The 102,788-nt window shown below is 42.5% G+C and overlaps 9 protein-coding genes across 26 annotated transcripts; 5 read left to right on the forward strand and 4 right to left on the reverse strand.

Moving 5' to 3' along the window:
• The first annotated feature begins 10,127 nt into the window (after positions 1–10,127).
• Positions 10,128–18,744, forward strand: ephx4 (epoxide hydrolase 4). Its single transcript, XM_003977132.2, has 7 exons — positions 10,128–10,553; positions 11,987–12,072; positions 13,136–13,293; positions 14,758–14,886; positions 15,217–15,320; positions 16,242–16,390; positions 17,857–18,744. The coding sequence occupies exons 1-7, from the start codon at positions 10,311–10,313 to the stop codon at positions 18,095–18,097; spliced, it is 1,110 nt and encodes a 369-aa protein (XP_003977181.1). The 5' UTR covers positions 10,128–10,310; the 3' UTR covers positions 18,098–18,744.
• Positions 18,745–21,690: 2,946 nt separating this feature from the next.
• On the forward strand, positions 21,691–24,727 carry LOC105417907 (serine/threonine-protein kinase pim-2-like). Its single transcript, XM_029828375.1, has 8 exons — positions 21,691–22,117; positions 22,175–22,253; positions 23,365–23,482; positions 23,568–23,615; positions 23,729–23,935; positions 24,041–24,221; positions 24,303–24,491; positions 24,609–24,727. The coding sequence occupies exons 1-8, from the start codon at positions 21,691–21,693 to the stop codon at positions 24,725–24,727; spliced, it is 1,368 nt and encodes a 455-aa protein (XP_029684235.1).
• A 2,524-nt stretch (positions 24,728–27,251) lies between these two features.
• On the forward strand, positions 27,252–43,805 carry btbd8 (BTB domain containing 8). Of its 4 annotated transcripts, XM_029828010.1 has the most exons (20): positions 27,252–27,459; positions 27,950–28,076; positions 28,997–29,176; positions 29,765–29,889; positions 30,334–30,448; positions 30,979–31,068; positions 31,347–31,427; positions 31,539–31,635; positions 31,912–32,000; positions 32,587–32,689; positions 33,068–33,250; positions 33,723–33,893; positions 35,005–35,134; positions 36,026–36,087; positions 36,656–37,166; positions 37,369–37,456; positions 38,416–38,537; positions 38,640–40,184; positions 40,263–40,514; positions 42,945–43,805. In XM_029828010.1, exons 2-20 carry the CDS (start codon positions 27,973–27,975, stop codon positions 43,442–43,444), a joined length of 4,548 nt encoding a protein of 1,515 aa, XP_029683870.1. In that variant the 5' UTR covers positions 27,252–27,459; positions 27,950–27,972; the 3' UTR covers positions 43,445–43,805. The 4 variants fall into 4 exon arrangements, with proteins under 4 accessions (XP_029683870.1, XP_029683869.1, XP_029683871.1 ...); XM_029828009.1 differs by having other exon boundaries at positions 27,253–27,459; positions 38,640–40,514; XM_029828011.1 differs by lacking the exon at positions 27,252–27,459 and having other exon boundaries at positions 27,951–28,091; positions 38,640–40,514.
• Positions 43,806–44,679: 874 nt separating this feature from the next.
• LOC115247163 (uncharacterized protein C1orf146 homolog) lies at positions 44,680–61,222 on the forward strand. Of its 3 annotated transcripts, XM_029827789.1 has the most exons (6): positions 44,680–44,904; positions 45,108–45,201; positions 45,516–45,687; positions 45,822–45,900; positions 45,967–46,081; positions 60,981–61,222. In XM_029827789.1, exons 1-5 carry the CDS (start codon positions 44,821–44,823, stop codon positions 46,072–46,074), a joined length of 537 nt encoding a protein of 178 aa, XP_029683649.1. In that variant the 5' UTR covers positions 44,680–44,820; the 3' UTR covers positions 46,075–46,081; positions 60,981–61,222. The 3 variants fall into 3 exon arrangements, with proteins under 3 accessions (XP_029683649.1, XP_029683648.1, XP_029683650.1); XM_029827788.1 differs by lacking the exon at positions 60,981–61,222 and having other exon boundaries at positions 45,967–46,164; XM_029827790.1 differs by lacking the exon at positions 60,981–61,222 and having other exon boundaries at positions 45,111–45,201; positions 45,967–46,164.
• glmnb (glomulin, FKBP associated protein b) lies at positions 45,196–60,623 on the reverse strand. Of its 2 annotated transcripts, none has more exons than XM_011614595.2 (19): positions 60,018–60,623; positions 50,330–50,455; positions 49,529–49,639; positions 49,150–49,258; positions 48,769–49,012; positions 48,456–48,546; positions 48,207–48,373; positions 48,084–48,137; positions 47,973–48,003; positions 47,792–47,881; positions 47,558–47,599; positions 47,390–47,463; positions 47,145–47,229; positions 46,951–47,060; positions 46,769–46,832; positions 46,560–46,695; positions 46,393–46,487; positions 46,174–46,310; positions 45,196–46,042 (listed from the first exon to the last, which is right to left on the reverse strand). In XM_011614595.2, the coding sequence occupies exons 1-18, from the start codon at positions 60,192–60,194 to the stop codon at positions 46,209–46,211; spliced, it is 1,908 nt and encodes a 635-aa protein (XP_011612897.2). In that variant the 5' UTR covers positions 60,195–60,623; the 3' UTR covers positions 45,196–46,042; positions 46,174–46,208. The 2 variants fall into 2 exon arrangements, with proteins under 2 accessions (XP_011612897.2, XP_029683646.1); XM_029827786.1 differs by lacking the exon at positions 60,018–60,623 and adding an exon at positions 51,161–51,208.
• Positions 61,223–61,359: 137 nt separating the features above from the next.
• On the reverse strand, positions 61,360–65,469 carry gfi1ab (growth factor independent 1A transcription repressor b). The gene is made up of 7 exons (XM_029827787.1): positions 65,131–65,469; positions 64,506–65,017; positions 63,837–64,016; positions 63,025–63,392; positions 62,739–62,876; positions 62,489–62,654; positions 61,360–62,366 (listed from the first exon to the last, which is right to left on the reverse strand). Exons 2-7 carry the CDS (start codon positions 64,615–64,617, stop codon positions 62,188–62,190), a joined length of 1,143 nt encoding a protein of 380 aa, XP_029683647.1. The 5' UTR covers positions 64,618–65,017; positions 65,131–65,469; the 3' UTR covers positions 61,360–62,187.
• Positions 65,470–66,278: 809 nt separating this feature from the next.
• On the reverse strand, positions 66,279–89,672 carry evi5b (ecotropic viral integration site 5b). Of its 11 annotated transcripts, XM_029827780.1 has the most exons (21): positions 87,923–88,821; positions 87,647–87,697; positions 84,965–85,197; positions 81,307–81,496; positions 79,454–79,678; positions 79,279–79,353; positions 79,044–79,169; positions 78,798–78,941; positions 77,694–77,783; positions 77,450–77,547; positions 77,124–77,184; positions 76,990–77,043; positions 76,100–76,132; positions 75,550–75,708; positions 74,762–74,893; positions 73,625–73,765; positions 73,389–73,547; positions 72,740–72,886; positions 72,412–72,507; positions 69,425–69,520; positions 66,279–67,592 (listed from the first exon to the last, which is right to left on the reverse strand). In XM_029827780.1, exons 3-21 carry the CDS (start codon positions 85,114–85,116, stop codon positions 67,314–67,316), a joined length of 2,457 nt encoding a protein of 818 aa, XP_029683640.1. In that variant the 5' UTR covers positions 85,117–85,197; positions 87,647–87,697; positions 87,923–88,821; the 3' UTR covers positions 66,279–67,313. The 11 variants fall into 11 exon arrangements, with proteins under 11 accessions (XP_029683640.1, XP_011612774.2, XP_011612773.2 ...); XM_011614472.2 differs by lacking the exons at positions 87,647–87,697; positions 87,923–88,821 and adding an exon at positions 89,651–89,672; XM_011614471.2 differs by lacking the exons at positions 87,647–87,697; positions 87,923–88,821 and adding an exon at positions 88,885–89,127.
• A 1,414-nt stretch (positions 89,673–91,086) lies between these two features.
• On the forward strand, positions 91,087–95,583 carry rpl5b (ribosomal protein L5b). The gene is made up of 8 exons (XM_029828041.1): positions 91,087–91,242; positions 91,704–91,773; positions 91,842–91,957; positions 92,154–92,288; positions 93,603–93,805; positions 94,753–94,930; positions 95,270–95,358; positions 95,432–95,583. Exons 1-8 carry the CDS (start codon positions 91,102–91,104, stop codon positions 95,529–95,531), a joined length of 1,032 nt encoding a protein of 343 aa, XP_029683901.1. The 5' UTR covers positions 91,087–91,101; the 3' UTR covers positions 95,532–95,583.
• Positions 95,584–95,649: 66 nt separating this feature from the next.
• dipk1ab (divergent protein kinase domain 1Ab) lies at positions 95,650–101,178 on the reverse strand. 2 transcript variants are annotated; one of them, XM_029828040.1, is made up of 5 exons: positions 100,906–101,178; positions 97,253–97,330; positions 97,012–97,119; positions 96,741–96,917; positions 95,650–96,670 (listed from the first exon to the last, which is right to left on the reverse strand). In XM_029828040.1, the coding sequence occupies exons 1-5, from the start codon at positions 100,957–100,959 to the stop codon at positions 95,858–95,860; spliced, it is 1,230 nt and encodes a 409-aa protein (XP_029683900.1). In that variant the 5' UTR covers positions 100,960–101,178; the 3' UTR covers positions 95,650–95,857. The 2 variants fall into 2 exon arrangements, with proteins under 2 accessions (XP_029683900.1, XP_003973920.2); XM_003973871.3 differs by having other exon boundaries at positions 97,196–97,330; positions 100,906–101,177.
• Between the last annotated feature and the right edge of the window lie 1,610 nt (positions 101,179–102,788).

The following is a 102,788-nucleotide window of genomic DNA, read 5'->3' on the forward strand; positions in this document are numbered from 1 at the left end:
TCTTTTACAGGAACTCTTACCAGAAACAAGGAAACTCGGAAGGAATGTTGTGCTTTTCCTCCACAGATTGTTCAGCATTCTTTGAAAAGCCAGACAATAGCCCACAGGAACCTTTAGGTTGCTTGTTTATAAGATCCCAGAGACAAAGATACCCGGAAGTTTTCATGTAAAAGTAACTCTAATTGTAATCTGTTTCTTTTTGGGTGCAATACAGTTACGTAATTTAGCAGTATTCCATCCACTTATATCCATGAGTGCATCAATTTAATAAAGAAATCAATCAAAGAAAACCTACTTTTGAATTGAAACAGTGGATTTGACCTCAAGAACAAGAGTAAGATAACATTATTTCCTATGTTCTGATAAATAGATTTTTTTTATTAAACTTTGGCTTCTCAAGCATTCTAAATTTAAGCAGCTGTGAAGTGTCGTCAGCTTTTACCTGATATTTTTGTCTCACATTCTTCTCCTCACCCCCCCACAGCTCCAATCACGAGCACTAAACTGTGTGCCGAAGGATTCTTTTTTGTGCGTGAAAGCGCTCCCGAACAAACACAACATTTCGCTACTATGATATCTGACTCCAAAAGGAAGAGGAGATGCGGCGCGACTCTGTACAACATAAATGTCAGCTCAGTGATTTACCACTAATGAGACGACACCTGTGACAAGAGGGAAGGAAACTTTTGTTGTGCAAAACACACACAAAAAAGCTGCTTTTGAGAACCGACAAGGAAACGCTCAAAGGGATCAAATAATTTTACATCTCATACATATGCAAGGCTCTGCTAAAGAGCCTCCCTGTTTATTTACTCTGTGTTAGGGCTGTGAGCACAGCTGAGAGGAAAGGGAATAGAAAGCATAACAGTGCATCAAAGATGTGTGCAAATCTGAAACTGTTTCACCTTCTATTAATGTTACTGAGGCTTTGAGTTTGCATTGACCCAGATGATTGCATGAGCTGTCACGTCCGACGACGCGCTGTCGCAGATGTCACCCTGAACTCAGCGCAGCTAGCACTAAGTCTACTGTAGCCAGTGACAAATGAGCTCAGCAACTGTTTGGACTGTATTACACACAATTACACTCTGCCGGTTCAGACAGCTGCATGCACTGATTTTGCTGTTGTTTCTATTAAATTCTATTTAACAGATATATTTTAGAGGAACCCATCGTCAAAACAACAGTTTTGGGGCATTTTTGATCTTATGAGGCTCTCTTGATCTTATGAGTGCATGTGTATGCATGAGTACATGTATGTGAGTGTCTGAGTAAATGCCGAGTGTGTCCTGTGATGGACCGTGATCTGTCCGGGGCCGGTTCCTGTCTATTGCCAGGTGACTGCAGACAAAACTCCACCAACCCCCTTGACCCTGACTATGGGTAGACGCACGGTCACCGTACTAAGGTGATTTGCTTCACTTTATTTATTTTTTTAATGTTAAACTTGCATGTGTTATCGTCTGTTTCTTATTCAAATGTGGCTTTTGGTGCACTATTATAAAACTGTAACTGAGTAAATTAATGTTTACATGTTTTTACAGAGTCATTTGTTTTGCAGAATTTATGCTAGTTTACTGAAAGATAAAAATGGGCATTTTCAGACCCAGTGATCAGGGAGCAGCACCTTCCTATAGCCTCCCTCCATCCTGAACAAGCTTCCTGTCATTGTCAGGGGACCCGACCTGGTGTCAGTATTTATGGGGAGTTTCAAAACATACTTCAGATGATGTGAAATGCCACTCATTCCTTTCACTTTCTCAGCTTCCTTTAACTGTGGCTGCTTTGCTTTACAGCAATTCACAAAAACTGATATACGCGTGTGTGTGTGTGTGTGTGTGTGTGTGTGTGTGTGTGTGTGTGTGTGTGTGTGTGTGTGTGTGTGTGACTACCTTTCAAACTAAACCATGTGACTACTGTATGTCACATGGTTTAGTTTGAAAGGTTTTAAAGGAATTACATATAAGTAATGAAAAATAATTTTTAAAACGAAAACTTGATTCTTATGAAACATGATGCGTGTTTATGATTAGCATACACCGCTATGATTTCTTACACAAGTGAAATAACATTATTGACAGTAAAGTTGCAAACATTTCATCCACTTTCATGCTGTGATAAACGCTTCATATAAATATATTTGAATATGGCGCCATCTTGTGGGCAAAACTAATCTAAGCGGTAAATTAAATCGCGCTCAGACTCGATTAGCAGATCAATTATTTATATATCTGAGCACATTCGATATTTTCACAACAGTTTTTTTTGGAATATGCAACTGTAAAAAAGAATACACCATCAAGAACATAATTCCTGAATAGCAGGCCTTGGATTAAAAAAAAAGTTTAAAAAAGGAGTGACTGATTGACTGGAGCAAAGATCCATCCATCCACCTCTGTCTTTGGGTGAGAGGTGGTGTAAACCCTGGAAAAGTCACCAGCTCAAATAGGAAACAACCATTTACACTCACATTTACACCTAGTGTCAATTTAGTCACCAATTTGCCGTCCCTCAAATGCAAGCTCTTTGTCTGTGGAAGTAAGGGGGAATACCTGAAGAGATCCCATGCACATACAGGGAGAACATGGAAACTCCATACAGCAAATCCCAGGAGAAATGTGAACATACGTAGTGAGAATTTCTTGCTGTTAAACACTCACCAATATGCTGCGCTGAACCACAAGCCTCAGCTATAATGGAAGTGACAGAGCCCTCCTACTGTGGAAGTGATCATATCTTAATCTTTAAATACACTTTCATCATCAGCAAACTCCAGCTGTGTGACATCACAGGCAGAACCGGTGGGATTTCTCCGTCCATCACGCATCAAACGGAGACGTGAGCGTGGACAAGCGGTCGGATAGCTTCCTTTGTGGATTTTATGTTCATGTCCATTTCAATCTAGTGAACAAGAAATAGAAAACTTAAATACTTTGAACTGACTGCTTTGTTCTGTCTTCAGTCATCTGTCGACTGAAGGTCATCAAAAATGAAGACCGATGATGGTGTTTTCCTGTGTTTTCCAGATACACTGGAACATCAGGGGGTGTATTAGCAGAAGCCAGCCCCTCAGGATGGTTGTGTCCCTGGCACGAGGCATGATGCATGCATAACATCACAGCAGCCCCCTGTCATTGCTGCACCTTCTGAGCACCCTTTATTTAGAAACCTTCTCCTAACACCAGCTATCACCCTGTTTTTGTCCCCAGCACACAACTTTTCACACACACCCTGTTCTCCCCCACCATACGTCGACACATTTACCCACACACTCGCTCACATTTGAACACAACCATCTATTAGCAGCTCTCATGACTGTACTCCTCCTCGTGTTTGTTCTTCTATGGGCCCTCACCAGCCACTGCTCCAATCATTTTTCCCCCGCCATCCCATGCCAAGCGACCGAGTGAACACAGTCGCACACACTTAAACACAAACCTGTAGTCTATATAGTAGTTCTTCAGGTAGAACAGGTGGGAACACCAGCCAGAGGCCAGCGGAGGTCATACACGTGAAGGTCGTGTATGCCAATCGGCTGGTGGAATGGGAAAGATGTGGGCCGCCCCGCTTGCAGCACCATGTGCAGAATGTTATTTCTTGCCGGTCCAGGCCACACACGAAGTCTGAACCTCGATCTGTCTCAGAGTCCTTGATAGATTCCTGCGTATTACCACTCTTGCCCTCTGGAGGCCTCTTTAAAAAACAGATTTCTATCAACATGAAGGTAGTCTCTATTAAATTAGTCTCTAGAAGTGCCTTTTTTCACCTGAGTACATCACAAAGATCAGGAAGCTACTGACCCACCATGATGCTGAAAAGTTAGTCCATGCATTTGTTACTTCCAGGCTGGACTATTGTAATTCTTTATTATCAGGGTGTCCAAACAACTCTTTAAGAAGCCTCCAGCTGATCCAAAATGCTGCAGCCAGAGTTCTGACAGGTATTGACAAAAGAGATCACATAACTCCTGTACTGGCGTCTCTTCATTGGCTGCCCGTTAAATTTAGAATAATTTTTAAAACCCTTCTTTTGACCTATAAGGTCCTCAGAGGCCTAGCTCCATCCTACCTGGAGGAGCTAGTGACACCTTATCAGCCCAATAGACCGCTCCGCTCTCAGAATGCTGGTCTACTTGTGGTTCCCAGAGTCTCTCGGAGTAGAATGGGGGGCCGAGCATTTAGCTACCAGGCCCCCTGCTGTTGAACCAGCTCCCTGTCCAGGTACGGGAGGCTGACTCCATCTCTACTTTTAAAATTAGGCTTAAAACCTTCCTCTTTGAAAAAGCTTATTGTCACTAATTTTGTAGTTCCAGTTACTATCATAGACAGACTCTCTACCTCTCCTCTCCTCTCCTCTCCTCTCCTCTCCTCTCCTCTCCTCTCCTCTCCTCTCCTCTCCTCTACCTCCCCTCTCATCTACCTCTCCTCTCCTCTACCTCCCCTCTCATCTACCTCTCCTCTCCTCTCCTCTCCTCTCCTCTCCTCTCCTCTCCTCTCCTCTCCTCTCCTCTCCTCTCCTCTCCTCTCCTCTCCTCTCCTCTCCTCTCCTCTCCTCTCTCCTCTCCTCTCCTCTCCTCTCCTCTCCTCTCCTCTCCTCTCTCTCCTCTCCTCTCCTCTCCTCTCTCTCCTCTCCTCTCCTCTCCTCTCCTCTCCTCTCCTCTCCTCTCCTCTCCTCTCCTCTCCTCTCCTCTCCTCTCCTCTCCTCTCTCTACCTCTCCTCTCCTCTCCTCTCCTCTCCTCTCCTCTCCTCTCCTCTCCTCTCTCTACCTCTCCTCTCCTCTCCTCTCCTCTCCTCTCCTCTCCTCTCCTCTCCTCTCCTCTCTCTTTACCCAGCTCCCCCATCAGCAGGAGGGTCCCCCTACATGAGCCTGGTCCTGCTCAAGGTTTCTTCCTGTTAAAGGGGAGTTTTTCCTTGCCACTGTTGCTTGTCTGGGGTCAGGCCCTGGGATTCTGGAAAGCGCCTTGAAACAATTTTGATTGTAAAAGACGCTATATAAATAAAGATTGATTTGATTTGATTTGATTTAGTCTATTCCAGACATCCACTTTACCCCCTGAAACAGGACGAACGGCTGCTCAGTGATCAGAAAAACCTTTGAAATGATTCACTTTAGCCTGGATTTAACTTCATCAGCTTCTTTACATACATAATACACAAATAATTACCAGTCACACTCATCTATGAACCTATAGTTTTGGTCTCTTTTAATTTTGCGCCCCTGGTTGTACACTCTGTGCCACTGCCCATTTAAGCATCACACTAAGGAGGGAGGGCATCGTGCTCCCAGGGGGCTCCCAGCGGACATCTCCAGACAATTTTACAAGGGCCAGCATCACACTGATATGGGCTGGACTTCCAGGAAGCCACCAAACATCTCCAGACCCATTTCTGTGTGCCAGAGAGGGAAGCAGCACAATGAGGCAGGCTGGATTGTTTCATACTCCTAAACAAGAGTAATTATGCCAGATTGAGCAGCCAGTGGCAGGACAAAACATAAATTACTAGCTGAAAACCCAAAGCAATGGCTCCCTATTTCTGTTACAGCACCTCTTTGAGCAGCATGCAGCTGTGGGTGCAGCCCTGGCATCTCTATCTGGCATCTCTAGACCTTCTCACACTCACTTAACGTGAATCTGAAGGAAACATTTAAGGTGGTGTTCCACCATGCCACGTTGGAACTGAGAGGAGATGTATGTCAGGCTTAAAGATAATACCACTGGTAAGATGGTAGATCTAAAATGTACAGATTGATTCTGCCAAACATATATCTGAAAGCTTAATCCATTTTAGAGAATATATGACCAGTTTAGAGACGATAAGTGTCTTGGCCTTTGAGGTTTAAAGTCCTTGTTTCCTTTTTTTTTACAAGGGGCACTGAAACAACTGCAAGATGATGTGGAGAGGAGGATGTCCCGACAGAGATGCCTTCAGAACACCAGGGGATTCAACAGGACCAACAAACAGCTCAGGTAAGTGTTCAGAAACAGTCACACACACATCCGCAGGCCTTTGTCTCAGAGCGGTGGACAATGTAGCGGTGCAGAATCTTCAGAAACATTAAGACCCACTATTAAATTGGCAAATATAAAGCTGTATTCTCCACTGTACAAAGTGGTATTTCAGTTTATGTGTATGCCTGCTTCTTTAGTCCCCTATTGGCGGGTATGTCCAAAGGCAGACGAAGAAGAATCATCCAAGCCCAAGACAGTCAAAATAATTTTGGTTTTAAATAAAAACAAAGCAACCTTCTTATTGTATGGAGTACCAACACTGGTCCTCCATATAACTGCTGAAGGCATTGGGCTTTACAATATTTCATTGTGAGTTTATCCCCGGGAGTGTAATTTGGTCAAATGACCAGCAGGTGTCAGTATTGACCAATTCGCTACTGAGCACACGCTGAACCAACCTGTGGTGTTGTCACGTAAGCAGTTTTATGCAACTTTGATGCCTGGATGTTGAGTGGATAGAGACAGCCAACGATTTTTAATTTTTTGTTTTTGTTTTTTTAACACTGAATGTTGTAAAATTCAAACTCTGATTTCGATTCGCACAAAATGCAAACAAATGATTTTTGTACAGCACTCTACTGTATACCTTTACAGTTGATAACCTGATGCAGCGGTCCCCAACCTTTTTAAGGCTGAGGGCTACCTTAAGATTCCCAAATGGCTTGAGGGCTACCAGCTCAAAACATATGTCTAAACAAATCAAAAAATCAAAAGCGTACAATATTCACACAAAAAAACAATAATCATAACTTTAGGACAAGTACTTGTAAATGAATGTATTTATGTTTCATTGTCAAAGTGACATTTATCTTTTGCAAATGAACATGGCACAATTTCATTCAGCAAAAAACAGAACTCAAATTGTTTTTCCCAATAAATGAGAATGAGCAGTATAATCAATGATATATTAGCTAGCAAAAGCAGGAATAATTGTCATGCACAGCCTTGCCTAAGGGCTCACCTGGACTCAAACCAACAAACTTTGGCACCCAAAATCAGTGGCATAAACCACTGTCCTATCCTATTTTTAGAATACAGATGATATACAGGGTTACTGATGAGCATAACTTATGGAATGAGGCGCAGAACAAACACATTATCTCTGTAAAGGTAACATTGAATTCAACATTACAAATCTGACTCGTCAAGTGACAACTAAGATGATATGATGCAAATAAAGCCTGTAGATTTATCTACTGTGGGTGTAAAAACTACTATTTCAGTTACTGATTGTGAGACATGTCTGGTGCAAAAATCAATTATTCCACATGATCTTGAATTTAAAATACAAACAGGAGCTGACACAAGTGTTTAGACATTTCTGTCAGGTTGTCTTAAAAAGAAAACCAAAGATGGATTATCTACATGTTTTTTTTACTGTCATAGAGGTGTTAAAATAAAATCCAACTCTGCAACACAACTGAATTAAAAGCAAAAGAAATTTCTAATTATGCTCATTGAGTTTAGCACGTTTGTATCACCACAATAAAGCAAAAAACCTGCTGAGATGATTAAAAGTTTCTAATGACGAAGAAATTAAAACAATGTAAAAGGGCTTCTTGAGGTAACATTTTGCCAGCAAGAAAGAGGGATGAGTGAGGATATGTGAAGAACACTTCTAAGGGGGCACCAGCGGACTGGTTTGGACAGGAAACCTGGAAACATGGAAGTTAAGCTGGACCTTCATGGTCCTGGGGAGCTTCAGCAGAACCACAATGGGGGTTGACTATCCTATGCCAGGATCAAACCACACAAATAAATCCCAATTTTGACCCAACACAATCCAACATTCGCTGTTGTGCCTTATTATGAGTGGTTGGATCACAGAGCAAACATCATTACCCCTTGTAGTGTGACACCATCACATACTGGCAATCTGGTGTCTTGGAACAGAGAGATAATTCACTGGGCAGCCTTCTGGGATCGCCATACCCTCCAAAACCCATTTGATCTCATCATCAATGCCCCACATCACAACTTCAGTGATTCAAAGGGTTGGCAGGATGCTAGAAAAGGGTCCCAGAGATGCCCCCTCACCCAAACTAGTGGGACAGGGCATCAGGCTTGATGTTGAAGTGCAAACTGATGCAGAGTGACGTTAAATCTAGTAAAAAAAGAAAAGAAAAACATCTGGCTTGCTGAGATTTCAGTCTCTTGTGAGTTCTAATATGTTCCAGCTTCTTGTGGTCGGACCAGTACAGCTCCCTCCAGCCTGTACCTCCATTCTTCCAAGACCAGTGTCACAGCCAGTAGTTCCCAGTTGTCCACGTCACATAGGGTTGAGTAAAGTTTCTTAGAAAAAAAGCGCACAGGATGAACTTCGTTGTTCGTCGCTCCCACTCCCATATCAGACCCTTGTCAGACTGGAGGTTCTGGTCAGGTAGTTTGAGGATAATCAAATCAAATCAAATCAAATCAATCTTTATTTATATAGCGTCTTATACAATCAAACTTGTTTCTAGGTGCTTTCCAGAATCTCAGGGCCTGACCCCAGACAAGCAACAGTGGCAAGGAAAAACTCCCCTTTAACAGGAAGAAACCTTGAGCAGGACCAGGCTCATGTAGGGGGACCCTCCTGCTGATGGTTGGCTGGGTAGAGAGAGAGGAGAGGAGAGGAGAGGAGAGGAGAGGAGAGGAGAGGAGAGGAGAGGAGAGGAGAGGAGAGGAGAGGAGAGGAGAGGAGGAGAGGAGAGGAGAGGGAGAGGGAGAGGGAGAGGGAGAGGGAGAGGGAGAAGGAGAAGGAGCTGCAACAGAGCTTGCGTTCCTTATGAAGTACCTGTAGGAATCGGCAAAACCCAAAAATCTCTGCAGCTGTTCCCTGTCAGAGGGAACCAGCCAGTCTGTGACCACAAAAACCTTCTCTGAGTCCATCTGGATGCAGTTGGGCTTCACAACAAATCCCAGAAAGGAAACAGACAGTTGGTGGAAGACTTTACAAATCTTTCAAAAAGAAGGCTTTGTGAGGCTTTGAAATTGCTGATTTCTTATATTATTAATTGTAAAATGAATAAAATGTTTCCAAGTAATGCACAGGACCTTTATGCTTGAAGAAGCCCAGTTTTCTTATGACATTCAAGATATGAATTAACAGATTTTATAATCACCTTTGTTTAATATGGCATATTTGTAGAAGGAAAAGCAAGGAAAACGAAGTCCTAAAGAAGGAGGACTAAACACAGGGAAAAGGGAATTAACTATTTTAAAAAGCTTGAGTTGAAGTCTGTAACTCTAAGGATGGAAGAATAAACATTAAGAGGGATGAGGGACGAGAGACGGAGCTGAAACCAATCAGGTTAAGGTAAAAGATAGTTAATGATAGAGGGTAGCCCGAGAAAATAAAGAGGAGAGATGAAAGGGTTGAAGTGGGAAATGAAGAGAGAAAGAGATTGAAAAGGATAAAGAAAACACAAGGAGAATCTCAGGAATAGTACAACTGAAGAAAGATTAGGAAGCTGAAGAAAATTTTAAATATCACTGACAGCAATCGTATGGCATGTGCAATAATACTGTAAATGTTTAGGTAGTATCAAGCAGTATTGACGTTAACGTCGTATTTTGATTTTTTTGTTTGTTTGTTTCCTTTTCCCCCCTATTTTGCCATCATGTCTCCATTTTTGTCCAAGTGTGTCCTGCTATCTCTTCAGCTATCCGGTCACGTCAGCGAGGATTAGGCTAATCTGTAAATGGTTAATCTGCTAATTAAAGGCGGTTGTGGTGTGTGAAACAGAAATAATGGACGGCTGTCCTCGATAAAGGCGCACCTGTGACCGCATTACTGATTAACATATTAATGCGCCATATTAATGGAGCCGTTCATTGCGCAATAACCTCTTGGCGAGGACACTTCTAAATTCACTAAATGTGGGTTTTAATGATCGTGAGCATTTTGGTTATGGGCTTGAGAGCTCGGGTTGCCATAACAGCCGCGTTCAGCCCCTTCCTCTGCAGTGATGTTCGTCTTTTCTCGGCCAAACAGCGGCTCGTTGCTGCGCCGAGACCGCAGAAAAGCCCCGCATGGAGCACCTCGGTGCCTGATTTCAGACTTGCCTTGTATAGTCAACAACAGCGTCTCCTGCTAAACAACCACTGCTGTCACACGCACGCGTGAAATCTGACGTGATGCTGCCGCCGCCGTCCCATTCAGCCGCCTATCGGGGAACCTCCCTTCAGTCGTGCGTCTGCGCTGGTAACGAAACAACGGCATTGTCCGAGCAATATTTAAACAGGAGCGAGCGATTAAGGGGGCTGAATTCAGTAGGTAACTTGATCTGGCATTGATTTTTCTGCGGCAATGTAAAGATGGCGAGAGTGCTCCACAACTTGCTGCTATTTGTAATCAGACTTGCGCTGAAAATTCGACTTTTGGGCTTTTGGTCGCTAATATACGGTTATTGTGCTCTGTGCACCGTCGTAGCGCTGCTGAAACTTTGGTGGAACATTATTCTGAGGCCCACAACAACCTTCCAGTGGGCGATTCGTGAAACTCCCCCCGCTTGTCTGAATGACACGTCCTTGGGAACCCACTGTTATGTTAGGATCAAGGTAAGACGCGCACGCACACACGCACACGCCTGATCATGAGAGGTAGTGGGGACCAGTCCATTGTGTGTGTGAGAGAGAGAAAGAAAATGGTAGTTTGGGACTCTCTTCCGTACAGCTGAAGATGTCGGGAAAAAATAACGGGCCTTATTGATGAGGGGGGGGGGATTCTACTGCCTGCTCATTTTTCTGTGTTTAAAACGTAGCCTGATCAGCTCAGGTGGTGCTGAAAGAACAGCTCCTGCGCCTCATGGCTCAGCCTGACAGCCTCTCAGTGAAAACACGATGCGATGCCAACACTTTCTGCCAGCAGAACCTCAGATTCCAGGAGCAAGAGGGTTGACATTTACAAGTTAATGTCTCGCGTCTCGCATGCAAAGTGGAGACCTTGGCCACAACACTGCTGTCACCCCCGTCAAGCACCATTGGATCGCCCTAAATCTTTAGACGTGAATGCAAAATTTGTTATCAGATGCTGTAAGAATAGTTTTGCAACTGTATAAAGTGAAGGGTGGAATAAAGGAATAAACCCAATTTGCTGATTTTTGAATCAATTTCAGTTCAATGATTTTATTTGTCCTGTATGTATATTTATGCTGCTGGAATGAGTCAGAATGCCCTGTAAGAAGTGAGAAATACAAATAGACACGTTTGGGAAATTGGTAGGGAATTCTGAAATGCTGCTGGAGTAGTCAAAGTTTTGTGCTGCCATTTCCAAATATGTCAACAAAAGCCTCAACAGCCCACTTCTTATCAAGCCATTAAAGGCTGATGTACAGGATGCATTTACAAACAATCAGTGCCATTAATGCTGTGTTTGTGACTCAGGTAGCCATTCCAATCATGTGAAGGTCATTGGCTAAGGTTAGGATTGTGCCCTTGGAAAAAACACTTACTCCCCCCATTGTTTCAAAAACAATGTACCTCGATGAGCACGTGGGCCCCCGGGAGTTAGTCTGTGGATGTGAGTGACTGTGTGAATATGAGCGAGTGAGTGGGTGAATGCTGACTTGTAATGTAAGAGAGGTCAAACATGACTGGAAAGGTGCCGCACAAAGAGGCTCCATTTGCCGTCTCCGGTGGGGGACACAAAGCTTCGTATGTCACGCACTGCTTGGCTGACATTTGAAAAATTAAAATGTTAGCATTGATATGTTTTGGGTTTTCTTCAACACGGGAAAGTTAAGAGTTGAATTTAAACAATGTTGCAGTGATGGATTACCCTGAAACAGGGCTTTATTGCTATTTTGGGAGATGTGATATGGTGAGACGTTGAATTTATAGAATCAGATGACCTGATCCATCAAGCCTATAGGCAGTCCATGTTTTAACCATTATCATAAACAATAGTTTTGTTTTTTGACGATACTGTCTTATTTCTTTTGAATCCTGCTTTGTGTATACTCAGTTATATTTAGATATTGTGTCTTTTTCAGGAATCTGGCCTTAGGTTTCACTATGTGGCTGCCGGAGAGAGAGGGAAGCCGCTCATGCTCTTCTTACATGGATTCCCTGAGTTCTGGTAGGTCAATGTCAAATAAGCGTGGCTGATCATATTACTCATCTACAGCCGCACACAACTCCGATTGTTCTGTTGCTTAATGTCGGGGTTACCGTGCGTCGGTGACCCCTGTAAAACTTTCCGAGCGTGAGAAATCACTGTGAATGTCAGTAAAGTTCCTGTGCTGCAAGGAAATAATTCCACTTCAGTAATGAGTCGCCACCGCCAGGGATGACTTGCCAGAGGGGGGGAAAGGTCCGATGCATTTACGATCTCTTTGTCCCGATATGAAATGGAAAACGATGTTATGCGTTGCTCCCGAAACGGGGCCAAAGTGGTTGTCAAGAGCTGTAAGCCTGTCCATATCTCTGACCTAGCATCTAAGCTGCTGACAGGACAGGGATTAATTAACGGGTGAGAGGAGCTTTTTCTGCTTCACTTGCTGTATTCCGTCAATGATGAGCTGTGTCGCAAGTGACAATGTTAAAAGATCTCTTTAGACTTTTTTTTTTTTTTTTACCAAATATGCAAATTTCCTCTTAGAATTGAGAACAAGTAGAGTGTGTGTGTGCGCCTGTGTGTATTTGGGGCTTATTTTGCTTTAAAACCTCATCTATATTCTATAAGATCAGAAGCTCAAGTGCTGGGATCTTACACTGACTCATCAGAATTACAGTCGGAACCCCGCAGCTCGCTTCCGAGGGGTCAGCGCGGGGGGGCAGGGGGTTTCAGATGAGAAGCCTTTACAGCTGACAAGATCTTCATTTAGGAGTTTATCGCAGTCCAAGTGATCAGTAGGTGGATTAGGATCTAAAACCTATTCCATTACACTGAGCCGACCTCAGTTTCACTTTAAATGATGTAGCTTAAATTAAAGGCACACAATGAATTCATTTTAAAGGCAGTCTGAACTGTGTATCTTGGTCAGTTTAATTATCAAGAGGAAAAAATCCCACAATTCCAAAATCCTGGAAGTTTAGTTCAACGGTGATGAGGCCTGGGTCCAGAGAAAGGCTGTGGATTTGAAGTATTCCCAAAAAAAATGGAAGAAATGAATCGCATTAATCATCTTTGCGTGTTTCAGGTTCTCCTGGCGCCACCAGTTGCGTGAGTTCAAGAGTGAATTCCGCGTGGTGGCCATCGACATGCGAGGCTATGGCGAGTCTGACCTGCCCCTCTCCACTGAAAACTATCGCTTCGATTCCCTCATTACTGACGTCAGGGACATCGTGGAGTATTTAGGTGAGCGAAAAGAACTTTGTCTGGCTGTAGTCTTGCAAAAGAGTACACAGCATTTTGACAGTTTCTTGTGTCAAAAATAAACTTGTTTATCATTCTCAAATTGTGGCTAGCCTTTGGGCCTGTTCCATGGTATGACAAACCAGTAGTGACTCACTCTGACTAAACATGGGACAAGGGGCGGGTACAGGACCCGGCCAGGGCCCAGAGACTGCATGCTAGCACAGGAAGCTTGCCTGTGGCTGTCTGGACACTCCAGCATGAGTTTCTGGCCAAAGTGACAGTTTTTGCTCCTTTACTGGCCAAAACACAAAGTGTTTTCCTTTATCACTGCTGTACACTGTATTATCTGTTCTGGAATGCTGCACATATTAACTAACCGGTGTGCTGAGCAGGAAGTTTTAGAGCTTTATCCCTTTTCGTTGATAATTCTAGGTCATTCTTTTATTGTTATTATTTTTCAGCTGAGATTCCTGCATCAATAGATGGATGGACATATAGACGTAGTCGGCAAAGATAGTTTTGACTCATTTTCTTGCTCGATCTCAAAGCTATTCCTTCAGAATCAAATAAAAAGCCTTAAAGGTGATAAAACAATAGTTAAATATTATTTATCACAATATCCAACCACATGGACTTAATCTAGATATTTTAAAACCCTTTCACTTCAAAATATTCCGTTTTTTTCCCTCTAAATCCAGACTCTATGATCTAGTATCCTTTCTCATTGTTAGATGTTAATTATTTAACAGGCTTTTAAGGGCTGAACTCAGAATGTTGAAGGTGATTTATGGCGATTCCAGCAGAAGTGGGAGGCTTTAACTGATCGTATAAAAACTGCTCTTCTTATATTTGTGCTCAGACAGCAGAGCTCTGTTCACACCAACTGTGAGAGCCCACATGCTCCACATTGCAGTCTATCCTCTCAGCTAGCTACAGTGACACACTGCAGTGCTTCCCCGCTACAGTAAATCATAGATGTTTTCATTTATGAATCCATGCTAAAAGCTGCAGCCTGCACCTCCTTTCAAATGCAGCACTACATTCACTCTTATTTCTACTGATGTAGCACTATTGCTGAGATGACAATTCCTAATTGGTTTATGTTTGTGGAGTTAATAGTGCAGGCGGATGCGTGCATTTTTTTCGTAGGAACTGGAGCAGTAACGCGATCAGATTCCCTGTAGACAAAGGGTTTGACCTTGATTGTATGCACATGTACAGTGTGTCAATATATACATCCACTGTCTAGTTATAATGTCCTCTGAGGGAAAACCTTAGCAATGTAAAGGTGAAAGCAGTATCGATTTGAACTCTGGTGCTTTTGACATGCTTCAGCATAGAATTAGAAAGAAAAAGGGGAAGGGGGGGGTGCATATGACACTCCAACTTGTACAATTGCTGCTGAGAAGCTTTGTATTTGCATAATCAAAATATGGTCTTATGTGCATTTGTTTTCTTTTCAAGGGTACAACAGATGTTGTTTGGTTGGCCACGACTGGGGTGGGATCATAGCCTGGCTGTTTGCAATTCACTACCCAGAAATGGTGACAAAACTCATCGTTTTAAACTGCCCTCATCCTTCTGTGTTCACGGGTATGTTGTCTCTGCATGCAGATGATCAGACAGCCTGACAGTATTCTTTTCATCATATGACAATCAATTTACCTGAGATACTCTAGTTTATAACCCGAGTTATTACTGTCATTGTTAGCAGCATTTACAGAGCATTATTACTTCATTTTCGTGTTTGCGTCCATCTGGCAAATCCATTTGCCTTGAGGGGTGGATGATGAGAAGCTAATTACGGGATGCTAATGTAAAGCTAGAACAGCTGGTTTAACTGCTAGAAATCTTCTGCGCATTACTGACAATCTCTGCTTTCGTAATTGTGATTGAATGACTCTCCTCTTCTCTCATCACCAGACTACGCACTGTGTCACCCCAGCCAGCTGCTGAAGTCCAGTCATTTCTTTTTCTTCCAGCTGCCTCGCTTCCCAGAGCTCATGCTCTCCATTAATGATTTCAAGGTGTGTTTATCAAGGTCAAGGTTGTGAGCATGTGTGCCTCTGTGTGTGATTATGCACATGTGTATCATTGTTGTCATTGTGCCAGGTAATTTCAGGACTTTTTTATTCATCTCTGTGACTAATGACTGCGCAGTTTGAGGGTTACAGGAAACAACAGGATCAAATTATCAAAAAAATCACAGGCAGCCTCCTGGGACTCATTAAGAATATTTAGATTGTAGAAAAAGTATTTGCGTTTTTTAATTCAAGAATACCGGTAGATTATAATATCATTCAAAGTACAGGTTAGAGCTCCAATCCAACCCTGTAAGAGTCTGATGTGAGCGTGACAGTGAGTTCCTTCTTTCTGCCACTGTTCCAGAGTGAAAACAGCCCCGGAGTGCAGAACACAGCCATTTTGCATTGTTGACATTATTTGCAGCCAGTGGCTGTGCAAGAGTGACTGAGAAGAATGATGCGGCCCAACAATATTACAGTGCTGCATTAATGCTGCTACATTAAATACATAATTAAGTAAGATTGAACAGTAAAATAACTACATTTTCTTATTTGCCCTGTTTAAAGTGTAAAGACCTTGGTATTGTCACACAGCCACACTTTTATGGATATCTTATATTCACCCATCTTTATGGGTGAGTCTATCTTTTTTAGATATTGTTATTAAACGCCTCAGGCAGCACAACTAAGCCATCTTAGGTTTGCTTATAACTATAGAGAATAAACTCTTTATTAATAATCTGGAAGCAGCAGCAGATGTATCAAAGCAGCTCCTAAAGGTCATGAGATCTTATTTCACATATGAAATGCCTGTTCTAACTCACATCGGATCATGAGATAGGCATCTACCTGTAAATGTATTTTTGATCAAAATGTGCTGGTCCAATAACATCATTGAAGTCATTGCTTCCTTCTCCGCTCCAGGCTGTGAAAGCCTTGTTCACCAGCCGCAGCACCGGTATCAGCCGGAAAGGCCAATGGCTGACTGCAGAGGACTTAGAGGCATATCTGTATGCAATCTCACAGCCAGGAGCTCTGACTGGAGCCCTCAACTACTACAGGAATGTCTTCAGGTAGGTAGTACACTTAGCATGAGTTAAGCTGGATAGACAGAGGTTCAGAAATTTTAGAGATATTCAAGATATTTACTAAATTAAAATGTTGTAACTGTGATTCTTACAACAGTGGTAATATAATATGTATTCTAATATCCTTAAATACACCTAAAATATGACACATTAAGTAAAAACTCAGCGATAATTTAATATTCTCGTGTGTTTTTATTGAGCCTATGTAGTGTTTCAACATTGTGTGACTAAGTTAGGGGATCATTGTTTTATGTTGCCATCTACTGTCAGAACTTTAAAGTAGCAGAATATTGACCTGGCCCTCCAACAAGATCACAATGATGTCTAATGGTTGTGTTTGTGTGTTTTTGTGCTGACTATAAATAATTTTGCTAAAATCAGATCAAAGCTCTCATCAGTGCATGCTTATTTTAACACGTGAACTGTACATGCATGGCAGAGCAGACCATCTGCTCCCTTCTAAGTCATGAACTGTCTCAGAATAGCGTTATAATGCTTATGTAAAAGAGATATCACCGACCCATGGCCAATTAGTACCTTTGTGTGAATATTTACTGCAGTGTTCTAAATATCGTGAACAATGTAGTCCAATATTCTGTTTGACACACTTTTTGCAGTTAAGCTGTAGAAGAGCAGTGGGTGCAGGAGCCTTTTACAAAAACAAACAAAAAAATTTAAATCTCAACAAAAAAACAAAACGAAATTAGTTTAAACCATTCTAAATCATGTTAATCATATAGGAGTTAAGATGTGTGTATTTCAGTGTGGATGCTGTAGAATAACCTCGTTAATGGAAGTTCACAGTCTTTGTTGAAATAGCGTTTTTTGAAAAATTTGCTAGAACTAAATTAAAATCAGATCTTTTGCAGCAAAAACTCTTTAAACCTTTTAGAATGTCATGGTTTTCTGCATTCATTTGTCATAAAATGTCAAGAGGCTTGACAAATCCAATGGGTCAAAACTGACACTACAATGTCTTGAAAATTCACCAGTCTACAGTAAACAAAACACTTTTAATATGGAGATAGTTTGAGATTGAGCCCACTTTATCTAGAAGCAGGCGCCCAGTTAGAATGATCCCAAGAGGTAAAGGACTAACCCCGTTTCATTTGTAGGCATTGTTCAACTAGCTGTTTCACAGTATATAACATTGACCAAGCAGACTGTCTGGAAGGACTAGGAACTGTATATGCTGCATCAAAGCAAAAATAAACATATTTATAAATAGATGTACTTTTAAAAAAATCACTAGTTTGGATTATTTTTTATTGGTGCTCACAAATATAAAATATGCAACTTCTTTTTCTTGCTGTGGTTCAATGCTTTAGCTCCATTATCTTAAAGAGAAGATCACTTACATAAAAACTCCAAATCTTTCAGAATGGATAGACAGCACCGGAATGAGGCCAAAAACTTACAGCTGTAAACTATTTATTTATTTATCTTCATAGCTCCCTGCCCCTGAGCCAGAACCATGTCAGATCTCCAGTCCTGCTGCTGTGGGGCGAGAGAGACGCCTTCTTGGAGCAGGAGATGGCTGAGGCCTGCCGTCTCTACATCCGGAATCATTTCCGTCTCAACATTATTTCTGGGGCCAGTCATTGGTTGCAGCAGGACCAGCCTGACATTGTAAACACCCTCATATGGACCTTCCTCAAGGAGGGAGAAGGACGTAAGAGCTACAGGAACTAAAGTGAGTTCTTCCCCGGTACTGCCCCATCTCACTTGCCACAGCAGGACATCTGGAATATGCCTGAGAACAAAGTGACATAGTGAAAATGCAATCATTCTTTAAATCTTTCACAATTGAAAAGTTTTATAAAGAAGTCTGCCATAAAGAAAATACAGAAGCACACAGGAGGCAGAGTACGTGTGACATATATTCACAATGTTTTTTGCACATGACATCCGCCTTAAATGTTTGTCAATTACAGCATAACAAATGTGTGGTGAAATCTTCTTGTGACTTGTATTGTGTGGTGCCTTTTAACTTTTTGAGCTGTTATAGTGTGAGGAATTCTCCAGAGGTTGGGATGTCATCTGCTATATGTTTTCTAGCTCTTCTTTAGGCACAGTCCTCTGGGAGTCATGGTTCTCCCATTCCCTTTATCAGGTAGTTTGTCTAAAGGAGTTATCTTTTTTGGATTATTTTCCCCTCAGAGATTATCACTCAAAAGTAGAGAATGTTGTTATCATGATCTTTATGTAGAGAACTTAAGTGATGGTTGACTACTGTACTATTTTGTAACTATTCCTAAAGAGATCATTTTTAAAGTCACTGAGCCAGGTCTACACCTTTTGATTTTATAAATAAACTTAAGTGTCAATCTGTTGCACAATGTGTTGTTTTGTTTTTCTCTCCATATTAATTCCTTCCTATGAGCCACATTTGATATTTGTATAATTATGGCTAAATGCACATAACATGTGTAAACATACAAATTTTAAAAAGCAGTTTCCTTTTTACAAAATCAGTGCTCTCAAAGTTAAGATAAATGGCATTAAATGTTTCCGAGCCTTGTTACTAGATATTGAGGACATAAATACCTCATCTCTGAAAGTCTGATCTGAGTGCAACAAACTCTGTGTCAGAAGTAAGACTGGAACTAAAAATAAACTTGTTTGAAGAGCGGTGAACTCCTAAAGTGCAGTTCTTGGATTAAATATAGATACTGAGAGCAAGTCAGGCCCCATTTTGTATCATCTGCAAGATAACTTGCAAAAACAGTGAATGAGACCTGCAAATATTTTAAAATGAAGTATTTGTATTTGTTAAGTATTTGTGTTACATGAATGACCCAAAACACCATTCTCTCAACATACACATGTTTATGTTGAGAAAATGGTCTCACCACCTGTACCAAGTACAAACAATAATTGATTAGCAAGAATACACAATATAACTCATGCCATACTACATGTTTTCTTTATTTGTATGTTGTAAAGCTATTGTCAGAGCCTTTAACAGCAGGCATCATATACTCATGGTAATGAAAGAAGACATGCAGGAATCAGGACCTTTATGTATTCTATGCTCTTAATTTAGTTTTTAAAAAGTTGCCCATGTAACCTTCAATTGTTTATACCATGATTTTTTTCCTTTTTATCCAGATACAGTCAGCGTTCCAGGTTCAGATTTGGCCATCGCAATAATATCTGAAAACATGTAGATCCTCTTTTTAACAGCGCTATGCTTGGGGTAGTCTGTCAACCATTAGTGAGCATTTTAAGACAGGAGAGATGAAAAACACCAGAAATAGTAACAGAAGCGTTGTTAAAAATAGCAGAGTGCAGCCTGATGCAGCCTGATGCTAGTTATTTTTGGATGACTGGCAGTTTGTTGGCTTTGACAATACTGAGGTCTGTATTCATCAGTATTAAATTAACAACAAATAACCAACTGCTATTTTTGGTTAATGTTTAGATATGAAACACTTCAACAAAGGACATTATAGCTGTATAGCTTGGACGGACGGACGGACGGACGGACGGACGGACGGACGGACGGACGGACGGACGGACGGACGGACGGGCGGGCGGGCGGACAGACAGACAGACAGACAGACGGACAGACATCTATTTTAAGGACCACACTGTTTTCCAATTGATTTAATCAAGAAGAACATTTAACTTTCCCCTTGAGAATATGTAGAACATAGCATCATTTGTCTGAAAAGTCCATTATTGCATTTATTACCTTTGATATTGATGCCATTTAGCGGGATCATAGTTTTCAACATTGGTTGTTCATTAGATACATGGCTGCCTTGTAAATAGTCTTAAGTATCATGTTTGTTCATCAAATCCGATACAACATTTTCATGCAGGTAATGGAGTACTGCAGGGTTTGAAGAACTCTGTATATAAAACTAACTAAACATTCTCTTTAAACAATTGTAATATGAACAATATTTTATGCCTAAAATATAATAAATGAAAATAAAAAATAAACTTCCAACAGCACCTCATGTATACAGAGTCAAAAGCCTAAATATGTCTATGGAAGAGGATGTAACTGTTGTCGGCCATGTAATTTCTTACAGTTAATCAATTCTAAGATCAAACATTGTTACTGATGTGGTTCCCTTCAGTAAACCAGACAGACCATCATCAGTCTGGTTTACTTTTTTTACTTTTACTTTTTACTTCTACTTTTTTTTTTCTTTCTCCAAAGATGTGAGCAAATAATTTTGCATCATTATTAATTGAAGCTATTGGTCTCTGATTCTCAGTCGATCATTATTGGGTTTAGGTGTCAAAATAATTGGCACATAGTTGCAGGGAGTTTACAGACCTCTGTGGCCTCCTTCAAATTAAGAGATATGATCATCAAATACATAAAAAATTTTCAGTAGGTCCAGTACATGTTTTGTATATAGTAGTAAGAAATTGAGATGAGCTATAGCTGTGTCATTTTAAAAGCTTTTTCAAAGCTGTGGAATCCTGTTTGAGGCTTTTTTTATCCAATTGCTTTCATTTTTTTATTTCCGGATTACATTTTATATATATAATATACATTTTTTTATATTTATATATATACTGTATATAAAAGTTATATTGTTTGATTTCCCAGAGCTTTATTTTTTTTATATGAAATGTTAACATACACCTTGTCCATTAAATCATTTGAGAAAAACCCAAAATCAACCCTGGACATCTGATAAATCGTTGTTTGTTTTTAAGGGAGACCCTACAGGTATTGCCGCCTTCAGAGCTGCATACTGACCTCCGACCCCGTTGACCCACTCAACTTAACTCTACCGGCAGCTTACTTTACCTAATATAATGTATTTCTGTATGTTTTTTCTATGATCTATGATCCTATTCTCTCATCTACCTGTCCTCCCCCTTCTCCTCTCTCTCTACCCAGCCCCCCATCAGCAGGAGGGTCCCCCTATATGAGCCTGGTCCTGCTCAAGGTTTCTTCCTGTTAAGGGGGAGTTTTTCCTTACCACTGTTGCTTGTTTGGGGTCAGGCCCTGGGATTCTGTAAAGCGCCTAGAAACAATTTTGATTGTAACAGACACTATATAAATAAAGATTGATCATAACCTCATGATGGATGTCTTGTTTTTCCTGTATGAGGAGCTGCTAAGAGGGGATGCTGTGGCACATTGTTCTTCAAATGAGGATGTGTACCATTAGGCCTTCCTCCTACTTCCATATTTGGTAATAACTGGAATCTATAGCATTTGGTTAGCTATATTGTGTTATGAGGTCATGGGCCTGGATTCCCTCGATCCATGAACTCAACACAACCAGGGACCCACGATCGCTGTCCAAGGGATGCAGCAGCTGCAACTTTTACTACCATTTATCACCAGATTGATAAATCTGGTGATAAATCCCGCCGTCAACGAGGAGAAGGTACAAGGAGCCCAACAAATGCACCAGGTCAATGTCCAGCGGGAACGGCAGCCACCAAGATGGGGAACCCTTGGCCACCAGATGAATCCAGCTGTCACCTCCGCGCCCACGGGCCTGGAAGCCAGTGAACCAGCACCAAATCCCTACACGGCAGCCCGCGTTCATCAGTCCTATAGCCAAAGATCCACAACACCAAAGGCAGCACTCACCGGCAGCCACCCGATCAGGAGCAGCGAGTATCAACGAAGCAGCCACTCTCCTGCGCTCACCTCTCGATGGACTCCGCCATACGTCCAGACCAAACCCTCGGGAAAGAAGCACGTACCCAAAGGCGATCACACCAGTGGTCAAACAATGTCTTTCCTGCTGTGACACAAATTACGAATGCTTTAACTACCCGCAGGACATTGTCAGCCAGGGACCAAAACGCGATGCGGCACCCAGAAGGCCGACGGAAAGAACCACCCAGGACAGGTCTCAGGGTGAGAGCAAGGGAGGTCTCAGGGCGAGTGGTGTGCAGGCAGGACCTATTATAGCCTCCCCCAAAGACTATTAGGCTAGATTGCCAACTAGAGGCACGTGTCTGGCCGAGCTGGGGGCAGGTACTGCTACACATTCTTTCATTTTGAACAACAGGACAGGTCTGCGCAGCAACATCCCCCATAACAGCCCATTACAGCTCAGCTTTTAATACCATTGTTCCCAACACAAGCTGGTTCTGTCCATAAATGCAAACTGGTCGTCCAAATCTTGCAAAAGGGCTATATTTTGTACCCAGCGAGTTCAGAACTGAAGAAGCCTTCTGGATAGAAGGCAAAACGTCTTCAAAAGAGAAGAAAAACAGTCCAGTTGACAAAGAAAACTACCTTGAATAGACACGCAAAACACAACAATGGCTGGGATCAAAGCATATAGACTTTGCTCAGAGTCAAAATATTAAAGAAATACCAAAGCCATTTCAAAAGACATACATGAAGACGTCAAAGTCAAGATGAAAGAATCTTTGAATGAAAGACAAAGGTATAGTCAATAAGGTTCCCCTGCTCAATATACTAACAACTGTGCAACATTGGCTGTTGAGCTGTCGTACAGAGCAGAAATGGGCGTCTCTTCACACAAACGCAAACGTGAGGAATCCTCAAAATCAGGTGACTACACCATCAGGGAAGCCAAATCCATGTTTTTCATGCTGGTCTGATTCACTTATACAAAAGTTTAAAGCAGACTGGTTTTACCTCACAATCAGAGACCAGCACCAGTCCAACCACCAGCAGAGGGGAGGACGGTAGGCCGGTGTGCAAAAAGAGGAGGGTCGGCTCTGAGTGCAGGGGAACGGTTTGTAGCAAACCCACTACTCGAGCGGGACCGAAGGAGGTGTCAAACCGGGGCACAAAAAGAAAGGCCCAGTCAGACCTAGAAGCTCCCAGGAAGAGACAGAAGACTGAATCAGTGACGGTTCCCCACAATGTGTTCTCTTTTCCTGAGCTGCGGCCATCAACCACAGCAAAGCCCAAGTATGTCTTGGTGCCCATCAGCAGAGGTGAGCTTATTGTGGAGGGTGTATGTGTGTATTTGTGTTTGTGTGCACTACAGCTGTAGTAAATCTGTATTTGCAGAAGAATATGAGAAACACTACAGAGAAGTTTCACAGCTGGGAGAAGGAGGTTTTGGAACAGTGTTTAGTGGTTATAGAAGGCACGATTTATTTCCAGTAAGTATTTTAATTTGAATCACACCAAACACACATACACATATAATCATCACTGATCTCCTTGACACATGATTCTTTCCTGCAGGTGGCAATCAAGCACATTGCTAAAGACTTGGTCAAGTACCAGCCAGTGGTAAGGCTAACTTTGATGCTACCATCAGCTGTTGAACTTAGTGTGGAGCTGTTCCTTTTTCATTGATTACCAGCAGTAAACCATAGACGAGCATCTTGTGTTCCTCTCTTCAGGTGATAAACGGTGAGCTCCACTGCGCCCCACTGGAGATGGTACTGATGGTGATGACAGCAGGGGACTCTGTAGGGGAAAATGCAGTGGTATCACCATTAGCATGGATTGACCTGGATGATGAAATCCTATTGATCATGGAGAGGCCAGAGAACTGTATGAACCTGTTTGAGTACGACAATGGCCAAATAGACGAAGGCCTGGCTAAGGTAATAATGCTGGTTATCGTGTTACGGTGCACCGCCTCCCACTGCTGCAGAGCTCAGACTGATAATATCTTTGGATGTTCTTTAACTCTTCTTTCTGTCCATCAGGAATTCATGAGGCAGCTGGTGGAAGCTGCAATTCAAATACATAAGGCAGGCATCTTCCACCGCGATCTAAAACTGGAAAACATTCTCATCCAGTTCTCTGATGCTCGGCTCATTCCTCGAGTGCGCATCATTGACTTTGGTTGTGGCTGTTTTGTGACGCCGGGATATCGCAGCTATGCCGGTACGGCTGAACTCATGCTGACGTCTGATTTGGAGCTTTTCAGTGGACACTTTAATTCAAAATCTTTTTCTTTTCTCACAGGAACCCATTGCTTTAGGCCTCCAGAGTTTAACCACCGGGGAACCTATGAAGCTGGCCCGACCACCGTCTGGCAACTTGGCTGCATCCTCCTGGAACTACTGAGTGAAAATACTGACATGTTCACAAAAGGGATGCAGCACTGCGAAAATTTCCTCACCCAGACCATAAAGAAGTTAAAAGTGTCTGAAGGTAAAGAGATGCTACTGCTTCCTTTCTTTATTAATATTTTGCAATTGTCTGAACTTGTAATTAATGAATGCAGCTTTCGTGCTAACGGTCACTTTTCTCTCCGTCTACCCTCCTCAGACTGTAAGAAGTTTTTGAAGAGCTGTTTGCTCGTCAACCCTGATCAGCGTATTACCCAGGAACAGATGTTGTGCCACCCGTGGTTCCGTTCAAGTGTCCTGCCAGAAGCACAGCCCTGAGGGCATTTGACAGCTGATGTCCCTCTATTTGTTACTGATTTTACTCTATTTTATTTTCAGGAAATGTGAACCTTATAATGATCTGTAACCATTTATCACTACTGCCTAAATAAACACACTATTCTCCTACATCTCACAATACCTGAGAAAATGACTGGTGTCTGGTCTCTGCTTTGTTTCTAGGTAACTATTTTTATTATACACCCAGCCCAGACGGGCCAACATGGGGACCATGTGGTGGACTTGGGGCTGGGGGAATGCTTTTAGAGGTTACTCAATAAATGTTACCCATGGTTTGGTGTCGAACTGCTGAAAAAAACAAGTCTTCCAAGTCTGAGGCTCTGATCCAAAAGAAACCCAGGTGGCCTTGACAGAAATTTATATAGTGTAAATTTTAATAACAGGTCATTAATCATTCTAAACATTGAGAAGAAAAAAATTCAGGCTTTTCCTACTGTATGTTGTTAATTCAGTGACCAGAGGAGCATTTGTCAGGACCAGTGTTAAGTGTCTCTCCTGTACAGGTATTTGTCCCTGTCTTCATCACGTCCTGTTTTATTTTGAACTCTGGTGGGTGTCATCCGCATCTTCCTGACAAGTCTTCCTCATGTGTAATTGGGTAACGTCTGTGTTCCGTCTCCCTCCACCTCCTCTTTTTAAGCCGTTTCTTCCCCCCTTCCGTCTCAGATCATCTTGTTAAAGGGGAGCTTTTCCTTGCCACTGTTGCTTGTTGGGGGTCAGGCCCTGGGATTCTGGATTATTTCCAGAGTGCTGTTTTTATGCACAGCAACATTTTATTCTATCGCTAATACAAGCTTGGGGAATTTTTTTCCATGTTTCTAACACTAACCCATAAGATCAACCTTCAGGAAACCCCTTTTCATCCGATTAAATCCTGTTGATGTGAGGTTTCTGAATAATAAAGCTAAATAACATTTCCTCTGCTAAACTGTCACTGCAACAACATGAATCCTGCAAAATGTCTTCAAATTTCCTTCTCGTTAATTCAGAAAAAGCTGAGGTCATGGTGTTTGGTCCTGAACCTCTCAGGGATAGATTAGATCACATGATCACTCTAGATGGTATCTTCCTAGCATCTAGTCTCTCTGTGAGGAATCTTGGAGTAACCTTTGACCAAAATCTGTCCTTTAACTCACACATTAAAACAGTCTTTAGAAGTGTCTTTTTTCACCTGAGGAACACCACAAAGATCAGGAAGCTACTGACCCACCATGATGCTGAAAAGTTAGTCCATGCATTTGTTACTTCCAGGCTGGACTATTGTAATTCTTTATTATCAGGGTGTCCAAACAACTCTTTAAGAAGCCTCCAGGTGATCGAAAATACTGCAGCCAGAGTTCTGACAGGTATTGACAAAAGAGATCACATAACTCCTGTGCTGGCATCTCTTCATTGGCTGCCCGTTAAATTTAGAATAATTTCTAAAACCCTTCTTTTGACCTATAAGGTCCTCAGAGGCCCAACTCCATCCTACCTGGAGGAGCTCATGACACCTTACCAGCCCAATAGATTGCTCCACTCTCAGAATGCTGGTCTACTTGTGGTCCCCCAGAGTCTTTAGAGGGGGGGGGGGGGGGCGAGCATTTAGCTACCAGTCCCCCTGCTGTGGAACCAGCTCCCTGTCCAGTTACTATCCTAGACGGACAAATTATCATACTTAGGGGGTCGTCTAATTATTAGGTTAACATCTTAGTTATGCTGCTATAGGCCGAGGCTGCCGGGGTCAGCAGGGGTGCTCATTACGTCGATCGCAATCTACCGGTCAATCGCAGAGGTAGTAGTGGTCGATCGCGGCGTGACATTAAAAAATATCAGCCTATCATTCATCCCGTCACTTGATTGATATACATGGCAGCCAGTTAGGTGACACCTTAATTTGACATTCAGGTGACCAATCAAGCGCAAACAACAGCGCTAAGTGCAGCAGAACTTACGATGTCAGCCTATCATCAATCCCGTTACTTGATTGACATACAGGGCAACCAGTCAGATGACAACTGAATTTTGACCTTTAGGTCACCGCTCATGTGCAAACAATGGCACTAAGCTATTCAGTGAATTACCTATGATTTTAAGCCAATTAGTTAATTATGTGTTTTTTGCAATATTGGCTCATTCGGTTATGCAGGGTACATCAACATACATTGTACATACAAAGAATCCACAATACATTTGAAAATGATTAGATGTTTTGCATTTTTGTGGTGGGTAGATCATTTTGACTGTAGCTTGCATGCTGAAAAAATGCACAGATTTGTATTGAACAATATGGATTCATGTAGTTATGCGAGGTACTCCAACATATATGGATCATATAAATAATTCCCAATATATTTATGAATAAAGGTATGTTTTGCAAATTTATAGTAGGTAGATCCTCTTGACTTGGTCATTTGAAAAGTAGCTCGCAAGCTGTAAAAGTGTGGGAACCCCTACGTCATCTTTGGCGGCGATACATACGTAGTTACTCTGCGCCGCCATCGTGTTGACTTCCGGGCTGTGACGTTGTGACCTGTCTTTGCCAATTTTGCAAACCATGCGTTGTGGGTGTATACCCGCTATGTCAACAACAGTGGTTAGTGGGTCATCTTGTTTACGAGGATGCTTCTGAAAGACCCTTATAATGGCCGCTAGATTGTGTCTTTAGTTACGTATCAGCGACATGATTTTCATCACACACGGAACGGTCAACGGTCAGAAAGGAAACTAAGGTATTATTGTTCATTGGTAATTTTAGCTAACGTTAGCATGCTAGCCGCTATTTTTTTTTTTTTTTTTTAAAGAGTAGCATAAGGGAGCGAGAGAACAGATACATTTGTTTGCGTTGATTTTTGAACAAATTGCATATATTTCTACCTTTAGCCAGGTTTGGTTTTGAGTCATTAAATGATCAATAAATAAAGAGAAGCGCTTGTGTGTAATATTAGAAATAGAATGAATCAATCATTCATTAGTAGTTTCGGTTTTACAGTAAAAATATTTTCTCTGTAGCATAACGGCAAATTTGTGTCATCGCATGTTTTAAGTTTCTTGAAAAGCGCTCCTATTTGAAAAATAGTGTCAAGTAAATAAAAATTAAGTATTTAGAGTCTAACCTGTCAAAATGGTAAAACTGATAGTGTTGAACCAGTTTAAGCTTGAATGCATTTTATGCTCATATTAAATGCTTGACACATCAAAATCCTTGATTCTTCTTCACAGGCTGACAAAATAAAATAAAAACCATGATCACCACGGATGCCACTAGAGAGTTCCAGGCCAAAGAGCGCAGACACAAAGATCAGCTCAAGAAATGCCTGGCATCTGCTTTGTCTGCAGACTTAAACAAGTAAGACTTGTGAGGGTAAATACTCAATTACACAAACATGTTACCTGTCTTCTTCAATACAGAAGTCTGAGCAGTTTTAAAGCTGTGATGTGTGATTTTCTTTTTTAAAATGCCATCTATGTAGATGTGTTGCTGAAGGCTTTGCTCCTCATTTTTTCAGTGAAAAAATTGAGACAACCTGACATCCAACCAGTTGCTAAATTGATGCTTTGCTCATTTTGCCGATTATTGTGCACAATAACATATTTGGTTTATTCCAGAGACTAAAATTCTGTCTCGGACTCCACCAATTTAAAAGCAATGCTACCAAATATTAACCGGGAGTATTTTAACCTATGAGTCACTAAGAAATAAAAGGTCACAAACGTTGGGAAGAAATTACTACAAATAAAGCCTGTGACTGACTCCAGTACGGGGTACACAGTTTTTAAAAGATGCAGATACAGAGTTATTATCTAAAGTGTGATACATTCAACATCGGCACATGACAATCACTGTCTCTGGTGACGGATATGAGGAGGTCACCAAGTTTGAGTTTTGATTCCTCTAGTCGCACGTTTCACCCCTCCGTTAGCCCACTGTTCACTGGTTCACTGTTGAGGAAGTAGTACCATTCCAACACTTAAACTGCCCTGGAACTGACTGATCTGGGTCACCTAGATCACTCATTGAAGCTTAATAGTTGAGAAGAAGAAATGTGCCTTAGGACTGCGCCGAGTTTTACAGGAGTAGAAGAAGTAGGCCAATCTCACTTTCTCAATCTCATAACAAATCAGTTTGCCGTGCATTCATTTTTGTTGTATCCTTGGTAAAACTGTAATTCCAATAGCCCTCATAACATCATTCTTATTCACCTTAAATATTTTAGTTTGAAGTAAGTTGCTGGCTTTGATGAAATTTGATCATCTGGTCATCTCCAGGTTGCTGCACGAGGAACTGGAGGCTGATGTTTCCCTATATGCAGCCTCTGGTTCACTCCGAGCACACAGAGCAATACTGCTGGCCAGAATTCCTCATCTTCTTCATGGAGAGAAGCACAAAAATCCCATCATCATCCATCTGCCTGACTATGAGCTGCCTAACCTAAAAGATTTCCTCAGGTAGGCAGTGGGTTTACACCTATGGCGACGGGCAGCTTAATAAACATATAACATCTGTATGACTACATTTTTACTTCCTTGGGATGTTATTGATCTTTTATAGTTTTGTATTTCACTGGTTGTCCCACAGGTGGCGCCAATCTCGGGCTTTGTAATTGTGTATATTGGCTTGTTTTCTGTTTTCCGAGAATCACAAGTGCTTCAACAGTTAAATAAATTATGCACAATAGATTCATATGTAATTAATCATATTTTGGTGGCTGCTATGCAGTTTTGATCAGAACTTTAGATGATTAGCTTTTGTTCTTGATTGAAATGCCATGCATCTAAAATTTATCACCACATCTCTAAATAGCTGACCTGCATCGCTTAGGATTTACATAACATTAATCAGTCTTTTCAGTAATGCTTACTGTAAATAGTGTCAATCCCGATAATGTATTGTTACAAGCAGCCTGGCTTTATTTTTAATTTTCTAAAATATATATATATATATTTCAGAGGGAATACAGAAAGTGTTGCAGTCAAAGTTGCCATAGTGCATTTCTCCTGGCTTTAATTAACACCTAGATTTGTCTGTCCCTTCAGGCAAATCTACACTGCAAACCAGAGAATGCGGTCAGCTGAAATAACCCCACACATTGATGGCGAAGTGTCACATTGTAACACATCTCTTCATAACCCAGTAGATCCCCATAGTTCTACTGACTCAGGTAAACAGAACAACATGCTTTTCCAGAAGGTTTATTTAAGGTAACGTGTCCACTCAGCAGAACCCTCCCTCTCCTTTCTTCACATCATGTTATCTCAACTATAATCCACTTAAGAGCTAATCTCATTTGTGTCCTCATTGTCTCTACTGAAGCTTGGCTATGGTCTGGATAATGTATCATTAACAGTTGCTTTAATGAAAATCTCTTTTTACTGTATTTTTAGTCCGACAGTTCTATTACATAGCCACTGATTTATGGATGAATGCACCCACTGCTAAATGTACCCAAAACATAACTATTGTATTTTTAATTATAACATAAGCCTTTAAAATGTAACAATCATTAACATATGTTGAATGGCTTTGACAGAACCATAGACTCATAAGATACACATAATTTAAGAGTGTCTAATCTTGTCTTCCCTCATGTCCATCTTCATTTCAGACACTGTCGTTGAACCAGCCTCAGGCCTTGGAGCTGACCTGCTGGATCTTTACCGGAGAGGCGAGCAGTGTGACATCACAGTCCAAGTGGCTGAGCAGCACTTTTCCTGCCACAGGTAGTGTTTTTTTCAAGCCACTGTCACAAGACACAAGTCATTTAGGAGATATGCAATAATACTGAGCTTCCAGCTTGAATGTTGACTGTTTCCAGCAGTGGGTAGTCTTTCATTAAGAGGTTGTAAAGTAGTAGGGGCAGTTGGTATCCATGGAAACAAACCAGGTAATGAGACCTTGTATTGTGTAAGAGCTGCCTGTAAATCTACAGTGTCTGAACCAGACAGTTCCAAAATGTTTCCTTTTAATTAAATAAAAATGCTTTTCTGATCTGTTACAAGAAATTGCTTAGCACAGTCAGCTAAAAAGGCATAAAGCTGAGTGACACCGAAGCATTAAAAAAATTCTTCCATTTAAATGGACATTCTCCATGACGTATGAAGTAAATTGTATAATTCCTTATTTTAAATGGGGTCAGTTCATTTATAAGCATAAATTTGCAGTAGACTTAGAAGATTAATTAAACTCATTTAAATTCCCAAAACATAAAATAGAGATGAGTCAGGGTTGCTTTTTTTTCTCTGATTTCTAGGGCAATTCTCTGTGCACGGTCTCAGTACTTTCGTGCCATGCTGAGTGGGAGTTGGATGGAGAGCTCCAGACAGTGTATCACTCTGCAAGGGTAAGACTGGTACATCAGCACAAGCATTAATGAGAAGGTCAATAACATCAGCCTTTTTGCATCTTATTCATAAATAATACAGCTATTCTTATTGATACAGACATACATTTTTATTTGCCTTTTAAAATCCCTGTGCACCGCCACGCATAACTTATTTCTGCTGACAGTTGATTCATTTAGATTTCAAATAAGTAAGGCTACTATGGAACATTTGACAGAAATTTCTGCCTTTGCCTGATTGAGGCCCAAAAAAACAATAGTTCTTTTAAATGTTCCAGTTTAGGACCTGATGAGATGGAGATTCTGCTTCAGTTCATGTATGGGGCCATTGTGGATCTACCACCTGGAGCTAATGCTGGGTACTGTAATTAAGTTATATTATTTTTTAAATTTAGTTTTTTTTAATATGATTTAAAATATCTACAAAAAAACTAGTATGACCTGTTCTTTTTTCTCTTTTTGTCTCTCAGTCAGGTGGTTTTAGCAGCAGATATGCTCGGCTTGGACGGTCTCAAAGATGTTGCAGAGATGGTTCTGACCAGAGACTACTGCCGTTTCTTTCCCAAGGTCTCAGGGATTACTAGCACAAACTAATATAGATCCTTCCATTTTAGAATGATTGTGTTCAGATTTAGTCTACATTTATCAACTCTTCTGTTTTAGATTATGTATTAAGCCTTATTATACTTACATGTATTTCCGGACATGCTTTTATCTTCATCTCCAGTCAGTTATGGATTTTTGTCAGTAATGTTATTGTTCATTCAACAATTTCTGTACCTGCTGTTTTGTATTTTGTACCCCCAGTTTTATTCTAATGCCTGTGTTATTTTCTTTTTGCAGCCAGTTGACGGAGTTCAGCGAACAATTCTTGAGTGTCTTTCACTCACTCATGCCTTAGGCCTTCATAACCTCCATACGCTGTGCAAGAGGTGAGGATTTCAACTTGATCTTAATTTAATTTATTGTAAACTATAATATCATTATCAATAGAAATGTAACATAGCTCATCAATGGTCATTCCAGGGAAAATTGCATCCGCATTTTGTTGGATTTGGTTTGGGTCTAGTTGTTTAATGTGGTTTACGGTAATAATCCTTAACATTCTTTATAGGGAAATATTTCTATACACTTTACATTTGTTACTCTTGAGACAAAGTTGTTTGTTGTCTTATTCATTACTCAGTAAGAATAAATCATTAAAAAACATATTTGAATATAATCTGCTGCATTTAGTTTTTCTGACTTGCCAACTCAGGCCCAGAACTTAGTTTTAACTTAAATGTGTGGATGCCATTATTCATTATCTTTTGTGTCGCAAATATGTGAAGAAATTAAGGTTTTTCCAATTGTGTCTGTTTGAAGCAAATATAAATAGCATATCTTTATATTGCTCGATGCCAAACCTATTTTTTAAATTCCTTCAATTCCTTTTGTTTTTTGGTGTCTGCGTGACACGTAATTAAGTAAAATTTCTCTGATGTTAGTGTGCCCTGATCAAATGATACATATTTTCAGGTGGGTTGCTGATCATTTTGTGAAAAGCTGGCGCGAGAGGAACTTCTCCCTATTGTCCCCTGAGCTCCAAAAAGCATGTTTAATGGCTGTATGTGAAAACATGGTGAGCTCCTCTTTTTGCACAGTCATCAGCCAATCTGTGTTTATATAATTGCACAAATGTCATCAACCCATTGTACAGTGTTTTCCACAGGAAGTAAAGTCAAATATGATCTAATTCAGCATGTGCTTTATTAAATTCTCAGTTATTTAAGACAGACCATTTCAGGAATGGGATGTGGTCGTGAACAGATGGAGAGTGACCAAGCCTTGTAATTGATAATGTAATCTTGAGTCTGCCTCTCATCACTACCCACCCACTAGGTGGTCCATATTAAGATGAATGTGATGTTGTTGGCTGTGTCCATGAAACAGTTCACAATTCCGTGAGTGATTTGGGGGCAATAATCATAGAAGGGTTTCTTTGGTTGATTCCATTTAGACCGTGTACAATGCTGTTACCATGCTCTGTGGCACGGAGCAGTTGATTGGCAGTCTCCCAGAAGTCAAGTGGGCACAACAGGTGAAGCATTTGTCTGCAGAACTACAGGAGGAGAGTCTCCGAATCATAGTTCAGCATCTGCCCCAAGTCATCTGCACGCAAGCATTCCAGGACCTTCGCAAGGTAAGGAAGCACTATGGCAGCACTAGTGCACATTACCTGAAATGTCTTAAGGTTATTAGGCAAATATTATCCATCAGATTTTGTTGTGTCTAAGCAGCAGCTTCTTATGCTGGCTTCATGGGAAATTATCAGGAAAAGGGGGGTAGAACAACTGGTCTTCCTGTGGTGCTGGCATGACGATGTATTAATGAATGTAATTAGAGCTCATGAATGCACATGCGCATCTTTGGATGGAGAAGTTAAATACAGGTTAGTTTGTGTGGACTGTAAATTACTGTCTTCATTGCAGTGTTAATCTCATCCTATCAGAACAACATAATTTGAGAAAGAGGAGCAACCAATAGTTTTTCCATTTTTAAACAAGTTGAGTATCTGTCATAAACCAGACAGTATTCAATTATACTCTGATGCCCTTTGGAGATAGACTCAGTGTTACTCTGGGTTTCTGTGATTTTCTCACTATTAAATACAGAGGGAAGAGTTCACCAGTGAGCCTGCATTGCTGAAAAAATTGTGCTCAGCCATCCGGGAAGGTGTGACTGTGGACAACTCTTGTGATCTTTTCACTGCCGTAAACCATCTGTATGGAAACGATATAGAAGAATATTATCCACTGGAAGAGGAAGGAATAAAATTTGAAGAGGTACAGAGAAGCGGTTTCCTATTATTGGGTCATTTTTCCTTACTAAAATAATATTAGGGTGTGTGTGTACTCAGTGTAATTACAGTGGTGTGGTTTCATAGTCAAGTGATGTTCATGAGAGTGATCATCATCATTATAAAACAGGAATCTGGGTCATGGTCTGGTCAGGACCAAAATATTTATCTTACTACTGAAGTGGGGATAATTTGGAAAGGGAAGATATTTTTTCTGGTTGTCATGACTTTAAAGGTTAAGGCTTGAAAGGTCAGGGTGAGAGGCTAAAAAAGTGCTCTGTCTCACCACGCTAGAATTACAAGGATGTGCAGATTGGAAGACTTTTAAACAGCTGTAAAATGTATGCATATATTTATATAGAATTGCTATACAATTACAGTTAGCGTCTCAAAAGATTTGGTTGTTGTTTGCTGTTTCTTAGATAAGCATAAGTTAATGGTGAGTATTTCATTGCTGCCATTCTATATATTGCTGATTATTGAGTTAATAGTCAATATGTCCCTGTCTTATATGTCTTGGTTTTTAAATGAATGCTAAAATCCATTTATTCCTCTTGAATAAATATATATATATATATATGCTCGTCATAAAGAGTGGGATTACAAACATTCGTGAGAAGGCAGATTATGTTGTGGAATGATGTTCAGCATTAAATGGCCCAGCTGTACAACTTAATAGCACATGACCCCTGGAAATGGTGTAGTCTATGGCAGAATGGATTAAGCTGAGCAACACAGTGATGTGTGCCAGCGACCCTGTTTGCATGTTGATGAGTTGTGTGCAGTTAAAACAGCGGAGAAGGTAGAGCAAGCTCCTCCCCACCTCCTAGCCCTGTTTGTATAATCAGGCGTGGAAACTGGAGTATGGGCAGCAGCCACTGACATCACTGATGTCGCTCAGGGGAGCCGAAGTGAATTCTGCAACGGAGACAGCGAAGCAGGAGGGAGGGGAGCCAAGAAACGGAGGGAAGGTGGGAGGGGTATTTGTTGCCATGGCGAAAGGTCCTTTAAGCAGCTGCTGATTCGCTTGTGCTGTAGCGCACCCCTTTCCATTCTTCCTCCTCCCCCCCTCTTTTTCTCATCTGTGTTCCTGCCAGCCATTCAGACAAGAGATTTGTACACTGCGTGGTTGGCTGTGGACCTTTCTGCTTCAGAGCTTTTACGCCATCCGCCACACACAGGGATGGGAGACCTTGTCTTCCAAACACAGGGAGAGGATTCTTGCAGGTAAGGAAAGGAAACCTTTGTTCTTCACACAATGGAGTTCTGCGCTGTGGTTTTTGTGAATGCTTTTCCTCCCTAACCCATTCTAGCACACAGGCTGTGGCTCTGCATCATTACAGGGGAACTGAAGACCACAGGAAATATCATTATGTTTCATGCTTGTGCTCATTCTGCAGTTGTCTGACCGCCTCTAACTACTTTCTAATACATAGTCAGTGCTCCAACTATAGATGTTTGCTTGATTTGAGGTTTTGACTAGTCTTTCCCACTTGAGTGGATGCTGACATAGTGACTGCAGCAGACTTGTCATGCCATGCTTGCCCAAATGGATGGGAGTGGAATACAGGATTCCCGTCTTCGTACGTTTCATAATACCAATATTACAGTTATTATTATTGCATCAATCTGTAGAAATGCAATGCAAATATTGTTAAATGCAGTCGCGATCTGTATGTATTTTTTACTGGAGTATTTCTTAAATTGCAATTAGACATCAGATCTCCAGTCAATTTTACATTACTGCCTTCTGCTATAATACAGCACACGACAGCACTTTAATGTGCGTCTTTATATAATGCAGAGTTTACTTTGCAGACTGGAGCGCCCCTTGCCAAATATGGCTGTATGAATAATCATTTGATTCTTATGTTTGTTTCAGGGTGGTAAACCACTGAAGCATAATGTATGGAAAGAGAATTTTCAAATGAAATATTATTTCCCCTTGTGTGTAATGGAAGACTTAGGAGGCTGGGAGTAAATTCTACTTATATTATTAATAATAATTTGATTACCGTACTTTTTTTCATATTCAAATTACCGTTTTTTGTAGAGCGGTTTACTGTTTTTGTGTTTTCTTTAACAACTTGGTGAGTCGCTTTTGTCCTATATTGACAGATGCTATTGATAAAGGGGACAATCGAAGACTCTGTAAAAAGCCTGTATTCACTAGCTCTCAGGTAATACTGTTTTAAAGTAACCAACAAACATTTGTTCTTTTATAATAAGAATAGTTACTGATGTGGTCATCTTACAGGTTTGCCTAATTTCAGCAACATCCATGTTGGATTATGTTGTCTGTGACTGATAACAGTTCAGATGCCATATGTCATAATAATCCCACCCTCACAGTGTATGAAAGCAGCAAGAGAAAATATGAAAGATAAACCTGGGTGAACTGAACCAGAAAGGGATCACTGAGAGGTTTGCTATTTGTTGTTTAGACTACTGAGACTGCCAACACACTTTAAGGGAGTAGTTTGTGGCAGTAAAACAATAATCTTTGAATATCTCCATGCTTTTTATCTTCATATAAAGTTTAATGATGCACTTTATTGAATTAATTTTCCTTATAACGCAAAAGATCCCATTTTAAAAAACCTCTCAAAATGAAATAAATTGGTACAATGTTTGCTCTAAAGCTTGAAATAGGAAATCAAATTAAAACAACAGCAAATTGTTTATTGTTTAACTTTTCATATGTCTCATTTTTCTGATTTGTATGGTTATTTTTTTTCCCCTCTGCAGTCAAAAAATACAAAATGCTTTTCAGCCGCACCTGAAAGCCCTACTGTAAACAGGACCAAAAGAGTGTCTGAAAACAAAAGGTCACATTCACCATCAGCCATGAAGTCTGATGGAATTGGAGCTGCTAACAAACCAGGAGACAGTCCCTCATCTAAAGCAAAGAATGCGAAGAAACCAGGAGATCGGAGTGCAGCACCAAAAGTAAAGGCACCATCAGCTGCCACACCGGTGGTTAATGGCACAGGGACTGCAGGGGCCAGACGAGGTGCTGCCACTGGTGCCTCCAATGTCCCCAGAAGCTCTCATGGGGCTAAAGACCAAGAAAAGAAGCCGAACCTGGGGGCACGGCCAAAAACATCTCCCCCAAGCTGCACAACTTCGTCAGTCACGAGGTCTCCAAAGAGCTCAGCAGAAAAAAATGGGTTTATTCATGCTCAGTCTGGTGCTACATCAGCATCTGGAAGCTCCTCGCCAGAGAACGGTGCCATCAGCAGTCCTCGTAATGATCCAGGTTTGCGGTCTATTTACTTCCTTGCATTTCATTATTGTGGTTGAGTCACTTAGAATGTAGGACATCCCTTTTGACTGCAGGCACAGTAGTGAACCTGGGATAGTAATAACTGATGAATAGTATGACTGCCTTATCGACAGTGGCGAAGTGGTTGTTTCATCTTACTGAAATTTGTGCACCTAAGACAATGTCTTTATTTTAGGTACAAAGCCCAAACGGCAGGTAAAAGTGGTTAACAAATCTGTTCTGACAAAAGCTCCTCAGAAATCAGAACAAACAAAGACCATCAGGTTAGTTTTTCATCTTTATACAGTGCTTCTTTTCTGGTGTATTCTTTAAATGTTATTCCATTACTTGGTGCCTTGAAAGGTTTCAGTTTAAAATATTGAAGATGTACTAGATGGACAAAAGCTATGAATTAACCATAAGGAAGAATGTGAAAAATGGTTGTAAATATACTTCTTTTATCTTGAGAATTATTTGGGGGAAAAGCTGCAGAATAAATACAAAATTACTTAAAGGATTCAGCATTTTATTTTTAATGATAGCTGTTCGTTGGTAGTTGCATTTTATCCTAACAGGTTAAATTAAATCTCTCTCTATAATGCATGTCTGCTACTATTGTTAGCCACTGCTGCAGCAAAACTACTGGTAGCTTTTTCCCCATGTACAGTTTAGCTGTCAGGGAGATAAAAGTTGCATTTTCTGATAAGCTTCTTATCCACGCTTCAATGGTGGTTTAAAAATAGCTATTTTACGGAAAAAAAACATCAACCAAATTCAACATATTACATCTTTGGAAAGTGAGCCTGTTACAAAACTTAGGAGGATTTTTGGATTGGCCTCATTTTCAAAGTAACAAATGCTGCAAAGTACAGTTAAAAAACGTGATGTCTGAAAATGCTCTCGGTGAGTATCTTACATTCACCCCTACTACAAACTCACTATGACTAATTTTGGGATTTGAAGCAGTGCTCTGCAGTGTCACATGTATTCTGTTTTCTGGTTTTTAACATCCCTCCTGGCAACCATTCATTAACAATCGGCTACTGTCTCAGAGGTCTGGCCTTGGCTGAAAGCTAATAACGATATAACTCCTCCTGCTGGTGTGAAATATGAACTCATGACTAACTTCTCTGTAGCTACTTATATAAATATTTTATGTTTATGTGAGTGTGCGGTAAATAATTCGGCTATTGTGGTTAAATGCATTTGAGGAGACATTTTTATTCTTTGTTTTGTGTCACAGTTCAACCAAATCAAGTGTCAGAGAAAGTGGTAAGTCCAAACTGGGTGCAGCAGAGAAAGTGTCTACAGTGGCTACAGCAGCAAGAGCAGACAATAAGGGAAAAGGAACACCAGACCATCTTGGTAAGCTACTCAAATGGTACAGATATTTGCTTGTGTGTATTACTTACATACTTTAAAAAATAGAAAATATAACATTGATGTGATCTTTTATATTTAATTTAGTTTCTCGACAAGGAACCACGGTGAAAAAAACAGCATCTCCCAGGAAAGAAGAACGTAAAGATGGGATAAAATCCTCTGCAACAGACAAGGTGGTCACTGAGGTTCCTAAAAAGAAGACCACCAAGCCTGTTTCAGCAGCTGTGTCCTCAGCTAAAACCAGTGGTAAACCAGTGAAAGCCTCTGCTGCGCCCACCAAGCAATCATCTACAGCAGTTTCCAAATCTGGGCATAAGCCAAAAAGCACTACTGAATTATCTATGGGGAAAGGCTCTCCAAAATCTGGTGGCAATTTGAAACCTTCAGCTTCTGCAGCTGTTGTTGCTGCTTCTACCAAGAGATCAGGGACCAAAGGAAAAGATACGTTAACTGGGAAAACGGAGTCAGTCCTAACTGTACCTACTGAAGATGATCAAGTGATCAATGAGAGTGATAGAGTAGTTCAACCTGAGCCTGTAGCAGAGCAGCAGACAATGAGCCAGGGTGGAGCAGACATGCTCAGCTTGGTGGACAAGTCAAACCCTGAGCAAGATCTCCATGAAACTGAGACACATGTGGAAAATTCTTCAGGTAATGAGCACAGAGTGACAGTGGTAAATAACATCACACCTCATACTGACCCCGTTAATATGGACCAAGAGTCTTCAGGCAGTACAGTCCCCCCTCCGTCCAGTGGACTTCAAGCTGGGGTCAGCACCCCAAATTCCCCTAGAGAAAACGGACACCCTACAGACACCCCCTGCAGCATCGGAAGCACTGATACTCCTTTAGAGGACTCCTGGAGTGGTGTCCATCATCAAGTGAGTCCGGAATCTGAGACGGGCAGCATGCACACCACCTCCTCTGATGACATCAAGCCTCGTTCGGAGGATTACGATGCGGGAGGCTCCCAAGACGACGACTGCTCCAATGACAGGGGTGTTTCCAAGTGCGGCACCATGCGCTGCCACGATTTCCTGGGACGCAGCAGCAGTGACACAAGCACCCCTGAGGAGCTGAAGTTGTATGAAAGCGGCGTGGGACTAAGAGTGGAGGTACATCTGCGTGGGCGAGAGGCAGAGACCACCAGTGAGGAAGAGGGAGTGAGACGACGCCCTTGCTCCTGGCTGCAGAGGGATGAGGCTACCAATGAGGAGGAGCACTCGGAAGTTGAGGCTACAGTGACTGTGAAGTGCACACCTGAGCAGCAGCTCTTCTCCTCATCTGAGGAAGATGATGAAGAAGAGGCCACAGAGGATGAAAAGTCTGAAGTGGAAGTGATTCCAGGTCAGACTACCCCACTGCCAACCGAGCCCGTACCCGATTTCCAGGGAATTGTCAATCTAGCTTTTGATGATGAGGCTGTGGACCAGGAGAACGAGCCGGCAGACTATCATTCCACATCCAACTTCCGTCGCTCAGTGTTGCTTTCTGTTGATGAGTGTGAGGAGCTGGGCTCAGAGGAGGCTGGCATCCAAACTCCACCTCAGCCGCCTGAGGAGACTTCCATGCCCTGTGATGTTTTTGAGTCCATCTCTGCATTCCCCACTGACCAGAACCACCTGCCAGGTCATCATAAGAATGACGACATAAAGCACAAAAAAGATGAGGAGGAACCAAAAGCAAAATCCTTTGTGTTCCTTACAGAGATCCAAGAGAGTAATGACATCCAGGACATAGGTAATGAAGGAAATCCCAGTGATCCAAGTCTAGATGCCGACACAAAAGAGGTCCCCTTTCAGGAGCGCCCTTGTCATCTGGACCTGTGGCATGCTGAGCAGTACAACAGCGGGCTGTGCAGAAATGCCACTGACAGCAAGAAAGCTGATTTGCATCTAGACCTTAGTCAGCATCAGCTTACAGGGGACTCTCCTGAACACACAGCCCCGTCTCCAGCAGGTAACGTATGACCTACAGACTCCTCCTAGACCCCAAAACCGAACCTTGTTCTCATCCCTTAACACCCTCAGTGAAGATGTAGTTTGTTCCTTTGAGATTCATTCTCCTCCCAGCCTATCCCTCTTTTAGGAAAGTGCCGCAGATTAAATCAGTTGGGTACTAACAAATTCCAATAGAATATGCTCTGAAAATATTAGATAAAATGAATTTTCACAAAAATTGATCACATAGCTAGCATATATCTGTTGTAAATTTGTAATCGGGGGACAATCGGGGAGGGGGGGTCATCATCATCATCGTCAGTGAAGAAACAACCAAGTACCTTCAGTCAGAGGCATAGAGGCCTTGCTCAGAGGATTGTATTAGTCTAAAGAAATGCCCCTTATGAGAAGACCTGTGACAGGTATATATATGCACTTTTTTGTACATAATAAGATTTTTAATTTTTAGATTTTTTTTCTTTTTAAATTATTCCATTGAATGGAATGTAAAAGTCAATGCACCTATATATCTATAGGTGACTTCTAGTTATGTTTTAAAGATAAAATACACTACTCAAGACCATATTGAGCCTCTGCAAATCCCAAATTTCCTACAAGTCTGATGTTCTGTGGTGTCCTGAAATCTTAATCAGATTTCTTTGATAACCATCTACAATCTTCCGGCTGATACTAGAATTTCATCAGTTTCTAAATCATTGATTGATGTTGATTAAAAACAACTGTACTGGGCCCAGATTAGCCTGCTCTTGCTGTCAGTCATGTTTTCTCTGCCGTTGCCACAGTGCAGAGCTGACATGACTCACAGCCTTTCTGCAGCACTAATGTTGACCATTAAAGTTCAGATTTTTTTGGGACATTTGTGTTGAGCTTATTACATTAGGCCTAGAATGATTTTAGACTTCTTAGACCTCAGTACTGCCACAGCATACATGAGCTTTACATATAAACTTTAAAGCACAGCAGTATGTAACATTTATAACATCAATATATCTTTGCCAAATTGATATTGGCTTGTGGTATCATCGCAGTCCTGATACCCACTGTAAATAATATTGTTAAAATTGGATTGTTTCTTTCAGATGAAGATGTCATTAATGAATGTCTATTCTTTTTTGCCTCCAAATCAATACTTAATATGTATTATCAAAACAGTGAATACATATCACATTTGCATTACAATCAGTGTGATGACAAGGGCATCGTGTTCACTAAACATAATAAACAGGATGAGGGATGCATTTAAAAAGAAACAAACAAAAGGAAAAAAAAATCAAGAACTACACACAGAAATGTTATCTCATCACTGTTAGTAACGTCTCAAAAATCCGTTTTATGAGTTGATGTTGAAGTGTTGCTCGTTGCATCCATAATTTTTTTTGCCAGGTAAATAACGAGCAAGTCGTGATGAATGTTTGGTATTTATTTTGCATTAACTTGTAAATATACTTGTTTTTTTCTGTTTTGTTTTTATTTAATTTAAGTTGATGATTTTTGCCCTGCACACATGCATGTTCCACAGTTGATTTGCCCCATTCCCTTATGTCACCCATCTTTCTTTTTTGTTTTTATCCGTGACCTTTTGTTATATCCAGTAGATTTGTGTCCAGATGCATAAATGTCTTCTTAGGAATCCTTTTTCTTTTTCTTTTGTCCTTTACGTTTTTGTGTAGTAGGTTACATGTGATGTATTGGTACAGCAGCTGTCATGATTCTGCCATGTCTCTCTTTTTTCACACTCCTGTTCAGAACAATTTACTCTGCATCACTGGTAACAGGGTGTCTTAAAACCAACTTAACTTAGTGGTTTTATTGTTCAGCTGCGGTCAGTCACTCCTGCCTTTACCTCTCAGAAACAGTTAAAAAGAAAAAAATGTCAAAAGAATCTGGGTGGTGGTTTGTCATGTTCTGTGTTGATTTTTAAAAAAACAAAAGAGCGCCGCTGCCTGCTTTTAAGGATTTCTGTGACAGTGTTCCACCTTTTTTCATTTGGTCTGTTTTGTTCAGACATGCAAATCAGACATTATCACTGTTACCTTCTGACAAATTCAAAGTGCACTAGTGCTGGCAATGTGTAGCACACTTTGAACAAGTGGGCAAAGAGATGCATTCAGACCACATTCCTCTTTAAGGCAGCTGTTCACCTTGCCTGAGGAAATTGAATTTTGAGGTAAATAAAATTCAATTTCCTTTTTAATCGAAATGAAAATGTACAGTAGTCTCCCCCTGCTCTCCTCACCTAACTTCACTGTTTTACTTTTTGTTTGTTTGTTTGTTCCCCCCACCACCCCCAAGTGACACAGTTGCATTAAGGAATGACTTGAGTCCGTTTTTACTGTAGCAACTCCTGAATCTCTGAAATGTATAACAAAAAAACCTCAGTTGTGAGCGAACCAGTTCATCATTTAGCAGTATTGTCAATTGTTTTTAGGAGACTATGGTCATGACAGTTTGGATCAAAGCTGCAAACGTGATCGCCGACCATCCAAAGCCCTGTCTCCTATTTACGAGGTGGATGTGGGAGAATCCTTAGAGAACTGCTCGAACAAGGACAGGAACGATAGACTGAAAGAAAATGAGGAAAAGCCCAGAGAGAACGAGGACAAAAGTCATAAGTTTGCAGAGCAGGACTGGAGTTTGCTGAGGCAGCTCCTTTCAGACCACGAGTCCAATCTGGGTGTGATAAATCCTGTGCCCGAGGAGCTCAATCTGGCCCAGTACCTTATCAAGCAAACTCTGTCCTTGTCCCGCGACTTTCTGGATTATGAAGCGATCCTGTCCCCAGAGAAAGAGAACTTCAAACGTTGGGCCGAGCTCATCTCACCTATGGAGGACTCATCTACCAGCATCACAGTTACCAGCTTCTCCCCAGAGGATGCTGCATCTCCACAGGGGGAGTGGACCATTGTGGAGCTGGAAACACATCACTGAGTCCACAAGCGTGAGCTTTCCATGCTGCCGATGTATTCTCTGTAAGCATTGCTAAATCAAGTTGGGCTTATTTTATAAGAATTGTTCTATTGTGTTCCCTTTTATCCTATAGTCTGAAAGAACTCCAGACTTGGGAGCAGCTTCCTTATTACGCTCTCCGTACTGTTTGACAGATGGGCTGTTGTGCATGCAGACATTTTTGTATGTTTGACATTCTAGGAACTTAAAAAGTAAGAAAAAATTCATTTCCTTCTTGTGACAGTCTAACAATAAAAATGTTTACCAAAGTTCCTTTAATAAAGGTGATATTGGCCCCTCAGCCTGAATTTAATATCTAATAAAGAATTGTGTTTATGTGAAAGATGAGCGTTCTTTGTTGAGCCTTTGAGTGCTTTTTAGGGAACATGCAGCTCGAGCTGATAAGCAAAGATGAAGAAACCTTTTCTGATAGATGGTCTGCTGTCGTGCAGACTCTCTTAGATAATAACTCACCATTAGATGCGTTCAGGAATCTTATTGAGCACTCCATTGTTCTTTAGTTTTTTGTCACATGTTATTAAATTGGAGCTATAGCCTAAGTTTGTTTACCTGTCTGGTTTGTCACTATGCTCCAATGGACCTTTCTAAATTGCAAAACACAACTTACTACTTTAACGAGGCAGGACAAAGGTTGCCCCAGAACACAGTTGGGTTCCCTTTGTAGATATACATGTATGTGTGTATATAACAGTCATAATATTTTTGTTTTTGAATTTAAATAAAGCACTCTACCCCACCTCCCAAGTCTCAAATCTTGCCCAGTCACTGAGGTCCTTCATACAAGATGCATGTCATACAACTGAAAAATGTTCTGCCATATTGTGGCGTTGTCGTTTCAAAGCTTCCAGAAGCATAATTTAGTCACATGACCATTAGATCTTAGTACTCGTTTAATGAGCTACTGAAGGGGACTTTGTGTGATCAGCCTTTTGACGAATCAACCATATATCCCCCGGCTACATTATCGTCCTACTCAGCCGCCTATGGTGGTGTCACATGACCAGTGGAGCGTAACCTGATTGGTTCGAAGTTGACGAACTGAGACGGGTTGAGTGTTTCGCCCTGTTAGCCTGACTGTTGATGGCATTGGTTCTTTTTCGACAGCATTATTTAAGTGGACGAATTTTGAACTGGTTTTTCATGTCGAATTTTTTACAATCCTGATTTCCCCCCCCCCCCCCCCCCCCCCCCCCACACCAAATGTTTAGTGATGTAGAGAATTTTCTGTACAAGTCGACACCTAAATGGTTTGAACGTGGGGCGTCAGCTCCATCTAGCGGCTTTGTTTAGTATGACAAGTGTCGTTAGCGGTTAATCAAATCTCAAGTGCGTCATAAATGTTACTTTTTCTCGAGTTCTTGGCAATGGCGACGCAAGAAAATGCCTGGAAAACAACAATTATAGTCAGTACATCCCTCCAGGTAGCCCGAAGAAGATTTTATTTTAAAATCACTTTCATGTTATATTATTAGTTAGAACGTAAAGAATTAGGGTTTATCTGCTTATTAGCTACCAGGGTATCACTGACAAAATGTCTGGAGTGTCGTCAGGGGGTGAAAGTACAGCTGATACAGAATTTTAGTGTTGAAAATATCCGTAACTGACATGAATTTTGTTTAACTAGCAGCATGATTTAAGCCAGAAGCTCATCTCTCAACAACACCGCATCAGATTCTCACACAGCATCGAGGCTGGAGCTTTTATCTTTCCCCTGTCAGGTAAATTTCTAGTGTTTCATTCAGTCTGAAACACCATAAAACCCAAAAAAATAAAATACAAAACGACGAAACATACACATATCTAAACATCTGATTTAGTGCCCATGTGTTAAGAGCTTATTTGTGCTTTTTTTAAAGCAGTAATGCTGATTAATACCAAAACTGTCTGTGTTTAAAAGAATCACATTTTAACTGTATTTGCTGATTATTCTATATTTGATTTGATTCATTTTATTATACAAGACTATTCTTGTTGTGTAAGTATGTGTTTGTTGAGACGTTTGATATAAATGATGTGATTCTCTTGTCCGTAGGAACGGCCTTTTTGCTGATAGATCCTGCAGACATTTCAGGTTCTATAGAAGATTCCGGGCTCATTGAGACAATAAAGAGTTTTGCACAAGTTCACCGGAACAGCTTTCTACTTCTAATCACCCCATTTATTGGGAAAAAAGAGATAGAAATACTGTCAGCGATTCAACACAGGTAGAATAATGATGTGATGTTCTAACACACACAAACACAATCCGATTTAATTCCATGTGCTCTCCAATTTGACAGTTGTTAGTTCCAGTATTTCCTGTATTATAAACTAAGGAGATATATTTTTTCCTCTCCAGATTCTTCGGCAGCAAACTTAAGATCCTGCCTGTGAGAAACAATGGGGACATCCTCACAGGAATGTTGACAATTGCAAAGGTGGTGATTAACTGCTGAAACGCCTGCGAGGTGTTGTTGCGTCGGCTCACTGTCATCTGTCTGCAGGCCACCTGTAAGCCGTACGCCGGTATCATCTATAACAGAATGTCTCTGGCTCGAGCTCACATCGTTGAAAGCAGTCCTGTGTGGGAGATGTTAAGGGACATGCTGTAAATGTGATGTAAGTTTATAAGCACTGAGGTTTTTATTAGTGCATAAGCTGCACTGTGACTAGGCAAGGTCAATAAAACAGTTTAGTAATATATGCCGTACTTGTCAGTCGTCTGAGAAAAATATTTAAAGTGGCATCAGTTTAATTGGGGTTTTTTCAGCCTTTCCGTGGCGATCTCTTCAATTCGGACAATAAGACTCTCCATCAGGTCAAAGGTCACCAAGGCACTCTGCAACACCTGAAATGTGAGACAAGCTGAGTTACTGATGATGCAAAGATCAAATTGAAAGCATAAACACTTGGGAATTAAGATTCTGTACCTGGTAGTGAACCTCCGGAGAGATGCTCGACACTTTGCTATGTTTCACATTCATGCTTTTCATCAGTCTTGTGGCTCTGGTGGCATCTTTGGCCTCTATGAGAACAAGTTTAAGATATTTCAAAGATGAGTGGGAGTTCATTTTTGAAACTGACAGCTAATTCTTACCCTTTGCTTTTTGTTTTTGACCCTCCCTCAGTGACTTTACTTCTGCACAATAACAGGTTCTTGATAGGCTGATGCACACGCGCAGAATTGTCAGATATTTGTCTTTGAGTCTGGATACTTCTCCCCACACCCCTTCCTGCAGGTACCAGGAACAACTGCTTAGTTTTTGCCATAAATAAAATAGTTCAATCATGGTTATTTTGACTTACAGCATCCCTCAGAATGTTATCTCTGAGCGCAAGATACCGTATGAGATTAAGGCTCTCCATTACCCTGGATAGGAAAAAAGCATTGGTTTACAAGTAACATTTACAAAATAGCCGCAGTAGCCAGAGGTTTGTTTGAGTTTAGGTTGCAAACGTCTGCATTCATAGTGATGAATTTCCCTCACCTGTCCATATTGTTGAGCAGATTTGTGTCAGCGCCTTGTGGCAGACACAACACCAGCCCCAACAAGGACACCAGTCCTTCTCCCAGGAACCATGCACAGGCATGACCTGACTGCAAGAGCGTTGGGCAGGATGTGACATCACGTTAAAGTTAATTCAGAGCTTCACGTGAGTTGGAAGTGATCTTTTCCCTCACCTGAATGGAAAATTCAACTTGATTTCTGATGTTCTTTATAATGTAACCCTCCAGTCCTGCGTGGTTGCTGGTTCTTAACATGCACCTGGAACATAAAACATCAACATACCGTTATATTTGCATAAATGTGGTTCAGGTTTTAAAGTAATGTAAAAGTTACATTGAGAAATCATTGAGATGAACCAAATATCACTACAGGTGCACACATACTATATGTAAAATACAAATACACACTTCTGTCCCACCTGAAGTACTTGTGCTTTGCTTCAGCATTGAATTTCTGGATGACAAGCTGAAAAACCTGCAGCCCTGATTCTCTCTGTCCAAAGTCGTTTCCAAAGAAAGAAAACAATCTGCAATTCTTGGACAGCTGGACAACCACTTCCTTCAGTACGGTATGAATGCATGCTCACCAAATGTTGCAGTGGGCAGTCTGTCAGGATCCGACGAAGGTTCTGCGAATATTAAAGCAGCACAGATGTGATGCTTGCAGTGATGCTTCAAATTGTTCATCGGGCTTTATTTGATGTTTATTTAGTCATATAACTACAGGTATAACAAATGGAACTTTTAGACAGCAGTCATAGCCTATGTAAATACACCATTTTGCATCAGTAAACATCACAGTTCACTCCTTACTGACTCACCTGTGAAGCATGATATACGCTCTGCAGTTCCAGTAGACTCACAGGAATACTGCAGTCTGGGATGTCCTCCAAGCTCTTTTTATATAGTGCCTGGTTATTACACAGTTATGACCATTAGAAACACGTTTGGTCTGTTTTATGAGATCATGCCTGTCAGGATGTATATCTGAGCCATCCTCACCATTCCTTTAAGGACATGTGACTCCTTTTTGCTGTTTGAAAAACAAAGTGATATTATGAAATTGTTAGGAGGGGAAAAGAAAATCTCTGAATTTGATGGTAATTACCAGACCTGCTAAGTAGCAGACTAATGTGTTCCATGTTGCACTGAAGCACAAACACGGGACTGCAACAGATGGAGACAAGATGTTTGATCTGCAGGGAGTCTGATCAAATGTTTGATATGGAATCTCACCTAAACACTGCGGGAAATCTGTCGATTGTTATGCGTTGCACAAACAGTAGATAAGCCACGCAAGCCGTGGATTCTTTGGATTGGATGTTGTCAGTCTTGGTGCGTTTCCTCAGAGAGGCGAAGAAAAGGAGCTCTGAGAGGGACTCGTGTATTGCATGAAGAGTCCGCTGCCGGGCAACAGCGTTAAAGATGGAAAGTCATATGGAAAGAAGATTTGCCTGACAAGGAAGGAAGGAGAATTTTCCATACCATAATCTCTGATGCAAAGTGCCACAAGGTTGATTTTCTCTTTTGGTTCAGTTCAGCATCAAGCAAAGGGTCTCTTAAGCTCCTCATGCAGCTGCAGAGAGATCAGGTTCATCAATCTATAACCCTACAACTTTCATTGTTATTACATTTAATTTTTAATTTTTTTGTGGGGGCTGGGGGGGGGTTAGATATGTGAATGAATACATTTGTGTAGAATAAGCAAAACATAATGAATTCTGGAGTACCTAAACTGAAAATGTCAGTTGTTTCTTTTTTTTTTTAAAAAAAATCAAATGTGAATACAAAAACCTACAAGTTGCGAAGCTCCGTCTTCATTTCCTCATGTGCAGGGTTTCCACTCGTCATCGTCACCATGACTCCCTCTGTGAAGGGCTTTATAAAGGCAGCCAAGGCACTGCAGCAGCGGCACAGACCATACTCATCTGCTTCCTCCTGCTGGGAGCTGTAAGGGACAGGCAGCCGAGACAGCTGCTTCTGCAGGCCGGACAGAACCAAGCCCATGCTGGCTGCCTGTCTGTCCTGCAGTCGAAAGAGCACTGACGGACACCAGGCTGTTGTTAGCATTAATGGACAGCAGGGGGAGACAGAGCTACATAAAAGTACCATGTCTCTGTGGTAAATATTTGATGAGGTGTGTAAAAATGAGAATATTGCAGTTAATATTTTATGTTACCTGCTTGAAGGTGCGGAATGACTATTAGGATGGTCTCAGATATAGCACTTGGTCCAATATCTTCAATTATCTCAAGGAAGTTATGCACAAGGTCATTTGGACTGCAAATCTACAGCAGCAAAATAGTAGACATTTATTCAAATGTCACTGCTACTACTACTACTACTACTACTACTACTACTAATAATAATAATAATAACAATTACATTAACATCAATAATAACAATAACATCAATAATAACAATAACATTAATAATAACAATAATAATAATAATAAACTGGATGTTTGATTGATTAAAGTCCAGTAATTTACCAAAAAACTATTTGCTTTTCAAATGTCTCTGTATCTGAGTAATCACAGACTGAGTAATCACCATACCCTGGTCAGCTGTGTGATGGCAGCCTGGCAGTGATGAGAGCTCTTCTCTTTTCTAACCACTTCATTTAAAAGAGGTTCCAGGAGAGCACAACCCATAGACTGTACAAATCCCTGAGTGTAATACAAAATATTCATGCAAACATGAACTCACATGTTTTATTAGAAAAGTCAGATGTGATTAATAACGTAATTTGGCAAATATGAGTATTCCTTCATGAAGCTGAAATCACAGGAAACATCAAAACACGTGCATACAAGGCTACACTAATCTGCACAGCTAATGGCTCTGTGCAGCCCAAAGTTCCCTGCATGTTCCTTTTTTATTATCTGGTGCCAAGCAAAGGACTTCCTGTTTGATAATCAATCATTTAAACCCCTTTGAGACTGTTCTGCGCTTAGAAAGAGGAGAGAATTAGAAATGACATGTGCTTCTAAAAGTGTTGTACACAAAACTGTTGGGAGACGTGTGGAGGGATTGGACAGACAAGGGCACTTAGCGCTGTACTGAAGGAGGGTTAGCAGTGGAGCGAGAAATCTGACTGAATATTTGCTTGTTTTCTGCCCACACCTCCAGGTCAAGGGGCCAGCAGGCTGCGTGTAGATCTTTACCATAGTTCGGTCACAGGAAAAGAGGCTTCTGTTCACTTCTGGAGGCTGCAGTGTGACTGCCTTTATGCTTTTAATAGCTGTTTGACAGCTTAGCACTATCAGAGTCCTGTGACTTCCCGTGAATAAGGTGTGATGATACCAGTGAAGAACATCTGTCTTTCTGTAGATGTGTTGCAAGTCAACTTGAAATACCTGGTTCATCTTATCCTCAAGGAATTGCTGCAGTTGTGCACTGGCACCTTCGGCAAGACAGGCGGACCCCAACCTTTTAAACTCCAGGTAGTCTTCAGGCTTCAGGTCTTCATCTGGAGTACTTTGCTGAAGACAGAATGAAAGCAGAGGTTGGTGGTCAGTGTCATTGCTTCAGCTTGACATTTCAATACAAATGAAAGTAGTTACATCATAAAGCATCACCCAAAGCCTGAAGCATTCCATACCCGTCTGCATTTTTAATGTGGGTTACACCCTTTATTATTATTTTCATTATAGTAGTAGTTGTTGTCTTCGTTGTTGTGATTGTTGTAAGGAAATAGGTTCTTCTTCTATGAAATGTGAAATGAAATGAAACTATGGACATCCATTATCAACAACTTGATCCCTGAGCGGGGTTGCCGGGGGCTGGTTACTATCCCAGCTGCCTTTGGGCGAGGGGCTGGTCACATTCAAAGGTCGGTTTAGAGTATAGTGGTAGTCAATTTTCCAGTCTGAATTTCACTGTGGGAGGAAGACGGAGTAATGTAATGTTCCAAATTCAGATTTTGCTGCACGTCAGTGTACAGATGAGAGTTTAAGACATATTTCTAAGTAAAATGATGTGAGCTACATATTTGGTTTTTAAAATGACTCAAACCAACTCTTCAATTTATACAGAAAACAAGCAGACCATTTTACAATAATAATACCAAAAGTAATAATATTGTAGCCATTGGGTGAAGTTACAGGTAAATATATTCTCATCTCATTGCTGCATGATGTTTAATTCTTCTACGGCTGTACTGCAGTTCTGGAATATTGTTGACTTACCCATCTCTGGATGGTGGCGTTCAACTGCTCTTTATTCATCATTAATGTCCCCCCACAGCCAATCCTATTAGATATATATATCTTTTTATATTCAACACACAGCAGTGGTGACCACCACTAAAAGAATGACCACATGTCGCTGTCCAAACGTTCTGATGGCTCCAGAGAGGCAGAGATTCAGTGTGAGGAAGATAAACCTCTTAGCTCTCTTTGTGCCTGACGTAATAGGATTAAACCAAAGCACTTGTGTATGGTCAAATGTGGAGCTGTCTGGAAGGCTCGAGGTAAATAAAAACTTGACTCTGTGAAATAATGAATGCAGAGGTGGTGTTCTATGTTTAATTATCCAAAGATCACTGACTGCGTCTATTCTCACAGAAGTCAACCCGACCCACTCGCTGCACTGCACTTCCTTTCCCCGTAGGAGGGGAGGGCCCATCAGCACTGCTTAGAACTACACAGTATTCATATGTTATATAGAACTATTGAATGAGTCAGTTGTTTTACAGTATTGAGTTAGGTAGGCTGCTTTAAAGAGGACTGAAAATACTTTTATATTGGTGAAAATACAGTAATTACGCGGCAATGAATGTTCTCAGAGACTCTTGGAGACTCTTGGAGCTTAAAAGAATTCAACTGGGGTTCTGTTAGTGTTTCAAAAACGTTTCGCCTTCTATTAAAAAAGCTTCTTCGGTTCAGAACTGAACTGAATTCTTTTAACCCTCAAGACATAAATAACTGAAACTAGCCTCACAGCAAGTTTCACATATTCACTCATATTCACTGGTGACTCATTTTGCAAAGTGCAGCTTGAGTTAAAGTATCTAAAAGGATTATAATGTGCATTTATGGGGTCTGTGTGCAACGTATAATTCAAATCCCAAAATTGCATGATTGAAAGTGCCATTTTGGAGCTATTTCCTAATTTCACTGATTTTTTTTTCCTGCTGACTGGGTCTCTTTCATCGTTGTGTTGGACTGAGTCTGTTTCGTAGAAGAAGTGATGCGTCATCACATGTGATCAGGTTTGTTGTCTGGGACAGTCTCAGAAGCATTAAACACTGAACATTCTGGGGCTGTAAGGTTTTTTTTTTGGTAGTTGATCAACTATTTTTTGTGAGCGGGTGGATTTGAAACATAAGTCTGTACCCAGCAGAGAGCACACGGCTGTAATTGTGCATTTTAGTAGACATTTCACCTCAAATGTATGAGAAATCCATTTATAGCACTTATTGAATGACTGCTGGGTTCTTAGTTTAGGTCTTAGTGAAAGAATATGATTTGACAGGGACAATAAATCCCCCTCAGCCGTGAGTTTAATGCTGTCTACTCTCTGTAATTCAATGGATTGGCTCGTTGAAGAGAGAGGGATTAAGAACGCCTGTCCACGATTGCATTATGACTACATATTGCTCATCTGTGCAAACCCAAAGGTTTCAAATGCATAGATTTCCCTCAGCATTGGTGTGTGTCTGTTTACATGTGACAAAATAGAAGTACAATCACTGACTTCCTGCTTCAGCTCCTACAAAGTCCTGATTTTAGATGAATAGGGATATAAGCCTGTTTGAACAGTCGGATTTAGCCAACATCTGCTCTTCAGGCGGGCTCTTTCTATTGCTGTGTGAGGAGAGACAAAAGGCCCAAAGCAAACAGGCTGACTGCTGTTCATGCCGTGTTTGTCACTGATTTTTAATTATTAGTAATTGCCGGCCGATGAGGTTCTATATTGTCAGTGCCTCGGAGTGCAGAAAACAACAAAAGCTGTGGTCTTTGTTGAATGTGTGGTGGGTTTTTTGTTGGTTCTGGAGCTTGTGTTTTTGTCCAGGCAGATTAATCTGCTCAATGATCAGAATTCTTTTAGGATTCTTTTATTGTATTATTACTTTTTATCTATCATTATTTACTTATTCCTAGTAGAGTCGTAGTGACATTTTTAACTGAATTTCTGCTCTTTTATCATAACAAACTTGCTACAAAATATGGAAGAAAAAGTAGTTTGCATTAAAAATAAACACTGCCCACATACAATACACGTCTAGTATTTCTAATAAGGTGTATATTCTATTTTGCCTTTATTGTAGATAGACAGCCAAGGTCAACAAAATCTAAAAGCATTTGTTAAATAGATTCTCTACACAGACGTGTTATTAACTCATGTGTTTCAGCATTCTATATTCATTCTATATTCATTCTATATTCCAGGGTCACAGGCGGGGTAGTGGAGCCTGTCATAGCTGAATATGGCTGAAGGCAGCGTCCACCACCGAAATGAGTCTCCAGCTCATCCAGAACCCTATGTGAGCATTAAGGGGTTCAATATCTTGCTCAAGGGCACCGTGGCAGAGCTCTGGTTATTCTGGTACCTACTACTGGAATACCTTCCATGGTTTGTTGGTACCGGGGCTTGAACCAGGAACCCTCAGTCTCAGTCCAGTCCCGTACATGCCATTTTATTACAGCAAAACATACATCCATACGAATGCCCGAACAGTTTCCTTTCTGTATCATTCATATGGCCCAAGTGTAGGGTGCAATAGGTGGAAAAGGGGATATAAAAACATCATGGTTGGGCAATCAATCAAATTAAGTCACGTTGTGGTATTTGAGGAGCGGTATTGTTGTAAAGATTGCTCACGCATCAAACGGTCGGGACATTTTCAGGGGGAAAAGATAAAGCGAAAGAATGTTTAAAGAAGCATAAGTACACACCAGGGACACCAGGGACGCCAGGGACAAATTACTTGACAGAAAACATTTGACATTTTTGGATTCTTAAATGGTATTTCAGATGTGCTTCTTTTGGTGGTACAAAACCGTACATGGAAGTCATATCGTAATGATCAAAAAACCTCAATGAGCCCCCCAAAAAGACAGCTTTGGCTGTAGTTTGTGGGCCATGTATGCTATTTACGTAGACTTAGAGGCTGCATACTGCAGGGAACTCCAGGGTCAAAACAACCTTCATATTACTAGAACAACCAACCAAGTTTTAGCTCAACAACAAGAACTCAGTTGGGTTTTACGGTGTGAGAGTGACAAGTCTGAAATTGCAGGTTTCTTTAGATCATAACATGCAGTCGTCATCACTATGATTTTAATAAAAGCAATGGGAGCAATAAGACTATTAGAGTGCTGGTGTCATTTCAGCTGTGCAGTATTTATGGAGCAGCAGTCTGGTATACAAACAGGCAGCGGTCCTGTGAGAGCGGGATAAAGCGCCCCCCCATTTTCTCTCTCCATCCCACATTTCCTTTGTGACCTCTTAGAGAGCAAGAGCCTCTAAGTGAACTATTTATCCAGTCAGCTTCCCCCGGAGGCCTTGACAGACTGCTGCAAGCTCTCCTGTCTGCCCCGAAACCTCCCCAGGCCCCGCTGTGCTTGTCAAGAAAAACTGCTGTGTTTAGAGCCCCTCCCTCGGGCCCCGCTTCGGCTTCACTGCCGGGTTGAGTGCCAGTTGAATTTGATTTTAAGACATTTTATATACAGCCCAGATTTGCTTTTAAAATGATCGTTACGGTTTGTGAGTTGATTGCTCCTCGTGTTCGGATATTTTTAATTCAGGAGAGTTTTGACTCAACAAAAGAAGGAAAATACTCCGACACCATTTCTTCTGTGTATAAAACCCAATTTGCCAGCTTGTCTCAGCAGTCTAAAGTGGATTGAAATCCAAAAGTGTTCAAAGCTGTCAAATGTGTCACTGCAGCCATTTATCAGTTTGACTTAGTACGACCACAATCTGCTGTTCTGTCTGTACCACCAGACACATTTGGGGACATGGTGACCAACTGACTCAATCTTTTATGCGAAAGAATGTCTTGTTTTACTTTTGAATCCCTGGATGCGGAGGAAAAAGTGGAATATCTTTGTTTTGAAAGAGATCGCCCCAGCGTAGCGAGAGTTAATGGAGACGGTGCTCTCACAAGGGAAATCCATGACCTTGGCCCCTTTTTGTAAAAGCTTTGCCCCTAATGAACAAATATAGGGAGGGGCTCGGCGGCCACAGCGTGGGCGTCAGCACTTGTTTGACGAACATTCGTTCGGGCTTTTTTTGTTTTTTCTATCTTTCAACGTGGCGTAAAGCTGCTTTATCTGCCCGTGTGCTCCGAGATGAAAGCTCCCTGGGAGAGACAAAGGAGCGGGCCGGATGCCTCAGTCTCTTCTTGTACCTACAGCATCTGTCTGGTCCGCATCAACAAATCCATACTGCACGCATCGCACCGACTTCACCAGCGCCCGCACAACCTTTTGTGAATCGGCATTTTGATGACAGCACCCAGTGTCAAGTTGTTCCCAATCAATACACATAGAGCGGACGCCTTCATAGACACAGATCGCCGCTGCTTGGCTGCTGTATCTCAGGCTTGTGGAGACTGACACCCTGTCTGACTCTGATCAATAAGTGGCGCGTCAGGGCTCGGTGGCCCCTCCGCCAGCCGCCCAGTAAAGCTGCTCAGCAACTCCCCGGGGTGGACGAATCGGAGATGTTACATGTGAACTGGCTGTCAAAACGATTCTGTCATCGCTCCGCTCCCCGGTTTTTAAAGATGCTGACACACTGTATTAGGGGTACCAGTGTCTCGTTGGAAGTGATGGAGGCTTTTAGCCTCGTTTTTTAAGCCGCCTCTATCTGTTTAAGTGTTCGCTCGTGTGTTAGAATTTCTGCTTGGCCCTCTGCGCAAGTCTCCTGGTATTTTCCACCCGCTCACATCTGTGATGCAGGTCAGTTTAAGCTTCGTACAGAATCCTGTTTTGTTTTATCGGTCAGTTCACCCACGCTGATAATGTCACCTCCTTTTAGTGCGGCTTGTCTGACCTGAGAATTAGACTTTGAAGCTTTATCTGACGATGAGCACGTATTATATCTCCGCCAAAGCCAAAGCGCCGAGTAAAAAAGGTCAGATCAGATTCAGCTTGGGGTCATTAATGTTTTAGAGGATGCCAGAGGGAGAATGGGAGAGTCCTGCACGGCCATGATCCATTTCCTTTGCCATTGTGGCTCCGTCGCGCCTCGTGCGCTCCTATTGTGAAGCGGTTCCCCTGTAAGTTTAACTGGTCAACATTTTAAATACTGTAGCTGGGCTAACCCCCACGCCTCTTTTTTAATTATTGGAGGAATCGGGTAAGAATTATTAATCAGCCTTCCTCCTTTGACCACAGCCCAGCGGAGACCTGGCGCTCACTCACCGACCTGCCCGTCCGTCCCCGCTGCACCGCGCACACAATGGCGTTACTCTGCTTTGATCCTGCTGCAGTCTGACACATGACCACGCAGACCCCTGAATGGGCATTAGTGCAGGCTTCAGCAAACCCAACATCTGTGCCTCGCAGCACTGCCACTGCTCAAATCATTCATTAAATCAGAACACAAAAAGTAACTTTACTTGAATGCCTGGGCATGAATATTTGATCATGGCTGAGAATAAATCTTTGTTATTTTCTGCTGCCTCCTCTGCTCCTCTTATAGATCGCGCCGCTCTTTGCTGTTTGGGCACAGGAACACGTGTGAAATGGATCTTATGAATATTTTAGGCAGATTCATAGCTGCAATCAGGCCTCTTTAAGGGGACGGCTGTATCACCTTGGAACATCCTGTGCTGCTGCGCTCGCTCGCAGACCGTTAGCCGCGTGCATAGCTAATGGTGGATGAAAGATGTTTTCTTCTGTATTTGTCAGGGGTGTAAAACATGTTTAACTACCTCATTAACATACAGGCTACAGACCAACAACATGTGCTCTGCATCTGCTTTGTTCAAACTCTCGTGAAGCATGTTCCCCTGGCTGTTCACACAAAAAGATTGAACCACCAATGGAGATTAAATGAAAGATGTCTAATAATTTCAATTATAATATGAATACAAAAATATTTAGCTATTGCCAGTGAGGATTTCAAACCTATTTATGGGCTATGGCGTGCAAGCACAGGGTTGTTTTTGTGCAATGTTCACTTCAGTTTGACATTAAATTAAGTCAAGTTACTCAACAGGAAGAAACTAGATCATTACTGACTGATATTGCTGAAACAAATCTAAACTCTCTGGTAGCAAGCTAGTTGCAAAAAGCCTTACATTTGTCAAAACATTATTGTTTAAACTAAAACACTTACACAAAGTCTAAAAAGAACAAAGTTGTAGTAGCTATAGTTGCCGAGGATTTGTGCATTTGCCCACACGCCAAACTGTCATTGATGCAAAACCTTTTATAAATGAACAAGAATGTCAGTTATCCGCATAAAGCTTAGAAAGCTTCCCAAGATTTGCTTTCCACATGTTTCCTTTCCCCCAAAGAGAAGAGGATCTGTAGTTACGAAGCCTTTTAGCCAGCGCCGATCCTTTTAATGTCACCTCCAGAATTCATGTGTCACGAGACACGACTTTAGAAAAGACTAAACCAGGCCAACAAGGCTGGAGCATTGACACGGAGAAGGAGCGTGCACAGGTTCCACTCGCAGAGCTACTCGATATACAAGGATGGGACGCATGTGGAGGACAAGGGACTCGGACCACGGCACCAGTTCAGCGTATTCCTGCGTTGAGGCTCACATACAAATGGTCCAATGATATGTAATGCTCGATTAAGCGGATAAACACGTCTTTAAATGAGCGGACTATAGTACCCTTTCATCAAAGCTGTGGGTCTCCCACCCCAGCGATCCTCCCCCACCCACTATCAGCAGCCCTTCGTGGACTCATGCTGTTCAGGGCCCCAGACCCTCAGAACAGAATCAGCTAATGGAAAGCTTTCAAGGCAGCCAAAGAAGAATGTCGGCTCTCATTTCCCATTTTCTGATATTACCGGAGGTGTGTGCGTGTGTGTGTGTGTGTGTGTGTGTGACACTCACACACCGGCACCTTGGGACAGGCCATTATAAAGGACTCTGAAAAGTGAAAACAACACTTTCAGTTCAAGTCTTATTATCACACACATGTGAACAGATGCACACATACACAAACACACAAACACACACAGCAGCGAAGCTGCTCAGACGCCAGATTTTAAAAAACAAAAGCGGAGCAGGGGGATCCCACAGAACCGACGGTAAAAGCAAATCCTAAAAAAGATGAAGACTAAACGTAGACATTTTAGTAGCTTTAGCCTGCACATGAAGCAGCCGTTAGCTATTTTGGGCCTTTAAATGATGCTTCAAAGCAGATTGTGCTGATCAATGAGACATGTGTGGCTATTTGCCTAATAAACCTGTGCTAATTTGACGTAAATCTTTATTAAAAGCCAAATGTTCCAACAGTTGAAACGTGATGATTGACACCCCCTGTTCCCTTCAGTCTGGGTGGTAATCGGATACAACAGCGTCACCACCTGATCGCTGCACAATCTCGCTCCTCGTGTTGACTCCAAAACACGGCGCCCAAGTTTGGCTCAGGAATTCGTGCCCTATTATTGAACAGTAGGAGGAAGCATAAAAGCATCACCTGTAAACAACAAAGCATTAAGAGTCTTTTTATGTTTGGTTTTTTAAATCCACTTCATTTAAGTTAAAAATCCGAGAATTTTATTTGCTCCAAGTCATTCTGATTATTTATTAAAAACACATTGTATATTATTTAAAAAAATAATGGGAAAGTAAAACTTCTTAGAACAAAAAAAGGTGAGTATAAAGGTTAATAAGCAACATTATAAATATTCCACCACCTGGGTTAAAAGTCTTTTACATTCCTTTTCTAATCCCAGCGGCTCCACGAGGATATGAAAAATGAGAGCTGTGTGTGCCGGCCGGCGTCTCAGCCTGCAGTTTCTGTAGTGTGTGTTGTGGTCACGGCTGAGCCTCTGGTGTCTCTTGTTATTATTTTCCTCTCATTCCTCCCTTTCCATTGCTGACTCATGAATAATTTGTGTCCGCGCCTTGTTGCTCGATGACAGCTGAGCAGTTGGTTTGCAGGCTGTTTTTCAGAACAGGTGAATAATGAATAAGCCTCTGCAACAAAAGAGCTGTGTCCTGCACAAGCCTGGCCTCCTTGCATCCATCCCCACACTAGTGTGTGTGTGTGGGGGGGGGGACAGGTGAGCAGAAATGGGGGTGCGATAAAATGCTTTTACCTCCGAATCTTTATTCCCCTCATCGCTCCATGTTAATCAGTGCTTCTCCTCACAACCAAGAGATCCCTGTTTGTCTATTTAACTTGTCAAACCAGTGTGAAATCTGCTGAACAAGTGCGTGTGAGCAAATCCCACATTATTATTACAATAGACAGAGCCTCGGGGAGGCCAGCACCTTGGTGCTCGCCTCGGTGTCACTAAAGCACCTGCCTCTGACTCCTCACGGGGGTTGACGGTGTAAATTTATTTCCCTAAACGCCTGCGAGGGGTCAGGCCACAATTCTTTACGTTAGAATGATGTATCCATCTTTTTTTGATTTACATCGCACTTGTTAAGAAGCGCCGGGCACAAGCTTACAGTTTATTCTGGGCGTGATTATACACTTATTCCGCTTTGAGTCCTGATTTTTCCAGTGATTCACATGGACCAGGTCATGAGTGGGTTAAGTGGTTAGGGTAAGTGGGCAGGGCGGTTCCTGCTATACAGAAACCCGGGTAATTAGATGCTCTGCTTTAGCACGTTAGCTGCGGTTTTAAAGTTTCCGTGCAACCACAACTGTTTTGTGTGTGTAAAGGTAGTGAGTAGTGGCTTTTCTGCACTGAGTTGAACCACTTCACACACTCTCAACCTAAAAATCCAGAAGAGGAAGTGATTCAGCTTGTGAAAACAGTAGAAAATAAAGAAGGCGCCTCTAAAAGTCCTTCCATTATTCATGTTTCTTTTTAGATTAATAATGAAGCCCTCAAAGCCACAAACCAGACACTGAACTTTCTAATTGCAAAAATGTGTCATCAACCATACCTTTGGATGGATGCACATGCGGTTCCGTGCACAGCGTGCGTAGGTGCGTATGGCGCCTGCACACTTGGGGCCCATGCAGGATGCAGGCCTAGATTTGAGCAAGAGACTGCAGCGCTCTGATTGCTCGCCCACTCCGATCGATCCAGGCGTATTCATATTTGATATGCCTCGGGGCATTTGGGTAATGCTTTAAAAAAAAATCCCCCGGTGCTCTCGGAGGAAATCTGGTCGGCGTTATTGCTGGTTTGAAGGTTTTGTTTTCGCTGGGTAAACGTCTCTCTGAGATTGCGCACCAGGGTTGTCCCAGGCAGACGGAAAACTCAGCGGTTTTAAGGAGATTCTCGAGTGCTGAGCTGCTCCGGGTGTGAGTAGAACTTCAGTCACATGTCACACGCTGGCTTCGCCCTCTTGTTGGCGCGAGGCTCCCTCTCAGTGGGACGTGCACTTAAAATCAGCTTCACTCCAGGAACAAACAACCCTCATGTTGCCTGAACGCAACACAACCTTTTCAGATGCCTTTTTGTATATTTGATTTTTAGGATGCTTGTAAAACGTTCCAATCTTTTAACAAGTCCGATTGAACCCACTGATATAATATTTTTACTCAAATTATAGCAATTGTTAGTGATATCTCTTTATCTTTGTCACTTTGAGTAGCGAACAGCGGATTAAAATCAGACTTTTAAATTCCATATCATTATTTTCTGAACTCTAAGTGGGGAAAAAATCAGCCAAAAGTGCAGCACGCCATTAGGTTGTGATTTAAATGAGTAGACTTTTGCTGTTTTTCTTTCCTCTGTTCATCTTGGGATTTAAAATATTCAACATCTTCACAGGCCTGGATGTTGTACAATTTTTGGGGGGGAAGTGAAGCGTGCATGGGAAATCCTTGCGAGTCAGTGATTTCAATCAATGTTGAAGGGAGACAAACTGATTACTCCTATATTTTTTTCCTCCGTTTAGGCTCAAATAGGGAATAATGGTTTGCGTTTGAGCCGAGATGGTGCTAAAGATGACGACTCCTGGAGGAACCGTTGCTTGAGGTTAAAGAAATGCCACATTTCTCAACATTCGAAATGATTTTCTTTCTGTTCTTGTTCTCTGGTCTGTTTAATACGAAAGATTTGTTATTTATTTATCATTAAACAGTAGCTTTTCTCAGAGGTTCATTTACTTGGTTCCAATATACCTTTTGGAAAATGCTCAGGTTGTATGTTTGAGTGTGTTTGTGTGTGTCTTAATCCTAAATTCTCAGATTAAATTATTTCAACAATCTTCACTTTTAAACATATGAAGGCTTCTTTGTTGACCCAATAACAGCCGTGGGCGTAAAGGCGTCCGCTTTACGGTTAAATCGACTGTTTATGATTGAAACACACGTCCGAAGTGTTCAAAACAAACACAACCATCACAGCCACAATCACAGTCACAGCAGCAACGTGCTTCCCCCCAGAAATCAACCCGAACATTGGAAATCAATATGCTTGGATTTTGCAAAGGATATTTTTAACCACGTTAGAGTTAGGGAACGTCGCAGTTTGCGCAGACAACACACGTTTTGTCGCCTTAATTAAAGTAACTAATTTCATTTAGTTCTCGGATATTTTTCGTCATCCGTATAAAAACTTCTGTCATGTGTAAATTCGCTCACACCGTCTTGCTGTTTTTTAAAAAAATTCATTCCTCTTAAAAAGCACAAAATTTGCTTCAAAATTAAAATCAAAACGAAATCGCAAATAAAACGCGCCAAATAAATAAAATAAGATAAAATGAAGTGTTATCTCCATTGATCAAATCACTCTCTGAGGCTGTTTTGCCAGCAGGACTTTACACTGAAAACAAAACGCTGATTTTCATCTCTGTTTCCCGTCGATCCGGTTATTTAAGATGTGTAAATGTTGGAAGTTGAATTCCCACCGAGGCCGGACGCGCTTGCTCACGTCGTGCGCGCACAGTCCTGCGGGATTTTAGACGTGCCATAATTAGTGTGGCCAAATTAAATGACCAGAAGAATTCTCCTCGATAGTTTTTTCCCCCCATTTTTATTTAAATAAATTAATAATGAGCTCCCTGTACAGCACACGCGCGCTGAACAGGAATAAAAGTGACTCTTGTTCCAAGAAATGTCCTCTGCCGAGGCAGATGGCTTAAGAAGAAATGAAATTGCGTTTCATTTCAGGCCGTGTTGCGTCTCTTTGTGCCTCCTCAGGTCCACCTTCCTCTGGAAACCTTTGCCGCAGAGGTCGCAGGCGAACGGTTTGTATCCGGTGTGTTTCCTGCTGTGTGTGATGAGGTTGGAGCTCTGGCTGAACGCCTTCCCGCACACTTGGCATTTGTGTGGTTTCTCACCTAAATTAAAAAAAGAGAGAAGGTTTTATTTGTCTTCTGATTGTTTTGGGGTTTTTTTTTTGCCAAAGCTATAAATAAGTGGGGCTTTTACGCACAGAATACAGATAAATCCCTGCACTCGCCTGTGTGGATGAAAGTGTGTTTCTTCATGTCGGACTTCTGGTGGAACCTCTTCCCGCAGTACTGGCACGGATAGGGCCTCGTGTCGGAGTGGATGAGCAGGTGCGTGGACAGCGTGGACGACCTCTTAAAACTTTTGCCGCAGATTTTGCAGTCGAAGCTTCTTTCCTTGAAACGGACGGAAACCGGCGCCTTAGTGAATAACGGCGAAACGGGAGCGCGATCTGCATCATCTGGAGCGTGCGCGGGTACCTGAGAGTGCACGGCTTTGTGCTGCTCCAGGCTGACCGCGTGGCCGAAGGTTTTGCCGCAGATTTCGCACGCAAACGGCCTGGTGCCGCTGTGCGATCTGCGGACGTGCACCTCCAAACCGTGCGGCGTCGAAAACACCTGGTGGACAAATTGTTTGATTTGACTTCGATCCTTTGCTCCATAAATGCGTCCACCTGACCTCGGGGTGATTCTATTTTGCAGCCGCCGTCACAACCACATCAAATCTTAGATGATCGTAGCCTTTATTCCACGGGCTGATTCTTACCTTCGTGCACTTTACGCATTTGTAAGCGGTGTTGAGCATCAGGCTGGGACACAGCAGCTCGGACTGGGCCCGCACGCTGTGGGCTTTCGCACTCAGGCCTCTGTCGGGGAAGATCAGGGCAGCGGTGTGTATCCCATAATCCCCGTACGGATCCTCGCGCACAGTCCGCTCCGCGTAAAGGGACGAGCGGCTCCTGTCGACGTAGAAGTTCACCGCTGGCGGCCCTCCGGACGCCGGACGGAGGCTTTGGTGCAGCAGCGGGGGCCTCAGCGCGACCCCCGGGTAGCTGCTCCACTCATACGGGCGGAAGGGGACGGTGAAAGGCTGGGTCTCGTCCACCAGAGGGGACATGGACTTCTCGGAATCAACTGGAGGGGAAAAAACGGATGAAATTTTAATGAAACCACTGACATGGCGTTTGCGGGGCGTTTTCGGGGGCCCCTTTGGGACCCAAGGAGTCATGCAATGTTCTCTTAGGGAATTCGCTGATTATGGGGCAGTCCAGGACTTTAGAAAGTATTACTGCGTTTTAATTAATCGATTTATTTATCCTTTATTTTGCCAGGTAAGGCCCGTTAATCTCAACGAGCTCAACGAGAGCAGCAGCACAACACAAATCACTTTTTTCTCTGCTCAACATTGAAGGGCTAACTTTGGAATATTGTTATTTTAGTGTTCTCACATCCACAAAAACGTCCTTTAAACTTCCTTGATCGTTCAAGGCAAAAACGGTGTCGTGGCGCTAAATTGCCACTGAAAATAAAATTCGACAGAGTTGAGAGCGGGTTTATTTTCGGGTCTGATGTTCGTACCAGGTGATGCGGAGGGGGACGGCGGGCTCCAGAAATCCTCATAATCCGAGGAGCGACCGCACAGACTGTCCGCGCAGCTCAGCGGGGACTTCGGGGAGAACTCCGCCGGGTCGCGGAGGTCCGGGGAGAGGCTGAACGGGTCCACCGGCGGCTCGCCGTCCTGTGGCAGCCTGTCGGCTTCTGAACGGGAAGGACGTGAGCAAATCTTCACTTTTCATCCAACAGTCCGAGCAAACCAACTTAATCTTCACATAATGTGAAGGGGGGCAATAACAACACTGCGCAAAATGTTCAAAAACGTTTCGGTTGGTAACACAAATTCCTATTGCTCTTATGCAAAATACAAATAGCAACAATGCTTATTTTAAAAGGCATCGCATCCTGTTTTTCACGATGTTATTTGGGCTTTAGATAAAAATTAGATGGATTAGATTAGATCAGCAGTCCACTTCCGTTTCTGTTTTGCAAAAAAATAAATCTAATTGAATTTATACAGCCGTGTTACTTGCATAAACTTGCATAAACTATATACAACAGCGCCGTTGGAATATAGGAAATACGGAAAGGGTCATAACGTAAACTATTATATTACATCACTATTGTATTTAAATGTTAAACATTTTGAACGGCTTCAAAAAGAGGCATTAAAAAACAAAGTAGCTATTTTACCTGAGCATATGTGCGCCAGAATGGTGTCCAGCCGACTGTAATCGTCCTCCAAAGTGCGGTGCTGGTGGTAACTGTGCGCCCTCTTGCTCTTCACCATGAAGGAACGAGGCATCTCTGAGGTGACAGACAAGCTCCGCAGCGGCTGTGGAAACTGAGAGGAGTCTGTTCCCTCTGCAAAGGTTAGATCTCCTCTGATATGGACAGTTGTGACACCAAGTCCTTTAAGAGATCTCAAAGTGGCTCCGGAGCATGCGCACGGGCCGTGACAGGTGTGGGGCGGACAGGTGTCTGCAGCCTGCAGCGCCTCAAAACAGACAAACAAACAAACAAAGACAAAACAAGCCACGGGGGGGGGTTGAATGTGAAGAGGAAGATATTATATCACGTGTGCTTTATTAAAACTCGTTACTTTATCTAACCACTGTTAGCGTCCCTATGGCGCCGTGTTCCAGCCGGGATCAACGCAACGCCTCACCTTATCTGAGTAAACACCGAGGTGCACCCTGGGGCGCCTAAAAGAAGAAAACAGACCACAATGTAGCACAGACCACTTTAAGGAATGGATTATTTTTATACCCGTGCAACCAATTTATAAACGCAGATTAGCTCCGATTGCGCTGAATACCTTTGGATTTTATGCCCGTTTGTCCGCAGGTGATTTGGGGGCCGTGGGTTGTTATTATGTGACAGCCAGTCTGCGTCCACACGCCCGAGGTGGCAGTTTCACATTCCTCGGAAGAATGAAGCCCACCTGAATAACACAAGTCGACTTGTTTTCCGTTTGCGCACCACCCCTGCAGCCTCCGGTCAGCGTCATTACGCAGAAGAATGGCCCCGTTTCTTTCTTCCTGCTCACCCGTTTGAACGGGAGCGCCGCGATGGAGGCGCTGGGGATTTAAATACAACTTTGATTTCTCTCTCCCCAGCATTTTCCTCATGCTGAAAAAGAATGCTGCGTAAAAATCACATCATTTCTCACCATGTCACACCCAAGCAAAAAAAAAAAAAAAAGCCCGGTTGAGGAACTCTTTGTGATCCTCAGGTACTTTTTTTTTTTTTTACACTTGTCGTTTTGCAAATCAGCCATGCAGTGTCAGTGCGCGGAGGGCAGGAAATCAAAGCTCTGCGTGTCTCTGCTTGATTAGACACATGGTCGTGGCATCCGGACATCTTGTTGGAGGAGATATGAAGCTCGAGATGATAAATGTAGAAGCGTGCCGGGTGTGCGTGCAGCCGGGCCGCTGGCTGATAGGCCGGGGATAGATAATACAAATTACAATAACGTCATTTAAAGGAAACCTGGAACCGGAGTCTATGGATAAAATGTCTCTCATTCTCATGGCCTGGCTATACTTTCAATATTATTTACTATATATGAGTTATTATTCATTATGCCAAGTTTAACTCCCTAAATGAGCCCGATAAACATGCGCATATAACACGTGTTTAATATGTGTAAATGTCATCAATCACTGCAGAGTTGCACAAAAATACAGAGTCTTTTGACCAATTTACAAGTCTTTTGACCAATACTCTTCAGCATATGGCAACAACGCAGCCCTAATAGTGCTGGAAAATGCAAGACAAGAGGACTTTGTTAAAATGGAGTTTTCTGTTTTAAATATTAGCAGCTGAAGCCGAGCTCTGAAAACCGCTTGAAATCACTTCCTGAGAAGTCAATCTAAGCCAGTATCTTCACAAAGGAAGGCAGCCGCGCTCGTCTGCACGCTTCACCGAGAGCTCTGCCGGCTGCTTCAAGAAAACACGTCGCTCCAGGAGTTCAGCAAATATTTTATTGTGACTTCATCGCTCACATTCACACAAAACAATCTCATTTCCTCTCCAAAATTGTGCTGACTGCTCCATAGTGTTGCCATGGGTGTCCTTATGGCACCAAAGACATAAAAAGTGCCAAAATGTGTCGATCTCCCATCACATAACACATTCTGTATCCTCTCCGGTTCAAAGGAAAAATCAGGTGAAGCGTCTGGATACGACAGTGATGATGATATTTTCCCTGAAACAGGAGATAATGTTCAACGCAGGTGTGTGAAGACAACTGAGCACATCTGGATGCTGCGATGGGCTAAAAACGGCGTGTGTGAGCTTACTCCGTTACAGAGCGGGAAGCTTCATCTCCCAGTTTAGCAATGGGGTCATTCGATTTTTGCGCAACGCTGCGGTCGTCTAGCAGGCGCCACTTTGCCTGCTAGGCTCGCGTTTACGCGCTACAGTCACTGATCTGGTCGGAGGAGCATCCAGAGATCTCTGTGCAACACTTATAGTTCCAAAAACGAAGACGTCGTCCGTCCCGCATTGACGAATCCCTGTCAAAACATTTCTTTTCTTCTTCTTGGGATTTTATTTTACCACGATACTAACTTAAGTCCCTTTTTACATAGTCGTAAGCAACAGATATATATGTTCAAGTTCAACGGGGACTGGAGCAAAACAAAACAAACATCGACATATCTACATGTACGCAGACATCGCATTGACCACGTGGTTCAATGGAATAAGGCATGTGGCATAAGAAGGCAAAAAGAGTCCCGTGGTGGCGTCTCGGAGCAAGCTCGTCGACGATAGACAATAGTCTCCTGCGCGGTCGGCAGTTTGGAGTAACGGCATCGAAACGATCCTGATGTTGATTTATAAAAATCCATAAAATGTAAAAACACGTCGGATGAAGCGTGAGATATCATAAAATATCTGCGTCTCTGCTGTACCAACAGGGGGCTAAGGGCTAAGAAAATGCACGGGTGTAGTGCCACATAGGAAAAACACCTTCTCAGGCGGAGAACCTGCCATTCACACTGTGGTGGACTTGTGGCTGCTGCTCTGAGGTACAGATAGTCGCAGAGCCTCGTCGTCTTCCTCCTCCTCCTCCTCTTCTTCGCTGTCAGTGTCTTTGAGGTTGGGGTGTAACCTGATGCGGCCGGCGCTTCTCTTTTGGCCGTCATGTAGGGAGTGTTCTTTGACGCCGTCTTCGTCCGACGAGCCGACATCTCCAACGTAGTGGTTAATGATGTGGATCCCATCAAAGCTGGCTGGATTGCCCAATCCCCTCTGTCCCTTTAAGCAGCAGATCTGAGAGTGTGAGAACAGAGTGTTAGCAACACACGCTTAGCCCAAACGCACAGGCCTCATTAGTTAACATGTGATGTGGCTGCTTATATTAGAGATTCTGGCCTTCACGGATGGAAAACACACAGGCTAGATGTATGACGTGTGCGTAGGACTCGGTTCAGACAGATATTTAAATTAGGGGTGAAAAGATTCCTCAAGTGATTCAAGTACCTTGATTACATCTGAATCGAATCGAGGAAGTTTCTCTGCCTCGAGTAATCGCTTACGTAAATGTCAAAACTCAAAGTACGGTGCTTCCCACAGCCTAACGGAGGAGGGGGAGGGGGAGGGGGGAGGAGGAGGTCGTGATGGTGTTTGGTTAAAGGAGCGGGAAGATCGAAGAGTTGAGAGCAAGCAGCAGGAACGGTGACATTTTCCAAAATTGTCCGGCATTATTCTGCCTCAAACCCGTTCACGTCAAATTTACGTTGCCTCTGTCGCAGTCATACCGCCCCCCCCCCCTCCCCCCCTAATGACTCCTCTTTTTCCACCAACTCAAAACTGGTCACCCTCCTCGTGTGCATGGAATCGCATCTCAGCCGATACGTTTTAACCGATTAATTGAAGACGTTTTCAGCAGAATATCCGATTACTAAAATATTGGATAGCTGCGGCCCTCATTTAAATACCAGCCGCAAACAGAAACTGTCCCATACTTGGTGTGCACCGAGTCTCCACCTCCCAGTGCATACATGCATGCGCTGACGACAAATGGCCTGAAAGGGTGACAGCTTTACGTTCACAGCAGGGTGTTACGGCTCACCACCATTCAACTCGATACAAATGGGTCGGGGTGGGGGGAGCATCATGGTGGAACCAGTGGAGATCAAAACAGTACAGCTGGATGAACTCACCTCAGTCAGCCTGCCATGTCACAGACATGTAAGTAGAAGAGTCATTCAGGGCCCAGTTTAGAGCACAAACCAGTACAAACCCACTACAGGCAGCCGTCTGAACGTGGCGGCGTTGTTGCCACGTTCAGAGGAAATAAAGGGGAACGTAGGCAAGTCAAAATTTCCAGAAATATGATGCATGTTTAATTTAAAAGCACGGAGGCGGGTTGGTGAGGCAACTGAGAGACGCCACCGACGACGTAGACATTCGAGTCGAGTGATTCATCGCAGAGTGCAAGACCACCACCGAGAGAAAGCAAGAAACCATGTGAGAGGGGAAATGACTAAATCTGCTGTGCACAGACACATGTGAACAACGCTTGCAAGCAGGTCTCTGCTTTTTTTCTTTCTTCGTCTTAATTTGGAGAAAGTAAATGTTAAGGCGGTGTAGGGGGGTGAGGTGAGATACTGTGACTACCAGGAAAAAAAAAATATGCAAACACACCCTGTTGTAGCCAATCTTCAAAAATATAGAATAGTTCCACGAATGGGGGCCTTTTATATCCATAGATCGAGTTATGGTTTATACATATGGAGATTTTGTGCTCACTGCTGCTGTTTTAACAAAAGAAAAAAAAGGGGGAGCTTTTTATAGGCGGTTTCAATGTGCCAGATTCATCCCCGATTACATCTTATGTGACAAAATGTCTTAATGGTCAAAGTGAAAGGCTCATTTGAGCTGTAGTTAAGATGTCTGCAAGAGATGCAATGTGATCTCCTTACAGGAAGCCTTTGGGTGCAGTTAACACTTATGATAGCTGGTTAGCCTCACAGGAAAAAAGAAAACATCGCCTTGTGGTGTGAAACCCTCTGCAATACCAGATTAAAAACACCAAACGCAATCTGACAGCTGAACGTGTAGAGGGCACGGCGATGCAGCATGAGCCTCGGAGGTCTCACCTCGTGTTTGAGCTCTTCAATCTGGCTTTTGAGGTCACGGATGTACTGGGTTGAGTCTGTGTGATTCAGCTGACCTTGGACCTTTCCTTCTTCCTTCTGTTGGCAGAATGAAACAGCATTAATCAGTGTCGCCCCTGACAACAAGCTAAAGCACAACAGTACAGGCTGCGCATATTTACAGCTACTGCAGCCAGTAAAAGCAGGATGTTGTCCTCGCAAGGTAGTAGGGCAAAGGTATCAGGGGAAACACTGTCATTTGTGCTTAATTTCCTCCAGGGGCCCCAGAGATGAGACTGGTTGGTGGCTTTAACAGTTGCACAGTGATGTTTACCCTCCTCACTGAAGACATCTGCAGGACTCAAACCTCAATCCCTTTTGAAGCTGCTAAGTCTAGAGTGAGACCAGTAAAGGGTGCACATAGGAGTTCAAACCGCAGGCTTCAGCACAGAAACACAAAAACAATAAAGGCAGATGAGCACAAAACAGGGGTGGGGTGTAGAAGCTGTAAAGCCGTGATAGCGACTCTCCTATAGCTGTTGAAAACATCCCGAAATACCACTCGCGTGTTTGACTCCTGCGGTGAAGAGAGGTTAAATATGGAAGGCCCCAATAGTCTCTTTTTTTCACACAAAGGAACCCAAAAAAGTGAGATTATTCCAAGAATCAGTTGTTTTTGAGGTTTAGTTGCTCCAAAACGCTGCAACGAAGAGAGACAGGCAGTTAATGAGACTTCCTCATGTTCAGCTGTGTGAGTCGACAGGTGTCAGGCTGTGGCTTGAGACGCCAAACAGTCGCTCTGTAACGTCTTCTTCACTCCCCGTTCTATTTAAATATTGTTTGGCTCTAATAATGAAGACAGATACAGGAAAGAGGGGACTTCTTGCCATCTGAAAAACATGGGAAGTGAGCAGGTATTCAGCGTACAGAGCAGCCTACGTGGAAAACGGCACATCACCAAACGAGCGCGCAAAGTCACGGCTTAAAAGAAAAATTCACAGCTACAGCAAAACGTGTTAGCATGCGCGGCGAAACCACACATTGAAACAAAAACGCTGAAAGTTTTACATTCACGCGTCGGTTTTCACTCAATCCAGATTCCAACAAGTGACGCGCACGACGTGGATCCGTCTCACCGTGCTTACGTTCACGGCCAGGACGTTGGCTCTTTGTATAAATCTCTGAGCATGTCACCACCTTTGTAAACCTCAAAATAAACCATGCATGTCACTTTTGGTGGAGTTTCTCCTTTAAGACTAGAAACCACTTCCTATCAGTTCAGTCACGATGCGGCTGTGGCAGTGAAGGCACACCAACGCTGGCGTCCTATAGGCATCATCAGGACTTATCAATAACGTGTGTCTGTGCAGTCAATCTCTGCAGGAGCATCTGTTTTTATGAGGACCTTGGTGCTTCAGGTCATTGGGAAATAAACCCTCCTTCTTCCGATCCACAGCGCTCTTTCCGTCCTGCGTCATCCATCTATATATTTAACGCATCTTGTGATCTCAGCGTTGACAAATGGACAAATCATGCCTCACAGAAATATTTCTGGAACAAAAATAATAGAGTAACAGTCATCCAGTTCAAATACGCAGCAAAGCAAAATTTAAACAGGAATTGACTACAGCTTTAACGCACCTCGTTTATTTATTGAGGATAGCGTGAAGCGGTAAAGCGTCCGAGTGTGTGAGCTGGACGAACGTGGACATTCAAGTTTACTTGGATGGGATCGCTGCAGAGAACTGTCTGTCTTGTGTGTTGCGCCATTACATGTAGCCAAACCTCAGACCACACCGTGATGGTGCGAGGTGATAAATGAGGTGAGGTGTCAAATGGATGTAGAGTCCAAACAGATAACGTGAAAACGCCTTCGTCTCTGATGACGCCGAGATGTGTGCGCGTGCACCCCAGTCGGGGGCCGCAGGGGGTCAAACACCTTGTTAAAAGTCCTCATGAATTCCACCCGGTTGCAGTTATTGACTCTCATCCGAGCACAGAGGCGTCGCACTGCAACTGAAAAGTAGCAGCGGCAGGTGCACGACCACACCGGCCACACGCGCAATCTTGATGCAGCAGCTGCTCCGTGTGGCTGTGAGAAGAGGCGGCACGAAGGCGTGCCGTTAATACCGTATCAGATTTATCCAGTTTTTGGAGTTCTCCAGCAGCGCTTGGATGGGGAATTCCATTGGTTTCCGTTTGGTCGCTTTTCCTCCCCGCCAGAAGAATTATGGGACGCGTTTGTCTATGGAAACCACAATCTATCGATGAATTAAGAAGCAGCTTCCGCAGCACGACCCGTCCTGCTTTACTCAAATAAAAAGGTGTGTGGGCAACAAACAAATGTTGCATCCTTAATACGCAATTTACTGATGCCTGTTTCTTATCAGGCCTCACAGCTGTGTGCTTGCAGTCACACCAGAAGCCAGTATTTGTTGTGGTCACCCATGTTGTGTGTAGCGTTACTTATGTTTGAGGATAAATAATGGTTACTCTTGTTCGTAAGACTTCATACAGGTAGTAAGATTTAGCTTATGAGTTCACTGATTCAAGGAGGGGGGTTTGTTCCTTGTATGATCTCTTGTGAAGAGCAACTATCTGTACCAAACTGGTATTTAAGTGTTAAAATCAACCCCTCTATTAAAATCAGTCTGGCAGCAGGAAAAGATTTGTTTTTTAAAAGTACTGATAGTATCAGACCATCTGTATCATCAGCGGTATGTGTGCGTGATTTTATCAGCAGCAGTATTTCCTTAGCAACACTTGCAAACAAGCACTTTTAAAGTGAACTTTGAAATTAGATTGGTGGAAGGAAGTGTGACGATCAGAAACCAGCCTGAGGATTTCAGGCTAAAACCAATGCAAATATGCTGTATTTGTGTACATGATGCTCCATGGCTCTTTGAGATCAGCAACCGTGTCTGTGAAAATCTGGAAGGCCTCAAAGGCAGTGATTGAGTTGTAATTTCAACCAGGAAAACAATCCTCACTTGAATCTCGAGCTCTGAGATCTGTTGCTGGAGTTCAGCCATGGCAGCAATGTTGTCAGCTTCCCGCAGCCTCACTGCCATCACATCTTCTTTACTCTGCAGGAAACCAACATGTCTTGTTTAACAACAGTGTGATGCCATCGTGCTCTATTTAAATATGAAATGTGCACATTAGCTTTTTTTTTCTGTTACCAGAAATCTAACAGTAAAGAGACAAGACCAAAAGCAAATGAATCCCCAAAAGCAAATATTGTTTTCTCCATCTTTCATTGGCACAAATGTAATATTTTGACATAAACCAGCTGCAATCATTTGGGCATAACTGTACCTTGCATTCAAACTCAGCTTGTCTCCGCTTGATCTCTTGCAGTTGCACGTGCAGGTCTTTATTCTGAGTGGTTAGTGTTTGCACACACTTCTGGAGGCAGTGATTATCCTGCTCAGCTCGTCGCAGCTGGTTATTGTGAATATGGTTCTGTGGACGATTGAAGATATATTTTTTTTGTGCTAAATGGTCACTGTAATCAACATGGTGAAAGGTGGCATGTTGGTATGTGTGGATCACGCTTTTCTGAGTTGGGCGAAAAGACCACTGATGCCCCCTACAGGACAAAGTCTGACAGTACAGTTGGAGAAGGCCACTACTTTTGTGTTTAGAACATGTTTGCATTAACATTTATCATGACATTTTTCATTAAATCTTCATCAATCAAATTTATAAAATATTAAGATATTGAAATAAAATGGCTGCATGATGTAGGTCCACTACTGACATTTAAATTGTTTTACAAACCAGTGATGGAAGTTTGATTATATCTCATGACGTAAACTAATTATGAAAAACTAATTATGAAACCTTTCACAAATAACATTGACAAATGCGTTAGATATTTATTTTTTGTTTACTTTTAATTTGCTGTGACTGTGACTTAATTATGAATGCCTGAATAAATAAAGCTACCGCGGCGAGCGCTGACCTGCGTCTCCGTCTCCAGCAGCCTCTGTCTGTTCTCTCGCAGCTCCGCCTGGGCCTCGGCTTCACGCAGCCTCACACTCATCAGCTCGTCCTGCAGCTCGCTTAAAGTGTTCTTCCTTTGGTTGTCTTTCCAGCGGCCCGCCGTCCGTGCCAAATGGCGCTGACAAAAGGTGCCCGGCTCGGTCAGTTTAGCATAGCATTGTGAAACGGGAGGATCACACTTGAGCTGGCGCTTACCTGCCAATGATCTTCCAGATCTCTGACTTGCTGCCTCAGCTCTTTTAGGCCAGTTAAAGCTTCAGCCTCTCTCAGCTTCACTGCAATCAGCTCTTCTTGCAGCCGTGCCACATTAGTGTCATCAGGTAATGACGAGTTCCTCTGAGCAAGCAGGATTATAACATATCATTTGAATATAATAAAGATTATATATATGCCATAGTGGTACAACCACATATTGATGAACTATGGTGCTTAATTTCTTCAGAAAATAAAATTTTTATAAAGGTCAATATTTGAGACTAATGGTGTCACAGACTAATTAAATATTTAACTCAAAACACAGAGGTGTCAGAGCCTTTAATTGGTCTCAGTCAGGTTCAGTTGGCGGCACAATTGTGGTTTTGCTGAACTGACAGTTCATAAACAACACTGGGAGCAAAGATGGTACAATGCAAAAGCTCATTGCTAAAGAAGCTGGATGTTCCAGAGGCCTGTGGCCAAGCACATTAGTTTAAAGTTGAAAGGAAGGAAAAATCTGGTACAAAAAAAGATGCACCGTCTACGTAGATAACAACAACCTTGAGAGGACTGTGAAACGATTCAAAATAAAAGTGGGGGAGTCATAACACTGCAGTCAGAGTCAAAGCTTCGAGAGCCACCACTCAGATGTTTCCAGGACCTGGGCTACAACTGTCAAAGTTGTTTTCTGAAGCCTGAACCAGAGACAACAGCAGAGGCATCTGAGCTGGGCTACAAACAAAAAGGACAGTTGCTGTTTCACTTGGAAATCAAGGTCCCAAAGTCTGGAGAAGAGTAGAGGTGCACAAAAGCCAAGTTGAGGGTCAAGCTTCATTCTACAGTGGAACCAGTACTGGGTTTAAGGCCAAGGACTCAGTTGATCTAAACCCTGTCAGGAATCTATTGGGGATTGTGAGGAGACAGAGACAGTAGATCCAACAATGAAGAAGTGAAGGTCACTATTCGAGCAACCTGGAGATTCCCCATTTTAGGGAATGTTCTAATTTCCTGAGACCCCACTTGTGAGAAAAGATATCCTACTTTTGGAAATTGCTGATATGCACTTTTGGATGAAATTCTAATTTGCTGACATAGTTCTTCTAAGCAAGACTAAAACTGTGAGTGTGGTGAACCCACCTTTTCTATGTCCAAGATCTTATCTTGCATCTCCTTGAGGGCACACTGAGACTCGGCCTCCTTTAAACGGGCCTGCACCAGCTCCTTCTCCAGCTGCAGGACGGACTCCTCAGAGTACCGCGGGGGTCCCTTCTACAAGAGGACACCAGCTTGTGAGCACCGAGGGGACAATGTTGATGCCGTTGAACTGCACAGCCCACAGCAGCTAAAACAAGTCCACTCAATTGCATATTATCACAACGGTTATTTGAGAAACACCAGCATCTCAAGGTTTTAGAAACCACAATTCATATAAGTTGACATCTGCCATTTGGTTGCATATAAATAATTCAGTAAGAGATTATGTAAAATGCTGCTGTGCTTGTATGTCATCATCAAGAAGCAAACCATCAATATTTAAGAGCGTGAGGCCAATAGATGGGGAGTCTTCTGAGAGCAGGAGGCCGTACGTGAAGACGACCACCCGCACGCCAGAGACGTGAATGGGTGCATTTCTGAGGATGCACCAGGCTGTAAATGGTGGCTCAACTGTGCAGTAAAGTGTGTCCCAGGTGTGTGAAGAAGAGGTTCCCCAAAGCCAGTGTGAAACGTGACAAAAGCCATAATCTGGGTGGAGGTGAGGGGAAAACTGTGACGCGTCAGACTTGATTCGAAAACATTTTGCGGCTGCAGCAACGGGACAGGAGCGATCTGAGGTGTCAGTAAACGAATGGACCGTGGACACATCCCTGTCACCAGGGTCCTGTCCTGCTGGATCTGAGCTCCTGGGACGCCCGGGCCCTCCTTACCGCATTGGGCTGCTGCTGCTGCTGTTGCTGGAGCTGCCTGATGAGTGTCTTGGCCCGCTCCAGCTCAGCACCGGCCTCCTCGCTTTGCTGTTTGACTGTGGCCAACTCCCGCTTGACTAGGTAGTTCTCCTCTGCTTCCTGAGCTCGAGTCACTTGTCCCTTGGGACATAACCAACCAAGGATTGGCGGAATGAGCATGACAAGAAGGGAAACGAGAGGGCGGAATGTGTGGGCAAATGTGAGGAGGGGGGGTTTCTAAGGGCATGCTTGTATTAGTTCAAGCAAAGTGTGATTTATGGTTTCATTTTTTTTTCATATAATTTATAAATATTTCACTGTGTGCCACAGTTGAGTATGCCATGCAGGTTTTTGCAAACTGATATTATTCACATGTACGGTTTAATATATTTCCAACAATCACTGGAGTTCATCAGCTTCTGCATTATTGCATCTTTTGATGTGCTAATTTTAAGCATGCAATGCTACACAAAGAGAAGAAGAAAGGGGGATGGTATAAGTAAAAAGGGTCGAGAGAAAATGAGGAATATACCTGGATCAATCTATCTGCCAGGGAAGCACTTTCCTACAAAACAAAAATATCCACAAAAGACAGCAGAGACAAACCAGAGGACAGTTTAAAGCACACAAAAAGAATATCTGATTGATTCACAGAAGAAATGCAATGTTCGTTTCCCCTCCCCTACGGACTGCTGCTCACATTCAGGGTAGAAAAGGAACATTGCATGCAGATGTGGGCGAAAAGTTGCAAATAAGCTGGTGACAAGGTGAAAAATCAGGCAGTGAGCGAATGTAGAGACCAGTGGGAGACAGAGGTGTACAGGAGAGCTCTCGCACCGTGCGACAACAGAACACAGACGGCGTTACGGACCTACGTGAGCGTCAACTGAACAAAGGTTCTGAACTGTTTTAGTCCAAGCTCTTCAACAGTTCCGGTTAGTAATGCCAGCTTTACGGGAACTCAGGCAGCCTCGAAGTGGTTTTAAATAACAAGAGTCGGACCAGTGTTCCTCCTACAGGCCAGCACAACCGGGTGGACGCCCTCTCTTGACAACACATGCAGCAATAGAGCCCATTGGCCGAGACACAGGTGAATGCCGTGCAACCTGGCATGCAGTGCTTTGTTTTAACTGAAACAGGCAGCTGCTTTTACAATCCAAACTTGTTACAGTCTTAGCACCAGCGCGTGATTTTTTAATCATTTACAACATGATTCTTGCATCTGATAGTCGGTCAGTCCATCAGATTAAAACCAGGCTGGATCATGTCAATGGATGACTTCACCATTGACGGAGCCTTGTTAGTGAAAGACAAGACTCCATCAGTAGCAGATGGATGAGATATGAGATATGAGCATACGCGGCAGCGTGGGTTAATGTGATGTTGACGGGCAGTAGTGAATGTAACCGCCGCTGCACCTACTTTCTCTAGCGTGTCGATCCTCTGCTTCAACAGCCGGTTCTCTGTCCGCAGCCGCTACAAAAAAAGGCAGCAAAAATCTCACTCAACTGATCAAAAGCACTTTTTTCTTGCCTACCCGATCAATCTTTACACACCTTTATCTCAACTTGCTCCTCCATCTCTTTAGTTTTGATTGTAGTGTATTCTTTCTCTAACCTGAATGACAAGAGGAAACTTAAAATCACGAAGCTCGAAAAAAGTTATGAAACTCGTTGCATTCGTTTGTGAAGGTTAATTGGTACAGTGAACAAATCCCAAAATGCTACGTTAGTATTTATCAACTACAGGTTAAAACCACTCCATTTAATAATATATACTATTTTATAAGTTTAAAATAAACAGAATGCATGGACTTATTACAGTCCCAAATATAAGTAAACTTTCCGTAATACAAGTATGATGAACTGAGAGTTGTGCTTACTTTTTCATCTTCTTGCCATTGTATTTAACTTGATAAGCAGCTTGGATGACCTTATCTGGACCACTGTCAAACTGGTGAGGTATGACCTTCTGAAAGTGCTGTAAGGGGGGAAAAAAATTTAAAAAAAAAGGTTTTATAATAAATTGTGCAACAGAATCACAAGTATACATTTACAATGACAATGCAGGAAAATCTACATTCCTCCTTAGAAGTGTGGGGGGTTGCCATTATTCCGATGGCATACCTGTAACATTCCCTCCATGTCAAGCTGGATGAGTTCAGTCTGATTCATCTGAAGGATTGCCAGTCCTACACGGAAAACTATCTCCAGGCCCTGCAGGTAGGAGTCAAGACAGAAGTGCTGGTGAATGTGATTTGCTTTGAGTTTATTTGCAAGTAAAGAAACACCAGAACATAACATGTCAACGTAGACCACAATATTCGTTATCACAAGGGGGCGCTAAAGAATATGTTACAGCATTTAAACTGTTGCCTAATAATCGCTCATCTGACAGACAAATTAATGTGTGTTGTACTTTATCCACAAGTACATTGCAAATGCTATGACATTTTTTAATGAGGACCTTGAACCTGGTGATGATCTGTAAAGAATATTGTTTTACAAAAATAAAATGGTAATTTTGAGAATGGAGCAGACACTATCAGAAAAAGCAGGAAAAAAGAACATAATTCTAATTTTGTACTGTTTTATATACAGAAGAATAACTCTAGATGATGTACAGTGATCCCTCGCTATATCGCGTTTCATCTTTCACGGCTTCGCTGCTTCACGGATTTTTTTTGCGAGTCGTTCATTGCAGTTCTCAAATATAATCGAAGGTGGCATATCCGTTTATAAAAATCTTCTTGCTCAGAAAAAGAAAGAGCGCCAACAACTACCCATAACAATGTTCTTCTCTCGGAGAAAGACTCCTGCGCCTTCAGTAGAAACAGATGCTACAGCGGAGCGGAGTCAGGACGAAGAGGCACAGCTGGGACTGTGAAATACGCCAGTGACAATGTTTCCAACCTTGTATTACTATATTAAAATAATTGTTTTAAACAAATTTTGGGCTTTAAAACAGGTTTTGATTTTTGGTTTCATTCTATAGTTCAGTATTGCATTGTAAAATAATAAAAAAAATGAAGCTGACTACTTCACGGATTTCACTTTTCGCGTGTTATTTTTGGAACGCAACTCCCGCGATAAACGAGGGATCACTGTATTACCATAAATAATGACAATAATATTGGACAGTGTAAAGATCTTTGCTTACAAACTTAGTACGGTTAGTTTTTACAGAGTGTGTGATCTATTGATTAATTAGCAAAAATCTTTTCAACCAACCTCACACATGAAGATGTCAAATATCCTTGTGGCAATGGGCAGCGGAAAGGATGTGAGGAAAATAGTGAGAAACCAGGAGGACGCATACATGGAGGTATGAAAGCTCTGAGCCTGGAAGTGCATGTGCAGCTCTGGGAGTTGTTCCTGAGAGGCGAAAACAGGGGGCTCACTCTTGTCACCGCATCACTTTGCTCTACCTCTATCGCTGCCAAACTGGAATTCTTGGTATGGGTAGCAAGGTTTTACCTGGATCATAAATTCAAACTGGTACATGCACAGTCCCAGTTCAGCCATGGTGGGTTTAAAGAGCTCCCGTAGTCTGTAGTCCTGCATCAACTTAACAAAGACGCAGAAGGCCTCCTCTTCTGGCATCTGAGTGAAACAGCATTAAATCAAACCTCAGACGATTCTTTCTCCGCTTCACATGAACCTGTTGAGGGGTCATGAGTCAGTGTGTGTGCTGAGGGTATAATTATTGCACCTGCATGAGCAGCAATCCCACAATGAACGCACTCCCCTGACAGTAGCCAACCTCCCGGTCGACCAGGGAATAGGCCTGTGGTGACAATACAACACGTTTCAGTCAACAGCCACACTGGCGAGACCCAACGCTGTACATCTGCGTGTTATCAGAGCATCTCTGCAGACGAGCCCACCTTCATGACATTGAAGAGCACCTCCTGGCCGAGGCTGTCCTTCTCCTTGAAGAATTCGTGCTCGGGATAAGTGCGAGCGATGTCTCTGCGAATCAGCTTTTCGCAGGGCGAGGTCATCTTCAGGAGTTCTGAGTATTGATCCTTAATGGGCATATTCTGGGCATTGCACAACAGCTGCCACACTATTGCTCGAAAGTGGTGAGGAACACCCATCCTGACAAGTTCCTGTTAAAACAAAAGAAAAAAAGAGCTTTAAATTAATCAAGCTATTTTAAAACAATGATTCAAATGAGCAACTGTCAATTTCTCATACCTGCGCCTTGCAAACAGAGAAGAAATGTATGCATTTCATTATGATACTTGGCAAATACATCTGAGTCAGTGAGAACATACCTTTTTATTGTTCCCATATATTAACACTGATACACATTGATTAAGCAATTTCCTGTGTCTGATGACAAGGAGCCCTGGTACTTCCTGCTGCAATGGGATTAGTCAGTGTGTGTGTGTGTGTGTGTGTGTGTGTGCAGCCCAGGGTGCATCTGGACCAGAGGTCCACCCACACAGGCTCTCGTTTCAGATGACAGATTAAGCTTTGTGCTGGAACAAAAGAAAAGCTGCTGTGTGGGGCTCGCAGCTGTCAACCGAAATAGCCAGTGACAGGCTCCAACATACAGTAGAAAACACGTCCAGAATGCTTTAAATGCTCTGGGTTTGCAGGTCTCTGGGGGGGGGGGGGTGGGGGTATTTCAAAGCATCAGCTCATGAATAGTTTCGCTTCCTCAATGTGAATCCAGTAGCTTAAAGGAGCAGAAGTGTTCCCTCGGTCATATGATCAATGCTCTGCTTAAGTTTAAATTAAAAGGTTGTTATGATTCCTGGTGGTGCTTTCTGGCTGTTTGTAGCAGTTCCTCATTTACTCAGCGAATATTGTCTGTTTGCAAAAGCTGGTTGTTTACATTCACATTTATGGTTTAGTACAAGCTTAGCGCCACATCCATCTTCAATAAAATCAACAATAAAATCCTAGTCAGATGAAAAGTTTTAGAAAAATTTGAAGGATATAAAACTGGAGCGCGATACAAAGGAGAGATTCTATAGCCTGTACTTTTAATTAATGGGGTTAATTTATACAGTTAGATCTATATTGATGGGACCAGTGATAATAATGGAGATTCAAAGTGACTAAGAGGCATATTTAATTTAGAGCAATGTATTAGAGAAAAACATTTAGGCGCTCATGAGGAGAGCCAGAAAACAAATGCTGTTTGTAAGATTTTAATAAAACTATATTAGTCTAAATATATATACTACCAATAGTATAGATCTTTACAGATCAGAATTCATCCTTTACTTTTAGCCTGTTTATCCGTCAGGACAATGTGATTCATCTACCTTCACTGGAATCACCTTTAAAAACAGAAAGTTGTGGTTTGACCACATGATGTTTGGTTTTTCCTGTTGCTGTTCCTGCTGGATTTAGTCACGTTGTCACCTCCAATCGCCGCCTTCATTTGCACTTCTACTGTATCCGTGTATACTTTGCATCAAAACAGTCGTTCCAGTCAAACGGCTTCCAAATGTTAAGTCAACACCTCGAACCAACTCTGAGTTATTGATTCATTTTATGTCTCAATGTAACGAGGGATCATGATTTTATATTGAGGTAGATGAGGGGTAGCCAACAGCGCATGCCAGCTCGATTTTATGGATGTTCTATTGTGTTTTTATTCTTAGGATACTATAGTGAGGTGCTATCAGAAGTGAAACTCTTTTCAATATAATGATTGGCCGATTCCCTCTGAATGCACCACGAGTCACTGTAAATCAGCATGGCCGCTCACTGCACCCACCTTTAGCTGCTTCTCCTTCTTCTTGCGCACCTCTTCCCACTCATTGACGATTCTTCCCCACAGAATCCATGAGTCCTCCTCTAGGTGGGACAGGTTGGAGGAGGCGGAGGAGCTGGACACCAAGGAGGAACCACTGTTGCGCCTGGAGCCATTCATGGAGCGCAGAGACTTGCTGTCTATCTCCAGAAGCCTGCAACAAAGACCGGGTCAGAGGACTCGTAACCAAGGACACACCTAAAGAATGATGCACATTACATCTGCTCATAAATATGATGACACACCTTTTCTCAGCTTCAACTATAAATTCACATTGCCAATGAATAAAAAGGAGGTGTGTTACAAAACCGTCCATTTGCTGTTAATAATTACTTTATATTACAGTTTATAATTTTTTTCTGTTTAAACCCTGTGATACTGATGTTGACAGGCATGTATTAATGATAAACTGGAGATATCTAGCATCCGAAACCTCAAAAACATGCTACTCTTTGAGGCCTAATCCAGCCTCAATGCCCTGCAGATGAACTACCCTAAAGTGGCCACACTGTGGAGTGAGTACTTCGAAAGGTTTGTGACGGTTCCCATGGGCACCAGTCTCTCCTGTCTTGTCCAGAACTTTTAAAAACATCCATTGGTCTGTTTGTGTGTGTGTGTACTGTTCTAAGCACAGCTGGTACTCACACTGGAGTTGCAGTATTCAAACAATAGACCCACTCAGAGAGTAAAGAGGTTGTGAAATAGGCTGATGGCTGAAAATTAAATAAGTTTTAACTGTTTCTTTTGTTAATTTTAGCCACCAGTACAGGTTAGCAGACTGGTGCTTTGTTCATTTTTTTGCAAAGACCATACATTCAGCTAAGTGTAATTCCAGCTCATTTTGGATATTTATGTATTTACAGTGTATTTGTGTATTTTCCACATTATTACACTAATCAGAATGTAGCTTGTGGTAATAATAAAATGGCCTGATCTAGGGTCAGTGTTCAGTGTAATTCCCCAAACGTCACGGCTCGCCGACGCTCATGACACACACACAAAGGCTCGGAAATGTGATCTTGGAAAAAGACTGGGGCCTCTCCCCTGAAGTGTGACGTCAGCAAGGGTGCTTCCACCACGGCTAAGGTTACAACCCCATTTGGGTCAGGTGGGAGGGAGTGAAAGAGCAGAACCAATCAAACCAGTGCTAAGATGTGGTGTTCTGGGTTTGTTTCTGGGATTGTGTGGCTGTGATTGTGGTCTTGTATGAAGAAATGATTACAGCTCAGATTAATGGTAATTAGAGAAGGTGATTAGTGAAGGTAAACCTGGAGAATCCGGCACTGCAGAAAACACAGGTGATATTTCTGGCAAAACTAAAGAAGCTCTAACTGCTATTTTATTCATATCTCCTAATATATGACACTACCAAGCACCAGCAATTGTCATCAATGGTGTTGAGAACTTAGTTGGAACTTATTTCAGATAACTTTGTGTTAAATAAGTTTTAGCCTTCGCAGATCCCGAGTCTGGTTTAAGCATTAAAGGATCTGGCCAATCGTAACTATTATGGAAATACACACACCTGGATTTGACAAGAATTGTTGCAGCAGTTCAGGCATTCATTGTTCACAATACAGGATATGAGCAGGACCACTTACACTTCGCTAATAATTTACCAGTGACCAAAGACCAGCGTCAAGGTCCAACAATTCAAATCAAAATACTGTATTTCAAAGACTGTATTTCTCTAAATTGAATATATCGCTGTTAGTATTAATAGTCAAAAGGCAGAAAAAAGACAAAAAGCAGAACAAATATGTTGTTTAAATGTCGTGCCTTCCGATTGCAACTCAAGTTGCCTTGGAATAATCTTAACACAACTTTGCAGCTTACCAAAATAAGCTCATGACGCAGTCCTCATGTCGCTAATGTCTAGAAATTCTGGAGCGGTCCATGATATATCATCATATATCCAAGAAAGGTCCAACTCCAAGTGAGGCAAGCTAACAAATATTCAGCCTTTTTATCTGCCCTGCAGGGTACAAAGGCCTCACCAAATACACAAGCACATGTAGGCACAAGGTTTGCAAGGGAATGCTCACGATTGGCTCTGCTATTGTTGCGCCTGTCATCCAAAGGAACCAACAACATGGCTGATCGCTACGGTTTCACTGGATACCATTTGCCCAATGCTTCTGAAAGTCTTGAGACATTGCTTTGGGTGACAATTGTCTGAAGCAGCAGCTCAGACCAGCCTGATTTGTGCTTTCACCACCGCACAGCAGCGCCACACTCTAAACCGGGTTCCCATGTGAACAGAGTGCTCTCGCCACGGATGAGAGTGGCAGAGGAGGAGACATTCAGAGTTGGAAACAGAGGCATTGTGTCACCCTTCAACAGAACATTATTCAGATGGGAACAATGAGCACCTCACGGCCAACGTGTCTTCCATTACAACAGCCCAGTGTCATCACTGTAAGCGCTTGTATCTGACTGTAGTCTACAGGATTTAACACACTTTCGCTTAGTCCAGCGATCTCCATTTTTAAAAGGCTGAAATCGTGGAAACACCTGAACACAGCTCACTTTAGTAGAACCCTCAGAATGGCCACAAGCGGCAGAGGTAACAGCTGCGTCACCCACGCGTGCAGAGTAGCATCAATCCAGCATGACAACTTGCAGTCGGCACCTCTAATACAGCCAGACTGTGGAGAACTGAACAGAACCTTGGAGCACGGAAGAACTTTTGCTTGATTTTGTGTTTCACTTCAAGAAATGACAGAGATAGAAACACTTATTTTAGCTGCGGATGCAAAATAATCCAAATTGTGAAGGTTTCCTCTGCGGGTGTAGAGACCACTGATAGACGTCATTGAAACCAAATGGTTAAAATTTCAGGTGTTCTCTGCACTACTGTGAGGGTTCTCACGGGACATCTTGGGTGTTCAGAGATGCTATTCTGCACTCTGGTTAGTTATTTGAGTTACCGATGCCTTTCTCTCATCTTGAACCAGTCTGCCCATTCTCCTCTGACTTCTCACATCAACGGGGCTTTTTTGTTACTGCTCACTGGACATCTTCCCTTTTTTGGACCATTCCCTGTAAACCCCAGAGATGGTTCTACATGGAAATCCCAGTACAGCAGTTCCTGAAACAGACCAGCCTTTCAGGCACCAACCACCAGCTGCATTCAAAGTCACTTAAATCCTCTTTCTTCTCCATTCCGAGGCCGTTTAAACCTCAGCCAGTTGTCTCGACCATGTCTACATGCCTAAATACATTGAGTTGCAGCCGTGTGATTGGCTGATTCGCTGGAGAGTCAATAGGAAGTTTGACTGAGAACTTTAAATGAAGAGAAACGAGAACTCTGTGCACTTCCCTTTCTTGTTCTTACATGAAGCTCTTTAAAAGCACAGCTGTGTTCCTGACCAGCTCAGGGACAGAAGGCAATTCACAAACAACATGAAAAGCGGGTATCGGCATGCAGTCAGGTGGTGAATGGTGACTCAGAGGGAAAGTGTGTCGATAGGTAATAAAGATTAGCACAAAATGTGACGAGGACAGTCTTTATGCTTTTTCAGCTATGAACAAAAACCTGATGACCGTTAAACGTGGTATTATTTAATATTATCTAATATTCCAGACGCACCGCAGAAGCTTCAGAGCCGGACGGGCTTACCTATTCTGCTCCTCAAGCTTAGCGAGCAGCTCCACATCATCTGGGCTGAGCTGAGCGGGCGTGGATGGCGACAGGGCGGGCGAAGAAAGCGACGTGGAGGAAGAGGTGGCAGTGGTCTGCAGGGATGTGGGTGCCGCCACCTGGTTAGCCATCTGACTGACCGTGTGGGACACCGAGTTCTTCACCCATGAGAGAGTCGCACTCAGCCTGCCAGAAACCTTGTCTGTCGCCACCTGCGGAGGACGGGAAAGAAGCGGGAGAAAGGAGAAAATGATGTGATGCTTGGGTGAACTGGAGGCATCCGACTCCTCGGCCAACCTTTAGTTGGCTTGGCTGGAGACGCTCTGGATTACTCTGCATTTATTTGAGTGGACTGGAATTCAGATTTGAAATGCTTTAAAATAATACTCTTAAATCTTTTCTTATGGTACAGATTTGTGTCTGCAGTTGATTTCTTTAAATTACCAGCTGGGTAATCTAGACGCTCTGATATTCCTGCTCTTTACAACGTTAACTTGGTTGATAATTAATATGGTCATGGTTGGGGTTTTTAAACTTCTTCTCAACAGGTTTACGGCTGAATTTATTTTCTTTAATTACTTAATGTTGAAATGAGGGTTTACATCATTGGTGCTGGATGAAAATTACACTAACTCATAAGTTTATAAGCAAGAGCTCAGCAAATATCACGTGAGTTTTTAAAGCATATCAACAGCAACAGTAAACAAAGGTTTCGTCCCTACCTGCTACTGTATAATCCAAAAAAGTGGTTTTCAGCTATTAACACACCATGGAATACCGAAGTCGGGGGGAAAAATTCCAATCGATTGGAATCTAAGTGAAAAGTTGTATCCCTTGATCCGCTGTTCCCAACCTTTGATCAATAAATTGAGGCAGTGCATTTGAGCCGTATGCTGATCAAGCTGTCAAGAGGGTCAAAGTGCTGCAGGGCTCTTGAGAGCTTCAGCTAAAATCAAAGTACACAGGAAGTCAACCTCTGCACTCAGAGAAGCAACTTGTATTTGGAGGCGGAGGGAAAAAACCAGTAGAAGTTTAACATCTAAGGAGGGGGAGAAAAAGGAGACAAAACTTTAACCCTGTTGAATCTCCTTGTGTGCAAAAAGGGTCACTTAACTGTCAATAGAATGATCTATTAGCACCATATTGTTGTGAATTCTGTGTTTTTAAACATATGAGCTTCAGGTGTTGCTATAAAAGTACAAAATGCTGAAGCAGGAACTATAATCACGCAAGAACTTTATCAGCGTCTGGTTAATTAAAGAAAATTAATGGAAACAAGGCAGCAAAACATATATTGATATGGTTTTTGAACCACTACAGTCAATAAAGCAACAATGAAGCAGAGGCCTCAATATTGATACTGCCACACTGCTTCTTCACACTCTGAGGTTACAAGCTCATGAGGATCCGCATCAGTAAAAGACGTGTCCTTGCCACAGGAAACACAGGGAAAAAAGGGCAACTTAGCACATTTTCCACTGAGACAGCAGAATGGCCAAGCGGATGGTTAAAGTTAAAGATGTTTACGTTGCCCAGCAGCCAATGAATATGTATCCACGTGAAGACAAATAAACTATGAGAGGGAGTATAGACATACCAAACAATATCTATCAAGAAAGGTGAGAGCCATGACACTAGTGTGAAAGGCTGAATTCTCAGCCTGCAAAGACCTTTGCATGCACCACTGCACCCAGCTAGCTTTGTGTTTTTGTCTTAAAATCAAGAGGATCTAAGAACAGGAGGCTTCCTCCCACACTGGCAATTTCTGTGCATTCATGAACTAACCAGAGACAAGACTTTTTCAAGACTATGACGATGATTTAAAAATCCAAAAACAATTTAAACAATTATAAATACAAGTCACTTTAATATTAAATACCATTTAAGACTAAATTAAGGACCTAAATCAATGTCCCCATTGGCTCCATTATTCACTCTAACTGTATTATTTCATCCACAACTGTTGAAACACTGTCCAATCCACTGTGCAAAACTACATTCAAGAAGCAGCTCTAAACTCTAATTATCCCAGTGAGACGACCATGTTTTGAGGGATCCAACTGTGTCCAGGTGGCCTGAAAGACTTCCAGCTAGCACGCACAGCCAGCTGAAGCAGAGCGTCTCTATAAATCCTGGAGACAGAGATCGTTTCTGCTTTTGTTCGCCTGAAAAGCGGCCCCGAGACGCAGGGTGCATAGCTAATGAAACCCACAGCAAGGCCAAATAAAGAAAATTCTCAGTGAGGAAACCCTCAAAGACGACCGGAGAACTGAGAAAATGCTAACGCAGAATGGAGATTAGTCCTGTCCTCCTCACACGCATTCAGATACAGGTTTTATTCCACCCCGTTTTATTTTCCACAGCTATTATCTTTGGTGACACATTTTCAACATTCATATTTAAATACATGCAAACTCTTAGCCGTGTGTAGGCAGTCGCGCCTCCATGTGCGGCGTCGGGGTATTAAAGCACAGGCCTGGCTTATACTAACACACTCATGCTGAGATAAAAAGCCGTTTGCTTTGAACCCGGAGAGCCTCACTTATCCTCTGCATCTCTGGGCTATCAGCATTTCGTGCGGACAGACTGAGACGCAGGTTAACATTTTACACGCAGACGGTCTGTGCTGAAAAAAGTGGAGCAAAGGTTTTACTGACTTACTGGTTTCGGTTGGTAGATTCCATGGGAGAAAACAGCGAACCTGCTCTAAAACTACAAATCACAGTGTGAGAGTTCTTGTCAGCTTTACTGTCCTGGTCAGTGGGTGGCATATGGTCGCCTACAGCCTGCCCCCAGCTCCCTGACACATCCCCATATGTTGTAATGCTCATTCCCTTACTTCACCTACACCATGTCGACGTACGGCATTTAAGCTTTGTAGTGTCACATGTCTCTGATTTTGCTAAATTGCTGCTCAAATCTAGTAAAATACAGTACCTGAATTGTCTGTTTTTTTTAAATTAATCCTGGAACCTTAACGTAGGCGACGTTCCCTAACGTCTACGCAGAAGCCAGGGATCAGGGTAGAGCTTGTGAGCCTTTCTGGAGTTAAAGCTGCAAGTACAGACAAGTGTGCCCTCTGACATCATCGCTTCTGGTGTTGTAGTTGCATTTTGCTGACTGACAAAAAATAAATAAAGAAGTGCAGAGTTGTTCAATAGCATGAATACACAGGAAACGTGGGAAAAACTGCAATCACAGAAATGGGGCTTCAAGATATGGCACGATCAGCAAGTCTTTCAGGGTTATGCAGTCTGATTATGATGACATCTCCAATGTTTAAGAGTTTAAAATGGGATCATAAATCTGTTGGAGTGGAGTTTGGTGCTTCCTCTACTTTACATGGCGTTAGTGATGGTGCTGCACGTTTTCATTGCCGATGTCTTTGGGGGTTTTTTGGGGAGGGGGGGGTTGATCCAGTTCGAAGGCTCGTCTCATCCAAGTTATCCAACTTTACAGAGGTTCACAAACCGAGGAAGGGCGCTCACAGGAGACTTTTCCTTCCTTTTAAGGTTCTCCTGTGTTGGGAGCTGAAATGGAGATGCGGCAGCTCTGCAGAATGTCCTCCACAAATCTCCCCCGCCTATCGCCAAACTACCGGCGTAAACTTTGTCCAAACTTTCAACATAAGCAAAACATATTTTCCAGTTGATTCAAACGCCTTAAGGGGGTGGCGTATCCTTACTTAAGAGACATATTTAGCCGTCTTCGCCCACACGAAACATCGGGGGACGACGCCGAACTGCGACTAATCTAGCGCAGAAGTTCGTTTCGACGGGAGACTTTTAAGTGACACCACCAAAAGATTCGCCGCTGATAAAGCCATACTCAAGCGGTGCGTGAGTTTGTGTTCATCCCAACAATTAGACAGAGCCCGAAAACACAAGGACATCTTTTACCTTGACGCGATTTTAACCAGCCGCAACAAATGTCGTCCGCTTCCCATGCACGAAAATGCAGTCCCCACACAACACCTAAAAGGACATTTTTCGGCGACTGGCAGAGTACATTAGCTAGCTTTTTCTAAGTTGGCATAGCTGGGTTTACGCACAGCTAATTCACGTTAGCTAGTACCCATTGCCTCGTCGGGCCAGCCCATGGCCGTATACGTGTACACGAACGTCTGCAGAACTCAGACAGTCGGCGGCCTACCAAACTGTTTACATCGCACTGCGCATGCGCACCATCCCAACAACTCACAAGATACAACACTGCCATCTAGTGTTCATACTGTGACACCGCAGGCGACCCCAGTCCATTGAGCGTTTCCGTAACGTCTTTAAACAGGAGGCATCTTCTTCAAGAAAGGAAGATAAATTATACAATGTTTATTTTTCAGTGCCATCTTTTGTTTTCTTGACTTCATGATTGTTACAACCACTTTGAATTGTGCAAGCACATTAGATTACACAGTTTGTGTGTAGTTAACATTTTACCTTCTAATGTCACTCATTAATGTCAATCGAGTTGAAACAGAAAACAAAACTGTTTCGATGGACTGGAGTCCAATTGGATTTCATCGCTGGTTTGTCTCAGCTGAAATGGCACATAAATAAATACTACCTTTTCAGATATCTGAGTTGTGCTGTGCTATATGGTTTACACCCTTACATTACACCCTTGATTTAGAATGTCATTATATAAAATGAAACAGTGGTAACTTACCTGAAAATCATTCCTGAAAGTGGAAGAGTTGACCAGAGGTTAAGTACTGCTTCACAGCTGTTTTACTTAATGCTTTGTATCAGAACATAGATCCCTTCCAAGAAAAGAAAAGCCTCTGTGATGTTTACTCCTTGGAATAAGAGAGTATACAGCTAAATACATACAAATTAAACATGAAATTCGATTGATCTGTAATGAACTAGAAGCTGACTTGAATGCCTTTGATAGGTTCATCCACCTGACATTCACACAAACATGGCAGCCAATAGAAACTTACAATCAAGTATCCCCATTTCACCGAATGTGACGAAAGTAGCTTGGATTCACATTCCAAACTGCCGGTGAACCTACTTTTCAGGTTTTGTGTGACAGCGGTGACGCATATCTTTTGTACTGTGTCAGACACTCCTCTATTCATATAGTCAACTGAAAAGGAGCTGAGACAAGCGACAAATAATGGTCTGAAATGGAAATAATAAAGACGGAGCCATTCTTTAGAATGTTGGAGTCTTCTTAGAGAAGAAAAACAAATCACAATGATGCACAGACATTGGTATGATAAACGTGTCTTTCTGCAAGGTTCTGTATCAAAAATTACTGATGTATCAAAGACAAAAGGGAGTGAGTCTTAAACAAAATCATAAAATGTTAAGATGCTTTTCACCAGTGCTTGCCATCAGAAACATATTCAATAATAATTTCGATGTCATTATTATTGTTATCATTATCTTGGTTATTATGGTTGTCGTGATTATTTTGTTTGTTCTTTTTTGTCCGATAACCTTCGTTTAGTAAAACCTGCTGCCGTCGTCGTGAGCCCGAATTAGTCAATTTATGCTTTAAATTGTTGTCAAATCTGAGATTCTTTTTAAATTATTATATACTTTTATCACGTTTTAATTAAATAGTTAATTTGAAGCTAGAAGATTCAAGAACGTTATTGTCTCACTCACACAACTCAATCATAGTTATTATAAGGCAAACAAGTCAGAGTCCATGCACACATTTTGTGTCTGCATGTCTGTCCAAAAGATATTCAAATATGATTTAAACGTTTGTATGTTCGCAATATTCAAACAGTTGGAGTGAAAGAAACACATCACTGTGTCGTATTAACATTGTGTCATCTGAAAACACTGTCATTACATTTCTAACTAAAAGGAAAGCACCTGGGAGCGCCATTTACTAAAAAAAAAAAAAAATCATTAAAATCCTTTTCTGACTTTTTGTTATTTGGTTCACAGACAGACACACAAACACGCAGACAGATGTCAGATGTCACATAACCTTCGTGGCGGAAATATCCAATACAATACAATACAATACAATACAATATCCGTCAAAAAGTTTGATACGATACATAACGAAAATAAACTGTTATTTTTAGTTGAATGATTTTGGAAATGTGTCCTCCCCGTCGCTAGAGGGCAGACTTGTCAGACCTCCTCTGTATGGCGACTCCTCTACCCATCCGTTACACGTTATTTACCGCGCATGCGCATGACGTCCTTCCTTTTTCCCAGTGCAGCGGAGTCAATCCCCAGTCTTTGGCTCCGGGCTCCTTCTTAAGGAGACAAAAAGACTGCAAGATGGTTTGTAATTTGTCCCAATATGCGAATAGATGCATACATAAGCCGTACATGTTGTGCTGTGTGCTGTCAAACGTTTCAAAACATGCTCCTGACTATCAGATGAAGTTTGATTGATTCATGCTAATGCTCACCGGTCCTTCCTAAGCGTGGCCTAATGGCTGTCCGTACACAGTCGCTGTTGTGTTTTTCCTGGGGTCTTTTTCAAGAGGAGTAGTGTTTTAGGTATCGAATCCATAAATCTTAATTTTAAGCGTATTGCCGTACGCTTGTCAGCTTATCGTAAAGTCGTTTAGCATTTATGCTAATACTGGACCGTCTCACCTGGTTCGGCGTGCTAAGTTAGCCCGATCCAACGCTTGACACTGACAGCCCGGCCAGTGTGTCTATATTAAAGCAAGTCAAGCTGTTGGTGTGCAACGTTCGCAACTAAATCAATTTTTTTTTTTTTTTTTTTTTTTTAGGGTTTTGTGAAAGTGGTGAAGAACAAGGCCTACTTCAAGAGGTACCAGGTCAAATTCAGGAGGAGGAGAGGTGAGACGCCTGTTTGTAACCATGTTCCTCTTGAAGTGGACGTATCATTTGAAATGTGTGTTTTTCAGAGGGAAAGACTGACTACTTTGCTCGCAAGCGCCTTGTCGTACAGGATAAGAACAAGTACAACACACCCAAGTACCGGATGATTGTCCGTTTCTCCAACCGGGACATCGTCTGCCAGGTGAGCATGCTTGAGATTAATGGAGTAAACGATGACTAAAAGACCTGTGTGACCCCCAAATTTATTTATTCATCCACTTATCCGATAACTGCCATCACTCTGACATGGCAACAGTTATGACAATCATGAAAGGTGAATTATGGTTCCATCTCTAGACACAGATTTTGATTTAGGTAAATGTAATGTTGTGTTCCAGATTGCCTATGCCAAGATCGAGGGTGACATGATCGTGTGTGCGGCCTATTCACACGAGCTGCCAAAATACGGCGTCTCCGTGGGCTTGACAAATTACGCAGCAGCCTATTGCACCGGTTTGCTGCTGGCTCGCCGAGTAAGTTTCGAACTTTTTGTACAAACTTCTGCATCCTGACAACTATTTTGTGTTACTGGCAATTTAAGAGTTCTCTTAAAGAGACGTTCTTGGCTGTAAGACAGGGGTGGGGAACCTTTTTCATATCGAGGGCCATTTCAATTTTTATAAAGTCCTCCGAGGGCCATACTATTACGAACACATAGCTAGGGATGCAAAAAAAGACAAAAAAAAGTCTATAACCACTGTGTTACTAAGTCTCATGATTGCTGCATTTGAGTTTGAATTATTTATTTAACACACATGCATATAAAATCACCCAAAAAAATAGAATAAAATGACAAACAAGTAAAATATGTTTCCATGATCATACAAAACAATAAAAAAAGAGGTGCAGAGTTGAGGCAAGAGACCCGTAAGGGCCTGTTCGAGGCCTCTACTCACAAAAACTGCAATACAACAAGATAATCAAGAAAATAAATTAAAAGAAGGAAAGATAAAGACAATAACTAGAAAGCACTCGGAGAGCGCAGACCTCCGCCAAGCGCAACAATTCCTGGCATATTGTGATTTCCACCATAAATATTAGTCCCACATATACTTTGACTACATATTTAGATTCCTTGACCATAAAAACATACCGTTAGCCACTGGAATCATAACAATATATGTCTTAGTTAAGTAGTTATTCACGAAAAAAAATTCACACTTTGAAACAATTTTACGTTGTCCGGCGCGAGCGCCTCAGCGGCGGCTACGAGGCACGTTCACGTGAGGTTTCAGCTTCGTGGCTATTAATTCACTCATCACAAAACTTGCACGCGTAATATTCTCTGTCGGTACATGGTCGTGTGAAAGCTGCTTGTTGAGCCTCCAAACTCCGACGAAGAGCGTTAATTTTATCCAAACGCATCTGTCCTTTCAACTCGTCGAGTTTAGCGTGTTTCGCTAGGCATTTTTCGTCCGTGTCAATCAGTCCAGCCCACTACGTACATCACATGCTGTGTTCACTGACCCTGACCTTGACTCGGACATAACATAACCGTCGATTTTATCTCAGAAAACGGGAAAATATTTCCTCTTGTTACGAAAGAAATTTCAGGACACGAAAGGCAAAAATACGCTACCGCTGCTACTCGCAGCTCGCGGAGTTTAGCGAACGGTCCCACTGTATAAGTGCACATATAAAATATAAAAATCTTATTGCGTTGCGGGCCGGTAGAAATGGTCTCGTAGGCCGTATACGGCCCGGAGGCCGGGGGTTCCCCACCCCTGCTGTAAGAAGTCTTATGAATCCAATTCAAATGTGAAATGCTTCCCGTTTCATCACTTCAGCTGCTGAACAAGTTTGGCCTGGATAAGGTGTATGAAGGCCAGGTTGAGGTGACCGGTGAGGAATTCAATGTGGAGAGCATTGATGGTCAGCCAGGTGCTTTTACCTGCTATCTGGACGCTGGACTTGCAAGAACCACCACAGGCAACAAAGTATTTGGTGCAGTTAAGGGAGCTGTGGATGGAGGCCTGTCCATCCCACACAGGTAACCTGTCATACTTTATAATATGGCACATATTTAATACAAATTTGTATTAAATGACTAAATTGTGTGAAACTTTGATGCAGTGGTGAGGAATATTGCTTATGATCATGTAAACGCCTGAACTATAGGTCAAGGGTTCAGCATCTCTCCAGTCCTCATGCTTTGTGAATTGTTTCCCAACCAGGCATCCGTGGTTCCTCTCAACCACTGTTTATCCAGTCCACTTCATACCTACTTCAGCATACTTAAGTTGTTGCTAATCTTTAGACGTTGTCCTGATGATGTTGCCCAGACGAACTCATGCATGTTGCTTTTAGTAGTCCAACGGTCTAAAAGACCATATGCTAATAATTGATGCAACCTGCTAAACTGTCATTTGCCCAGTATTGTTGCCACAAAACTTTTTAAATTTTTATTTTTTAAAGCAGCTTTCATGAAGGGGAGCCTGACTGACAGTAGTTTACTAAACCTCCAGAGTTTTCCCCAGCTCAGACTGAGCCTCTGGTGCTGATGGGTACAATCACAGCATAATGCTGCTTCCTGCTTATTGAATTCTTGAGTGCTTACTGGCTGATGGGGACTGCAAACGACTTCTGAATTGACAGTTTTGATTGATGTGCATGTTATCAAGCATTTGTGTTGGTGTGTTCTGCACACTGTGTAATTCAACAGATTGAAGGCGCTACTTAGGAATCATTTCTCTCACATTAGTCGTGACACATTTTTGGCTCCGTCAATATTTTCAACAGTCTATATAGTGACACTAAAGCTCTCTGGCATGTCGTCTCCACACTCCACAGCTTTGTATATCGCTTGAATGCAGCACTATTATATGCAAGGATGTTACTAGGTCAATTTTATTGAGTCGGAGCAAGCAGCCGCATGAAAACCCTTAAAGTGTGGTGAAAGTGTTGTTGTTTACCCATTTCCTCTTATATATTCTATAGCACAAAGCGTTTCCCCGGATACGACCCTGAGAGCAAGGAGTTTAACGCCGAGGCCCATCGCAAACACATCATGGGTATCAACGTGTCCGAGTACATGAGCTACCTGATGGAGGAGGACGAGGACACGTACAAAAAGCAATTCTCCCGCTTCATCAAGAATGGAGTAACTCCTGATATGGTAAATCTGTGAACATTCGTTTTACATTCTATGAAGGCAGCAGCCAGATGTTTTGACACTAAACACTGAAAAGATGTATTTTTGACATTTGTAATGCTGTAAACTGCTGTGTGGTCTTAGTAATGCTAGAACCTGAGTGATCTTCACTAGAAACATGCAGGGATTCTGTTTTGGTTTGACCTTGATGAAGAATGTTCACGCTTGACTTGATAGATTTCTTCCGAAAGTGACTAATTGGATTTTAAAACAAAAGGCGTTTGATTTAGGAAGTAGCAGGAAGGTCCCAATATTTTTGCACTAGAAGAACATTACTGACATTAAATTGAATCTTTTCCTCAGATTGAAGAAATGTACAAAAAGGCTCATGCCTCCATTCGTGAGAACCCAGTCCACGAAAAGAAGCCTCCCAAAGAAGTCAAGAAGAAAAGGTGAGGAATGCTTTTCTCTATTCTAATGCATTGTTGAGAAGGGCTGCCAATACTATTAATGTTGTGACATTAGGTGGAACCGTGCCAAGCTTTCTCTGGCCCAGAGGAAAGACCGTGTTGCCCAGAAGAAAGCCAGCTTCCTCCGGGCTCAGGAACAAGAGGCTTCAGACTGATGTGGTTCATCTGCTTCAGAAATCGTTCAATAAATTTATGAAAAAAGTCAAATCCTCTTGTGTACACGCTTATTTTTTAAGAACCGATGGTCTGCACAAATAAATCAAGCTCTGTGGGTTGAGTTGGGATGGTTACATTTATTGGTTCGACGTAGCTGTAGAAAATGGCAGGTCGCTTCAATATTTAGGACTTTTTAATTTAGTATGAAAGTGGTGTTTATTTGCCACTGTATGAGGTTAAAATCCATTTCAAATACGATTACGCCACCTTGAAATTGTGCAACAGGTTAAAACCTTGAACCTTCGGCTGTCTTTGTGCTTGGTTCTCACGAGTCTTTGGTATGAGAGATTCTCTTCCACAGCAGCGTCTTTAGATTGTTCAGAATGAGCGAGTGCTCGATTTCCATCTGTTCCGTGGAGCCTTTCAGAGCGATGCAGGCGTACAGCTGCTTCTCCAGCTCCTCTCTCACATCGGCCGGAGCGCCTCTCAGGATGTAATTCTTAATGGTTTCGCAGGCTTTCGCCAGGTTGGGCCTGGTCACCTCTGTTGTGCAGCGGTGCTTGGTGAGGTCACAGGAAGTGAGGCAGTCCGCCCCGTACAGACAGTCCTGGTCGACATCACAGCGCTGTTGCCTAATGTCTTCTTGGAAGACGGCCTCGGGGACAATGTACCTGGCATCCATCACCTTCAGGTCATGGCGGTCGTTATAGCCGAAGCTGTTGGCGCTCATGTCGCACATGAGGAAGCTGCCGAATGTACCGTGGAAAACGTCCTCCACCAGTTCCAGCAGTCCAATCGAGATTTTGGCCTTGAAAGGCCAGGAAGGCGTGAACCACTGATCCATACTGTGGCGCAGGCCTGCCGGGATCCACGCCTCCAGGATCCAGGGCAGACTGATCCCATACAGGGGGGAGTACGGCACCTTCTCCATCACGTACAGGTCTCCGCAGAAGCCCAGTAGCTTGGGTGTGTGCTCTCTGTCTTGCAGGACCAAGACCAGCAGGAACTCGTTGAGCTGCAGCAGAGCCCACGTGGAGTGAGCCTCTGGCAGGGAGATGTGTCCGTCCTTATTGGCGTCTGTTATGGATAAAACCTGAGCCGCCAGGTCTGCAAGGTTGGCCTGATCCCCCACTTTGGACTGTTATAGATGAGAAAACCATTAAAAGAAAACAACATTGGGAGAACTTTGTGTCGCACGAGTCTTTAACCTTTAGGTGGTGGAGGATCATCTCTCTGAATTTCTCCACTGAAGTCCCTTTGGAGGGTTTGTTGAAGCCCGCAGCCTCTTTTCTGGGTTCCACTTGATTTTCCAAATCATAACGATGGGCCTCCTCCATCTGGCACTTAATCACGCCCTCCAGGTCTCCCCAGATTCCAGTATACACCTAAAATGTACAAAACCAGCCCTGAGGTGCAGCTGGATTAGAAACTGCAGAGGTGTGTGTGTGTGTGTGTGTGTGTGTGGAGGCAGGTCCTGACCTGGCTTATTGGTTTGGTAGTGAAGCACTTCCCCAGATACAAAGTGCTCTTCTCGCACAGGCTGCTGCAGGCCGAGCCGTCGATGAGCCCCCGTCTGTATTTGTCACACTTGGAGAGAAGAAGAAGGGATACTAGGTGAACGACAGGAGGCCGCAGCTTTGGAAGAGGCTAATAAGATACTGACTATTGAATTTTTGCACTCGTGCCCGCGACACAGTTCTGTGTAGGATGAGTACTCAACATAGACTATCCAGCTGCCCACGAACACTGCCAGCCATGAGAAGAACAGGTATTTCATGTGGAGGTAGGAGAATCTGGCCTGGAACAAAGAAAAGAAACATGTTTTAGACGACGGCTCCAGAGCCGGTTGCTGTCCCGCTACTTTAAAGCTACACTCGACTGTATGGAGGCAAATTTGAACTGTTTATTTGTTTTGTTGAGGTGCATTTGCATATTTTATAAAAGCAAAGAGACCAGATACAATTAGAGGACAGTGAAGTTTGTTTATTTGCAGAAATTCAATGAAAACATGGAGCTTGTAACTAGTTACATACAGTATATTTAAGGTTTGTGTAGTGAGCATGCTGACTGAGTAATTTGTCTGATGGTTTGATACTTTGCTTTATAACTATTATTATTATTATTTGCACGAGATCCCAAAAATTTCACTTGCCACAAAATTCGATATTGGAGAAGAATGTGCCTAAAATGGAGAGAATTCAATTCAAAGTTAATTCATCATCATTGTTTTTGTTACACTCTTTAATAAGAATTGAAAGTTTATAGAGAGTAATAAACTCTTAAGCAACTTTATTTGATTTTCTGTCTAATTTTCCAGCTAATAACTCAGGTTAATCTAGTTAGAGCTGTAAATTTAATCCCCCTGCGAAATTAAGTCCCTCTTGTCATCTATTAATGGCTTCTGCACCATGTTATTGACAAAGAGGACAAACTTCCTCCACCTTCTGCCTGTTTCACTACCTTTTTTTTATGACTCCCTCTCACGCCATCTCATTCTCTCTTTTTCTCTGACATCTTTGTCAGAGCTTGTTGGTTGATCAAATCTTAGTTTAAAGAATGTGTGATCACCCTTTTCTTACTTATCTAGGATAAGAATGTTCCACTTAGAAGCATAAGATGCAGGCCTTACTTCCATTCCTACAGCGGTGATTCCATTAGAGTCTGACAGCGCTTCCATCCATTTCCTGGTTCTCCACAGCTGAATTTCAAGCATTTATTTGGCCCGTGTGCCACCCTGTAATCTGATTTGTCCATATGCAGTGGCCCTCCATCTCACACTGCTTTAAGGATGCAAACCAAATGAGTAAAGAGGCAGAACCCACAACAGTGAAGCTTCATTTTACAACCATTCACTGGATCTTCTGCTTGGACATGACGTCATATTCTGGTTGATCTCATTGACATTAAGCATCACTTTTTAACGAGTAGCAATATTAGCTGCACTGTTGTGGGCTCTGCCTCTTTACTCATTGATCGGTTTACTAACTAATCTGACCAGGCAGGCCTGCAGAAAATTTAACAGCAGTGACCGCACAATAAGTGCTGCATGTGCCTCGCATTGATTTCCCCGTGGTGAGATGCATCCACAGCAAAAGCATTATGGAAATAATGTCTGTGGGGGGACCAAAAGTATGACTGGCCGCTTTCAAATCAATAGTTTGTGGCTCACGTTTCAACTCTGCCTAGATCTTTTTTTTTTTCTTTTTTTTTTGATCTCTGGAATTATGTATTGACTGTTTGTGAGGGGAGAGTTACGCAAACATGGCTAATGAGGAGATATTGATTGTGGCTCCAGTGACAGCTATTAATTAGAGACCGACTGGGAGCTGCGGCTGTGTGCTGAGGTGGGCGGAAAAGAACATCTGCTGTGATCTGGTTGCTCCTCCACACCACCCACGTAGCACTGTGAGGCAATGTGCTTAAATAATTGAACCCTGGAAGCATCAAGTACGTGTGTGCTGTGTTGATGTGGAGCAACTAAGGCAGATTGAAGCTGATCAGACACTTCGTTTTTGTTTTTTTTGCAGCCTGCAAACTCATTCATTATGCATGGTTATAAAGCTATCCCCCAGAGGTTGCTGGATTGATGGGATGCTGTGCAGAGCCGAGAAGGACGTGAAAATACAGAACCAAAAGATGGGGAAGGGGGGGTGAAGAAGAGGAGATATGTGCCGTCTGTCACAGGTATTCAGCGGGCGACGCCGTTAACGTGGAAGGCAGGAGCGCTTTGGAGATGCGTGCCTCTCAACTCGACGGTGCCGGAGGGGGAAGGATGTCACGCTGTTTGCACAGATGCTACAAAGATCTGACTCATCACTGTCCAGACAGCGGGCGACCCACCACCACCAACACCCCCAACACGCGGCGCAGCATCTTAAGAACATTGTCAGAAGTTGTTCAGGCTGCCGTCATTCTCTAAAGCTAATTTCTGAAAGGCATCGCACACAAACAATAGCAACGTGTTATTCCTACTAGGACGGCAGCTTCCTGCCAGGGGAAATACCCCCCCGTTGTGTGCAAAATATCCAAAAGGGGGCTGCTAGCATGCATTTGGCCTGATTCAAGTCAATTTGTTATAAAGTCTCTTTTCCCTAATGGAGAAAAAAAAACAGCTTATGGACGCAGATCAAGTTGGTAGTCATTTATAAGCGACGACAGTCGCAACTGCAGGGCTGAGATAATGCATGTGGCCAGTGTGTATATCACATTAAGAGGCAGAAGCAGTTCCAATGCATTTCTAACAAGGTTGATGTCGCAGCCGGCGGAAGTAGTCCATCACAGACACCACTGAGGCTGGCAAAAGTACAATGATGTGAATATGACCGATAAAGTAGGGGAATTTCTAGTGTAAATATAGGGAGCATTGATCAGTCTAGTCAAACTCGGTTAGTGGGTTTATACAGAAATACCCATACGAACCGAGTTCATACACAAAAACTTGTTTTATGAGGCAAGATGAGCCTGATCGGTGTCCTTGTTTCAGTGTGAGAAGCCGCTCTCCAAGGATCGGTGAATGACAGCTTCTGTTGTCACTAGAAGGCTGAGGTGGCCTAGAAAACGTAGCCACGCTGCTCGCTGTCCCTGGAGACTGGCTGCTTTTCCTGCTTTACATTAGGTTTGACAGTTTCTGTCTCTGAGCAGAAATGGAGACGTTTAAACCAGAATTAGGGAGACAAGCCAGAGATTATCTAATAACAAACGAGATTTCATACCATTCCTGTCAGCAAGGAAATGTTCAGGATGATCGATTCTATACAGTCTAAATTTGGGTTTCCAGGACCTCCATGTGTCCTTGAGGGGGTTTGGAGTTGAACTTCACTTATCTAGAATGCTACTGTTGATTTTACCTACATCCAGCTGTTAGCTGATACCCTTCATCCTCTCCTCCTGTGATTCTATTACACATAACTATATACAATGATTTAATATTATTTTTGTAAGATTTGAACTGTTTCCTGGCTCTGAAGTGCGTGAGTGACCTCTTGCAGGTCAGAAACTGTATATATATAGTAGAGGGAGGGGGGAAAAGGGAAGCAGGGCAACTGCAATGGCGTTCATATAAAATTAAAACTTTTTTCCGCTTAAAATGACTCCCTGATGGCTGATTCAGCTAGATATAAATGGATGTAGTTGCTACAGCAACGGGTTTCAAGGGGATGTTTGACTTCTATGATTCAGTCCCCCCCCCCCACCCCAAAAAAAACCGGCACACACACAAATACGTGCAAATTTCATCTATCCAGGAGACGTGAAGGTAAATGATCGGCAGATATAGGCTATAGTCAGTCACGACTAACAGGGTGGTTTCAAGAGAAATAGTCCCGATAGGTTCCCTGCTGGACTCGAAGTGAACCGGGATTTCCCGAAGCCTACCTGGATGTACAGAAGCTTTCTGAAGAAGCCCCATGAAAACGGATCTCTTGCCATGGCAAATGCAGGACATGTCACAAAACGCCGCTGGAGGAAGAAACTCAGTCGTGCAGTCACTACGGTGTCAGGCAACGCCTCTTAAGCTTAGTGTCCAAATGTGGCCACCGTGAAACATCTCTGAACGTGTCGGCTGAGCGCGTCTGGATGCTGCGCGGCTGCGGTGCAGCGGGAAGCGTCGCGCTGGCTGCGATGTGTTCAGGGGCGGTCGGGTAATACAGGAGGATGGGCTACACTTCCTAAAATGTTCCACCCAGCTTTTCCCCAGTTACTCAGCGGCAGCCTATTTATGAAACAGTGGCGATAAATGTAGAATTGGTAATTCTTTTAGATCCACTATGGCTCCTTGAAGCCATTTCTGGTGACAAGCCACATATTTTAGCTTTGGATTAAGACGTTTTGGTGTACATTTTCACAGTTTAATTATAGTTTTATATATATATATATTGAATTTGAAAAATCCCATTTCTATTTACCAGTCAGTAATTCTGAGCCACAATGAAAAACAGCAGGTATGAAAATCTAAGTTCTGTCCTAACATGTGAGCATGAAATAAACACACAATTATAACCACAAATCTGCCCTTTGGTTTACATGTCCTCCCGAGGCCCCCGGTGATTCCCGATTTGTTGTTTCGGGAAAGTCGCACTCAAGATACCTTCCACAGGAAAGACAAATCATAGCAACCGCTCAACCACAAAGGACCTTGAGCGTTGAAAGGAAGCTAACAATAGGCAAACCTATGTCAACTCACAACGCAGTGAAACTGATTCTTTTACACAAATGATGATACAAAGACATTTATCACGCAATAATTGACATTGAAATTCTGAAGATTCTGAAATCTTGACAGTGTGCTGTGGTATGAATAGGTCACAAGCAGATACAAATAAACTGGAGGTTGTGCTCCTCAAACATTATCTGAACATGTTTTACCTTGTGGCAGCTAGAGAACATAGCCAAGGGTGCTTATAGGTAGATCCATGATAATGCACCATGCATGTGGATGGCAGGGCCCAAGATGTCCCAGGAAAACATCGTCCACAGCATCACAATGCCTGGTGTTTGCAGCTGTGCACCCCAGGAACACTGAACGTGAGCTTCAGTTTGGCTCTGACCCAGTCGTCTATAGCCCTTGTCAGACACACCCAAGCCCCAACCTCTGTCCATTTTCTTCTTCTAACTAACTAACTAGGCTTCTCTATTTCTAAGTTAACGGCTGGGAACCCCAGAGTTATATATACTTTGCTGGTTTACTGAAATGCTGTCGTTAGTGGTTGTTGGTGGCCGTTGGCATTTGCATGAATCCAGTTAGTCCAGTTAATTTAGAACTGAAGAAGTCTGTTGGATAAAACATCTTGGGAAAAACTAAAGAAAGTCCAGTTGAATTTCCTTATGCCACTTGCTCTTTACAGCTCCACAGATCTGTCATCTCATTTTCTTGTATCGGGGTCTTTTCTTAGCGGCGGCATACATTTATTAATAACCACCCTGGCACCAACCCCAGATGATGCTGGAAAAACCTGGTGGTGATTCTCAAAAGCATTCTTGATCCATTTGGAACGGTATCACAATATTATATTATTATAAATCACATCTCTTTCAATCTCATCTTTAGGCTTGAAAGTTTGATTGTCCTTTCCATTTAGATTTTAGATTTCATCCACACTGGAATATGGGGTGGAGATATGAGACCTCTTGCTGCTGAAGTATAAATACTGGAAGAGTGTATCTCAAGGGAATATGCCAAAGGTAATGGGCACTCAGTTATATAGCACATTAGTGTACATTATGATTCATCATAATAGACATGTCCAAATGCCTGATCA

This window comes from Takifugu rubripes, chromosome 20, assembly GCF_901000725.2.
Source record: "Takifugu rubripes chromosome 20, fTakRub1.2, whole genome shotgun sequence".
Taxonomy (NCBI): Eukaryota; Metazoa; Chordata; class Actinopteri; order Tetraodontiformes; family Tetraodontidae; genus Takifugu; species Takifugu rubripes.

Coding starts and splice junctions, on each gene's coding strand:
- ephx4 (XM_003977132.2), top strand. CDS start 10,311: ATGGCGAGAGTGCTCCACAACTTGCTGCTATTTGTAATCAGACTTGCG. Junction 13,294..14,757: donor GGACATCGTGGAGTATTTAG/GTGAGCGAAAAG, acceptor TTTCTTTTCAAG/GGTACAACAGATGTTGTTTG. Junction 16,391..17,856: donor TACTACAGGAATGTCTTCAG/GTAGGTAGTACA, acceptor TTATCTTCATAG/CTCCCTGCCCCTGAGCCAGA.
- LOC105417907 (XM_029828375.1), top strand. CDS start 21,691: ATGCAGCAGCTGCAACTTTTACTACCATTTATCACCAGATTGATAAAT. Junction 24,222..24,302: donor GGGATATCGCAGCTATGCCG/GTACGGCTGAAC, acceptor CTTTTCTCACAG/GAACCCATTGCTTTAGGCCT. Junction 24,492..24,608: donor GAAGTTAAAAGTGTCTGAAG/GTAAAGAGATGC, acceptor TACCCTCCTCAG/ACTGTAAGAAGTTTTTGAAG.
- btbd8 (XM_029828009.1), top strand. CDS start 27,973: ATGATCACCACGGATGCCACTAGAGAGTTCCAGGCCAAAGAGCGCAGA. Junction 32,690..33,067: donor TGGCTGTATGTGAAAACATG/GTGAGCTCCTCT, acceptor GATTCCATTTAG/ACCGTGTACAATGCTGTTAC. Junction 37,457..38,415: donor GAACAAACAAAGACCATCAG/GTTAGTTTTTCA, acceptor TTTGTGTCACAG/TTCAACCAAATCAAGTGTCA.
- LOC115247163 (XM_029827789.1), top strand. CDS start 44,821: ATGTTACTTTTTCTCGAGTTCTTGGCAATGGCGACGCAAGAAAATGCC. Junction 44,905..45,107: donor TAGTCAGTACATCCCTCCAG/GTAGCCCGAAGA, acceptor TTGTTTAACTAG/CAGCATGATTTAAGCCAGAA. Junction 45,901..45,966: donor GAATGTTGACAATTGCAAAG/GTGGTGATTAAC, acceptor ATCTGTCTGCAG/GCCACCTGTAAGCCGTACGC.
- glmnb (XM_011614595.2), bottom strand. CDS start 60,194: ATGCCCCGAGGCATATCAAATATGAATACGCCTGGATCGATCGGAGTG. Junction 49,259..49,528: donor CCATCACACAGCTGACCAGG/GTATGGTGATTA, acceptor TTGCTGCTGTAG/ATTTGCAGTCCAAATGACCT. Junction 47,600..47,791: donor GCGTATATCATGCTTCACAG/GTGAGTCAGTAA, acceptor TAATATTCGCAG/AACCTTCGTCGGATCCTGAC.
- gfi1ab (XM_029827787.1), bottom strand. CDS start 64,617: ATGCCTCGTTCCTTCATGGTGAAGAGCAAGAGGGCGCACAGTTACCAC. Junction 62,877..63,024: donor AATGCGTAAAGTGCACGAAG/GTAAGAATCAGC, acceptor TTTGTCCACCAG/GTGTTTTCGACGCCGCACGG. Junction 62,655..62,738: donor ACAAAGCCGTGCACTCTCAG/GTACCCGCGCAC, acceptor GTCCGTTTCAAG/GAAAGAAGCTTCGACTGCAA.
- evi5b (XM_011614472.2), bottom strand. CDS start 85,116: ATGGCTAACCAGGTGGCGGCACCCACATCCCTGCAGACCACTGCCACC. Junction 78,942..79,043: donor AGTTTGAATTTATGATCCAG/GTAAAACCTTGC, acceptor TTCGCCTCTCAG/GAACAACTCCCAGAGCTGCA. Junction 74,894..75,549: donor AGCAGCAGCAGCCCAATGCG/GTAAGGAGGGCC, acceptor GTCCTCTTGTAG/AAGGGACCCCCGCGGTACTC.
- rpl5b (XM_029828041.1), top strand. CDS start 91,102: ATGGCGACTCCTCTACCCATCCGTTACACGTTATTTACCGCGCATGCG. Junction 91,243..91,703: donor GACAAAAAGACTGCAAGATG/GTTTGTAATTTG, acceptor TTTTTTTTTTAG/GGTTTTGTGAAAGTGGTGAA. Junction 93,806..94,752: donor GGCCTGTCCATCCCACACAG/GTAACCTGTCAT, acceptor TATATTCTATAG/CACAAAGCGTTTCCCCGGAT.
- dipk1ab (XM_003973871.3), bottom strand. CDS start 100,959: ATGGCAAGAGATCCGTTTTCATGGGGCTTCTTCAGAAAGCTTCTGTAC. Junction 97,120..97,195: donor ACGAGTGCAAAAATTCAATA/GTCAGTATCTTA, acceptor CTTCTCTCCAAG/TGTGACAAATACAGACGGGG. Junction 96,671..96,740: donor TGATCCTCCACCACCTAAAG/GTTAAAGACTCG, acceptor CATCTATAACAG/TCCAAAGTGGGGGATCAGGC.